The sequence below is a fragment of the Ambystoma mexicanum genome, chromosome 13 (assembly GCF_040938575.1).
Source record: "Ambystoma mexicanum isolate Mex_15411 chromosome 13, UKY_AmexF1_1, whole genome shotgun sequence".
NCBI classification, from domain to species: Eukaryota; Metazoa; Chordata; class Amphibia; order Caudata; family Ambystomatidae; genus Ambystoma; species Ambystoma mexicanum.
Window position 1 is genome coordinate 848,005,160 of NC_090938.1, and position 144,179 is coordinate 848,149,338.

The following is a 144,179-nucleotide window of genomic DNA, read 5'->3' on the forward strand; positions in this document are numbered from 1 at the left end:
TATGTCCCCATTCCCTCTCTCATGTGTTCCAAGAGAACCCTCAATTGTGCAGCCCGGAAGTACTGGCGGAAATCAGGGAGCCCAAATCCCCCCTCCTCCCTCGGCAGTGTCAGGGTCGCTCTCCCGGTCCTTGGGGTTTTCCCCTGCCATATAAATTCTTGGACTGCGTTTTGTAGGACCCTGAAGGTCTGCTCTGGGATGGTGGTGGGGAGCGCTGTGAACAGGTACAAAAGCCTGGGTAAGATATTCATCTTGACCGCTGTCATCCGGCCGTACCAGGACAGGATCATCTTGTCCCATCTCCTCAAGTCTGACCTGATCCCTGCAATTATAGGGTCATAGTTAGTGGAGGCTAGTTTGGATAGGTCCCTAGTTAGCAGGACTCCCAGGTATCGGATGGATGTCTTTCCCACCGTGATTCCCTCGAACCTGTCCAGGGGGTCCAGCTCGGGGTCTCGCACTTTCATTGGGAGCAGGACCGATTTGGTTGTGTTGATTCTCAGTCCGGAGAAGCGACCAAATGTGGACACCAGGGACAGAAAGGGGGGGAGCGAGGCGGCCGGTTCCACCACATAAGCAAGGATGTCGTCTGCAAAGAGGGAGAGTTTGAACTCTACGTCGCCTCTGCTAAACCCCCTGATGCCCGCATGCGCTCTGATCGCTATAGCTAATGGTTCTATCGTTAGGACATATATCAAGGGGGAGAGGGGACAACCCTGCCTGGTCCCTCGCGAAAGTGCGAAGGACTCGGTCAACCTCCCATTCACCTGGACCCTCGCTGTGGGGGCTCTATAGAGTGCCGATACCCAGCTCCTTATATGGGACCCGAAGCCCATTTTCTGGAGAAGAAGTTCCATGTACCTCCACTCCACCCTGTCAAAAGCTTTTTCGGAGTCTAGAGAGAGGACACATGCGTCCAGGTCAGATTCTTGTACGAAGTGGAGCAGATCTATCGTTTTTCGGATATTGTCCGACCCCTGTCTCCCTCTTATGAAGCCCACCTGGTCCCCATGAACCAACCTCGGCATTATCCCCTCCATCCGCCTCCCCACCACCTTGGCCAGGATCTTGACATCCGTGTTCAGTAACGATATCGGGCGGTATGAGGAGCATTCTGCCGGGTCTTTCCCCTCCTTGGGCAGTACTGCTATAATGGCGCCCATCATGGAGTCAGGGAGAGTGCCTCCCTCGAGGACAGAATTGAAGACCCTCGCCAGGTGTGGGGCCAAGCTGGAGCGGAACCTCTTGTAGAAGTACACTGTATAACCATCCTCCCCCGGGGAGGTTCCCACCTTCATCCCACTTATCACTTTGTCTATCTCCTCCTCGGTTACCGGACCCTCTAACCCCTCCGACATCTCTTGTGTTAGGGCCGGGACTTGTATGGACTCCAGGAAGCCTTCTATCTGGGCATCGCCCTCGCCATATTCTGAGGTATATAGTTCCTCATAGTAGTGGCGAAAGGCCTCTCCTATGTGAGGAGCATCGTAGCCTATCGTCCCCTGGGCGTCCTTCACTGCCTTGACCATTCTGCTTCTTTGGACTTCCCTTAGTTTCCAGGCTAGGATACTATCTGCCTTATCCCCTTTGTCATAATATTTCTGCTTCACCATCTGGAGGCTCCTCTCCGTTTTGTGCAGGAGGAGGTTTTTGAGTTGGAGTCTGTAATCCTCCAGGGCCGTGACCTGGTCACGCTCGAGTGGCCGCTCCGGAAGCCCGCCAGGCCGGAGCTGGGCTATTTTATCCCTTAGGGTCTTTTCCATGGTCTCCCTTTCTCTTTTCTTCTGGGCTCCTATTTTGATGAGCACACCTCGTAGGGTTGCCTTGAATGCATCCCACAGTGTGTGTGTGCCGACTTCCCCATTGTCGTTCAAGTCAAAGAACTCCGTGATGGCATCTAGCACTTCCTGCGCAATGGCCTCGTCTTTGAGAAGGGAATCATTGCATTTCCAGCGGCCTCTGCGATCCGCGTGCCAACCCTCAGCTATAGTGACGCGGACCATGTCATGATCCGTCCAGGGGACGGGGTCTACACTGTAGCCCGAGACGTGTGGGCGAAGCGTCTCGTCCACCAGGATATAATCGATTCTGGAAAATGAGGTATGAATGGCCGAGTAGTATGTGAACGAGGGGACGTCGGACCTGGGGAGTGGAATCGTGTCGACCAGGCCCAGCTCAGTGTTGACCCTCCGGAAGCATCGTGCCATGCCCTCGTCCGCCGGTCTGACGTTCGGAGGGCCAAGTCGCTTCCTATCTAAGGCCGGGTCTAGGACCATGTTGAAATCTCCCCCTACCACTATTTTTCCTTGGACAAAGAGTTTGAGCCTGTCCCTCACCTCCTCCCAGAACTGGGCTTGGCCTTCATTAGGGCCGTATATAGCTACGAAGGTTAAGGGGGCCCCCTGTAATGTGCCCCTCACCATTAGGTAACGACCCTCAGGGTCCTTCAGGGTCGCCTCCTGCTCAAAGCCTATGCTCCTTGCTAGCAGAATTGCCATTCCCCTCCTCCTTGACCCATGTGATGCACAAAAAACCTCGCCGATTCCTCCTCCCCTCATCTTGGGTTCCTTCCCCCGGGCCCAATGTGTCTCCTGCAGGAAAAGCAGGTCTAGCTTGGCTCTTCTGAACTCCCTGCAAACCAGGGACCTCTTTGTGGGGGTATTCAGACCTCGCACATTCAAGGTGCCCACCCCCAGGGCCGGCAAACCATTAGCCATTCTCTATGTATCTCTCTCGGTTGGCCACCCGCGTCGTGTCTAAAACCCTGTGTCGCTTCATTTGTCTCGCTACTGGATTGCTTGGATTTTCCCTTCCCCCTTCCCCCAGGGCCCTAAAACTGACCCCAAACATCCCCTCCTCCCCCCTCCCTGAGAAAACATCCCCCGCCAACTTGAAAGAACCCCCCACCCCCCTACCCGACGTCCAGCCAATGAGTTCCGCCATCACTGGCTTGTGGCCGGACCACCAGCCTGGCCTCCCCAGGCTGGGCCCGCTGAACAATGCTCATCTCCTTGAGCCCCCTTTTCCCCCCCCCCCAGCCTCTTCCCCCTCGGTTGCCCACTGTGTACTTGCTGTTCCAGGGGACAGAGTCGTCACTGGGACCTCACGTGCCTCCACGCCTGTCCCGCAGATTGTCGGGGTTCCCCCGCCGTCAGCCTTCCGAGTCCATTTGTTCTCCTTCCCGGGCGTGAGGTGGAGTATTCAATTTTTTGTATTTTCTTGAGGCTGTTTTCCTTCTCCTGGGTCCCGACTGCCCCGGCCCACCCCCGGCCAGAGCCTCCGGGCCGATTGGACTTCTCCGGGGGGCTGGGTCCACCACGTAATCGTGTATGGCTCCTCTAATATCCTCTTCTGTGACCAGCGTGGTGCGTTGGCCCATGTATTCGAAGGATAAGGAGAAAGGATAGCCCCACCTGTAGCGCACCCCCTTCTCCTTAAGTAGCTGCGTCAGGGGACGGCACATTCTGCGCTTCGCCAAGGTGTAGGCAGAGAGATCCTGAAAAATAGTAATCTGGGCATTGTTGTAGGTGATCACCCCTGCCTTCCTCGCTTCTTCCAGAACCTTGGTTTTTTCCGTGTAGTAGTGGAATCGGGCTAGGACAGACCGGGGGTTCCCGGCCCTGCCCCCTGCTCTATGCACCCTGTCGAACGTGGGTTCCGTGGTCATCTCCTCCGCGAACAGGAGGGTGATAATGTCTTTCACGACTCGGGTTAGATCTCTCTCTGTCTCCCCCTCCGTTTCCGGGATCCCGAAAAATCTTAAGTTATTCCTCCTTTCCCTGTTTTCAAAGTCGTCAAACTGTCTGGCCTTTTCCTCGTCCCTTTTCTCCAAGGCCGAGAGCCTCATGTCAAATTGGACCTCCTGTGCCGCTGACGAGGACTGATTGGTTTCTACCCGTTGCAGCCTCTCCTCCACTTTGTCCACCCTTTGTTCCATTTTTTCAAATTTCTGGGCGATATCTGATCGCATTTCCCTAATTTCCTGAAGGATGGAGGCAAAGCCCCTCTCCATCGCCGTTGCGGGTTCCGCCATGTTTCCCGGGTGGGTCGGGTCCCCGGAGCCCGTGTGGCTGCTGTTGCGGTCCTTATACCTGAACGCTTGCAGCGACTCTAGCCCGTTCATGCGATCCCCCTCTGTGCCCCCCTCGGGGTCTGCCGCTGACCCAGATCCCGCACGTCTTGGAGTGGTCCCGTGGGGAGGGGGAGGCTGCCAACGTCGTGTCCCAGCCTCTGATTGCCGTCCAAGTTCTGCACCCAGGGGGGGAGTCAGGCGGGCACACGCCCCGGGGTCGTCACCGGGGGCCACCACCCGATTAGGACTGGTCTCAGTACCTCCGGGCTCTCTGGGTTCCTTTATTGGGTTGGTGGGTGGTATCCCCACCCCCCAGCGTGTCTTGCGCTGTGCTGCCCGGCCCGGGCCCCAACAGGACTACGATAGCGGGGGGGGGGCGTGCTGCGGGGGTCGCCTTGGCCACCCCTGATCCCGGGTGGGCTCTCCTTTTCCTGCGTTTGTCTCCTGAGGGCTCGGGGGGCAACGCTTCCAGGCCCCGGATGCTGGGCCCGGGGCCGCCGACTGGGTTGTCCCGGTCTGGTGCCAAGGCTGGGAGTCCGGTTCCCCTCCCGGGGGGGTATTGACAGTGGCGGGCCGGCGGGAGGGGCCCGTCCGGCTCTTCGGTTTTTTTTTTTTTTTTTTGTTTTTTTTTTTTTCTTCCCGGGCCGCTTCCCACCGCCGGGGTTCGGCAGGGGCGGGCCCGTGCCGATCCTCTGAGGTGATCCTTCGGCCGGGGGTGGTCTTTGCTACCGTGGCCCCCCTACCTTCTCCGCCCGATGTTGGTGCCGCTTCCGTTCGGCTGCTCCTTCTGGGTCGGCAAGACACTGCGCTCCGGCTGGCGATCGGGCTGCACTGCTGGGCTCCGTACGTCCGCAGGCCTCTCCCCGTTCCCTCGGCCGCGACTCCAACGCGGCTCGAACTCTGGTTCTCGGGGGGCGGCGAGATCCGCTCCTTCGTGCCGGCGTCTCACGGGGGGGCCACCAGTCGATGGCCAGATAGCTGATCCGCTGGGGGGGTCCGGGGGGGGCTCAATCCCTCTGTAAGGCCCTGTCCTGGCGGGAGCTCGGCACTAGGCTACCATTGCCTCTGCGCCCCCTGGTGGTCTCTCCAATATCACTACTTTTAACAGAGAAAGAGCTTTAATTACACAGTAAAGTATTCCCGGTCGAGCATATTAAAAGCCGACGTTCTGCAGAAATATAAAAACCCAGAAGGTCCTATCCAGCAGACAACTAAAAAATAGTAAATAGCGAATCTTAAGAAATACGTTTTATGTAACCACCCAGATTTCCCCCGCCCCCACGCACCACGCACGCCACAGGCATACAGCATACACTCCCTCAATCACATGCATACCATAATTCACCCTTACATGCACACATGCATACATGCACGCATACATCATACACTTGAAAACACCCTCGCTTGCACGCACGCACGCAAAGAAACTTTTTTTTAAAAAGTGTTTTGTTATCTGCTGCCAACGTGAGGTACTCCTCTGCCAGGTAGGCCTCCGGCTCGGAGCCAAGCTGTCAGGAACAAGAAAGTAGGGGGCGCGGGGTCTCAGCTTGCTTGTTCCCGACATGCTCAAATGACCCAGGGCGCCTGACCTCCATAGCAAGGAAACGTTCCATAGCAAGGAACCGTTCCCGGTGCACAGCGGGAATGGATGTTTCATCCCGTGGTGCAACAGGAACATTTCTTTCTAGCTGGTCTCTCCCCAGGACATGGTAATGACTCATGTCTCCTTTCCCTCAGTCCTACTTCGGCTACTTGCTCTTGGGAAGACCCCAGTGTCCTGGTTCTCACTTCTCAGTGTTCTGACTTGATGGTCGTGTAGATAAATAATACCTCCGTCCCCAAGTACCGCACGAGTAAGAGCAAAAACACTACTCGAGCAATCTTTGAGGCCACAGGTGTAGAGTGTCGTCAGCCTGGAACCGGGAACGCCGGACGAACCCCCTGACCACTGTAAGGCAATGAAGGGTTATGTTTAAGCAGTGATAATTGACAACAATGGTAAGGACAGTAGTGACAATGTAACAGCGGCTTACCTATAGTGGGCAGGTGGGAAGTTGTAGGCGTAGGCAGGTAGTATGAGCGATTGGACATGACAGAGGACATGACACTCAGCCATCCTGGTAGTGGTGCTGTTCACTAGACTACTCCACTTGGTAGGTTCTGTAACTGAAAGGCCCATCTAAGGGACCTTCCTGATGGTCTCTTCCATGTGGCTATGGCACCACTAACGTTTTTGTTCTTGAACAGTTGGCGATGAAGTCGGCTACATACCTGGCAGACACCACAGACGTAATAAACCAAGTGGAAGGAGTACCATTTGAGCCTATGATTGACGTCAATATTACTTTAGATGTAGACTCTCTATATTCTAAAATTCCTCAAAGAGCATCATTGTCCATCATGAAAATTATTTTTAGAGAGCGAAAGACCTATCCAGGTGCCGAGCGATCTATTGATTGAGTTGCTGGAGATTGCGCTAACCAAAATATTTTTCTGGTTTAAAAAATCATATTCTATGCAGTGTGTGGGGTCAGAAATGTGAGCTGGACAATTTGGTAAAGGTTTTTCACAAGAAGCCCTAACTCATACAGGTCTGATAAATGCCTCATTATCCCTACCCTGAAGAGGATTTCCCTGCCTATCAAAATAAACTAAAGGAACACCCTGTAACAAAAGGAATATGTCCCTCGCACTTATGCATAGATCAAACTCATAAAGGGAATATATGACAATTCAAATCTAACAGAAATAAATGTTCAACATAAAACTAATAAGTGTGTATCCTTGTAACGTGGGTTGGATCTCCTTCCCCAGATTCAAAGCAGCAGATTCAAAGGTTCAGATAAACAAGTTCTGCTTTGTAGCCACGTTCTGATCATAAAGTTCTTATTCCAAAAGTCTTTCACTTGGACTTTAACCAACAGTTCAAACAGACAAGTCTTTGTCTCCACTTATAGAATAGAGTCCAACTTCTTCTTAAACACACACTTTCACAATTCTTCTGTATCAACAATGTTTTGGCAGGATGATTCCACCTCAATGCATGAAATACTTTAGTGGTCTTGCCACTTCTTCACAACCTTTAACCACAATGCAGTACTTCAATAATGTCTTGTTGTCCACTAACCTGTCAGGACTACCACTAAAAGGTCCCCATCCTGGTATACTTGCCTGCCAGGGTAAACGCTCCCAACACTACTACAAGTACTCTGTGGTGAGGTTTGCTTCAAACCTTTTAGAAAAGTCTTTTGACTTTCAGCAGCTTCAAAATTCACAACTTCTAGGAAAACATTACACAACAGTGGAACAAACAGCACCAATGTGTATTTGCCCCTCGCAATGCAGGTTATGCCCCTCGCCTCCTTAATTCTCCTCTACGAGGAGGGCTTCTCTCTTGCCACTTTTGTTTTTCCACCTTCACATCGAATAACTGCTGACAATCTCTTTATTACACTTGCCCCTTTTTGACCTGGGCAATGCTTGTTGATGTCTTGCTTAAATATTGCCTCTTCCTCTCTCTGGCAATAATGGTTACAATCGTTCTGCAATAATGTTCTCTTGTTATTTTGCCACTGGGACTTCAATGCTTTGTGATGTATTGCCCCAACTTTACTTTGGCAATGGTGGTTATAGTTGGCTTGCTTCAGCACTGCCCCATCTTTACATTTACAGTTCTTATTACGCTCATATAACTTCCTTATTTCAGTTCGGTACTCCAAATTATCAGTAGCCAGCAGTCGATTACAGAGCGTACCAGGATTACCTGAGAATGGTAAACTCATCAGTTTTTGCACATGCGTCCATTCGATCTGCTGCCACTGCTCGTTCTGTCTCCTCTGCCGCCTCCTGCACGGCAGACTGCTTCTATTTGCCTGCGTCACTCGGGAAAGGATCTTTTCTCGCTCCTAGTATACACTAGTGCTCGCCAGCCACTAGGGTACAGTTTATAATCAGGAGACAGTCTCTCTCCAGCGGGAAAGCTTGTTACAACACTGCTTCCCGCTGTGCATTTAAGGTCATCAACCTTGGAGACCCTCTCAGGACCAACCTCCACTCTTTTCTGTTCTACTGCAACTGCGACAGGTGGTCTCTGCAACTCCACCTTCTGTTTCTTCATGGCCTGCACCTGAGGGGGCCTTATATATTCAAAAGGCCCACTCACGTGTGGGTATTAGAACAACTAGACTGCACCTTGCAGTTTCATGCCTCTGGCTCACTCTTGTTTGTCCCAGTACTCTGGGGTGCAATGTGGGGCTTGACGTCCCCAATGTTCTTGTTACCTCTTTCTTCACGAATGTGAACTTCCACTTTATTGGATTTACATTGTTTATTGAATAGATTCCTAGGGAAGGGTTTTAGAGGAGTTCATGGTTGGTTATGTTATGTTATTTGAATTTGTAAGGCGCCAAAGCCCGTAGGCATCCAGGCGCCGAAAGACAGAGGAAGGTGCAGATGCTAAAGCAGTCTTAGCTAAACAGGATGGTTTTTAGCTGTTTGCGAAAAAGATGATGATCCTCGGTTTTACGTAACCTGATTGGCAGGATATTCCAGGCTTTGGCGCCCTGCACATGAAACGCCCGCCCTAGCCCACGGGCCCTGTGAATACGCGGTATTACCAACTGGAAGCCCTCCTTAGATCTTAAGCATCTATTTGGTTGGTGGGTTTTAATCCTCCCCTTCAAGTATGCAGGGGCATTGCCAAAGATACATTTGTGACACGTGGTGAGCAGTTTAAATTGAATATGGGCAGCCACCGGGAGCCAATGGAGTCTCCTTCTGGCAGTGCTGGTAGGTTCGGAGTTTTTCATCTGAAAGATGATTCGTACCGCTGCATTTTGTATTTTCTGCAACTGCTGAATGTTTGCCTTACTGGCTCCTCCTAGTAGGGCGTTACAGTAGTCAACACGTGGCAGAATCACTGCTCTTACTAGTTTTATACGATTTTCCACCGATATAAGCGGGGCTACTTGTCTCAATACCTTAAGATGGTAGTTAGTATTGGTGGAGACAGCGGTGACATGTGCCTCACTATCAAGACTTTCCTCCATATAGGTGCCCAAGGTCTTGACTTTCTGTACAATCTTAATTTGATTGCCTTCGATGGAAAAGCTGTTATATTTTTGGTTCAGTTTTGATTGTGCATATTTAGAACCAAAGAGCATCAACTCAGTTTTAGCGGCATTTAAACAAAGCCAATGTGTTGACATCCATTGTTTAATAACAAGGTATGCTGCAGTCAATGTTTCTTGATCTACTTCATAGTCCCCTGTTATATCTAGTACCAACTGGAAGTCGTCTGCATATTTGCAGAAGAAGATCCCCATGGCTTCCAGCTCAACACATAGTGGTAGAATATAAATGTTGAACAATAAAGGTGAAAGGCCAGCTCCTTGAGGAACAATACAGGTTATAGTCTGTGGCTCAGAAACCTGATCACCCCAGTAAGCACACGACTGGCGGCCCTCCAGAAAGGAATTAAGCCAAAAGATGGCGTTGCTGGATAGACCACTGACAGTCGCCATCCTTTCGAGCAAGATTTTATGATCCAGCAGATCGAAGGCTGCTGAGAGGTCTAATAACATCAGCAACCCCGACTCGCTGTGCTCTAATTTAACAAGCATGTGTGTGGAAGGAATTATGTTCAAATGGGATTGTTAAGGTTCTGATTCACACATTTTCTGTTTTCCTGTGGATCACAAGAGTTTTCACTACCCTCAATGGGGCTAACTTTGTGAAGGGAAATCTTACTCTGACAACAAGTCATTAAATATTCTGGCACATAGAATCTGCCTCTCTCAACAGAATCCTCCTGTTCCCTTGGGGCCTCCCCCCCCCCAAGTGATCCACCCAGCTAATGCCCTCCCCCCGCCCCCAGGGTCAGGATCAGGTAGCGTCTTCCTTCCCTTCCCTTCCCCACCTGGAAGGAGACTTTAGGGATTCTGTGAGGGTTCTGCAGGATTCATCACTGTTAATAAAGGGTGCGGCAATGGGGGCGATTTGCCCCTAATTTTGACAGCCTCTACATGTGGTAGTTCGAACAGCTAACTGGCTCTGGAATTTGACAACAGCTATATCGATGATGTTTTGATCATCTGGGACACCAACAAAGGGAGATATTGGTCTTTCTTTATGACTGGATTAATTGAATTCTAGCTTGAGATTCACAATGCATTCTGATACGACTCGTCACATTTCTGGATCTCTTAATAAAGAAGTAGGCCATTTAGTGGTAGTTCTATTCCGTAAGAAAACTGAGAGAAATGCTATTTTATGCTACGATTGTTTCCATCCACAAGCATTACAGAATAATATTCCGTATGGTCCATTTCTAAGGGCCAGACGGAATTGCAGTAGCGGGAATGATTTCCCTTTACAATCTAATCTCATTCGAGCCCGTCTATCCAAGAGGGGCTACCCTATGAGACTATTAAGACAGTCTAAAAAAAGAGCTAAAAATCAATTTAGAGACATTGGCCCTCATTACGACCCTGGCGGAATTCGCGGTGCTAAATGCACCGCGGAGCACGGCGGAAAGCCGCCGATAGCGCCATGGGGGTTGGCGGATTTACCACCCCATGCCGACCTTGGCGGAGCGGTAAATCCCCAATCCCCATTTTGCCCTTCCCCATTCCCATTCTTGCCCCATAGGGTATAATGGGAGTGGGGAAGGCGTTAATTACGCCACCGTAAAGTACGGTGGCGTAATTAACAACGAGGTCCCTTAGCGCCATGGATTTCTCCGCCCGGTAAAACCAGGCGGAGAAAGGCTCCACGGCGCTACGGGAACTCGTAGTAGGGCGGACGGGTCCGCCGCGAATAACGCTGGCGGAAACCCACTCCGCCAGGGTCGTAATGAGGGCCATTGTGTGCAAAAATACTGTGAAAGGTGAATGATCGTCTGGTATGTGCCATGACCTACAATACTCACCATAGTGAGATCAGGAAAGCAATTTCCAGACACTGCCACCTATTGCAGTTGGAAAACTCTACCTAGTCCTTTTTTTGCATACAAGAAAGGAAGGAATTTGAAGAAATTGCTGTCCTGTTCAGCAAGTCTGTAAATCTAGACCGTTGACCACCTCCATCTCGGGGATGGAACCAGTGACGGGCATTTTTCCATGTGGTAGTTACAGTAGATCAACATCTCTGTGCACTTCCATCATCATTAATAACACGACATGGACTTCGAGGCCATTCTGCATGTAATAGTAGCAACGTTCTTTATGCGTTGACATGTCCCTGTGCGAAGACTTTTATTGGAAAAATGTCCAGGCCTGTGCAAATTAGAAATACTGAACACAGGTCTAGGATTAGAAAGCAGAATTTAACGTCACCATTGGTTACCCACTTTTTGGCTGAGAGACATGGCCCTGGCGATTTCAAATGGGGGGCAATTGAAACATTTTATGGTACTAATGAATGAACACATCTGCCAACGTGAACAATGGTGGCTGTACCATACTCTGTCATGTTAGTGGCTTAAACAATCGGAAATAATGGAGTAACAGTCTACCAGGTTGGTTTTCCCACTTGCTCTTTGGATTGATGTTCTCTGTAACTTTATCATGCCTTGAATTGGACACACTGGGCAAGCAAGGCATACAATAAGCAGTGTCGCAGAGCAATTTGCTATGCAATTCTGCAGGTTTGCTAATTAAATTGGCACTTATGTAGCAAAGCTAGCTATTAAGTTGCCCTGTTCAATGAAAGCAGAGCTCGGCCTGCATTCTGCTCTTGCCTTCAGGGCTCTCTGCTCTTTTCTCTGCTGCAAGTTTAAAGGGGCTAATGGAGATGGAGCGCAGCAGTTATCCTCTCCTCCACTCTTAAGTGCCAAAGGCCTGTGTGGGAGTGCTAAGCAACGTTTAAAAAAATTGCAAACCAGAAGTAATCGGCGGGGGTGGGGGGAGGGAGAGGAGAGGGGATACTTGTATTAACTAAATCCTGTCTGACAAAGGCAGGTCTGTGTTAACTTTATTAAAGACTGTCATGCAATTCCATGCCAAAAAAATGAATTGTTACATAATGCATATTTACAGAATTGCTACTGTAAAAAAACTGCATTGTCTCCATGCTTTCCAGTAAAGTTTATCTTTGTGTATCTAAATCTGTCGCCTACAATTTTGTTGGGGAAGATGACGAGTGACTTCTCTGAATGTACATGGCCACATTCTTTCAATAAGCCTAGTTCTGTAACCTGCTGGTTGCATACATCTGTGGAATTGGTGTTCAACCCATGAGCTGATCCCATACTCCCTTGACATTCTATTTTATCAACTGTCTATGCGAGCGAGCAAGGACATTTTGCGAACCCTGGGTGTATACACAGAAAGAGGGGCTTTCAGGCTCCGACTGGCCTAAAGGACAATGCGCGAACCACAAAAAGCTAGGCCACCTTTTTGGCCCATGCAGGCCAGTTTGATAAATTACATCACCATGCAGCTAGTAGTTTTGACCAGTGTTACTGAAATAATTTTCTTCTAAATGTACAATTTGCATCACATTTTATCAAGAGCTCCCCCTTGGCTACTAAACAGTCACAAAAGGAATTAATTGCCATTTGCAACTGGGGGACACTTTCATTGGTTCCCCAGACCATTCTATGCCCCAGTTCGACACTGGGGGCTCTGGAATGCTGATGACCCCTTCCCAGTGAGCTGTGACTTGATATGATATGATATGATAATTTATTTATATCGCGCTCGTACACAGTGTTTCAGAGCGCGACAAGGCAAGGGAGGGAAACAGGAGAACAAAATGATCTGACTAGGTCCAGTGACATTGAGAACGCACAAGTGCATGGGAAAGGGAAAGGGGAAAAGTGCATGGAAGGGGGGAGAAGTGGAAAGTGCAGAGCAGAGAAGAAACATATAAATAGATAGTAGAAGCAATAAACAGTGGTAGTGCAGTCAGAAAGTGCTGAGTTTAAGGCAGCAGACAGGGTAAGTCTGATGAGTGCAGAAAGAAAATGGGGGTGTGGGGAACTGTATGGGTACAGATACAGTCCACCAGTGCAAGGGGTGGCCAGGAGGGCTGTGCAGGAGGGTGGCAGGGTGAACAGGTACCTGGGCCCATCAGATAGAGGGTGGCCAGGTGCACGCTGCCAAACAAAGCAGTTCATCAGGGGAGAGGGAGAGCGAAAGAGGAAGGTCTTGAGGAGCTTCCGGAACCGGAGATGGTTCTCCTCAAGTTTTAGAGTGGGCGGGAGGCTGTTCCAGAGGGAGGTCCCAGCCGAAGACAGAGATCTAACCCCAACTCGTTTCTTTGAAAAACGACTGACCCTGAGGGAGTTAGAAGTAGATGAGCGAAGAGCTCGAGAGGGGAGGTATTTGCGCAGGGATAGCTGAAGGTATTTTGGACCCAGGCCCCAGAAAGCCTTCTGGACAATGCAGAGGGTTTTGAATTTAATCCTAGCGTCCACTGGTAGCCAGTGGAGAGATTTCAGAGCTGGAGAGATACGATCCCAGGGCTTGAGGCTAAGGACAGGACTCGCAGTCCTGTTCTGGATTAGTTGCAGAGGGCGGAGAGTAGAGGCAGGTAGATTTTGAAAGAGGCTGTTACAATAGTCCAACCTAGAGAACACCAGAGCTTGGGAGACAGTGAGCTTCTGAGGGAAGGAGAGGAAAGGCAGAGTACCTCTGAGGAGGTGCAGTAGGAAGTTTGACTTTTTAGAGACCTCAGAGATGCGGGCAGAGAAGGAAGAGTCAAAAATGACCCAGAGGTTCTTAGCCCCGCAGTTGGGGGTAGGAGGCGGGCCAAGGGAGGCCGGCCAGAGAGTGAGGGGAAAGGATGGTGAAGGTGTGCCGATAAGGAGGATCTCCGTCTTGCTGGCATTCAGACAGAGATCATTGGCGGCACACCAATCTTGAATGGCAGTTAGGCAATCAGATGAGAGAGGGAGAGGAGGTGGCCGAGGGAAGCCTGAAAATGAGTTGAGTATCGTCAGCATACCACTGGAAGTTTGAGCAGAAAATGGCAATGCAGTGGGCGAGAGTTGCCAGGGAAATGGGCCATTGGCGTTCTCCATTTCACACGTGTCTGCCCCAACCCAGTAATAAAAGATAAGACTTCAAAGAAATATGCAAAAACAACCCTTTTATCAGGATTTCATGGAGGCAACCCTCTGTTTAACACTTCAGAAAGTACCCTTTTCTTTGTTTTCAGGAACGAGGATGCAATACCACACAAAACAAGTGGCACCACCGGGTCGCACTCCAGCTGCCAAACCGCATAAAACACTGGTCCATTGGGTGCCCTTGTTCAACTCCTCACCCAACACACAGCAAATGTCCAGCGTCGCCTTGCTCTTCAACTCGCTTTGCCCTTGCCTGCAGTGCATGGAGAAAGAGGTTGAATGCCTGTGGGTGCTGGGTTTTAAACCCCTTTTGTGGGTTGGGCCACCCTCCCCATGTTTCCCCTTCTTTGCCCCTTTCCCACCTTGGACCCCTCATCCCTGCCCACTTCATCATTACCTGGTGCCCCCCCTGTCTGCGTCTGGTGCCACCACATGCATGGGGGGCAGGGTTCTCCCGAGACCTGTTGTGCGCTGTGGCTAATGCAGCCACCACCAAGTCTCCCGCTGATCAGTGCGTCCGCTGGCAGTATGGCGACTTAAGCCCTATCCATACAGATTCAGCCATTTTAATTGGCCGCACATTTCTGAAATCCGATCCAACACTGCACTCGCCACTTGTGATGTCATCTTTGATGTCTGGGTGTCAGTCTTAGAAGTGGATGGTGGTGTCGCGAGTTATGCTTCCAAAGCTTAACAAAACTAGTGAATTTCTTTTTATTTTTTTTATTTGACTTGTAACCATAAGGTCCATTTTATGTATTTTTTTTTTTTTCCTGAATTTCATAGGTTTTTATTAGTGAACATGTTACATCACTGTATATGAGTTAATTCCTCAACATATATGAAAGAACTGTAAACCTCCTTTAACAAACATATGGTTTGCAGTGCATACTGATGTGTCGTTAACAGCAGCGCATGCTGAAGATGCAAGTCATGGGGAATTGCCTAGGGCACCAGCCCCACCAAACCACCCATTATCCACTGCACCTACTCTGCATCCTAGTTCAGGGTCCACTATACACTCATATAATATGACCAATGGCCAGTGTTCGTGGCTTGCAGCCAGTCTCTACAATCCATGGGGCATGGGCTTTGGCCATGCCGCATACCCCAATAAGCAAATCGGAGTAGACATTTGTCCTGGGCGAGGGCCAGGCACCAAATAGGAGTATTATTTTAGTACTTACATTTTGACACTTTGGAAAAAATAAAAGACGGGACAGATTTGCAAAACCATGCTTTCATGACCTTGCCAATGTTCCCCGCACATCCGTCCATGTTTTGAAGTGTCAACATTTGGGTACAAAGAATAGTGATATAACTTAGCCCCCACTTGACTAAATCCATTCAAACTTTAATGTTAGGTCTATAATCGATTTGCAAACTCTTGTGAAGATTTGTCAAACAGCACCAAATTAATAAGCTGTTCAATAATTGTGAGGCCCCCTGCCCCTTCTAATTTTGCCTCCTCTCGGCGAATCTGCACCGAACTTTGCAAACGCATTCGATGTTGCATCTAAAATTATATTGCACAATTTCATTTTCATTGAATGGCACCAAAGTAATAAGCAAAAACCGCCTTTCACCAACCCTATAATGCAGAAATATGCATGGATGTCCTCGAACGTTTATCAAGTTCACGAACATCCCACCAATGACCCGAACATCTGAGATGCTCACAAACGAAAAAAAACATTATTTTTTTGTTTTTGAGGATAGGGGGCTTTTTCTGGATATATGCACCCTCATCACCCCAGAGATTTTCATTAGTTTGACAAGTGTAATGTGTTTTTTTTAATATGTTTTTACTGCAACGTCTGTGGTCTACGGGTGCAGTTTGCGAATCTAACATGGCGTCGGTTTCAAATGTTTTGACGCACTTCACGTTTTTGACCAATCAGCTGGCGTGATTTCTCAGATTGGTCCTGCAGACACTGAAGCAGGAAGCCGATACCAAATTTTTGTGACGTTTTTTTCCCATTTAAAAAAATAATGGCTGGATGAATTTACACCAAATTTGCAAAAGCATGCTTTCGGAACCAAGCCGCAGCTCCTTGCGCAAGTTTAGTGCAAATCCGTCCAGCGGATTGGCCTGTAAGCATGAGCAATTTATTTTTCACGGCTATGAGGATTACGTGTTTTTGACCCCATATTATTATTTTGTGCCACCCTCTCCCTCCCGCTTGATGAAACCTCACCAAACTTTGCAGAATCACTCGTATGTAGCCATATACTTTTTTTGCAAAGTTTGATGAGGATTGGTCAAACTGCACCAGTTATACGCTGGCCAAAAACTGCTCTTCACATGGGTTGAGCAACTTAACCATGTAATGAAAGGGTATGCAGTGCTTGCGTCAACCACAGTTTATTAATTTGTGTTCTTCGACTCTTCTGTCGCATCTCTTTCTCAGACTAGATCTTCCAGTGAGTCGGGGAGACACTGATAATCGGAACCTAGGAGCCTTTATGTTAAAGCCGCAGTAACTCCCTCCGGTATCTTCCTGCTGCAGCCTTTACTTGCTACTCTAGTTTTTGCCCCAGTTCCCTCTCCGCCTCCTGATAATGGCAGTCAGTTGCTGACATACGCTGTGCAGCTTTCTGAAATATTCCATATCCTACCAGCCTCCTGCCTTACTGTTCTGTGGAGAAAGTACACCCTGCACACTCTTTCAAGTCAGGTTCACATGGGGGTGTTATGTGGGGGGAGGCATGTGGGTGACTGCTTCAGGCACCTGGGTGCATCCCTCTACCTTACCCCGCCGCCCCCTCTGCTAGCTTCCGTTGGCCACCACTCATCCATCAGCCCCACTGAGAGGGCTCCAAGGGCCCCATCTTGCCTTTGTTCCTGGTAATGACTCATGTCTCATTTCCCTCAGTCCTACATGGGCTACTTGCTCTTGGGAAGACCCCAGTGGCCTGAGTTCTGACTTCTCAGCCATCCTGGTAGTGGTGCTATCCACTGGTCTACTCCACTTGGTAGGTTCTGTAACTGACAGGCCCATCTAAGGGACCTTCCTGATGGTCTCTTCCGTATGGCTATGGCACCACTAACGTTTTTGTTCTTGAACAGTTGGCGATGAAGTCGGTTACATACCTGGCAGACACCACAGACGTAATAAACCAAGTGGAAGGAGTACCATTTGAGCCTATGATTGACGTCAATATTACTTTAGATGTAGAATCTCTATATTCAAACATTCCTCAAAGAGAATCATTGTCCATCATGAAAGATTTTTTTTTTTTAGAAAGAGAAAGACCTATCCAGGTGCCGAGCGATCTCTTGATTGAGTTTTTGGAGATTGCGCCTTCCAAAATATTTTTCTGGTTTAAAAATTTATATTCTTTGCAGTATGTGGGGTCAGAAATGTGAGCCGGACAATTTGGTAAAGGTTTTTCACATGAAGCCATTTTATTAACTCATACGGGTTTGATAAACACATCACTTTCCCTACCCTGAAGGGGATTTCACTGCCTATCAAAATAAACTAAAGGAAAACCCTCTAACAAAAGGAATCTGTCCCTCGCACTTATGCATACATCAAACTCATAAAGGGAATATATGGCAATTCAAATGTAACAGAAATAACAGTTATGTTTAACATAAAACTACTAACTGTGTCCTTGTAACCTGGGTTGGATCTCCTTCCCCAGATTCAAAGCAGGATTTTCAAAGGTTCAAATCAGCAAGTTCTGCTTTGCAGCCAAGTTCTGATCCTAAAGTTCTTATTACAAAACTCTTTCACTTGGACTTTAACCAACAGTTCAAACAGACAATTCTTTGTCTCCCCCTATAGAATTGAGTCCAACTTCGTCTTCTTAAACACTTTCACAATTCTTCTGTATCAACAATGTTTCGGCAGGATGATTTCACCTCAATTCATTAACACTTTAGTGGTCTTGCCACTTCTTCACAACCTTTAACCACAATGCAGTACTTCAATAATGTCTTACTGTCCACCAGGGCTATCACTAAAAGGTCTCTAGCCTGGTATACTCGCCTGCCAGGATAAACGCTCCCAACACTACTAGAAGTACTCTGTGGCGAGGTTTGCTTCAAACCTTTTAGAAAAGTCTTTGACTTTCAACAGCTTCAAAATTCACAACTTCTGGAAAAACATTATACAACAGTGGAACAAACACAGCACCAACGTGTATTTGACACTCGCAGTGCAGGTTATGCCCCTCTCCTCCTTGGTTCTCCTCTACCAGGAGGGCTTCTCTTCTGCCACTTTTGTTTTTCCACCTTCACATCGAATAACTGCTGACAATCTCTTTATTACACTTGCCCCTCTTTGACTTGGGCAATGCTTGTTAATGTCTTGCTTACATTTTGCCTCTTCCGCTCTCTGGCAATAATGGTTACAATCTTTCTGCAATAATGTTCTCTTAAATGCTTTGTGAGGTATTGCCCCAACTTTACTAATGGTGGTTATATTTGGCTTGCTTCAGTATTGCCCCATCTTTACTTTGGCAATTGTTTGTGACCTTTCTCTTCTTGCTTCCTTATTTCAGTTCGGTATTCAAAATTATCAGTGGACAGCAGTCAATTACGGAGCGAGCGTACCAGGATTACCCGACAATGGTATACTCATCAGTTTTTGCACATGCGTCCATTCGATCTGCTGCCACTGCTCGTTCTGTCGCCTCCTGCACATCAGACTGCTTCTGTTTTCCTGCGGCCTGTGCCATCAGGGAAAGGATCTTTTCTCGCTCCTAGTGTACACTGGTGCTCGCTAGCCACCAGGGCACAGGTCACAATCAGACCGTCTCTCTCTCCAGTGGGAAAACTTGTTGCAACACTGCTTCCCGCTGTGCAACCTCTCAAATTAAGGTGATCAACCTTGGCGACCCTCTCAGGACCGACATCCGCTTCAAAGATAGCGGTGGCTCAGGTTAATTTCTCTTCTGCTGCAACTGCGACAGGTGGTCTCTGCAACTCCACCTTCTGTTCCTTCATGGCCTGCACCTGAGGGGGCCTTTCTATATTCAAAAGGCCCACTCATGGGTGGATCATTAGAACAACTAGACTGCACCTTGCAGTTTAATACCTCTGACTCACTCTTGTTAGTCCCAGTACCCAGGGGCATTGTGGGGCTTGACGTCCCCAATGTTATCTTTCTTCACGAATGTAAACCTCCACTTGTATGATTTACATTGCTTATTGAATAGATTCCTAGGGAAGGGTTTTAGAGGGGTTAATGGTTGATTAAGATTTAAGAAGAAATTATGTTCATCAGGGAGTGTTAAGGTTCCGATTCCTACGTTTTTTGTTTTCCTGTTGATCACTAGAGTTTTCACTACCCTCAATGGGGCTAACTTTGTGAACGGAAGTCTTACTCTGACAACAAGCCATTAAATATTCTGGCACCATAGAAATCTCCCTCAATGAAGAAGACAAATACATCTCTCAACAGAATCCTGCTGTTCCCTTGGGGCTTCCTCCTACTCCCAAGTGATCCACCCAGCTAACACCACCCCCAGGATCAGGTAGCTTCTTCCTTTCCTTGGCCACCTGGAAGGAGACTTTAGGCAGGGATTCTGTAGGAGTCATCACTCCTAATAAAGGGTACGGCAAAGGGGGCGATTTGCCCCTAATTTTGAACAACAATTTATTCTGGTTGACAACATCCCATTCAAACTGGCTCTTGAATTTGACAACCACTTGATAAATGATGTTTTCGTCATCTGGGACACCAACAAAGGGAGATATTGGTCTTTTTCATGACTGGATTAATTAATTAATTGAGTTCTAACTTGAGATTCACAATGCGTTCTGATACAACGCATCACATGCACCTTGTGACTCCTGCACTCATATTTGCCTAACGTGTATAGGTTCGCCACCCTGGTGATTCTGTTGTAACGTAAACTGATTTGTTATAAATATATCCTGTAACTTGTAACTGCATACAGCTTGTACCTTCTCCTGTAACCAGGTACCTCTACATTGTTACTATCACTGCTACTATCGCCTGTAATTGTATACTGTATCACCCCCTCTGTAACCCGTAACTTCCCTTCTAGAACCTGTAACTTCCCCTAAACATGCGCCCGCAAGCCTCTGGGCAAGGCGCGCAATACAAATAAATAAAATACAAATACATTTCTGGATCTCTTAATAAAGAAGTATGCCATTTAGTGGTAGTTCTATTCCGTAAGGAAACTGATAGAAATGCTATTTTATGCTACAATAGTTCCCATCCACAAGCATTACAGAATAATATTCTGTATGGTCCATTTCTAAGGGCCACACGGAATTGCAGTAGCGGGAATGATTTCCCTTTACAATCTAATCTCATTCGAGCCAGTCTATCCAAGAGGGGCTACCCTATGAGACTATTAAGACAGTCTAAAAAAGAGCTAAAATTAAACCTAGAGACATTTTGCGCAAAAGTACTGTGAAAGACCAGGTCAATGATCATCTAGTATGTGCCATGACCTACAATACTCACCATAATGAGATCAGGAAGCAATTTCCAAACACTGCCACCTATTCCAGTTGGAAAACTCTACCTAATCCTTTGTTTGCATACAAAAAAGGAAGAAATTTGATGGAATGGCTGTCCTGTTCAGCTAGTGTTAGGAAAGATTTCATAATTGCATGTAATTTTCCCTCCATGTGTCAACCCCCAAACTTATTTTTTTATTTGATATGGATAATACAATCATCCTTTCAAATATATAAAAAACGAATACATTTTACAACATATGACAACTTTACAATTTAAAATCAAAGAAAAAGAAACAAAGAGAAAATTGTGAACACGAACACAAAGATCAATGCATGAGGGAAATACAGGCTTTGAACATTGATAATAATACCTTATCACTAAAAGGTTGAAATTTGACTTCACATTTTTCCTTATTGTGATGAAGTGATATGTGCTACATTTATAGCAGAACATTTGCAATGTTCACTAAAGATCAAAGGCAGTAAAAAAGAAAAATACTAAATACAATGCAGATTTTTACAATTGCAAATAAGGTTACATAGGCTCCTCACCAGAAGAACATTTGGGAAAGATAGCATCTAAGTAGTGGATTATGGCCACCCGCATTCCCAAATTAGGATTATTGGTGTTATTGGACCAAATGTCATCCATTGACATGAAATTATATCTGTTCAAATGGCATTTTTTAAAGTAAATCATCCTTTGATTAACTAACATTGGACAGTATAAAATGCAGTGTTCCAAGGTTTCTCTTTGTGTTTTGTTTGAGCAAAAGCGGCAATGGTTCAGATCTTTCCGAATCAGGTTTCGTCTGGCCAAAACCTCCGTTGTTGGCCAGAGATTTAGACGAAACCTAAGAAATTGTTTCCTGATGTAAGGACTCGGGCATCTTAATAAATAAGACACTGTTGAATGCAGGGCTTTGATGCCAAAAATACAAGTGTCAAAGTCCTTACATTTTAGGCATAGGCTTAGATTTTCTATCCAGTCGTGAAGAAAAAGTTTTTGCTGCGCACGAACCGGATTTGATAGAATCAAGTCTAGCGTAATAGAAGTATCAGAAAGTGTCCAAAACTGTATTGCACCAAGTTTTAGCAAAAGCGTGATCCTGTGTTAGGAGGTGGTGTGCCAAGATACCCAGCAATCCTCCGGAAGTCAGACCCAGAATAGATTTTCTAAATAAAGCGCACATCCTCCATTTAATTTGGGATTCTAAGGATGCGATTCCCAGTTCATGTCGTATTAACGGTAGGGGCGTGCTCTTGGGCAGTTATAGTAATTGTTTCCAAAATCTAGCTTCCACAATTTGCCACCAATTAGATTTTTTTGGTAGCATAGTTTCAAGACCATAACTTATAGTGGGGATCACTTTCTGTTGATAAAATAATAAATGTTTCAAGGTGAATTTCCCATATTTCTTTTTAAGGACTTTGGCTTGTGTGATTAGCATACAGAGTTTGGACTGGATGTCATCTTGCAGCTCCTGGGTTGAGGTGGAGGCCTGGATGATGATGCCGAAATATTTGTAATGATAAACTTGCGCTAAAGGGTCATTTTGTAGGTGCCAACAATGAGACTTTACTCTTGATTTCCCATGAGGTTTGCATATCATAGTTTGTGTTTTTTGAGTATTAATTATGAGATTGTTGACCGATACATATGACGCCAAGCTATCCAGTAGATTTTGTAAACCAGAAGGGGTCTGGGAGATGAGAATTAAATCATCCGCATAGACGAGATGACTTATAATATGGGTTCCAAGTTTGGGGGAGTCACTCTTGGTGGCTCGTAAGGTGATTCCCAAATCAAACAAAACATTTTTTTAAGTGGAGGATGCCAAAATCCAGCCTTGTTTAAGGCCTCGAGCAGTTTTGATAATAGATGATAGTTTACCTGCCGTAGAAAGTCTAATTTGAATGGTTGTATGGGTAATAAGTAACATAACTAAGGTCAAAAGAGAAATGGGACACTTGTGTTGAATTTGTTTTTGGTGTAGAATGGACCGGTCAATGGAATCAAATGTGGCTTTAGGTACAAGTCCCAAGGCCTGCAACAAATCCCGTCTGGAAAAGGTCCCTCAAATTGTTATGAAGCGTCCATTGATTAAAGTCCCTTAGGATGCTCCTCGCGAGTATTTTTCCCGGTGTGTCAAATAACGCTATGGGCCTGTAGCTGGCCGGCGAGGAACGATCATCCTTTTTGTAGATCGGGACTATTATCGAATGGGTCCAGGTTGGGGGCAAACACTGTGTAATATTGATGGTGGTAAAGATCTTGTATAATATAGCAGCCCAAAGGTCAGGATGTTTTTTTGAACATTCGATTTGAGACCATCTGGACCACAAGCACCAGAGTTGCTGATTTTGTTGATATAGAATTTGATATCATCCATATCAAAAGAAAGAAGAAAGGAGTTATCATGCGATGGGAATATTTCGGGCAGTTAGAGATGCAAAAAGTGATTAATTCACTTTAACTCTGTTACACAATTAGCTTGCGAAACGAGTTCAGAGTGGCGAGTGGTCTTGTTCATTAATGACCACAAACGTGCGGCGTTTTAGTTCGAAAGGACCACAACATGGCTTCTCCATCGTGCTGATACATTTGAACTTGAAAGGCTTTGAGGGCATTTTAATGTCTGGTTTTAATGGTCTTCAAGCTCTAAGTGCTGCCGGTGCATTCAAAGCCTGTCGTTTTAGGGCCCGAGATTGAACTTTCAGTTGTTGGACCTGCGAGTTAAAGACATGGAGTTTTGGACCAGTCTCCATATGGCCAGCACGAGCATTTAATACTTTAGAAGACTGGAAAGGCTGCATCAAATCAGGATAGTGAATAATTTGATTCCCATGGTGATTTTCCAAAGCTCCATTCAGCTCAGACAAGGTTTGAGGGGACCATCAGAGACGATTGCCTCCATTATTCAATATTAGATTTTCATGGTAATGTTTTTCGACAGACGTGAGACCCGGACTGCGGATCGTCCACACGGCAACTAATTGATTATGATCACTGTTGTGATTTGTGATTATATGAAAGTCATCCACGCTTGAAAACAATGACGGATTTACAAAGATATAATCAATTATGGACGAGCTGAACCCTCTCTTCCAAGTAGGCTTGGGTGGCGTATCTGATGGAAATGCTCCATTGAGCATAACTTGTTCATAATTGGAGACCAAAGCTAGCCATTTGGTTAATTTGAGTTTATTAGTAGTTTGCGGAGTGAAGCAATTTAAATTTAAATCCCCTGGAATGATGACATTAGAGACTGAAGTGTCAAGAGCGACCAAATTGAGTAGGTCTGTTAAGGCCTTAAAAAAGCATCCATCAGATATACCGACCGCATTCCAATATACGTTGATTAAGGCACAATCAATTTTATGGATGGATAATTTGACCATTTGCAAATACTGGTTTGGGCAACCATTCATGAGCCCATCTTGATAGCTATAAATAGGCCAGAGGTGGGTCTGCCAGAAGTGCCACGCTGTGCCGGATTGAGAAAGACCTCATAATTGTCCCACAGCAGAGCCGAAATCATCCAAGTTTCCTGGAACAAAAGTATGTTGTAACATACAAGAAGATTGTTGTTATTGATCAAGTGGGAAAATCCTCTGGTGTTCCAACTGATGAAGGAAATGGACTGTACATTTGTTTCACAAACTAGCTAATTTGCTGCGAGATTGTGTGGCAGTGGCAACCAGTAGGGATAGAGACCTGGTGAGGTTGATGACTTTTTTTGGGCATCCCCACTATTAGCTGGTAGAAAGTCATCTTGATCGAAAGCAAGAGTATTTAAGGTGTCAATTGAAAGAACAAAGCCTAAAGAAGAGAGTTCCATTTTGGCCATCCATATAAGGCTTTGAATGATTCTAGAATGAATCCAAATTCTGATGGAATTGGCATTCTGCTGAAAAGGGAATTCTATGAGTGCAATATCAGCTGTACCAATATCTTCAAGTGAACGGATATCAGAAAATATGGCCAGGAGGGAACTTTTATTCAAATTATATTGAGTGGAGGGACTAGGTTTACATGATAACAGCGAATAATTGGCTGCGGGTTTGCCAGTGGGCTTGCGAGACAAGGAATTGGATTGAGCAAGAGGAACATTGGACGAGTTCAAGGGCGGCATGATTGATAATGTTCTGGAATTAGTGACTGACTGTAGCCTTTCCACCATTTCCGGGGTAATTTGTGCAAGTAATGCATAAGGGTCATTTATGGGCGCCGATGGAGTGTTAGCAAGGGGAATGCGAGATGGAACATTTGTGGGTCTTATAGATGGCATATCAGAAAGCCTTGTATGCGGCACATCAATGGGCCTTATGTAAGGCACATCAAGAGATGGAACACAGTTCAGTTCATTAGTAGTAGATGTTTTTTGTGATAAACTACTCATGTAAGCCATCCACCGCCTTCCTGATCTCTTGCCGATGCAAGTCATCAGATCTAATTACAGGAGTAGTTTTTGAGCTGGGGACCTCAACAGAAACAACCTTAGGACCAGATGCTTTATCAGTTTCAAGTTGGGATTGTTGAGTAACTACCTCCACCAATTGATCCAAAGGTGCATAGGTAGCAGGAGGATGAGTCATGACAGACAGATTATTTGGCACTTTAGACTGTTTTAGTAAGAGGTATTTCTGAGCGTGCGGCATCACTCGTAATTTCTTTAGCCACATTCAGATTCTTGATAAACAGTTTCGATTTTGCAGTATTGGTTTAGTTATTTCCAGGAATATTTTTAGTTAGTTTAGGTAGGGAAAAGGTACCAGTATTCTTTTTACTTTTGGAGAAAATAGTCTAGGTCTCTTTGTTGGTTGAACTCATTTGTTTGGAGGGAGGTCAAGCTTATGCCATTCTGGGGCACATTCGCCACAGGATCAACTGTGGGTCACCTGAAGGAGCCGTCGGATTTTATTGATGTTTGACAGGTCGCACGTCAGGGGCCTGATCTGGTAACAAGCCCCTAGGTCCATTAGGGGCCTAACTAGAATCCGTATTCAGGCCCGTGGCAGGACACACAAGTTCTACGTTGGTCAAAAAGAGGCAAACATTGGGTCATAGTGCCCCAGGTCGAGGTATGAGTAGCTGCAGCAGAGAGGGCTGGCACACTGGCCTCTATCGATGGTTTCGGGCCAGAAGGAACGAGGATGGGTGAAATAGTGGGACCAAGTTTTAAAGACTTGTTTGTGCAATCTGTTTGCCATGTTGATATTTTCTTCAATAATGCCGTTTGAGATTGCAACTTTGCATCTAAGGTGTCATACAGTTTTGTTAGAGCTGTTAAAGACACGTGAAGAGCATTGAAGGCAAATTGAGTTAATGCCGGATTATTTTCGGTTAGCCACGCCTGGTTAGCAGCAGAGTTATGTTTTTGTTTTTTACATGAACAGGCAGGGAGTGGAGCTTGATCATGGCTAATAACCGTAGAAGTGATTGAAATGGCATTGACGTTATCATGGGGCACTACTGGTCTACGTGGAGTGGGAGCACAAAAGGAAATGTTAGAGATAGAAGAACAGCAGCTCGAAAACATAATATGGGATTTAGATAGATTATCCGACATTAGCTGTGGAGAAAAAGGAGTTAGATAAATTGAGGTCAATGACAGCAATGTCTGAAACATGTGCCACTGAGGGCTGGGGGTGGGGGTGATTGAGTACAAGCTCTGCAGTGGGAGGCACATTTTCCAAGATGCACATTCAACTCACCAGGACATCTAGCGAGAGAAGCACAAGACAGGATGGGCGCATCATTGCATATAGATACAAATTGTTGGCCATGTGGTGTAAATGGGGAGCTCATAGGGTGAATGAGGGCCTGGCGTGGCTGAATGCTCATTTATTTGGAGTAACGCTTCACGAGGGATAGCGCAATGAGCTGAAGTATGACATCCAGCTTCAGAAACTTCAGAAGGCCGGGTTATGGCTTCTTTGTAAAACTTGCGGATGTCCGGTGAGCTCGGTTTTTTGAAGGTAAGATTTACGCCTCTTTTGAAGCGCAGGGCTTTTGGTGTGGAAGTAGAACTCAAAACGTTTCATTTTGTGTTTTTCCAGGCCACAGCCCCAGCACCGGTTTGCAAGCCCTTGGGCATTCCGGTTTTCAACGTCGGAAACATTCAACAATAGAACTGGAGGCAAAAGAAAAGCAAACCCCACAGACCCTCTTGCCACGCGCCACGACACCGTGGTGAAGTGGCAAAGCGGGACTTGTGGGGACTTCCTTGGGTGCGCGCGCGAAGCTGATTTTATAGCTCAGCCTCTGCTAACGTTACAGGAGCCTAAACCATAAGGGAAAACAAGACGTTTAGAGAGTCCTTTTAGCACTAAAAGTGCTAATATTAAAGTCAATTCAGGTATTAGAAGGTTCACCTTCTGGTAAGTGAAGTTTCTTCACAGAAAACGTCCAGTGGTCCAAGAAAAGCACGTCCAAGCACAGGAGCAGCAACAGCAACAGTGTCTCGCGGCAAAGCAGGATTTGTGGGGACTTGCTTTATGCGCACGCACAGTGCGCGCACAAAGCTGATTTTATAGCTCCGCCTCTGCTAACGTTACAGGAGCCTTCTGGTTAGTGAAGTTTCTTCTCAGGAAACGTCCAGTGGTCCAGGAAAAGCATGTCCAAGCACAGGAGCGGCAACAGTGCCTCGCGGCAAAACGGGACCTGTGGGGCCTTCAGCTGCACTCCTCTGGGCATTTGCTCACTTTTTATGGGGAAACTGACATGCCCTTAAGACAGTCAGTACTGGGAGACTTGGTTTCCCTTAGTCCTTTCCTCATTTTGCAGCTTTTGTGCAACATGTAACAAGTGTGCAATGCATCTTGCCATATAGCACACTTGGGTATCTAGTAATTTCCAAAGGCCCTAGATACTCTCGCTGGACTTTTTATGAACTGTGCAGATGTGTCATGTACAGGACTGGTGGCAGCTATCTTTTCACATTATGTTTAACCCTTTCCTGCCATGTTAACCGCATTTGGCACAAATAGGTGGCCTGGCTCCAAAATGGCCATGCCACAAGGTTCTTTGTCCTGTCCTTTGGCCATCTTGCCCCTTCACCTTCCCCAGGTCGAGTCAACCTGGGTCAGTCCTTATTTGGTCATGCACTTTCCCGCGAATCCCAATGCTTTCGCGGGCTTCTGCATGCCTTGTGTGTGTGCCTCCAGGATGTGGGCTGGGGTCTGATCCCAATACACATCCTGGATGCCAGAGTATGGAGTGCCCGGAATGCCTGGGACCACTCTGGTCCGTGATTGGTCCACATATGGAGTGTGTGTTTGTGAGCAGATCTCCCATTGGGTCCTCTCCGTTTTGGCACGAAGGGAACTTTGGATAAGAGGAGGCTGAAAACACCACTACCATGTCGATCTCGTGAGTTCACACCGAGCAAAGGATACAAGCCAAGTAACCTGCAACACGAAGCAGAGTTGAGGAAACTCTGGTGACCCGCTGGAAGGTTTGGCACACTGAGCCCGCTGTCGTCCCGTGGGACCCCGCTGCACCGGATCGTCCTAGAACGTCTGCAAAGACGCTTCGACCCCTTGGAATAGTGGGACCAACTATTCTCGGCACCTTCATCAAACCCTGCAAGTAAGCCTTCTCGGAAGTGTCCCTGGGCCAACCATTGGGCTGACCAGCTTACGCAGGACCTTTGCTCTGTCGCCACCATTTCGAGGAGGCCCTCGAAACCTGGTATACTGCTAGCTCTGTTTCCCTGGCACCCTCACTCCAAATTCCGTACACTTGGCATTCGCAGGTCTGAAGTGAGACGAGTGCACCAGGACTGGAGTAAACGCGGTTACCATGTTGCCCTGCCGCGCCAACTACCTGTGCAAGTTTGCTGCATTTGTGACCCTCTTGCCTCTGAAGCCTGCTGCAGTGAAACTGCACCGATTCCTCCTCCCAGAGCGGAGAAATCACCACTGTCCCGTTTGGGAATCATCGCTCTATCTTGGGAACTGCAAGGTGCCAAGACATCCTTTTTGCCGCATTCGAACCTGCCTGCGAAGTGGACGGTACTGGCGAAGTTTGGGTCTGCCTGCGTCGGGGACCGGCGAGTAGTCCTTACCCCAACCGGTGGCCCCTAGCGCAGGAGCCCATTTATACACACAAGTAGCCCCTGAGGGCCCCTTTCCTTTCCACAGCTATTGCGAAATAGCGACTCCATCCCGCACTCTCAAACTGCCTCTGCCCTCAAGTGGAGGTCCTTCTTGAATAGTGGGAACTTGTTCTGCATTGCCTCTTCCAGCTTCCCGAGCTGCTAGAGACCCTTGAAGAGACCCTATCCTGCCCCTTGGTACAAGCGCGTGCATGTACTATTGAGCACAAGGCTCCTCTTCGTAGGGCTTGGACTGCCTCTCAGTTAGGTGTATTATTGATGTGGAACTTGGTCTAAAGATTACCTGCACTGCCTGTTTTCTTCCCCTGTAGGTGGTCAACATATTTCGTGCATTTAACCCTTTAAACCCCATTGGTCTTTTGTATATATATTTTTTTTTTTTTTTTTTTTTTTTTAAATTTATTAAGTTGTTTTAATCAAGAAACTTGATTTTTCAACAAATATCATAAATAATACTTTCAAAACAGTTAACAAAATATAAAATATTTAAACGAATAAATAATCAAGAAATTGTAACAATAATTTACAAAACTTACGAAATTTCCAGAATGTTCACAAGACATTAATAGCAATAGGATGCGCAATGGTTGATGACATTTTTGAGAAGAAGTCGTATCATTCGATAAGAACCTCATTAATAATTTGATATGTATGCTCACAATTTGCTATGATTTAATCTTTTGTCTTGGAGTTTTAAACTGTAGAGATAATTCAAAATAGCGTACTTAATTAACTGGGTATTGGAGTGAAACAATAGCTCCCACAATTTTTCAGTTGTTGTTATGATATAATCTTGTAATAGAGGTTTAAAATATAAAAGTCTCTGCTTAAGGAGTGATGGGCATTCTGCACATAGATGTTTCATGGATTCAATGGCTCCTCTGCAGAACCTACATGGTAGCTCATCATCAGTTATTAGTTTACGATTATGTAATATTTCGTAAGTCGGCCATAAATTTAAACAAAAGCGCAGAAAATCATTTCGCAGTCGAGAGTCAGGAAAAATCATTAAATACTTTTCAGTAGATCCATAACATTTAACATTAAATGGGTTGTTTGCAAAAGAGCAGTATTGATTACATGCTCTTCTAGTTTGTATCCAATCAAACTCCCATAGGCGTATCTTAGCTTTGTTTGGATTAGCTATCAACAGAGATGTGGAAATGCCTGTCTTAGTAATGATTTCCTGCGCCTGCGTTCGCCAAGTAAGAGGAAATATATCTTTTGAGGTTAAAAGATACCTTGCGATGATGTTAATGAGGCCATTTTTGTTTTCGGCCATCAAGCATTTTCTGTAGAAAGTACACATTTTCCACTTGTGCATGGCATATAAGGACAACAAACCCAACTCATGCCTTACGATACATATTGGCTGACACAACGGAAGACCAAGCACTCGTTTCCAATAGCAACCCTCGAGTAGGGACCAGTGATGGTATGATTTTTTTAGGGCAGCTTCTGTACCATAAATTATAACAGGAACAAATTTTTGCTTATAATAAGTTATAATAGGACTTATTGAAAATTTGCAATATTTAATTTTAATCAAACGTGCTTGGGACACCGCCGTCAATACTTTTTGCTTAATTCTCAATTCATCAGGATTTGAGCTGCAATTGTGCGTGACAAGGGTGCCTAGATAGATGTAAGATTGCACTGTGCTTACAGTGGTTAATTGAAGGGGCCATTGTTGTTTGGTCCAACGTTGTCTAGATGTTCCAAATTGTATGACTTTAGTTTTAGATATATTGACTGTAAGACAATTTGCTGCTGTGTATTTGTCTAAGATTTGCAATAAGATGCGAAGACCATTCGCAGTCTTTGAAAGAAGCACCATGTCATCTGCATATAGCAGATGTTTAACGTGAGTGTTCTTGATTTTTGGCGAATCTGTAATAGCAGTTTCAAAGACCTCTCTAATGTCCGAAATGTAGAAGTTAAATATTGCTGATGCCAGTAGACAACCTTGTTTTAGACCACGTGCAGTAGCTATTGGCTCAGATAGGAGGCCTTTGTGGTTCAACCTAATTTGTATGGATGTACCACTATGAAGTTGAATGATCCACTTTAATACATGCCAGGGGCATCCCCTGTCCATGAGTTTTTTGAATAGTATTTCACGAGGTATGGCATCAAAGGCCATACGAAAGTCTATAAATGCCATATATAATGCCTGCTTTCGCTGGCGAGCTTGGTGAATAATTGAGTTCAAAGTGATTACATTGACAGATGTCCCCAAACCTGCCAACGATCCAGTCTGAAATGGATCACGCAACTTGTACACATCCAACCATATATTCAATTGTTTCAATACCAAGCGGGCAAAAATTTTCCCCGGACAATCAAGGAGGGCAATGGGGCGATATGCTGTAGGGTCTGCTCTGTTGCCCTTTTTGAATATGGGGACTATATATATTGTATTGTGTGATGTGTTGGTTTACTTAGTGTTCCTGTGATTCTTTGCTGTTGTGTATGTTACAAAGGCCTTGTAATAAATGTGTCTATTTTTAATATAACACCTGTCTGGAGTAATTTTAAGTGTCCTTGCTTTGTGTGCTCATAAAGGTCTTTCAGTCACCCTCACACCTCCTGAGACTTAGTCTTGACCGCCTGCCATAGCTACCCTGATTGGTCTGGCTTGTCCAGAGGTTACCCTGTTCCAAGAAACTAGGCTGGCCTTCTGAACCTCTGCTCCTCCAGAACAGAGTCCAGAAATCCGTCTTAACAAATTGGTGTACAGCGGTGGGATAGGACTGAAGGTATCCAGTGTTGCACACTAGTGAAGGCATTTCAAGTTATTTCTACCAGGACACATAGTGAATTGTTGTAGTATAACCGGAAAAGGCCATAGTCCTATCTAACAGTATGCAAACAAGTACCTTGTTAACTTTAAATGCTTCTAAATCTGAAACATTGAGAAAGATGTGTGCAGTGGGAGGTGTCTCTGCTCAAGGCACAAAAATGGAAATGATCCAAAGAATCATGGACTGGCAAGAAGCTCAGCCTAGCGCTATAGCTTCTGATGACAGTGCAGAAGGAGGTGGGGCTGCGCCCACTGGAAGAACTAGTATTTCTGCCGCTGCACTGGTCTCCAGGGACCATGACGATTTGAAAGATGTAATGTCTAATGTTTTGTCTGCCAGTGCTGAAGGTGAGGCCATGCTTGAATTCAAGAAGTAAGAGCTGCTGTTAAGGCAGAAGGAGCTTGAGTTCAATATGGCCAAACTAAAGATAGAGCAGGAAGAAAAACAAAGACAGGGATCACCAGTTGGAACTGCCCAAGCTTCAAGTTGCCAATGGATCCAAGGGTCCTGGACATGAGTCTGGGGCCTCCTCTCATCCAAGGTTTCCTAAAGATCTGCTTAGTGTGTATGAGGAAAAGAATGACATTATGAACTGGCTGAATGCGTTTGAGTATGCATTTGAAGTTCAACAAGTTGACAATGCTGATAAAATTGCCTGGTTACTTAGCAGAATGCCCCATTCTGGCTGCAGTGCCATTATGAAAATGGCAAAAGCTGAGCGAGCAGATTTTGCAATGTTGAAGCAGACTCTCATCTTAAAGTTTGGAAAGACTCCTGCCCAATACTTAAAAAGATTCAGAGAGTATAAGAAGAAAGAAGGTGGTACTTGGGTATTTTATGTAACTGAATCCTTAAAAACTTGACTGGCTGGGTTGAAGGTTATAAGGTCTCTACCTTTTTGAAGGTAAGTGTCAAGACTTGATGGTCGTGTAGCCGATGGAACCTCTGTCCCCAAGTACCACTCGGGCAAACAGAAAAATAACTGCTCCGAGCGGTCTTTGAGGCCACAGGTGGTGATCTTCGTCAGCCGCAACAAGGAATGCCTGTAGATGCCGGAAGGTGCCCCCGATGACCGCTGTAAGGAAAACACGTGATTAGGTCAAAACACGGAACCCCAGATTTGCATGTGACTGTATAATAAGTCTGGAATAGGGCTCACCCTTAAGAGTTGGTCAGGACTTAATAAAGATGTAACAAAATGTGTCAGAAGAAGCCAGCAAGGATGACGAGATTGATGAAATCACCACCTGACATAGAAGCCAGAAAACGTAGATCAATCAGAGTAGTCCAAGAACATAGTTCATGACAAAGGATAATCCGATAGCAATCCAGGGACAGAAATATGGCGAATCCAGTAGAGGCAAAGTTCCAAACCACGGTACCGAGAGGGAAAAAGCCAAATCAGAGTCCAAAGTTCAATCCGAGGTCAATAGTAGCACACTTAGTCCGTAATCCGTAACACGCCCGACAGGATCAGCTGTGAAGCGTTGAAGGCAGTCAGCGCGTCCCTTTTGAACGCTGACTGGTGATCACATGACTCCGTCAACCGTCACGTGATCGAGCGTGTTGAGGAGGAGCTCTCAGTTGTCGGCAACGGAGACGTTGTAGAATGCCCGTGGCGCGTCTCCATGGCAACTGCCACCGATTGAATGGAAACCAGTGTTGAGATGGCAAAACTCTGCGTCGTTGACCTTGTCCCATTCCTTGCTGGCAAGTCTTCAGGGGAGAGTGTGTTTTGTGAGGTGTGTTCAAAATACGTCGGGGCGTGACATAGCCCCCCCTCAAAGGCCCACGACCCCGTGGGCTGGAAGGGTTTTCCCGATGGAACCTAGACACCAATAACGGGGCATGGACATCAGAGGACGGGACCCAGGACCTCTCCTCAGGACCATAACCCAACCAGTCCACCAAGTACTGTAACTTTCCCCTAACCATCCGGGATCCCAGAATAGAGCTCACTTCATAATCCTCCTGGGAAACCACAGGGACAGGGCCAGGGGCAGAAGAAATGCGTGTATCATCAGTACAAGGTTTAAGGAGAGATGTGTGAAAAACAGGGTGTAGCTTCCAAGAAGTGGGGACGGCTAGTCTATAGACCACCGGGTTCAGAACTTTAGAAACTTTATACGGGCCGACAAAACGGGGCAGCAGTTTACGACAACCCGGTATGTGGAGATGCCGTGTAGACAACCAAACCCGGTCGCCTGGTTTATATGACGGGGCCTCTTTTCTTTTTTTGTTAGCGGCAGAACTCATAGATGCCTGAGCCTCCTGGAGATGGACAAGGGTTTGTGCATGAACGGATGCGAGATCTCTGACACAACCATTTGCCGCAGGGGTACTGATACTCGATACAGGGACATTGACAGGTTTCAAGTCAGGAAAGGGCAAAGTACGAGGATGTTGGCCATAGAGCGAAAAAAATGGAGAAAACCCAGTGGCCGAATGCAGGGCGTTGTTATAAGCAAATTCCGCAAAATGAAGAGAATCTAACCAGGTGTTCTGGAATTGCAAAGTTAAGCACCTCAAATACTGCTCCAGGACCTGGTTAACTCTCTCAGTTTGCCCGTCGCTTTCTGGATGATAAGCCGATGAAAAACGAGCATCTATACCTAGCAGTTTGGTAAGGGCCAACCAGAAACGTGAGGTGAATTGGGATCCCCTGTCTGATACAATGACATTCGGTAACCCGAACAGACAGAAAACTGATTCAAAAAACATACGAGCTAATGAGGGAGCAGTAGGAATGCCTTTACATGGTAGAAAACGGGCCATTTTTGTATATGAGTCTACAACCACCCAAATCGTGTCATAGCCTTGTATTCGTGGTAAATCAGTTATCAGGTCCATGGATACTGTATGCCATGGTTTCGGGGGTATGGGCAATGGATGTAGCAACCCTAGTGGACGACCCTTCCGGGTCTTGCATTGTGCACATATAGAACAGGTGTTAACGTACGTCTCCACATCTCGTCGCATCGATGGCCACCAACACCAGCGTTTCAACAAGTCTACAGTACGTCGCTGACCTGGATGACCATTGATTGGAGCATTGTGTGACCATTCTAAGGCTTGGTTACGAGAGTCACTGGTAGGGAGGAACAATTTTCCTTGAACGAAAGGCAACCCATCCTGCATAACGGTATCCCAATCATCCAATACTTGAGGATGTTGTATAACCCATTGGCGTATGGCCTTTAACATAGGAGGAGATGGAGTACAGGTACAAACAACATGGCCTTTACCTAACAGAGTTTCAGGATATGAAGGGAGAGGTATTCCCCCAGGTGAACGGGACAAAGCATCAGCTTTACCATGAGACAAACCCGGTCTGTGTTTGACGATGAAATCGTATGCAGCAAAAAAGGGGTGCCAACGAACTTGCCTACTATTGGCACATTTCAAAGACGCTAAATCCTGTAAATTTTTATGGTCTGTGTAGACGATAGTCTGATGTCTTGCTCCCAAAAGATGGTGTCTCCATACCAACAATGCGTCTCTAATGGCCAATAGTTCCTTTTCAGTGACCGTATAATGAATTTCAGTCGGTGTGAACTTCCTGGAATGATAGGCCACCGGGTGTAATGCTCCGGTAGTAGGACACGGCTGGGATAGGACGGCCCCTAAAGCAAAAGAAGAAGCATCTGCTTCTACTATATACGGAAGCTCTGGGTCTGGATGCTGCAGAACTGGGGCCGTGGTGAACGAGGTTTTAAGGGAGTCAAAAGCTGTTTGATGTGCATCAGTCCAGAGAAATGGTACTGAAGGACTGATCAGTGCAGTTAATGGTGCGACCATGGAGGAAAAATTTGCAATGAATCTTCGATAAAAATTTGCAAACCCTAGGAAGGATTGCAGTTGTTTCAAATTAACAGGTACTGGCCAATTTGTGATAGCCTGAACTTTGGATTGATTCATTGTTAGTCCCCCCGGTGAAATATGGAAACCCAGAAATTCAACTTCAGCTGTATGAAACAGACATTTCTCAGGTTTAGCGTAAAGTGAATTCCTCTTAAGTCTAGTGAGTACTTCTCTAACATGAATGACATGTTCAGCTAATGTTTGAGAAAATATCAATATGTCGTCCAAATACGCTACGACATAAACATCCAGAATATCACTAAATATGTCATTTACCAGTCGTTGGAAAATGGCAGGGGCATTACAAAGGCCAAAAGGCATCACCAGGTATTCATATAATCCTTGGCGAGAACAAAAGGCAGTCTTCCACTCATCCCCTGGTCGCATACAAACCAAATTATATGCTCCCCGGAGGTCCAGCTTAGTATAGATGGAGGCATTGGTTAACTTGTCTAACAGGGTAGAGATGAGCGGAATAGGATAACGGTTCTTAAAGGTAATTGCATTCAGGCGTCTATAATCTACACAGGGACGGAGATCGCCTTCTTTTTTAGGAACAAAGAAAATGGGACTGGCAACGGGTGATGAGGAAGGCCTGATATGTCCTAACTGTAGTGCATGGTGTATATATTCTTTAAGGGACGTTTCTTCAGATGGTGATAATGAATATATGCGTCCCTTTGGAAACGATGCCCCATCGATTAGTTCAATAGAACAATCATACGGTCTGTGAGGAGGCAGTATCTCAGCTGATGTTTTATCAAATACCGAATGAAAATCATGGTATTCTGAGGGTACTCCTGACAATGTGGCACCCACTGTATGAGCTGTTTCAGATGTACCGTTCTCCCCATCAGGGGCTAAATGTAGGGCCCCAAGTGCTCTCGCAGGATTGTTTGCTTCACCTTCCGATAGACAAAAATGTTGGCAAATGTCCGATTCAAAAGAAACCTGTCCCGTACCCCAGTCTATGAGGGGATTATGTTTTTTCAACCAGGGGAGGCCTAGGATTATTCCAAACTGTGGTGTGGATATCAAATCAAAAGACAATTGTTCTTTATGGTTTCCCTGAATAATCACGTCCATCTGGGCAGTCTGTTGTTTAATTGGACCAGAAGTGAGAGGGGAACCGTCCACTGTTTGGACTGGCTCGGGATGTGCATTGGTCACTAATGGAAGGTTCAATGTTTTGGCCAAAGGTATATCAATAAAACAACCAGTGGCCCCTGAATCAATAACTATATGTACTGTGTGTGAACACTCCCTTTCAGGATGAAGAACTGCTTGAACGACCACTGGTCTTATTGGGCCGAAAGTAGGAACTCTGGGGTTGTGAATCAAGCTCGTCTTGTCCCCCATATTCAAGGACGAGCTTTCTGAAAACCCGAGGACTTGTTTTTTTGGCGTCTTGGGCATTCTTTGACGAAATGACCACTGAGTCCACAGTAGAAACATACATTGTTGGTTCTCCGACGCTCCCTTTCGGTCTGAGTGATGGGACTTCGTAGACCACCTATTTGCATGGGTTCACTTGTACCATCCGGTGGAGAGGGCAAGGATTTACCTGAGAAGCCAGATTCCGCCCGACGTTCAGTCTTTCGAGCGTCTACCTGAAGAACTAAGTCTACTAGTTCAGGATATGCATCGGGAAGGGAAGGTATTACAGAAAGGGCGTCCTTCATAGTGTTACACAGGCCTTTGTAAAATACCACAGCTTTCTTATTTTCGGGCCATGAAGTCTCAGCTGATAATTGGTTAAAGCGTGTGATGTATTCTATTAAGGTTTGTCTGCCCTGGGATAATTCTAAGAGCTCCAGATCCCGAGGCTGGGCTTTGTACCTGGTGTCAAAAACTTTGGCCAATTCACTCACCAAAAGATCAAAATCATAAAGGGCTGGATGGTTGTTCTCAAGAAAAGGATTACCCCAGGTAGCTGCAACCCCGGTCAAATGGGATAACAAAAAAGCTGCTTTTGTGGTGGAATCATGGAACACCAGTGGTCGGCAAAGAAAATGAAGTTTACACTGATTAATGAAAGTGCGATATTTTCTAGGATCACCCTGAAATTTCTCAGGAGGTGCCAATGGAAACTGTGTAGGTAACACCACAGGAGTAGGTGGGGTATGAGGTATAGAGGGAACTGGTGGTGGTGTTACCTGATCCCCAAATTCAGCATCTGCCGGTAGAGGGTTGCGGGTACTTTGGATATTATCTAGACGATGATGTATCGCGGTAGTAGCAGCCGCTACTTCGGTTCTAAGGGATGCAACAGCTTGCATTAGAGCAGCCACAGGGTCCCCGGCAGTAGGTTCCATCGTCTGAACGACCAGAAAAATGGCTTCACAGTCTGTCAAGACTTGATGGTCGTGTAGCCGATGGAACCTCTGTCCCCAAGTACCACTCGGGCAAACAGAAAAATAACTGCTCCGAGCGGTCTTTGAGGCTACAGGTGGTGATCTTCGTCAGCCGCAACAAGGAATGCCTGTAGATGCCGGAAGGTGCCCCCGATGACCGCTGTAAGGAAAACACGTGATTAGGTCAAAACACGGAACCCCAGATTTGCATGTGACTGTATAATAAGTCTGGAATAGGGCTTACCCTTAAGAGTTGGTCAGGACTTAATAAAGATGTAACGAAATGCGTCAGAAGCAGCCAGCAAGGATGACAAGATTGATGAAATCACCACCTGACGTAGAAGCCAGAAAACGTAGATCAATCAGAGTAGTCCAAGAACATAGTTCATGACAAAGGATAATCCGATAGCAATCCAGGGACAGAAATATGGTCGAATCCAGTAGAGGCAAAGTTCCAAACCACGGTACCGAGAGGGAAAAAGCCAAATCAGAGTCCAAAGTTCAATCCGAGGTCAATAGTAGCACACTTAGTCCGTAATCCGTAACACGCTCAACAGGATCAGCTGTGAAGCGTTGAAGGCAGTCAGTGCGTCCCTTTTGAACGCTGACTGGTGATCACATGACTCCGTCAACCGTCACGTGATCGAGCGTGTTGAGGAGGAGCTCTCAGTTGCCGGCAACGGAGACGTTGTAGAATGCCCGTGGCGCGTCTCCATGGCAACTGCCACCGATTGAATGGAAACCAGTGTTGAGATGGCAAAACTCTGCGTCGTTGACCTTGTCCCATTCCTTGCTGGCAAGTCTTCAGGGGAGAGTGTTTTGTGAGGTGTGTTCAAAATACGTCGGGGCGTGACAGTAAGTCTTGTCATGCTGGAACATATTTTTGCATCTTCTTCCCCTGAGCTTAAGCAGTACAGGAGGGTGGAGCGACTTCTGACGGGCCCACAGGTCAGAGCTCACCCTCTAGTACCAGTAAGACAAGATAACTGCACCTTGAGGAGGTTAGGGTGCAGGATTCACTTACTCCGACACACTTCAATAAGGACAACTCAATAGTTTGGCAAAGGGAAGTCTGTTTAATGACAAGTACAAAAAACGGGGAAACAAATGGAAATCAACAGTGATGTGATCGCCTGTCTCGCTTCAACTCCCAAATTCTTCATGCAAACAGTAACTTTTATAGCAAATTCTCGTCACCATTGACGTGTAAAACTCATAAGTTTAACATGCATTCTTATTGGTCCGGAAAGGTAACTTAAGTATAGGTATTATATCAGAGTGTGGGGATTGGATAACTCTTATTGGGTGGACATCTATGCCCATCCCTCTACATCACTCGTGATAGACTTCACTAAAATACGACTTCTTATTGGTTCTACTTGCTATAGGACCCTAGATTATTTGGTCCTTTGTGATTGGGTCGGTTACACCCCTAGACCTAAATCTCCACTTTAATTGGCAGCATGCAGGATGGATACCCAGGTGCGGGATGGCCCAAGATTCACCCTGCCTCCTTTCCATCAATCACTACCTTCAGGCCTATGTGTCAATTAGTTGGTTGAGAGTGGCCTCGGACTGTAACTTCTTATCCGGAAAGGTTATGGCATCCTCTGGGTTTGGATGACATCAGATGTGGGCACCACTCCATGCCTGGCTGGTCACGTGTCAGTTCACCGTGGATCGACTTCAGTTTCCCTCTATTTGTGTGTTAGATCCTTTGTTCAGCCTCGCCTCCTTATCTCGACCTTCACGGGGCAGGCTTCTATGCTTTTAAGTTTCATTTCTTCGGAGTTGCTGCTCTCCTCCCTTCCTTGGGTTGACCTCGAATTCCTAGCCATGAGCTGTTTCTTGCTGAGTTTCTATTCCGCTCTTCTTTCTGACCTTGAGCTAGTATCTGAATCTTGGCCTGTTTGTCCTTCACCGTCCAGGGCTTACTTCTGCTTGTGTAAAATGGATTCACACTTGTATAGTGTGCTGCTTGAGGTAGATATATAGTTGGCGCTTGCCGCTCTGTCTTTCTACTAAGCATTGCAAGCAGTATCATTTCTTTAGCTTCTTGTGTTTCAAGCCTATTTACAGGTCTTTAGCCCGTTGCATACTTCAGTCCTGGTTACGTCTCCTTCTGATTTCAACGTTGTCGCTTCTTCCATGTTCATTACGTCATTATTCGTAACCTGACATCTTTGTGTGACTTCTTTTTGATCTGTGTTTGTTCGTTTGTACTTCTGTCCGGGGCCTTTGTGTTATTCACCATTCGCCTTCGATTAAGGCCCTTTGGGTCTCTTCAGGGAGAGTTTGTACATAGTCTTCATTTCGTGTCAACTGCTGGTACGGTTGTCTCAATGGGTACCGTGCAGCCCATGGTTGTCTGGTTATTGGCACTTCAATAGGTATTGCTCTTCTGATGGGCACTGGGCAGAGCCCTAGTGTGGCTCTCTGTTGGTTTATTTGCTCCTCGTACGTCACATATTTTGGCGTGTACGTTCCTGGTACTTCAAAGTGGGTGGCTGGAGTGCAGGCCCTATCTGGGACCTCCTCTAGAGCAGAATTTGGCAGATTCAAATGAGATGGATCCTAAGAAGCTTGCCATAGCAGCAGATTTGTGGGTGTCACATAGTGTCCCATAAGGACAAGACTCATCCTGGTAAGCAGGAGGAAGGGGAAAAAGTCCAAAGATAAGGAGGGTGGGGACTCTGATAAATCTTCCTTCCATAAGGGCCACAAAAAGAAAAATAAGGGTAAGACACAAGAGAACTCACAGGGTAGTGGAGGTCCGCCTCCAAAACAGAACTCTGGTTATAGTAAGCCTCCCTATGTAATCGGATCCAGTGGATCTTGTTTTGCTTGTGGAGCAACTGACCATGTGAAGGGGGATCCCAGATGCAAGGTCAAAACCTTGGGGGTCCACTCCGCTAATCTGGCCTTCTCCTATGAGGAAGAAGAGATTACAGGAGCATCCTTCTCCTCAGACTCCTTCCCCCAGTGGTATAGAAGCTGAGGTAGTTTTAGTTTCCCTGGGTTCCTGGGAGCCTAAAGTCTCAGAGGCTTATGCTAGGAATCCAGATAATACCAAGCAGTACTTTTAAGACCGTGTGCTGATCAATGGAGTAGATACTCCAGCTCTCAGGGATAGTGGGTGTAGTCGAACTGGTGCCCACTAAGTTGGCTGATGGCCCACCTCCAATGTTCCCAGTAATACCTGTAAATCTTACTGTAAATGGTACAGCAGTCAGGATTCCAGTGAGCATACAGAGGAGTGTCCCAGGAAAGGTCTTGTTGGGAAATTATCTCAGAGCTCTAGGGCTTGTGGGAGATGCAGCTGACGGACCCTGCACAAGGTCTCAAACAAGGGCAGCACTGTCCAAGACCAATGCTATGCCCCAGCCAAAGGGGAAACCCAAGGCTAAAGGAGTAAGGAAATCAAAAAGAGGGAAAGAGAATATTCCCCCTAACTCACCTACCACTGAAGTGGAGGTAGTTGGTCAATCACCAGGACCTGACAAGGAGGTGGTGATACCTAAAATATTTGACCCCAATGACCATCCTGAACTAAAGGATATGTTAGTAGAAGGTGGTCCTGACAGGGAAGAATTTAGTAAGGGCCAACGTGATAAGGAGACAGGCCTGCTCCCAGCTTGAGGGTGAACCTCCTGGGAAGCACAGGATTTATTGGGAAGGTGGGCTCCTGTATGGTGAGCCTACAGAGTCTACAGAAGCAGACCATAGGAGGTTGGTGGTTCCCCTTGCTGTAAGACCCTTCCTCCTGCAGCTGGCGCATGAAGTGCCCCTTGCTGGTCACCTTGGAATCAAGAGAACTAAGCAAAGGTTATCCATGCACTTCTACTGGTCCAAGATGGAGTTGTGCCTCATGCCAGTTATCTGGGATGAGTGGCACAACAATCCAAGCTCCATTGGTACCACTCACAGTTGTGGGGGTACCATTTGAGAGGGTAGGGATCGACATTGTTGGTACCCTTGACCCCCAAACATCCTCAGGCAATAGGTTTATCCTGGTGCTGGTCGACCATGCCACCAGATATCCTGAGGCCATCCCATTGAAGACTGTGACTGCCAAGTCAGTTGCAAAAGCTTTGCTTGGCATATTTACTAGGGTTGGCTCCCCTAAAGAAGTTGTCTGACAGAGGCAGCAACTTTGTCGAAGTATATGCAGGCCATGTGGAAGGAATGTGGTGTCACCTATAAGTTTTCATCCGCATACCACCCACAGACCAATGGTCTGCTTTAAAGGTTTAACAGGACCTCAAATCATGATTGGGGCTCTGGAAGAACCTCAAAGAAGAAAATGGGATCTTCTGTTACCATGCTTACTGTTTGCCTACAGAGAAGTACCAGAAGAGGGTGTTTGTTTCAGCCCCTTTGAACTTCTGTTTGGTCATCCTGTAAGGGGACCCTTAGCCATAGTCAAGGAGGGATGGGAGATGCCCACTCCCCCCATTACTACCAATGTAGTGGACTATGTGCTGGGGCTCAGAAAAATGATGATACTCCTGATGGGTCTGGCTAGTGACAAGTTGAAGGCAGGACAAGCTCTGGCGAAACATTGGTATGACCAGAAAGCTTCCCTCATCAATTTCCCACCTGATCATGAATCCTATAAGGCCTAGGGCTTTACAGGACAAATGGTCAGGCCCTTACACAGTGGTGGAGTCACTGGGTGAGGTCAACTATTTGGTGGACCTTGGAAGGCCTGGACAAGCTCCAAAAGTGTTCCATGTAAATAGGCTGAAGGCTTTCATCCCAAGAGTTGAAATCGCTGCTGCTGGCTTCAGATGTCGAGGAGGAAGAGTCGGAACCTCTCCCTGACCTGTTCCAAAGCAGTCCTTCAGACAGCTCCATTGAGGGTGTCCGAGTGTCCCCTCACCTGACTTCTGATCAATAGGCTGAGGTGAAAAGTTTGCTTAGGCAATTTTCCCCCCTGTTTTCACAGTCCCCTGGTTTGACACCTTGGTGCAAACATAATATAGATACAGGAGACAGTGTACCTACCAAAAGTAGGGGATACAGAATGTCAGACAAAGTAAGGTCTTACATTAAGACAGAGGACAACAAAATGTTGGATCGTTGGGTGATTGAACCCTCCAGTCCTTGGTCCAGCCCAGTGGCTTTGGTTCCGAAAGCAGGTACTTCTGAATTGAGGTTCTGTGTGGATTACCGGGCTCTGAATGCTGTCACCAAGACCAATGCACACCCCTTGCCTAGAACAGATGAGCTGGTGGATACTTTGGGTGCCTCCAAGTACCTCAGCACGTTTCACCTCACTGCGGGCTATTGGCGGCAAATAGCCCTTGAAGAACATGCCAAGGAGAAGACGGCTTTCTCGATGCCACAGGGTCTTTACCAGTTCAGGGTAATGCCTTTTGGGTTGAAGAATGTCCCTGCAACTTTCCAGAGGCTTGTGAATCATGTGTTGAATGGGTTGGATGAATTCTGTCTTGCATATCTGGATGATATAGCAGTTTTCAGTGCCACCTGGGAAGACCATGTGAAACACCTTGGGATTGTGTTGCAGGCTCTTCAGAAGGCCCACTTGACCATAAAGGCCAATAAGTGCCAGATTGGACAAGGATCAGTGGTCTACCTTGGACATGAAGTAGGTGGAGGGAGGATACAATCTCTACCCAGTAAAATACAAGACTGGCCTACCCCCACTACACAGACCCAAGTGAGATCCTTTTTGGGACTCACTGGGTACTACAGAAATCTCATAACAGACTATGGTACCATAGCTGCTCCTCTGACTGCTCTCCCTACTCCAAGGAAACCCAAGAATGAAACGTTGACTGGAGAAGCTCTTCAATGGCTTAAAAGACTCCTTGTGCCAGGCCCCTGTTCTCGGGGCCTCTGACTAACAAATACCTTTTATTGTGCAGACAGATGCCTCTGACACTGGGATAGGAGCTGTACTATCGCAAGTAGATGAGAAGGGTAAGGAACACCCTATTGGCATCATTAGTCGCCAGTTTATGGACAGAGAGCTCAGATGGTCCACAGTAGAGAAAGAATGTTTCTCTGTTGCGTGGGCCCTAAGGAAGCTGAGACCCTACCTCTATGGGACCCACTTCACTGTGTAAACTGACCATACGCCCTTAAAGTGGCTAATGAACATGAAGGGAGAGAATCCAAAGTTGCTTAGGTGGTCCATAAGTCTGCAAGGCTTTGACTTCACTATTGAGCATAGGCCAGGTGTCCAACATAGCAATGCTGATGGGTTGTCCAGAATGTTTAACCAACCTGAACAAGAAACTCATCCAGGGGTGGATTAGTTCCCCCTGTCCTTAGTCTGGGAGGGGCGAGTGTTAGGAAAGATTTCATAATTGTATGTAATTTTCCCTCCATGTGTCAACCCCCAAACCTTTTGCTGCTGTTTAAACACTGACTTTGCCAAAGAAGCCCAGCCTTCAGCTGCACTGCTCTGGGCTTTCGCTTACTTTCTATGGGGAAACTGACATGCCCTTGAGACAGTCAGTACTGGGAGACTTGGTTTCCCTTAGTCCTTTCCTCATGTTGCAGCTTTTGTCCAACATGTAACAAGTGTGCCATGTATTTTACCATATAGCACACTTGGGTCTCTAGTCATTTCCAAAGGGCCTAAATAATCTCGCTGGACTTTCTATGAACTATGCAGATGTGTCATGGACAGGGCTGGTGGCAGCTATCTTTTCGCATTATTTATAACCCTTTCCTGCCATGTTAACCGGGTTAACCACATTTGGCACAAATAGGTGGCCTGGCTCCAAAATGGCCATGCCACGAGGTTCTTTATCCTGTCCTTTGGCCATCTTGCCCCTTCACCTTCCCCAGGTCGAGTCGACCCGGGTCAGTCCTTATTTGGTCATGCACTTTCCCACTAATCCCAATGCTTTTGTGGGCTTCTGCATGCCTTGTGTGTGTGCACCTCTAGGATGTGAGCTGGTATGTCTGGTCCCAATACACATCCTGGGTGCCAGAGTCTGGAGTGCCCTGAATGCCTGGGACCACCGTGGTCCGTGATTGGTCCACGTATGGAGTGTGTGTTTGTGAGCAGATCTCCCATTGGCTCCTCTCTGTTTTGGCGTGAAGGTAACTTTGGATAAGAGGAAGCTGAAAACACCACTACCATGTCGATCTCATGATAGGATAGGAGCCAAGTGTCCTGCAACACGAAGCCGAGTCGAGGAACCGCTGATGACCCGCTGGAAGGTTTGGCACCCTGAGCCCGCTGTCGTCCCGTGGGACCCCTCTGCATCTGATCGTCCTAGAAGGTCGTTGAAGACGGTTCGACCCCTTGGAATAGTGGGACCAACTATTCCCGGCACCTTCATCAAACCCTGCAAGTAAGCCTTCTCGGAAGTGTCCCTGGGCCAACCAGTGGGCTGACCAGCTTACGCAGGACCTTTGCTCTGTCACCGCCGCAGTTTCGAGGAGGCCCTCGAAACTTGGTATACTGCTAGCTCTGTGTCCCCGGGACACCCTCACACCAAATTCCGTACACTTGGCATTCGCAGGTCTGAAGTGAGACGAGTGCGCCAGGACTGGAGTAAACGCGGTTACCATGTTGCCCTGCCGCACCAACTACCTGTGCAAGTTTGCTGCATTTGTGACCCTCTTGCCTCTGAAGCCTGCTGCAGTGAAACTGCACCGATTCCTCCTCCCAGAGCGGAGAAAATACCACTGTCCCGTTTGGGAATCATCGCTGTATCTTGGGAACTGCAAGGTGCCGAAACGTCCTTTTTGCCACATCGAACCTGCCTGCGAAGTGGACGGTACTGGCGAAGTTTGGGTCTGCCTGCGTCGGGGACCGGTGAGTAGTCCTTACCCCAACCGGTGGCCCCTAGCGGAGGAGCCCATTTTACGCACAAGTAGCCCCTGAGGGCCCCTTTCCTTTCCGCAGCTATTGCGAAATAGCGACTCCATCCCGCACTCTCAAACTGCCTCTGCCCTCAAGTGGAGGTCCTTCTTGAATAGTGGGAACTTGTTCTGCATCGCCTCTTCCAGCTTCCCGAGCTGCTAGAGACCCTTGAAGAGACCCTATCCTGCCCCTTGGCACAAGTGCGTGCATGTACTATTTCGTAGGGCTTGGACTGCCTCTCAGTTAGGTGTATTATTGCTGTGGAACTGGGCCTAAAGATTACCTGCACTGCCTGTTTTCTTCCCCTCTAGGTGGTCAACATATTTAGTGCGTTTAACCCTTTAGACCCCATTGGTCTTGTTTATATATTGTATTGAGTGAGATGTGTGATTCTTTGCTATGGTCAATGTTACAAAGGCCTTGTAATAAATGTGTCTATTTTTGAGATAACAACTGCATGGAGTAATTTGTAAGTGTCCTTGCTTTATATGCTCATTGAGGTCTTTCTGTCTCCCTCACCCCTCCTCAGGCTTGGTCTTGACCGCCTGCCATAGCTGCCCTGATTTGTCTGGCTTGTCCATAGGTTACCCTGTTCCAAGAAACTAGGCTGGCCTTCTAAATCTCTGCTCCTCCAGAACAGAGTCCAGAAATCGGTCTTAACAACAAGTCTCTAAATCTAGACGGTTGACCACCTCCAGGTTGGTGATGGAACCAGTGACAGGCATTTTTACATGTGGTAGTTGTAGTAGATCAACATCTCTGTGCACTTCCATCATCATTAATAACAAGACTAAGGCCATATTACATGTAATAGTAGCAATGTTATTTATGCGTTGACATGTCCCTGTGCAAAGACTTTTATGGGAAAAACACCCAGGCCTGTGAAAATTAGGATTACTGAACACAGGTATAGGATTAGGACGCAGAATTTAACGTCACCATTGGTTACCCACTTTTTTGCTGAGAGACCTCGCTCTGACGATTTCAAATGGTGGGCAATTGACACATTTTATGGTACTAATGTCTGAACACATCTGCCAACGTGAACAATGGTGGCTGTACCATAATCTGTCATATTAGCGGCTTAAACAATCAGGAATAATGGATTAAGTCTATCAGGTTGGTTATACCACTTGCCTTTTGGATTGCCATTCTTGGTAACTTTACCATGCCTTGAATTGGGGACACTGGGCAAGCAAGGCATGTAATATGTCGCAGAGCAATTTGCTATGCAATTCTGTAGGTTTGCTAATTAAATTGGCTCTTATGTAGCAAAGCTAGCTATTCAGTTGCCCTGTTCAATGAAAGCACAGCCCACCCTGCATTCTGCTCTTGCCTTCAGGGCTCTGCACTCTTTTCTCTGTTTGCTGCAAGTTCAAAGGGGCTAATGGAGAAGGAGCACAGCAGTTATCCTCTCCTCCACTCTGCCCAAGACTTGTGTAGTAGTACTAAGCAAAATGTTGTTTTCTTTTTCAAATAATTGCAAACCAGAAGTAATGGGGGGTATTAAGCGAACTAAATCCTGCCTGGCAAAGGCAGATATGCGCTAACTTTTAAAAAAATATATATTTTTGTCTTTGTTTTATTGGTTTTTCATATATACACAAAGGAAAACAGAGAAAACATTGGCAAACAGTTCTGCGGCAACACCTCATACAGTATCGTCAATATTCCATTCACATTGCTATATACCTCTGCCCCCCATCACCCTACTCCCTCCCCACACACGTCCAAAACACCCTATTTACTGTTAACATCATTGTTACTAATAATGCTGCATTCCCCCAAGCACTCCTGAGGCTCTGCACCCTTCTCTCTCCCTCCCTCCAAACTCTGCTTCAAACTGGCCATGTAACAACACTTCCCAGGCCAGGACCCCTTCTGCGTGATTCCCTTTGATTAGTCTGTACTACCCCTTTCCACACCACTGCCTCAGCCATAACCCATCTCTTAGGCTCACGCCACCTTCCATGCCATAGCAATCCTACGTTTAGCCAATATGTACACCAGATCTTTCAGTTTGGTGATGTTTCGCCCCTTTGGTATGTGCGAACCGGCCCAGCATAGTCCGACATCCAGTGGTCACTGCAGAGTATTGCATTTTGTTTTTCGTAGTCGAAAAGGGGACGTCGACAAGGCGTGTCTGTAACACTATCCCTATAGTGACGTGCAGTGTACCCACAACCCCTCACGCGTCGAGGTCCCTATGTTTGTATTTTTTCTGCCCTGAGGGAGCCTTCTATACGTGAGTGAGTACAGAAAAGAGAGGGAGATGTAGAAAGATGTCTATGTTCCTTCCATCCGAGCGGGGAGGAAGGGTGGGCGCATGTGAATCTAGGCAGATACAACCATCAGAAATGCTTTTACTGTAAGTAATGTATTGTCTTCTGATGTTTGTTAATCTTCTTAGAATCACATGCTGTGCATAGACTAACGAGCAGTACCCCGAGTTGGAGGTGGGTTGTGAGAAGGAACAGAGAAAAGATGTCTTAATACTGCTTGTCCCACCTGGGAATCAGATCTAGAGTGAGCATCTAGACAGTAGTGTTTTGTAAAGGTGTACAGAACTCCAGGTTGCCACTTTGCAAATGGACTCAAGGGGAACGTTTGCAATGAATCCTATGGATGCCCCAGTGCCTCGAGTAGAGTGTGCTCTTGGCTTGAAGGGTAGTTTTCTCTAGCAAGAGTGTAACAGAGGGTGATGCATTGGACAATCCATCTAGATATAGTAGATTTTGAAACTGCATCCCCTTCTCTTCCTGCTGCCCCCGAGACAAAGAACTGATTAGTCTTTCTCAGTGGCCTAGTTCTTTCCATATAAAACATTTTTGCGCACATCGAGTGTATGCAGGCTCTTTTCTCCCGAATTGGAAGGGTTTTGAAAGAACGTTGGTAGTTCTATTGACTGGTTGACATGGAATTTCGATATGAATTTTGGTGCAAACCTTGGGTGTGTGCGTAGAACCACCTTATCTTTGTGAACTGTTACGAAGGGGTCTAGAATAGAAAGAGCCTGTAGTTCACTTACTCTCCTAATGGAGGTGATAGCTATTAGGAAAGCAGTCTTAAGGGTGAGGTCCTTAAGAGTTGCCTTGTGCATGAGTTCAAAGGGTGAGACCATGAGCCTGGTAAGTACCACATAGCCGGGAGCTGGGTTTGCTATCGGAGGTGTTTACCCCCTCCATGAAGGCTTTGATAACTGGGACTTTCCACCATGACACCTTAAGTTGAGAGGTGGTGTATGCAGAAAGTGCCGCTAGATGGACTTTAATAGAATTTAACACTAGACCTGAGTCCAGTAAATGGGTCGGGTAAAGGACAATTTGTGTCGGAGAGCAGTGGACTGGGTTGATGTTACCTCTACACCAGATGACAAATCTCTTCCACTTGCTAGAATAGCAGTGGCGAGTGTTGAGTTTTCTAGCTTCTTTGAGAATGTCCATGCATCTCTGAGGGGGTTGTAAATGGCCAAATTCTATGACCTCAGGAGCCAGGCTACTAAGTTCATGTTCTGTGGGCATGAGTGTAGTGTCTTGCCCTTGTCCTGTGACAGCAAGTTGTACGGACAGGGCAGTTTCACTGGTGGGGACAGGGACATCTCCATCAGGTGCGCAAACCATGGTTGGCGGGCCCACATCTGGGCTATCAGTATCATGGTGACTGGTTCCTGGTGCATCTTGTGCACTATCTTGTTCACAGCAGAGGAGTCGGGGGGGGGGGGCGGGGGCAGGGGGGAGCGTAAACAAATTTCCCTGACCACAGTATCCAGAGACCGTTCCCCTTGGAGCGGGTTCTGTGGGTATCTGGAGGCGTAATCTAGGCATTGTGAGTTCTCCAGAGTTGCGAACAGGTCTATTTCTGGGAAGCCCCATTGTGTGAAGACGTCGAAGACGATGTCTTCGTGTAACCGCCATTCGTACTCTGAGGGCAGAGGGAAGTCTATGCTGAGTTCATCTGCTAGCAGATTGAGTTCCCCTGGTATATGTTGTGACAGTAGGAACATGTGTTTGAGAGCCCACTTCCAGATGTTCTGGGACAGCTTGGACAGTCCTGGAGAGTGAGTGCCCCCTTGCTTGTTGAGGTAGTACATGGCTGTGGTGCTGTCCGTGAGGACCATCGCTGTCTTCCCTTGTGGGTGTGCCTGGAAGGCTTTTAGTGCCTTGAACACCGCAAGTAGCTCTAATAAGTTTGTGCTTGGAAGCTACGCTCGGAGTCCATTTCAGTGCCTTATTTGCTTGCACTGACTATGTCTGTTCTCATTGCCGCCCAGCCCATACCTTCCCATTGCAGGACTACGGCACCGCTTTCATTTGCGGCTTTGTTCGCCTGTGCTTGCCTTGAAATTACTATGCTGCCAACCCCATGCTCGCTTTTGAAATGATTGAGCTCTTGCTCCGAACAGTAACGTGGACCCACTTGTTAGCTCCATGATATATGCTACTCTGCCTGCCTGTTACGCTCATTTTGTATTTCCCTAATTTGCTGCGCCACACCTTGATCTATGCCTGCATATGTTGCACCGCTCCGCATAAGACATGTCCACATGATCTAAGCTAACTCCAGGGCACCTGCCTTACCCTGCCGTGCCTTTCAACTTGACATTTACCTGATCTGCCAACACTAGAATGTCTTCTCTGCCTGAATTGTTGCACCGTTACAATTAGATCATGCGTCTTGCATTCTGCATTGTTCCCTGCCTAACATACTAATGTATATGCAAGCTTTGGTATTTGCTTTGCCTGTGTACCCTGATCTGATGCACCCCCATTGCTTGACTCTGAATAAGTAGACTTAACCTGTCTTAAACTCATTAGCCTGCATTGCTCGTACAGAGCACACACTGCCTAGCCAAATAGTGCCTGTAACGCTTACCTATAACTGCCTCACAGACCCGGCGGCCCTTCCTCTCTAATCTCGGTAACATGCTACCACGCTAGTCCTCCCTAAGGTCACTGCTCTCCTCATTACATCTAGTACAGAGTAAGTACTACTCTGTGTTGTCAATTACCAGGTCGTCACACCTACCACCTCCCAATTTAGCTGCACCTAGCTCCTTGCACACCTCATCCATGGCCACCTCTCACAGATCTCCTGATACCTACCAAAGTACTGCACCTCAATACCACAACATCTACCTCAACGATCCGGCCCTATGGCTCGACCATTTCGCCAAAAAACCCTCACCCAACCAACCATGTCCTATCACTCTTAGAAACCTAAGATTAGGATCTAGACTTATGGGTAAGAAGGGACACCCCATGTACCTGAGCCCATACCTCAAAACTCATACGCACAGCCCGCCTCCACAAACGGCTACCTCACCCATGCCCCATCACCCTCAAACCATCACAGCTTCATCAAGCAACATTGGTTTAATTAAAGCTGCCCTGATTAACACAAGATCCCTAGCTGCGCACGCTCTGGACATTGCTGATCTTATCAAAACTCAGGAACTCGACTTCATCGCCATCTCCGAGACCTGGCTGCACGCGGCTTCTGGCCCGGCACTCTCATTGGCCATCCCCACTGATTACTCCATCATCAGATGTGATCACACCTCGAGAGGTGGAGGAATTGCTTTCATCGCAAGAAACTCATTAGGACTTAGAACCATCCCAAGCACTAAGGTGGAAACTGCAGAGTTACTCTCGGTCAAGCTCGGACTCTCAGCTAACCAAACGGCTACCATCCACCTAATATACAGACCCCCTGGTTCACCCAAAGGATATCTCTACGTTGGTACTCAACAATGCTAAATCCATCTCCCAAACCATCATTCTTGGTGACCTCAATCTAGGACACCAAGACCCTAATGATCCTGCGGCCCTCGACCTAGCTAATACCTTAACAGATTTAGGTTTCACTCGCCACATACAGGAACCCACCCACATTGAAGGGCGGTCCCTTGACTGCCTTAGTGACACCAATTGCAATATTAGCGTAATCTCCAACGCCCCTTGCTTGTGGTCTGACCACCATGTCATCACTTTCAGCATCGAAGCAGCCCCACCACCCAGGCCTTTGGTCGCCCCAGCCACCCTCACTAGAAATAAAAAGAACATTACGACAGAAAAACAACTCCCCCCCCCCCCTTATCCTTCCCACACTAAATAACGCTCCTGACACTTGCTCAGACCCCACCAACCTAGCCGACATGTATAACCAGTCACTGCTTGCAGCCATCAACTCTATCGCCCCGCTCAAACTGAGGAAACCCAAACAACAAGCACACCTTAACTCGTGGTTTACTCCCCAGCTTAGAGTGTTACGCAAAGAGAAACGCACAGCAGAGTCACGCTGGAGAAGTCACCACTCCGACACCCACAAGGAGTGTCTTCTGATAGCCACCCTTAACTATAAAGAAGCTGTACTCCAGGCACAAAAAGATTCTTATAATAACCGCATTATGTCAGCCCAGTCCAATACTAAGGAACTCTTTTTAATATCCTTAAGGAACTCGAGACACCTGCAGCCCCCCCTGACTCTTCTCCAAACACAACACTTGGTGCACCAATATTCAGTCAGCACTGCTGGGTAAAATTGCTACCCTCCAATCTAAAATCGGGGACAAACAGAAATCCCTACAGTTTGACCAACCACCGACCACACCTACACTTAATACACATTTAACCTATCCGCATAAACCTTTCTCCTTCTCTCCACTCACTACTCTCGAAGTAGAAAACATCATAAACAATTTAAAACCTTCCAATTGCCAAGGCGACCCCTCCCTAGCACCTATTATCAAGGAAGCATCTCATGAGCTAGCCCCGTTCATTACAGCATTCATAAATGCTTCTTTCAAGACGGGTATTGTTCCCGACAACCTAAAGGATGCATGGGTTATCCCACTCCTCAAAAAACCCTCCCTTGACCCTAATATCCCAACTAACTTCAGACCTATCACTACAGTCGCATTCCTGCTCAAGATCCTCGACCGCGCAGCCTACCTGCAGATTCAGGATTACCTCGAACTAAACAATCTCCTGGGCTTAAGACAATCAAGGTTCCGCCCTAAACATGGCAGGGAATCGGCTCTGATCGACTTGAAAACTCCGATGGAGTCACTGAAGGACAATGGGAAGCTAGCTCTTCTCCGATCTCTCTGCGGCTTTTGATCTGGTCAACCACCAAATACTCTGCCAGCATCTCAAATCCGCAGCCCACTTCTCTGACTCTGCCAATGCCTGGATCCACTCATTCCTGAGCAATAGATCCATGAGGGTCTTCTCACCGCTGGCATCAGCGGATCCCTCCCCTATTCACTGGCGTCCTCAAGGCTCGTGTGTATCCCCTACGTTGTATAACGTATTCACCAAGCCCCTCTTCGATGTGCTTGACTATCTGGGTGTCTCCTACACTAACTACGCAGACGACACCAAGATACTCATCCCTATCAGAGAAGACTACACAGCTGACACCAAAGCCCTTAACGATGTTTACATGGTCATCCAGGCCTGGATGGCACAGCACGAACTTTGCCTTAACGATGATAAGACTGAGCTCTTACTTTTAGGATCAAATCATCGTCTCAACAAACTAGACCAAACCTACAAGTCCTTCATTATTGACGGCAATGACATTAAAGTCTCCAAAGATACGAAGACGCTGGGGGTCTATCTTGACTCCTCGCTTTCTCTGAACAGACAAATAAATGCAGTTGGGTCAGCTTCGGCCTATACCTGCAAACTTATCACTGCCTGTAGACCCTTCCTAAATTCCACCAACTGTATCACACTCGCCAGAACTCTTGTTATGGTCAAAATCGACTACTGTAGTGCTCTCTACCTAGGGACCCGTCAGTCTAACCTTAATGAATTGCAAACTGTACAAAATAATGCCTTAAGGGCAGCCTTAAACATCCCGAGACGCTCTCATATCTCCTCTGTCAGATCGGACTTACGCTGGCTCCCGGTAAAACAGAGAATTGCCCTGAAAACCCTAGCTTTGACTCACAAATGTCTGAGCAACAACGCCCCACCTTACCTGTCCGCTCGATTCTCACGCCACACCTCCACTCGACCTACCAGAGCAGCCCAAACTCACAGCCCCATCATGCCTAGATGCAAACTCCAAAATGCTGGTGGGGTGAGCTTCCCCGTCCTGGCCTCCAAACTCTGGAACACCTTGCCCACACCTATCAGAATTGAACCATCATTCCACTCCTTCAAGAACAATGCTAAAACATGGCTGCTCTCCCAAGACTCATGAGACCTTGACACAGTCCAGACTCCATGTGGGCTACAGGACTGAATATATATACATTTTCTCTCTGCTCTGTCCCTGTATTATACGCTGTTAATGGTACCCTTCGGTACATGTATATATGCTGTATATTTTTGTAACTTCTGTAACTACTGCTTTTTGTAACATGTTTAAGAGTATGCGCCCGGTTGCCCGTGGGCCTGGTTTTTTGCACTTTATAAAAAAAAAATCAAAAAAAAAAATCAACAGTCCTGCTGCTGGGGACTACGCGTCAGGCCCCCACTTACACATTCTGCTCGCTACCTCTCCCCAGTATTGTTCCACTGTCGGGCACGTCCAGAACATATGGAGCATGTCCGCCTCTTCTCCCTTACACCTGCCCTGTAGCGCCTAGGAATCATGAAATTCGCTGAGGTGTTGTATATGCTCTGTGTAATCTGCAGCTGTATCCATTGCAATCTCGCATTCCGTGACACTTTATTGTGGTATACCAACAACCCTGCACGTTGCGCATCTGTGAAAGGGAATCCCAGGTCCTCCTCTCATTTACTCCGTATTGCTAGGGGAGTAGTGGTCCTATGTAACAAAATAAATCCTATATCCTAGATATGGGGTGCCCCCCCTTCTGATATATCATACAAAATATCTACCATGTTGCTCTTTCAATTCACTATATGCTGGCCATCTGTGTGTTCTATTTGTTTTGTTTTAACAGTATTGTGCATCAAGTATTGGCCTGTGTGGTCAGCCAATTCTTCAAAGGGAATGAATGAGGCATCCCGTAACAGATCCCCTATCGTGGCCACCCCATAAGGTTCCCAGTCCATTCGTACCTTCTGTCTCACCTGCAACGAGGCAGCAACTACTGTAACCAGGGGTATCTGGACCGAGAATGGGTCTGTGAGCCCGATCGCTGCTATCCCACATCCTTACTCCCAGCGACACTAGGTGTGATCCATGCGCACCCCGGGGCTTCCTGTTCCACACCAGCTGCTTGAGGTAATACCTTGACCCTGTGGGTTGCAGCATCTCTTTGTCTGAGTCGGATCGTCTACCAGCCAATCCACTGCAAATTGTAACTGTCCCGCTATACAGTATAAATCAAAGCACAGGACCCTAATCCCACCCTCTTCGTATGGCCTGTGTAACGTGCCAAGTGCTATTCTGTTCCTCCCACCGTTCCACAGAATGCTTCCACAGACGCTATCTAGTGTTTTAAAGGACTGTGGTATGTAATATGGTACACTCACAAAGAAATGCAGCAATCTGGACAGCACTACCATTTTCAGCAATGCTGCCCTCTCCATCAAGGAGAGGTAGCTTGGTCCAAAACTTCATAGAGCCTTGGATGCCCTAAAGGGCCTTTCACATGTTGTGTATGTGCTCTATTTTTTTGTAAATTTGGTTTTATTAAGTTTTGCAAGTGTAAGTCATGGTACAACATTCTGAACACCAGTACAAATCTTATAACAGTATAATTAAGCAGAAATAATAGAAGACTCCATGTATTCCGTGTCTGTCCGGCAGACACGATCTCCATACATACTGTTCGGGTGTAAAACATGACTCCCCCTCCCACCCCTGTTGCCCACCCCCCTCCCTCCCCAAGGTGAGACAGCGTTTCGTACAGCTCTTGCAGCGTTCATCACGTGAGAACCATGTGTTGTCGGGACCTTCCTCAATCATGAGAGAATGTAATAGTGGCAGCGGGCTCTGTTTTATTCAAGTCTCGTTTCGGTCTCTCGTTCGCAGGGTGGTCAGCTTGTGGTTGAGAAATCCATTGGGTAAGTGTATGCTCTTGTACTCCATCCAGAGAGATTCGATCTGCGACGATCTTCCGTGTAGCGACGCTGTGATATGTTCCATTATGCATATATTGGTGGCAACGTTGATCCATTCGTTTTTCATAGGAGTTGTGGGGGCTTTCCATTTCATCACAAGCGTTGCTCTTGCTGCTAGAAGCAGATGCGGTGCTATGTCCTTTATCTTGATCCAGTCCTCTTCATCCTTCTCAAGGCCGAAAAGTATGAGGTAGGGATTAGCTGTTCTGACAATGCCGTCGACCTCTTTGATCCAGCCCAACACTTCAGACCAGAAGAATTTTATTTGGGGGCACCCACACCACATGTGCCAGTAGTCTGCTTTTTCTCTGCATCCCCGCCAACACTCTGGTTTGACTGTTTGGAACATTTTGGATAACCTGACTGGATCGTATTGCCATCTGTGGAGCAGTTTGATTGCATGGAGCTTGTATTGATTTGCGATGGATATTTGTGTGGCCGCTTGGCATATGGTGTCCCATAGATCCGATGTAATCTGTTCGCCAAAGTCCTTTTCCCATCTGCTTTTCAGTGCCTCCGTGTTTACTCCTTCCCCTCCAGTCAGTGCCTTATACATGTCCGAAATCAGGCCTTTCGTTTCAGTTCTTGAGTCGAGTATTTTCTCAAAGGGAGTGAGATCTCTCATTAATTTGGGCTTCCACAGAGGTTTCGTCAGAACACCTTTAATTTGTATATATTGAAAGGTGGATAGTGGGCCTATTCCGAGGGCTTCCGTTAGTTCTGGGAGAGGGATAAAGGAGTCCTTTCTTTGTAGTTGCCCAACTCTCTCCAGTCCTGCCTCATACCAAGCTTGGAATCGTCCTACATTCGGAATGTGGTCGTTGATTCCAGGAGACCATAAATGGCTTAAGGGGGCTGGCCAGGTGGTAATGTTTTGCATGTTCTTCCCATGTGTCCAAATGTCCCAGATGGTGTTCAGTATAGGGTGATCTTTGAGTTTTCTCTGAATCCTCTCCTTTGGGGCCCAGAGCCATTCCGATACAGTGGCTGGTGAGAAATAGTGGTTATCCATATTAACCCAAAGGATGTCTGTCCAATTGCGTAGGTGTGGAATTAGTACTCTAAGTTGGGATGCTTCGTAGTATTTGTGAAGGTTAGGGAGTCTGACCCCTCCTATGTCTTTGGGGAGTGTTAAGATCTTATACGAGATCCTTGCTCTCTTCCCTTGCCATAAGAATCGGAGTATAGTCCTTTTGGTTTCAGTAAAGAAACTGATCGGGATCCTGATGGGTAACATTTGGAAGGGGTATAGGAATCGGGGGAGGGACACCATCTTTATCGCATTAAGTCGACCAAGCCAGGATATTGTGAGTTTGTCCCATCTCGCCAGATCCAACTTGAACTGGTTCAGCAGGGTGGTGAAGTTAGCTTCGTATAGGTCACTCAGCTTTTTTGTAACTTGTATCCCCAGATATTGTAGTTTTGTGTGTTCAATTTTAAGGCCCAGGGGAGAGAATTTGGTGGTATTCTCATCTTCTGTGCCTTGGAGGGGAAAGAGTGTTGACTTGGTTTTGTTTACTTTGAACCCTGATAATCTACCATATTCCTCCATCAGACAGAGGACCCGAGGGACGTAAGAAAGGGGGTCAGTAATATGGAGGAGGATGTCATCCGCATAGAGACCAATTTTGTATTCCATAGATCCCAATCGGATACCCCGTAGGATGGGATCGGCCCTCATCGTTATCGCCAGGGGCTCTAGTGAGAGTGCAAAGAGGATCGCAGATAGAGGACATCCCTGTCTCGTCCCGCGATGCAAGGGGAACCATCTGGAATATTCGCCATTCACGGTTATTGAGGCTTTCGGGTCCGAGTATACTGCCTGTATTGCTGTCCTAAACCTCGTACCCATCCCTACTTTACCTAATACTGATTTTAGGAAACCCCATTCCACCCTGTCAAAGGCCTTTTCCGTGTCGATAGAGAGTAGGACCGGGTCGTTGTCCAGAGTCTGGGATGTGTGGATGAGGTGGAGGGTTTTGCGCAACGTGTCTGCTCCCTGTCTCCCTAGTATAAACCCAACCTGGTCAGGGTGTATGAGTTGCGGGATCAGTGTTTCCAACCTCGCGGCCAGGATCCTAGTATAGATTTTGGCGTCCAGGTTAAGGAGGGAGATGGGGCGGTACGAGGCACATTTCGTGGGGTCCCTCCCCGCCTTGGGGATCACTGTGATCAATGCTCTAGTAAAGGAGTCTGGGGGTTTCCCGGTGTCCATTATCTCATTGAAAAGGGTTGTTAGAAAGGGAGACAGCGTTGCCATGAAGGTTTTATAAAATCCGGCCGTATAGCCATCTTCTCCCGGGGATTTCCCTAGGGTTAGCCTCTTTATAGCGGCTTGGACTTCGGATTCCGTAATAGGGGATTCCAACAGTTCAGCATCCTGTTGGGGTATGCGGGGGACATTTATTGAGGACAGGTACATTTCAGTATCTGTTTGTTCAGGGTTCACTTCAGAAGAGTAGAGTGCCTCATAAAAATCGGCGAACGATTCCGGGATAGTAGTGTGGGCGTGTGGTGTTCGGAAGTCATCCTCAGTGATTTCGACTACTCTTCGTTCAGCTCTCTGCTCACGGAGCCTAGCTGCGAGAAGCGCATCGGCCTTGTCCCCTTTCTCGTAGAATTTTTGCTTCAAAAACCTTAACTTGCGCACCACTTGTTCGTGTTCCAATAGTTTCAGTTCGTTTCGTTTCTCTCTAGCTCTGACCATTTTCATGGGATCTAGTTCTGCGTTTGGTCCGGTTCTGCTCTCCAATTGGTGGATTTCTGTTTGTAGTCTCTGTTCGATAAGGTTGCGCTCCCTCTTCTTGGATGAGCCCTCCCTTATCAGGATCCCTCTCCAGGTGGCCTTCCCTGCCTCCCAGACGATCTGTTTAGACGTTTCACCATTGTCGTTTGTTTCGAAGAATTTGGAGATCTCCGTCTCCATTTCGGTTCTGAAGACAGCGTCTTTCCAGAGGCTTTCATTACAGCGCCATTTGCCACACTTGGTCGGGAGATCTGCCCAATGGATGTCCTTGAGGACCATGTCGTGGTCCGACCATGCGATCGGGGATATGTCCGATTTAGTTGTAACCTCAGCGAGCTCTCTGGATAGGTATATGTAGTCAATTCGGGTGTACGTATTGTGCGGGGCAGAGTAGAGGTTGTATCCTTGTCGTTCGGGATGATGCGCTCTCCATACGTCTATCATATTATACATTTCCATCATTTGTGCCAGCTCAGTTGGCTCTAGTCTGTTTTGGTGGCTCGCGTTGGGGTTCCCAGGTTTCCGATCTTTGACTGGGTCTGCCCATTGGTTAAAGTCTCCACCCAGGATGATGTGCCCAGTGGCTTCTAGTAATATCTTGGGGATCGTTCTGGAGAGGAATCTCGACTGACCCGTATTTGGGGAGTACAGGGTCACAATCGTTACGTTTACCTTCCCTATTTGTCCATTCACGAGCAGGGCTCGTCCTTCTACATCAGACCATGTCCTGTTGGGAGTGAATGCTATACCTTTCCTGACAAGGATTCCCACCCCTCCTTTCCTGAGCGGGCCGGAGCCCCAGTATTCGTTCCCAACTCGTTTCCCAAGGATCAGTCTTTCTTCTCCTTTTATGTATTTCGTTTCCTGCAGGAAGAGGATATCTATTTCAGCCCTACGGAATTCTCTGGCGACAAGGGACCGTTTCGTCGGTGAATTGAGTCCTTTTACATTGAGTGTCCCGACCCTCAAGGAGACATTCTTCCTTGTATTAGTGTCTGTCATCATTGTTCTTTCTCATAGGAAACAGTCTCATCGTGCGTATCTGGTAATAAATCGTTCTCGTGGGCTGCTTGCTGCCGTGCTTGTTTTGATGTACTGTTTGATGTACTATTCTCGCTGCCTTGACCTTCTTCGGCCCGCTGGCCTTTCCCCCACCCTCCTTCCCTCCCATTCCCATTCCTAATTGAAGGCGTCCGATCTAACCCGGCGTGTTGCTCCAGGTCGGCATCGGACCACCTCGGGGGGCCGTTACTTCACGCCCCCTAACCAAAGAAGTCATTATTGTCCGGAGTGAGCCCCTCCATGGTTCCCCCCTAATTTTTAGTCATTAGAGTCAGGGAAAATATGCGTGTTCGTATCGCCTCAGTGGATCGTTCGAATATGTAATTGGAACTGTCTTACCAGTATCGTCCAGATTCAGTTATCTGCCTCTGGGGAGATGTTGCCTCTCCGGAACTTCCGCGATCCCTTTACTTTTTTTCTCCTGGGGCCCTGGATCCGCCACTCTCGTCCTTCTCCGTGTGATTCTCCTCGGCCAGCCTCCTCTCCCCGAGTGTCAAGGAGGTTAGATATGCATGCTTGTATTTCTTTCTCGGATCTCAGCCTGAATCTGGTTCCGTCGTATTCGAATGAAAGTGAGAAGGGGTAGCCCCACCTGTTTCGAATGTTCTTTTCCTTGAGCATCTTCGTGAGTGGGCCACACGTTCTCCTGAGAGCGAGAGTCATGGAGGAAAGATCCTGGTAAATTGAGATCCGTACTCCGCCTAAGGTGATCTCGTCGCTCCTTCTAGCCTTCTCGAGAATCCTGGCTTTATCTCTGAAGCGATGGAATCGGGCAAGGACCGAACGTGGGCCACCTGTAGGGCCTCCTGCCCTGTGTATTCGTTCTGTTACGGGTTCATCCACTTCGTCATCCGCTGTGAGGAGTTTAATAATGTTGTGGAGTGTTTCCTTGAGATCCGCCTCCGTTTCCCCTTCCTTTTCAGGAATGCCAAAGATGCGTATGTTGTTCCTTCTTTCTCTATTTTCCAAATCGTCGAGTTTGAGTCTAAACTCGTCTTCCTTCCGTTCCAGGTCCGCCATTCTCTGTCCAAGTTGTATCTCCAGTGTGTCGATTGAGGTCTGGTTATTTTCGACCCCTTCCAGCCTATCTTCCATGCTGTCGAGTCTCTGGGTGATCCTGTCTATTTTGCCTCCTATGTTGTGGCCCAGGTTCTTTATTTCGCCCAAGAGGGCAGCAATGTCTCCTTTCGTTGCTGCTGCGAGTTCATTTCCCGTAGTGATGTTGTCCGCCATTGCTGGTTCAGTTAGGGCGGGGAGGGTGGGAGCGTAGACGAAGTGCTGGAGCTTATGTTTAAAGTCCATGCGGGTCTTGATGGCGATGTTGGGATTCCTGCAAGGCGACAGGCAGAGGAGGCACACGCCCCGGTTTTGGGGGCCTTACCCTCTGTAGTGGGCCGTTGCAGGGTGCGTGGGGTAGTACCCTCCGGTGGCGTGACGGTTGCCACGACGGGCTTCGGGTTCTCGAGGTGAACTGCAAGGATGGTGGCGAGAAGAGCGAGCTCGTGGCTGGAGGAGGCACACGCCCTGGATCCAGGGGCCTTGCCCTCCGTTTGATGTGGTTTCTGTTTCACCAGGGTGGCGTGCTCCGTAGTAGTCTCAGGGTCGGGGACACCACGCGTGTGTTATAGTATAGTTGGGTCGCATGCAAGGGTTGGGGGCGTCTCTGATGGGGGCCTCCCCGTTTCGGTTCCTGGGTGGATCGTTGGGTGGTCTGTTGATCGACGCGAGGTGTCTCAGCGTCGTTGTGTCGCCCTTTTCCGGAGGCTCAGGTTTTCTCGACCATCGGTATCCGGGGTAGCGGGGGGGCCCTTGGGGGGCGAAGAGTGGGTCTGAGATCGGTATCCGATGCTGTATGTCCGATATCTGCTCAGGGTCGTGGTCCTCCGTGGCCGCGTAGGTTCCGTTGCGAATTCGTGGCCCAGGAAGGCCCTGCTACGCACGTGTTTTAGTTTTGATTTCTCGCCGGTCGGACGATCGCGGCTTAGAACACGGATTTCGTCGGGATCCCAGATCCGTTTTCTCTCGGAATTTTTCCCAGCGTTGGGCGAGGTATTCCCACTGCTGCCTCACGCTTTTTCTCCGGTGGGGGGGTCCAAAAAGTGGGGGCTCAGTCCATCTTTCGGGGCGGTTGCGGCGGAGCTCACGCAGAGTACATGGCTGTCTCTGCGCCCCCTGGTGGCCAACCCGTGTATGTGCTCTATAACTGGTTTGTGATATATATTGACCCCTAGGTATTGGAACGTGGACATTATCCTCTTTAGTGCCAGAACTGGAAGTGCCCCCTGCTTCGCCTTACGCAGACATGCTAACGGAAACAGCGCAGACTTGTGCTGATCGTAATCGCTAATAAACCTGCAAAGAGCTCTAGTGCCTCCAGCAGCAACTCCAGGTTATCTTCGGGGTTCTGTATATACAGCAACATGTCATCCGCGTACAACGATATCGGATGTGTAGCCCCTTCTATTATTATACCTGCTCCCACATATTCCTTCCTAAGGTATTGTGCAATGGGCTCCATAGCCAGAATATAAAGAAGTGGGGGCAATGGGAAACCCTGTCTTGTACCTTTACCTAATTCCCATGCCTCCGAGATACATCACCCAGTTTTCACTCTCGCCATCGGTCTGGTATATGCCAACCGAGCCCACTGAATGTATGCCTGCCCAAATCCAAATCTACGCAGTGTTGCATACAGCCAGTCCCAACGCCTTCACTGCGTCTGGCGTGGCTATGGTGCATGGGATCTCCCAGTCCGCCGTACTGTCTATCACATGGTGCAGCCGCCTCCGATTCCAGGTCATGCTAGTCCTGGCACGTACCCTGTCTGGTCCGGCTGCACCAGTGTGTTTACTACCACCTTCATTCTGTCCGCCAGTATAGCACTCAGACATTTGTTATCCTGATTCAGCATTGAGGGGCCTGTAAGAACCACATTCTGTTGTTGGGTTTTAGGAGGGGTATAATAACAGATTCCCTTAAAACGGGGGGGGGGGGACGCCAGCCTCATAAGAGTCCGTAACTGTAAAGGTGTTAAGTAGATGCAGGGCCAGCTTCTGGACGTATTCCTTATAGAATTCTCCAGGAAATCCATCTGTACCCGGTATCTTCCCTGTCAGCAGGGACCTGATAGTCCCTAGTATTTTCTCTAACGTGATAGGACCCTCCAATTCACCCCTGGTCTCGTGTCCTAATGTAGGGAGATCCATCTCCCCCAGCACCACCTCTAAGTACTCCTGCTGCATCGGTGGTCCCTCTCTGTACAGGCCTTGATAGAATTCCTGAAAGGCCTCATTAACACCCTTTTGGGTATTGCAGAGGTCTTCTTACCTCGTATGTATTGAATGTATCGGACTCCTCTTTTCTTCTCTTTTATATAGCCACGCCAATAGTCTGCCTGTTTCATCTCCTTCTCTGTGCTGCCTCTAGATATATTTAGAGTAATTATGCTTCCCTAACCTTTCCCAGCATTCAGTGCATTTCTGTTTCAATGCCGCAGCCTCCACCCCCCGCCCCCTCTCCCTATTATCCCTGCAGGGGACTGTTCCAATTTCCTTAATTCCTCTTCAGCCAAAGACAACTCTCTGTTAATGGTAGTCTGGGCGTTCCCAGAACCTGCAATGGCAGCTCCCCTGACCACCACCTTCAATGCCTCCTAGAATATTCACTCACTGGCAACACTTCCCTCATTATGCATTACATAGTCCACAATGCTTCCCCTGACATAATCCCAAAATGGAGGGTCTTGTGAAGATTCCCTAGGGGGCTTAATCCGCCATTGTAGACTTAGCAGGGCGTGATACGATAGTACCCTACCTTCGTACTGTGCCCTAGTAATTAAATGGGCGATTTCCTGGCCCACAAAGAGATGATCTATTTGAGTATACACCGCGTGCGGTGCTGAGTAATAGTGTCTAGTATCTCCATGGAGTACCCGCCAGATGTCTAGTAGGTCAGATGCCCTTAACACATTCAGTGCCTTAGCAGGTGGGGTTGGCTTACTGTACTTGGCGTCTGACCTGTCTAGGGTAGGGTTAAGTGTACAGTTGAGATTTCTCCCCATATGACATTATTGTTCCTATACGGGCCTAGCCTCGGGTACAGTGATTGGATGAATGCTGCCGCATAGTGGTTGGGAGCATAAATGTTAATAATACAAGTGTCAACGTGTTCCAGCAGTCCCTGTGCTAGAACCATCCTGCCCTCATTGTCTGTTTTAATTTGGGTAATCTTAAATGGTACCGTGGGCGCTATCCATATCGGAACCCCCCTGGGCATAGGCGGAATACGGCGAGGCAAACACCTGCCCATTCCATTTATTTGCCAGTAGTCTCCGCTTTTCGGTAGTCGGGTGTCTCTCAGGTACGCATAGACCCTGTTCCGCTTGACATAGACATTCAGCCCCCTCACATTCCAAGTGAGTATTTTTTTTAAAATGTATTTTAATGTTCCATCCATAAGCATCTCAACTGTTGAGGAGGCTGAAGATCCCTGCTTCTATAAACCTTTTTGTTCTGCTGCTATTTGGGAATCTGTTAAGGTATCCTATTCCAACATTCTTCTTTGACACTCGGTGAACAAACCCCTTTAACTCCCCAAACCAATAACTGCCCAATGCCCACTTCCTCGTTCGGGCATATCTGCTTCCCACATCGACCTTTGGTACACATACCCCAGAAAGTTGCACAGTGGGTGGGCACATAAAACAAGTGCCCTCTAAAATAGAACTTGGGAGTGGCTCAGCACAATCTAAGTCTGGTCTCTCTTCGTGTAATTTGTATCGCCAGTCAACGGTTCCTCCCGCCATCTAATTCGAATCCAAAAGCCCAAACTCACTTAAAAAATCAAGCAATAAAGTAGTAAAACAATACTCTCCACAGCCAGACAGCGTACATTCCTTAAGAGCCCGCTTGTCCTGGGGCTCCCATGATAGCTCTGACTCTCTGGGTATGCTGGCAGCCCGTCACCCCCACGGCGCGATCCTTCTTGCGTCCCTCAACACCATGTACCACCAGAAGGCTTGCCCCGATCTCCTGGCCCAGTTGATTCAGGATGTCTGTATGACTAGAGAACTTTCAAGCACCCCAGGATCCTTGCTTTCAGTTAGTGTCATTAATCCTTCCTGGCTTCGGGTCGGGTTGGAGCCTCCTGATGTCTCCCCAGGTCATCCTTTCCGCCTCGTCCATGTCTGCTCCTGCTCCATCCACGCTTGCGCCTCTTCTGGATGCTCGAAAAACAGTCTTCTTCTTGTGTATGATCTTGAGCCACGCTGGGTAGATCAGCATATATTCAGTCTGGCTGAACGGGGCCTGCTCTTTGCCGCTGTAAACTGTGCACTGTTCTTCTGTATAACGTATAGTCTGGGTAGACTGCCAGATCTGCTGAGGCTCTCTTCAGCTCTCCCCCTTCCCTGGAAATAGGCTAGTATTTTCTCTCTGTCCTTGTTATTCAGGACTTTAGCGATGATCGGTCTCGGAGGCGCTCCCGGAGGTGGGCACTTAGCTATCGCCCTATGCGCTCTCTATTGTATAGCCCTGTGTGAGATTGCCGGGTTCAATTTCCTGGATTAGCAGCTATGTGTTACCTTTTATATTTTATTTTAAGACCGTCATGCAATTCCATTCCTAAAAAAATGTGTAGTTACATAATGCATATTTACAGAATTGCTACTGTAAAAAAATTGCATTGTCTCCATGCTTTCCAGTCCAGTTTAGGTTTGTGTATCTAAATCTGTGTCACTTTTATTTAATTTTTTTCGGGAAGATGACGAGTGACTTTTCTGAATGTACATGGCCACATTCTTTCAATAAGCCTAGTTCTGTAACCTGCTGGTTGCATACATCTGTGGAACTGGTGTTTAACTCATGAGCTGATCCCATACTCCTTGGCATTCTATCTCATCAACCTGTTGCTTCAGATCAGCTATCCTGAACGTGAGATGGCTGCAATCTCTACATTATTCCACCTGGTTTGCCCTGTTATTTGCCTGCTACGCCATTCACTCTGCTTAGTCTCTTACTGTCTCTTCTCTTACATCCAAGTTTCGAAAAGACACCAAAACTTTAGGCGTCTACCTTGACGCCACCCTATCCCCATCCCGACATACAAATGCAGTCGGGCCTGCCTCAGCATACACCTGCAAAATCATTGCAGCCTGCAGGCCATTCCTGACCACCCCCAACACAGTCACACTGGCCAGAACCCTCGTGTCCAAAATCGACTATGGTGGTGCCCTCTACCTAGGAACCAGCCAAGAGAATCTGAACAAATTGCAAATCTCCCAGAACAACGCCATTAGAGCGGCCCTAAACATCCCGCGTAACCATCACATCTCGGAATCTAGATCCAACCTACACTGGCTACCGGTCAAACGGAGAATTGCACTGAAAGCCTTAGGCCTTACCCACAAATGCCTAGCCAACCAAGCCCCCCCCGTATCTCTGCAGCCGGCTTTCCCACGACGAGCCTACCCGCCCTCAAAGAACCGCCCAGAACCACTGTATAACTATCCCTAGGTTCAAACTACAAAAAGCGGGTGGATCAAGCTTCTCCGTCCTAGCTTCCAAGCTTTGGAATGCCCTCCCCATCACCATCAGATCAGAAGAATGCTTTAGTGCCTTCAAGTCCAAAACGAAATCCTGGCTCTTCAATCAGCCTTGAAACTCGGATTTCCTATGTATCTGGGAGCCCTGCCCCAGTAAAACGCCTGTTCTAATCTCTACTTTGTAAATGATGTATATTGCTGTATGTTCTGAATTACTTTGCACGGTATCTATGCTCGTTATGTAACCATGTCCAAAGTTGCCTGATGGTGTGTGTTACAAATAAAACGAATACAAATACAAAATACAAATAATGAATACACCAAGCTAATAAGATGTTTAGTAGCGATTAACAGTTCTATCCCAGTCTGTACATCTACAGATCTACTGCACTACCATACATTGTAGTTAGCCTCCAGAGCTTGCTTTGCTCCATGATAAATGATTGCATTATATATTAGCACCTGTGGGAGAGAACTGGCCAAACTGTTTTCAGAGGCTTTCTATCAAATCTATTTATCCTTTTTTCGATTCGTGCACCTAATCTTTTACATTTTACAGAAACTCTAATGCTCTATCCCACATCCTTACTCACAGCGACACTAGGTTTGATCGATGTGCTCCCCGGGGCTTCCGGTTCCACACCAGCTCCTTGAGGTAATAACTTGACCCCACGGGTTGCAGCATCTGTGTCTGTAGTCGGGTCGTCTGCTAGCCAATCCACTACAAATTGTAGCTGTCCCGCTATATAGTATAAATCAAAGCACGGGACCCTAATGCTGCCCTCTTGGTATGGCCTGTGTAAGAAAGTGCTATTCTGTCCAACGAACCCAGCCCGACACCCCACCCCCTCTGTTCCGCAGAAAGTGGCTAAAGACGCTATTTTAAGTTTTGAAGGACTGTGGTATGTAATATGGTACGTTCACAAAGAAAAGCAGCAATCTGGGCAGCTCTAACATTTTCAGCAATGCTGCCCTCCCCATCAAGGCTAGAGAGGCGGCTTGGTCCAAAACTTCATAGAGCCTTGGATGCCCTCTAGGGCCTTTCGCGTGTTATGTAGATGCTCTGTAACCGGTTTGTGATGTATATTGACCCCTAGGTATTTGAACATGGACATTGTCTACTTTAGTGCCAGAACTGGAAGTGCCCCCTGCTTCGCCTTGTGCAGACCGGCTACCGAAAACGTTGCAGCCTTGTCAATGCTGATCGTAATCCCTGATAATCCTGCAAAGAGCTCTAGTGCCTCCAGCAGCAACTCCAGGTTGTCTTCGGGGTTCTGTATATACCGCAACATGTCGTGCGCGTACAACAATATCAGATGTGTAGCCCCATCTATCACTATACCCGCTCCCACATATTTCTTCCTAAGGTATTGTGCAGTGGGCTCCATAGCCAGAATATAAAGTGGGAACAATGGGCAACCCTGTCTAGTACCTTTACCTAATTCCCATGCCTCTGAGATACATCCCCCTCCACCCCCAGTTTTGACTCTCGCCATCGGTCTGGTATACACCAACCGCACCCACTGAATGTATGCCTGCCCAAATCCAAATATATGCAGTGTTGCATACAGCCAGTCCCATCTCACCGAATCAAACGCCTTCACCGCATCTAGCGTGGCTATGGCGTACAGGATCTCCCACTCTGCCGTAGTATCTTTTACACGTCCTGGCACGTACCTTGTCTGGTTTGGCTGCACCAGTGTGTGTACTACCTTCTTCATTCTGTCCGCCAGTATAGCAGTCAGAATTGTGTTATCCTGATTCAGCATGGAGAGGGGCCTGTAAGAACCACATTCTGTTGCTGGCTTGTGGGGTTTGAGGAGGGGTATAATAACAGATTCCCATAAACTGGGGGGGGGAGAACGCCTGCCTCATAAGAGTCCATAAAGGTGTTGAGTTGATGCAGGGCCAGCTCCTGGGCGTATTCCGTATAGAATTCTCCAGGCAATCCATCTGTGCCCGGTGTCTTCACTGTCGGCAGGGACCTGATCGTCCCTAGTGTTTCCTCTAACGTGATAGGACCCTCCAATCCACCCCGGCCTCTTGACCTAATGTAGGGATATCGATCTCCCCCAGCACCTCCTCCAAGTACTCCTGCTCTATCAGTGGTCCCTCTCTGTACAGAAACAAGGTGGGTTCTGGGAGTTTCTCTACTAACGGCCTATATCCTGGGTTTGTCTCAACCGGAGTCTTTAGCGCACCATCCTTTCACAGAAGAGACATTTCCACTACATTTAAGTCTTTGTCCTGCCCAAGGACAGTCCAGCAGCGGAAGGCCTGGCAATTCTCTTATGAACAAGAGTACCAACAGCGACCCCAGACACGTGTTTCGGTCTGGTTGGGCCTCGTCAGTGAGGTGAACAGTGAGCAAGGGTTCCACGTCTGGATTTCCCTAGTAACTTAGGGTGAAAACCCAAAGCTACTTAATATCTCCGTACAGGCCTTGATAGAATTCCTGAAAGGCCCCATTAATGCCCTTTTGTTATTGCTATCAGGTGTATCAGACTGAGTGGGTAAGTTTTCCAATACCTTGGTTATGTCTTCCTCTTCACTCAGAGTGTCTCCGAATTCCCCCTCCTCCTCACCTGATGTAGAGGAGTAGTCCAGCCTCTTCCGACGAGTGCGATGCCCGTGAGTCTTGCTCTTCTTAAGTAGGTAAGGCCGGCCTCGGAAGGAAGCCACTGTGACCTCGGAAACGGGTCAACAGACTCCCCTCCGCGACAGACAAGACGGAGTAGGGGAAAAGCCTTGCGGCACAAAAACCCCTCTGGATGGCGATCCCAGCGATCCGGAAGCAGAGAAGGGAAGCAAGCGTCCAAAGGTAGCAGCCCGATGACCAGACACAGACCGAGCCGGGAGATGCAGGTAGAGAGCGGAGGGAACCGGGAGGAACAGAATGCTATGCTGGAACAGGAAAAAATGGCAAAGGGGCCAAGGAGAGTCCGGAGGGAGGCAGAGAGAGAGTAAAAGGAGGAAGCCAAGAAACAAGGCGAGGAATGGGCAGAACACCGCCAAAGGAAATAACAAGGAGCGTGACAACGAAGGGTAGCAAGAAAGTTGCAACGCGCCGAGCTGCCGAAAGTGGAAAGGATAAATACACTAGGCGGCGGCCATCTTGGAAAGAACTAGACCGTCAATAGGTGACTAAGGAGGAGACGTGACGGCACAACACGTTGGCGCCCATGTTTCCACCTGTTCCACAACCGCCAGGAACCCGCGGTTGTGACAATTGCAGAGGTCTCCTTCCCTCATACGTAGTGAATGGATCAGTATCCTCTTTTATATAGCCACGCCAATGGTCTGCCTGTTTTATCTCCTTCTCTGTGCTGTCTCTCGATATATTTAGAGTAATTCTGCCTGTCCCCCCCCTCCCCCCCACCCTGATTTTTCCCTGCAGGGGACTGTTCCAATTTCCTTCATTCCTCTTCAGCCGAGGACAACTCTCTGTTAATGGTAGTCTGGGCGTTTTCAGAACCTGCATGGCTGCTCCCCTGACCACCACCTTCAATGCCTCCCAGAATATTCCCGCACTGGCAGCACTTCCCTCATTATGCGCGACATAGTCCACAATGCTTCCCCTGACATAATCCCGAAAAGGAGGGTCTCGCAAAGATTCTCCTCCAAGTCTCCATTGGGTATTGGGCATATGGGGCTTCAGCCGCCATTGTAGACTTGGCGGGCATGATCGGATAGTACCCTACCGCCATACTGTGCCCTAGTAATTAAATGGGTGATTTCCTGGCCCACAAAGATCTATTTTGAGTATGCACCACGTGCAGTGCTGAGTAGTAAGAGTAGTGCTTAGTATCTCCATGGAGTACCCGCCAGATGTCTAGTAGGTCTAATGCCCTTAATGCACTCAGTGCCTTAGCAGGTGGGGCTGGCCTACTGTACTTGGTGTCTGACTTGTCTAGGGCGCCAGAGCTAGCTATGGCCAATCAGGTGATTTGCCATAATGTGTTTGTGACGGCCATTATTCAGCACTTGGTCTGTCCTAACACTACAGTTCTGTGCGGAGTCTCGCCGCCCATAATTCCTGTCTCTAAAGAGTCTGTAATAAATTCAGTGCCCTTAAGTACTAACTTAGAGATGGATGTGATTGCCTCAAAAACATGTATTACTAGTGTTCAACTTCAACAAGCAAGAACAGAAGCAGCGGATGCCTCAATTGCATTGGCCTATACATCAGGCGAAACATGCACATCACAAGCAGTTACTACTGTAGCGGCTAAACCGAATGCACCCCCAGCCCCCCTGTACCTTTATGCTCTGTTGAAGCTCAGCAGTTACTACGAACTGAATATGCTAAATTGACAGCGGTTGGTGAATTTGGAGATAATACATTAGCATCTATTTTAGCATCCAGTCCTCATGAATCCGCAACACCTGACATAATGTATATTTGCTCAAACACGGGTGATCTGATCCAATTGGCTGATCACTCACACATCCATACAAGTGAGTGTATAGACCATGCTCAAAAGCTAAATACCACCCCACCAGTTGAGACTGAGAATCCTGATTTATACAAATCTCCATCATCAATCTCAAATACATCTTTTGTGGCCCCAACACCTCGACGTACCAGGTTCATAGAACCTGATACTAGTCATCCTTATTTTATTCGTGATAGTCAGATGCCGTTTAAAGAAAATAGGTTCTCTTTTCCTGAAGCACCAGCTTTAAACAACACGTTGAGTGCCATGAATACCGCCCTATTGTCTTTGGCTAAGCTTTACGAATCATTAGATGAAAAGATGCGTTGCCAGAATAGCGAACTACATGTGTTACACATGCTTCTTAAAAAAGAACAGAAGGCACGCATTCTGACATCTCGCTCTACTATACTCAAGATGACAAATCAATCTATGCAAACAAATACAAGTGATGCACCAGATGTGATGGTAGGCTTGCCGTCAAATTCAATACCAAATATAAAGTCAGTCTCAAGTATCACCCTTGATGCTGGAGCTCATTTAGTGCCTATCATTCCTTCTGAGGTAATGACAAAAGAACAGAGTATTTTTCCTCCAATTCAAGAAGTTTCTATCCAGTCAGCACCTCTTATGCTGATCGGGATAATCCCGAAGTACAAGGTGTATCATTTGCTCCAATATTCAGTACCTTGAAAGCTCTTCCTGTGTCCATCTTAGGTCAAACTCTACTTGAACCGGAACCAAAAAAGCGTCTACCATTTGTCAATACAAGTTCTAAGTTAAAAGTAAAGAAAGCTGTTAGACTTGTGACATCAGCCAGGAAAAAACGAAAATTGAGCATAGACATTGAAAAACAGACTACACAAGATGCTTTAGAATATCAACCACTTGATGATTTGCTTGATAGTGTAACAACATTATCTCTAAATCCATTAGATCAGAGCATTCAGACTCAAAATGGGGCAGCTATATCCCAGTCTGCAATTGTAGGGGGTCCTCAACCACCATCCGTTGAAGAAAGGACATTGGCTAAGAGCTTATGTGCTGATCAAGTTCAATCCTCTGCTGTTTTTGAAAATGCTTCAAGTACTACTGATGACATCTTACACGATTTACGAGCTGAACTACAAGCCTCTTTTGACAAACAGATTAAAGTCAATGAAGCTCTTGTACAGCGTTACATTGCGCCAACTAATGAGAATAAGATTAAACAAACGAATATTACCCGCCTGCAAGATGATAAAATGCAAGCGCTTCGTGCTGATGGGATACTACAAGATTTGCGTGAGGAGATACGAGCTTCTTTCGCAAGATATACTAGAGAAAATGAAGCATTTACACAAACTGTTAGGTCAGTTAACCAGGGCTCACTGGGTAAAATTGATCTAACTGCCCAGGATTTTCAAAGGGCTATACCCAGTACTGAACCCTTGTTACTTGGACCTCAAAAACTTCAAAAAATAACAGCACAGGACACTGTGGATGTGGGAATCAGGGGTTCATCATCTTCTATCATGCTACCTATGAGCAAACCGAGTGAGCATATCCCAGGGTCATCTAGACTTGTCGGTAAAGCGCAATTTAAAAATCACCATCGCCTTCTTATAAAATGTCGTGGTCACCCATTCCCCACTTATGACCTTAATCGAGCCAGCTTTTTGAATATCTGTGCTGATATCGCTGCTCTCGTAGATTTAACATCAGCTGATATTAGCTTGGTTGAATTTACTAGTGACCAAGATCTAACAGAAGCACGTTTATATGTACAATCAAGAGTGGTTTTAAACACGCTCTGGCTGGCTCGGACTGCCTTTTATAATTTGGGCTTTCTACTATCACAAGATGTGCTCCATGATGATCTGAAACAATCCAATAATCAACATCCTAAAAGTCGAATGTATGGTGACAACATAGCCTCCACGAGATCGGGGGCAGGAGCTGCACTTAATGTATGGACCCGTGACCGTGACAATTTGAGAGCGTAACCATCCCAGAAGATGGAATCTGTTAGTCTACTCTCTTGGAACACTAGAGGTCATAGACACTTTATTAATAATGGAAACAACAGCCTCTTCCAGTTTGATATACTAGTGTTTCAGGAGACATGGCTTCGCGATACACCAACATGGGATCAATATAGCCGGTGAAGGGACGACCTATGGCCGGGCTCCTCATGGCCTTCCGAAAGAATAAGGTAATTGAAATGATTTGGCACAGATCACCGTCACCCTGCTTTCAGTATGTAAAGCTTCATGTTGGAGAAAGCTTTTATGCCATGATAAACATCTATTGGGGGAAAAAACATATATCCTCGAAGGTTTTCTTTGAAACTTTGACCATGATCCTTGATCAATTATTATTAGATGTTACCATTACCAATACGTTTATAATGAGGGATATGAATCTTCACCTCTTAGCTCCTAATCTCTCGAGTCCCATGTCTGATGAACGTCGCTGGTTAACTCTAATGGCTGATCGCAATTTTGTAATGGTTAATGGATCTATACCTGGGGATGTACCTCCTAAACCTACATGGCACAATGTTAATAACCATGTAACGTTGGATTACATCTTTGTTAATACTCTTTTTTTTAATAATATAACTATGTTCTCCATTAAACCAACTATTCTGAGTGATCATAGTTTACTACATCTAAAATATGATTGGGCTGAAACGAAGAAACTCCCTGAGAATATGAATGTGACTAATCTATACATTAATAATGCTGGTAATCGATTAAAATGGACTCACAGAAAATTATGTCAGCTCAGAGATACCTTGTGGGAACAGTATACTGGTAATAATGAATGTCTTAGTGGTTGTAATGTACATGCCATACAGCGCTTTTCAATACAGAGGGCGTGTCCTAAAGGCTCCACCCAGGTTCATCGTCATGCCTTTGATTTAGAAGTAAAATATAGGAAGAGTGAATTGAGAAGGCTTGTTAGGAGGCTATCAAATGGGTACACTCTTGTCCCGGGGTCTAATCAAGAACAGACCAAACGAATAAAAAAGGAGTATAAAAATTGGCTTAGACTTCGCTGTGCCTCCCAATACCAACTTGATGGGGAGGCGATGTTGAAACAAATCATCCTCAAATCATAGGCAGGAATATGGGCTCTGTTAAATAACACCGCGGTTAAAAACCAACATTCATTACAGGTGAATTCCATCCCCCAAGAATCTTGGAATGATTTTTATGGCAATATATACACCTCGCCTTTCCTAGATCTTGACATAACCTGGGATAACATTACAGCTAATCATACTGTTAATTTTGGCCGCGAGGATATACTGTTTTTTATATCTAAATTGAGTGTTTCCAGAGCTGCCGGACCAGATGGGCTACATAATGCAATGATAAAGCAAAATAAACATTTGTGGTCAGACATTTTATTTCATATGTTTCAACACATTATGTTAACCGGTTTAGTGCCCGCGAATTGGAAAACATCAATTATTCTCCCCATATTCAAGAAAGGAGACAGGACAAATCCAGCATCATATAGACCCATTGCTTTGCTTGACTGTCCGGGAAAAATCTTTGCCCGCTTGATCCTAGGTGAGTTTAACCGTTGGTTAAATCAACTCAATTACAGAGATCCTTTTCAAACTGGGTTTGTTCCAGGGTTAGGCACTGCCATCAATTTGATCGCCTTAAAGGCTATTATTCACCTGAACAACCAACGCAACCAGCCAATTTATATGGCTTTTGTTGATTTCAGGGCAGCTTTTGATTTGGTCCCAAGGGAATTGTTATTTAAAAAATTGATGGATTTAAAGTGCCCCTGACATATCCTAAAATGGATAATTCAATTACATTCAAACACCTCAATCTCTATTCACCTGAACAACGAGGGCCTCTTGTCCGAACCCATACAGACCACTCGGGGTCTGAAACAAGGATGCCTGTTAGCGTCCGCCTTGTTTAATTACTTTCTTTTGGATTTTGGCACTAGTATTGGGGGGCTGATTGTTGATCCTCCGAAATTACAAGATGTAGCAATTAAGTGGCTCTTGTACGCCGATGACATGGTGTTACTGTCCAAAACGCCCATTGGCTATGTAATCTGCTAAATGCATTAGATATATATGCTAAACGTAATTGTATTAGCATTAATACTAAAAAAACTCAAGTAATGCAATTTGGAGTTAATAGAGGTCAGAAAACATGTTGTTGGCAACTTCAAGGCACTGATTTGCTGCTTGTAAGATCATACATCTATTTGGGGGTCTGTGTGGCTAGCAAATTGTCCGATAAAATGCAGGAACATCGTCTGCAACTAAAACATTCGAGTGCACTATCTCAACTACGAATAATCCGGGCAAAATATTGCAAATTTTCTATTGACCCTATGGTTATATTTTACAAGCACAAATATGTGCCTACCATTTTGTATGGTTCTGAAGCCGAGATATGCGAAACATACACATATTGGGTTAAATATGAAAGCAAGTTTTGGAAAAGATCGCTCAACACGCTTACTCTCTCCTTACATCACCACTCAAATAGAACACAGAGATACTATGACACCATTCGGTATAACTGTTCTCATATCAACATTTGCCGCTCACCCCACATCACTCTAAGTAATCACTGCTGGTTACGCTCCCCCCAGCGAGGCGTTCTCCTCAGGCCTAACGCAGCCACATCCGATCTGGATAAATCCTGCCAGAACGAACACATACCCCTGACCTCTCAACCACCACACCTACCGCTAGAAAACAGCTATTACACCGATACTGCACGAGCTGTACACATACCCGGTGCTCACACGCACCTTTTTAACTCTCTCGACTCTCTCTACTGATATGAACTTCGGTTCCCAAGGGCGTTCAACCTACCAGCGCCTTCAGACCATACCAATGGTATATAAGGCGCTATATAAGTGCAAAATAACAATAACAATAACAATGCTTCCAAATTCTGAATCTATTTCTATCATTAGATACGAACTGGGGCTTATATCCCTTTACGCTGTGTATAAATGGAAGGTTTGTTTATCATATCGAAAATGTATCATGAAAGATAGCACTAATGGGCTACTTGACATCACATCTAGCTACTTATTGTTATCAGATGAAATCTTTCCAATGAAATGGCGTACTTCTGCTAGAAAATTCTTGAAAGGAGCTGATGTCTCTGAAATCTTGCTTATCGAAAATCCCAATAAAGCCAAAACTAAGTTGTGGGAATCCGATTGGATCAAAACCTGTGATACATGTATGAAAATAATTAAATTCGGGTCGAATCCTTTTGCCTTAAAAGCACAAGGCCATATAGAAACTTATTTAAGACAATCTCCAAATCCGAGACATCGTGCAGATTTCATGCGCTTTAGATTGAACATTTGGCCTACAAGAGAGATTCTGTTTAGATGGAAGAAGACATCTGCTCAAACTTGTCGATTCTGTGACAAACAGATAGAAACGATGAAACACTTGGTGGTAGAATGTGTTAGTCTTTTATCATCAAGAATACATTATTTTAAGCACTTGATCAACAAGACGGTGGTTATGCCTGATGAATTATGGTTAATATTATTTAGAGGACATTCAAAACAATTCAGGTATGCGCTTGTGAATTATCTAAATTCATTGAAAATGAGGTTACCAGAGATTAATGCTGTTCAAGAAGAAGAGATGTAAAAACTATATGTATCTCATGTTATTTAACTCTGAGAGTGAATCAGGTCCAAATCATGTGCAAAATCTGAAGGTGAATTATTTAAAAATTTGTGAAATTTAAGTTATCAGAGATTAACGATGTTAAAGAAAGAGCTATGTGATAAATCTTTTAATTTTATGTTGAATAATTTCGAAAAGTGATGTATGTAATAACTGTATAAAGATTTGACGGTTGTTTATTATGAAATATTGTAAAATTGAATGTCATATTTTTCTTTTTTCCTTTTTAAAATTTGTAATATGTTGAAAGGTCAGGTTTTACTGATCAAAACAACAATAAAAAAAAAAAAATACTACCCTCAAAGGGGTCAGCGATGCGGCAAAGCCAGAGTTAGAGGCCCCAATTCCTGAGGAGCCACAGACATAACCATCAGATCCAGGTCCTCTCCCATGTCACCCCAGTCGGGGGGGACGCTCAACATCTTTCCTCACGGCATGGGAGGGGATTACTTCAGAACAGTGGGTCATAAAGACAGTCGCCCAGGGGTACTGCGTGGAATTTGCCTGACCTCCACAATTCAGACCACCGCGCTCGTGGCGCCTTTCACCGGACCATCTGGAGATCCTGAATCAAGAGGTGAAAGCGCTGCTGGGAAAAGGACGCCATGGAAGCCGTCCCTATTCTTTAGGTAAACAAGGGTATTTATTCAGTATACTTCCTGTACCCAAAAAGGAGCTCGCCATGCGCCCTGTTCTAGACCTGCACCCAGCGAACAAGTTCTGCATGGTAACGCTACAGGAGGTGATCCCGCTGTTGAAACAGGGGGACTACATGGCAACATTGGACATGAAAGATGCATACTTTCATATTTCAATGTTGCCAGCGCACAGAAAATATCTAAGGTTCATGATAGAGGACAGGCATTACCAATTCAAGGTACTCCCCTTCGGCATTGCCTCGGCGCTAATGGTATTTATGAAGGTCCTGGCAGTATCTGCAGCACACCTGCACAGGTTATCCGTCCCGGTTTATCCTTACCTCGACGACTGGCTCATCACAGGGGTCTCGTACGAAAAATGTTTTCTGAATACCAAAAAACAGTGGACCTTCTCTTCAGTCTGGGGTTCTCTATCAACGAGAAGAAATCCAGTCTAGTCCCCAGTCAAATAAAACAATTTCTGGGAGCTCTAAATTGGACGAAAGACTCCCTCGTTTTCCCTTCCAACGAGAGGGTTCAGAACATGCTTTTCCAGATCTCAATATGTAAACAGTCGGGAGGTGACGGTGTGCAAAGCCATGCGCTTGCTAGGAATTATGGCTTCGAGCATATACTTGGTTCCCCACGCGCGGCTGTGCATGCCTCCCATGCAAGAGTGGCTCAACAGCCATTGGACAATGGGAAGATTTTCTCTGCAGTGGTGGTCAAGAGAAAACCTCTTGAAGGGGAAGACCTTTACCACCCCATGCAGTGGGAGCCACTCTCACGACAGACACATCGCTCATGGGGTGGGGGGGGGGACCCTCACCTGCTTCAGCAGACAGCACATGGAGTGTGGTCCCCTCAAGTAGCGTCCAACCATATAAATTTACTGGAGCTATTAGTGATCAAGGCATTAAAGGCCTTTCAGATGCAACTACAAGGTAAGACAGTGCTGATCCTAACGGACAGCACTACAGACATGTATTACCTGAACAAACGGAGGCACACCCACTCAAGGGCTATCCAAGCTGTCTCAAAACATTTGGATATGTACTCTCAAACACGAAATGTTTGTTGTCCCAACATGTTCCAGGGGAACTCGATCTTCTGGCAGACATGCTCAGCAGAGATTTTCCTCTGCCCGAAGAATATGAATGGCGTCTGCACGAAGACATCGTGTCCAACGTCTTTGCAGAATGGGGCTTCCCAGAGATTGAGCTGTTCGCAACTCAGAATGCCCAATGCCAAGACTACGCCTCCAGGTACCCCCAGAACCGCTCCAAGGGCAACGTCTCTGGATAACATGGTCTGGGAAATTTGTCTATGCTCCCCCCCCCCCTTACTCCTTGTAAGGATTGGAGGGGGGTGTCTTACTCGTGATCTCTATATGGCAGAGGAGAGGTACAGAGGACCCCAGCCAAGATTCTCTATAGGGTAGCGCTGGTCGAGCAATCAAGGCCTAGCTTCCAGGAGGTGATGCAGGCTGGTTCATTAAGTACAGTGTAGTCCCCAAGCTCCCAGGAATGTCCACACACTGTATTAGTTAAAGCACAGTCTTTATATCATTTAATATTCAAGGTTATGTACACTATCACAATAACTCACTTTGTGCTCAGTGAATCTATAATGGCAAATATATACAGTTCTAAAGTGGTACCACAATTATTATCAGATCTCATTAAAGTGCATCAACTATACTCTGGTTAAATGTCACACAGAGCACTTAATAAAGGCAACCAACAATAGACATAGGAGGAAAGCAGTTGGTTAGAACAATTGGCAGAATACTGGCCCCTGATCACTAGACCCCATTCTGTGTGGAGATACCCCCCCCCCCCAATCTGGACAACCTGTAAAGTAAAGATATATCACAAGCCCAGTCCATACATTGTTCTATAAGTCTTATCTCCTTCTATAATGTTTCTACTATCCCAATGTACCTGGAATAGCAGAGTTCGACGTCGGGTCGTCGACGGATCCTGCTTGGGCGGCTCCCTTTAAAGCAGGAGCCACAGATCGTCGAGATCCCTCGCAGAAAGTGAACTCCGGCATTGAGGCGGCAGCTTCGGTCCCAGCGGTGCTCGTTGACAGCTGAGCGAAGACGTCCTGCAAGGAAGAGGCGTGCGGGGCACCTCGATGACGATAGATCAGGACGGCAAAGTTTGTGAAGAACTGTGGCCCAGCAAGGGCGTCGAGTCGTCCGGCGTCTCTATGGTCGTTGGGTGGCGGGAAACCCACCGGCAGATGCTCCTCGGCGTGTTGACGGCCTGGCCGTCTCCAGCGGGATAAGGCGGGCTGCGGTGCGGACAAGCGTGTCCATGAATCGAAAGTCTTAGGCAAAGGAGCGTGTGGCTCCGGTCGTCGGCAGCTCGGCGTCAAGCGGTCCCCTCTTCTGGGCAACACGGCTTCGACGGGCCTCCAGCAGTTACAGCAAACTTGCGAACCCTGGTCGACGGCGGTGGACGGAATGTCTGGTGCTGATCTTCGTTCTCCTCAGCGGTCCCAGTCTCCGGTCGGCAGCCTTTCGAGGGTCTGACTTCCAGGGCGCTTCGGCGAAGGTTAGCGGTGCACGATGGTCCCTCGGAGCAGGGGAAGAGGGCACCTAACCAGGTCCTCTCTTGGATCCGTCTCAACGGCTTTCGGCAAAGGGAGACAGCAGTCAACCTTCTTCAGGCTCGGCTTTGAGATTAAGCCTCAGTTTCAGCTTCTGAACAATTTCCAGTGGTGAGAGGTCCCCAGATATACTATTCTGTCTCTCATCCACACTGCTGGGTCACACTCAGCAGCCAGTCATACAGAAGAGCATTCATGCAGTCAGTCAGCCAATCGGGCATACAGTGCATTCTGGTCATACTCCTCCCTCTCAGACACTCACAACAAGGAATGTGTATTGGGACAAGAACCCAGCCATTCAACACTACACACTGCATTCATACCAGTTTTGGGCAGGGCTGTCTCTGGTCATTGTGTCAAACACCAGAAACCAGACATCCCCAACAAGATGTGCATATTGCTCACACACTCCCTTCACCCAGGTCCCACCCATAGGGTGTACCCACAACATACCGTCACTGGGAAGGCTCCAGCCAGTCTGGCCTGGACTTCACAACAACACCATATATGGAACTTCCTACCAACAGCCAGTCAGGGGGCTGGGGGTAAGGGACAGAGTCAGGGCTTCCCAGGACTTTGGGTAACAAGGTAACAGGCAATAGAAAGCAAGAGGCCAGAGGGGCCATCTTGTTTCCTATCAGAAATCAACTGATTCCAATGGCGGGGCCTGGGCATCCCAAAATGGAAGATACTCAGAGCACCTGTCAAATTCAGCATGGAGCTGCCACCAGCCCATACGCTGTTCTGTGGGCCACACATAGGTGCCAAAAAACATACACTAGGGGCACAGGGTTGTACCCACGCCCATGGGTGCCATAAGGGTATCCCATGGGTCTGTACATCAAACAAAAAACAGGAAGAGCTGCACTTCCAGGAGTCCCACATGGACTCCTGGGCAGAAAACAATACAGAACACAAATGAAAAAGGACTACAGGACAAGGACAGGGAGGCCCTGTCCCTCCAATGCATTTCCAGCATCACAGTTGCCCCCCCAGACTGAGGTTAGGGTGCCTATTCTCCCACGAGATGGACACCCTCATCCAGATGGTCAACATACCTTCTAGAAAGGCCATTTGCATTATCGTGACTCTTCCCTGGTCTATGCTCTATGGTGAAGTCTAGCCCTTGCAGGCTAATGGATCACCTGAGCAGTTTCGGGTTCTCACCCTTCATCTGCATAAGCCACTTTAGGGGCTTATGATCTGTTTGGACCTTGAAGGTAGACCCTATAAGGTAGGGCCTAAAACACCTAAGGCTCCAAACTATGCTAAAACACTCCTTTTCAACAGTAGCCCACCTAAGTTCTCTACCCTTGAGTTGTCTACTGATGAATATGATAGGATGTTCTCTTCCTTTGTCATCTAACTGGGACAAAACGGCTCCAATTCCGGTGTCGCAGGCATCAGTCTGGATGATAAAGGGTTTGCTGTAGTCAGGCGCACACCACACAGGTGCCCTACACAGACTTTCTTTCAAGCCATCAAAGGCCCTCTGACAGTCTTCAGTCCAATTAACCTTCTTAGGCTGTTTGGGTGAAGTCAGAGCTGTCAGTGGTGCAGCTATGGTTCCATAGTCCGCCATGAAATTGAGGCCCAAAAAGGCTCTCACTTGGGTTTGAGTAGTGGGAGACTCTCAGTCATGTACATCCTGTACTTTACTGGGGAGAGGTTGGATTTGACCCCCCTCCTACCTCATGATGAAGATATGCGACTTTCCCCTGAGCTATCTGGCACTTGGTGGCCTTGATAGTGAGGTTAGCCCTTTTCAAGGCCTGCAACACCTTATCCAGATGTGTCAAGTGCTCTTCCCAGGTGGAACTGTAGACGGCAATATCGTCTAAGTAGTCCACATAGAAGGCCTCCAGCCCACTGAGCGATGATTGACCAATCTCTGGAAGGTGGCAGGGGCATTCTTCAACCCAAAAGGCATGACCCTAAACTGGTAGAGTCCCTCAGGTGTTGAACGCCGTCTTTTCCTTGGCATGGTCCGTCAGAGCTATTTGCCAATAGCCTGAGGTAAGGTCAAAGGTGCTCACAAATTTGGCAGAACTTATGGTGTCCACGAGCTCATCACCCCTGGGCAATGGGTACGCGTCCGTTTTGGTGACGGCATTGACTCCTCGGTAGTCCACACAGAACCTCCAATCCTTGGTACCTGCCTGGGTACTTGCCTTGGGGACAAGGACCACTGGACTGGACCAGGGACTGGTTGAGGGTTCCATAACACCCAGATCCAACATCTTGGCGACCTCAGCCTAGATGTGGTTCTTAACTGTGTCTGACATATGGTAGCAACTGCTTTTGACAGGCACACAGTCATCCATGTCAATTTTGTGCCTACACCAAGGTGTAAGGCCTGGTGTCAGGGAAAACGGAGGCATACTGCCGGAGCAAAGCCCTGCAGGCCCTCTGCTGCTCTGTCGTCCGATCGGGAGAGAGATGTACTCCCTCCACTGAGCCATCCTGAGGGTTGCTATGCAGCAAATCAGGAAGGGGCTCACTCTAATCCTCTTCTTGCTCTGAAGCTAGCAAGAGACATGAAACTTCTGCTCGCCTGTGGAAAGGCTTGAGCCTGTTAACATGGAATACCTAAGGGGCTACCCCAGGGACTCCCATGTCAACCAGATAATTGACTTCGCCCATCTTGGAGATGATCTGAAGGGTCCAGTCCACTTGTCTGCCAAAGCTCTAGGCTTGGTAGGCTCCGTCACAAGGATTTCCTGTCCCGGAGTCCAATCCACTTGCAAGGCTTTAAGGTCATGCCTGTTACTCACCGGTGCGATGAGTGCGAAGAACCAGGAAGTATCCAAACCCAGAAAGTTGCTTGAAGGAGCTTAAGTAGGGCCTCTACCTAAGCCTCCTCTCTGTGAGGGAATAGAACCTTCAAAATGATACGACCACTTGCTGTATGAAACCAGACAAGGGGACTGATCACCCAGAAGGGCGGGGAGAAAGCGCACCGCCACGAACCAGGCTGTAAAGGAAAGAACAACACGTAAGTAATAGAAAGGTAACAGTTATCCCCTGTAAATCGTACTAACTGATGTATACCTGGGTTCTTTTTCCCCCCCGTAGGATAGAAGTATGGATCAACCCGGGAATCACCTAGGAGTAGGACAAGATTTAGTATCTAACTGGTTTAAATAATGACACAATAGAAAAGGTGGCCAGGATCTTACCAGTGGGAAATGACTGAAGACTTCGAATAGTTTAGGACTCAACGACAGGGAAAAAATAAGAAAAAAGGAAATGTTAGTAGGGTTCTAATACCCGGGCGGCACGAGAGTCGCACTAGATTCGGGATGGTGCACAGCTGCAGAGCGTCCTTGAATGCACAAAAAGAGTTCAATCCAAATGTTCCGTTTGATGCAACAGGTCTTTCCACTGATGAATGAAGAATGATGATGATTCCAGGTGAGCGGGTTACAGGCAGATAAGGGTTGGCAAGATACAGAGCAGCCAGTCGGAATGGTTACTCCTGAGATAGGAAAGTCAAAAACTGGCAGGGTCTGGTACACTGACGGACAGGGATTATGACAAAACGTGCAGAAGAGAAGTCCAGGAGGAAACAGGTTTTCGGTACACGGGAAGGCAATTCAAAGTAAGGGTAATCCAAATAGCGAGTCCAGTAAACAGTCCGAGTCGAACCGTAAGAACACAAGAGGAATTAGCAATTGAAGTAGGAACTTCTAATTACCGGGAGTAGCTGTAAACAGAAGCGGCGCCCTGGCCGTCTCCATGGACTAAATCAGGGAGATAGGCGGGGCAAACCAATGCGAGGCTCTACCGGCAAACTACCGTACGGAACCAGGTTTTCTGGGGAGTGTAGTCTCCGAGCCGCTAACTTCCACGGCAACTGCCATCGTGCATAGAATGGGGCAGCATGATGCCGAATCCTTTTGGGGAGCGCTACAAATCTCTTACTGCTTCTGGTAATTGACCTGGGAACCCGAAGTACTAGAGGCGTAAGTGGCCGGGTTTTGCTGACAGACGGAGGTGAACGCCGACTCATAACAATGCCAGTACCTGTTCAATTCCTGGCTGGCCTTGAGATTTGCTGTTGCCTGACCCATCATCTGTCTCATCCTCCCTCTGAGGCCTAACACATAGTCCCCCCACTTGCTTGGCGCGACCTGGAGGGGTGGCCTCCCAACCTTCTCAGATCGAGGCAAGGGGCCCCCTCACAGGATGTCCAAAGAGTAACTCAAAGGGGCTGAAACCAACACCCTCTTGAGGTACCTCTCTGTAAGCAAACAGCAGGCATGGCAGGAGGAGGTTCCATTTCCTCCTTAGGGGCTATTCCAAAGCGCCTAGCATACGCTTGAGAGTTTTATTAAACCTCTCAACCAGACCATTGGTCTGGGGATGGTAAGAGGTGGAGAACTTGTAGGTCACCCCACACTCTTATCGCATGGTTTTCATGTAACTAGACATGAAATTGGATCCTCTGTCAGAGACAACCTCCTTAGGGAATCCAACACGGGTAAAAATGCCCAGGAGAGCCCTGGCAACCACTGTGGCAGTAACAGTCTGAAGGGGTATAGCCTCAGGGTACCTGGTGGCATGATCAACCAAGACCAGGATGAACCGATGTCCACCTGAAGTGGGAGGGTCAAGGGGACTGACAATGTTGATACCCACCCTCTCAAACGGTGTGCCAACCACTGGCAATGGTTGCAGTGGGGCAATGACACTGCCTCCAGTCTTGCCAGACAACTGACAAGTTGGGCAGGTCCTCAAGTGGGACTCCACTTCTACTCCAATCCATGGCCAGTAGAAATGGGCAGAGAGCCTCTGCTTAGTCTTCTTGGTCCCAAGATGACCAGCTAAGGGCACCTCATGCGCCAACTGCAGCAGGAAGGGCCTGTAAACCTGGGGTACCACCAACCTCCTGAGGGCACCAGGTTCAGGCTTAGTGGACTCACTAACAAGGAGCTCACCCTCCCAATAGATCCAGAATGTCCTAGGCACTTCTCCTTGTGCCTGGCACAGGGCCTGTTTCCTCAGACCCTCGAGAGAGTGGCACTCTCTCTGTCCCTTACAGAAGTCCACCCGGGAGGGTCCCTCTTTCAGCCAGCAGGCATTGAAGGTTGGGTGGTCCTCTGGGTTGAGAACCTCTCCGCAGGAGGTTCTTCTGCCTCTTCTCCCTCAGGAGTTGAGTTTGGGTTTTCCACTGGACCCAGCCCGTCCGGAGCATGGATCCCAATGGGTGCTGTAGGAACAGCAGGAAGAGAAGGAGCCCCCTTCACAGAGGAGCCCTTCTTGTTCTTCCATCTTCTTGCCTTAGGCTCGCGTACCTGACTCACAGCCAGACCCTTTGTCACCTGTGACCTAGTGACTGCAGCAGCAGTCATCGGAAGACCATCCGAGATCAACCCCAACTCTACTAGATTGTTACCTAACAGAATGTTAGCAGGGACATTGTCCTGAACAGGACAGGAAGCTTTGCTGTCTTGTCTTCAATCATGAGTGTGACTAAGACTACAGGCGATAATTTGGGAGGCCCACCAGCTAACATGGTGGTTCTTAGAGGAGCACCTACATAGTCCTCTGGCTTGAGCAGGGTCCTGTCCACCACTGTCATGCTTGCCCCAGTGTCTCTCAAACCAGCAGAAGGCTGGCCATTCAAGAGGACACTTCTCAAAAACCTACGGGTGTTCTGTGGGATAGTCGCCAGTACTTCTGCATACTGGTCCCAGGCCCCAAGGTACACTAAGGAAATCTCTACAGGAGCACCAAATTTGAGCCCTGTAGAGGAGGGGAGGGCAGTGGCCTCCACCTCAGACATGGGGTAAGGGTAGCTCAGGCTGACAGCCTGTACTCGGAGTGCCTTACCTTTACACTTGGAGTCTCCCTTCTTTTGATCCAGAGCCCCACATTCCCAACAAGTGCCAGAAATGCGGGGTACGGTACTGGAACCTCTGGGAGCCTGCTTTGCAGCAGGTGGACCACTACTTATTCCCACCCCCAGATGACTTATCCCCCACTAGATTTTTGGGTTTTAGGAGAGGAAGGTTTTGGTTTACCCGACTGTGACTGCTTTTGGGACTCCTCAGCTTTTGGACAGGTCCCCTTTTTTTTGTCCCTGTCCTTCCCACTGGAGTCCAGCTAGCTCAAAGGGATCCAAAATGTTTTGGGCAGCAACATACTGACGCAGCTCTGGTGAACAGGCTTGAGAAAAATGCTCAAACAGGTGGGACAATTCAACAAAATGTTCACCTTGTAACCATCAATCCATCCCATCATGTTCATATGCGCAGCACTCGCCCAGTCAACCCAAGACACATTCTCTTTTCTTAAAATCCCTGAACCTTTTAAGGTATTGGGTAGGTGTCTTGCCAAACTTGGCAATCAAAGCAGACTTCATGCACTCATACTGACCCCTTTCTTCCACACTCAGTTTCAGAATACAGTCATATCCAGTTTGAGGCACTCTGCTTAACAAACACTTAGCCCAATCTCTCTTATCAACATCATGAATTGCACAAGCCATCTCAAACGCTTCAATCCATTGGAGGATATCCGAACCCTCCACAAACACACCAACCAAATCTTTCATAAACCTGGTGGCTGGGGACCTGCCACTCTCAACTGGTTTAGCTGAAGTCTCCACTCTAGCTTTCTCTAGCTGGATTCTCTGGCGCTCAGTGTCCATATCTTTGAGTATCACTTGCTGTGCCAACTCCGCTTTCTTCAACTCAGCTTCTGTTGCCAACTTTTTGTATTGAAAGGCTAACTGTTCCCGTTGTAGCTCCAATTTTAAAAGTTCATTCTTCAGGGCTTCCCACTGAAGAGCAGTGCTGGGGTTTGGAACAGAGTCAGCAGGAATGGTGGCATTCCCAGAATCAGATTCACCAACAACCCCAGGGGCAGAGTCCTCATTGGTTGCACCCCCCCCTTCAAGAGTTTCACCATCAGTCTGGTAGTCCACCAGGGCAGCTATCAGCTCAGCCCTAGACTTATCCACAAAGTCTAACTCCCTGGCTTCACAAGCACTCTGGAGAGCCTCTAAGCTCATCCTAGTCAATTTACCATTTGCAATAGATTCCATTGCTTGTAATGCAGTTATCTTGTACACAACTAAACCTCAATTTAACAAAGTGCAGATATTTTGTAAGTGGCACGGTTATACACTGATTCTTAAAACCATAAGCATCCCACTGCTGCCACCAGTGTAAAGACTGGAGGGGGGTGTCTGTACTTCTGCTCTCTATATGGCAGAGGAGAGGCACAGAGATCCCCAGCCAAGATTCTCTAGGGTAGCGCTGGTCGAGCAATCAAGGCCTAGCTTCTCAGGAGGTGATGCAGGCTGGTTCTTAAGTACAGTGTAGTCCCCAAGCCCCCACAAAGGAATGTCCACACACTGTATTAGTTAAAGCACAGTCTTTATATAATTAATATTCAAGGTCATGTACACTATCATAACTCACTTTGTGCTCAGTGAAACTATAATCGCAAATATATACAGTTCTAAAGTGGTACCACAATTATTATCAGATCTCATTAAAGTGCATCAACTATACTCTGGTTAAATGTCACACAGAGCACTTAATAAAGTAAACCAACAATAGACATAGGAGGAAAGCAGTTGGTTAGAACAATTGGCAGAATACTGGCCCCTACCACTAAACACCGTTCTGTGTGGAGACCCCTCCCTCACCCCCCCCCACACCCGGGCGACCTGTAAAGTAAAGATATATCACAAGCCCAGTCCATATATTGTTCTACAAGTATTATCTCCTTCTATGTTTCTACCACCTCAATGTACCTGGAGTAGCAGAGTTCGACGTCGGGTCGTCGACGGATCCTTCTTGAGCGGCTCCCTTTAAAGCAGGAGCCACGGATCCTCGAGATCCCTCGAAGAAAGTGAACTCCGGTGTCGAGGCAGCAGCTACGGTCCCAGCGGTGCTCATTGACGACGGAGCGAAGACGTCCTGCAAGGAAGAGGCGTGCGGGGCACCTCTGATGATACTTCAGGACCGCAAAGAGTTTGTGAAGAACTGTGGCCCAGCAAGGGCGTCGAGTCGTCCAGCGTCTCTATGGTCGTTGGGTGGCGGGAAACCCACCGACGGATGCTCCTCTGTGCGTCGACGGCCTGGCCTTCTCCAGCGGGATAAGGCGGGCTGCGGTGCAGACAAGCACGTCCGTGAATTGAAAGTTTTAGGCAAAGGAGCGTGCGACTCAGTCATCGGCGTCAAGCGGTCCCCTCTTCTGGGCAACACGGCTTCGACGGGCCTCCAGCGGTTACAGCAAACTTGCGAACCCTGGTTGGCGGTGGATGGAATGTCCGGTGCTTATCTTCGTCCTCGGTGGTCCCAGTTTCCGGTCGGCAGCCTTTCGAGGGTCTGCCTTCCAGGGCGCTTCGGCGAAGGTTAGTGGTGCTCGATGGTCCCTCGGAGCAGGGGAAGAGGGCACCTAACCAGGTCCTCTCTTGGATCAGTCTCAACGGCTTTCGGCAAAGGGAGACAGCAGTCAACCTTCTTCAGGCTCGGCTTTGAGATTAAGCATCAGTTTCAACTTCAGCTTCTGAATAATTTCCAGTGGTGAGATGTCCCCAGATATACTATTCTGTCTCTCATCCACACTGCTGGGTCACACTCCGGAGCCAATCGTACAGAAGGGCATTCATGCAGTCAGTTAGCCAATCAGGCATAAAGTGCATTCAGGCCATACTCCTCCCTCTCAGACACTCAAAACAAGGTGTTGGGACAAGAACCCAGCCATTAAACACTACACACTGCATTCAGACCAGCTTCAGGCAGGGCTGTCTCAGTCATTGTGTCAAACACCAGAAACCAGACATCCCCAACAAGAAATGCATGTTGGTCACACACTCCATTCATCCAGGTCCCACCCATAGGGTGTACCCACAACATACCGTCACTGGGAAGGCTCCAGCCAGTCTGGCCTGGACTTCACAACAACACCACGTATGGAACTTCCACCCAACAGCCAGTCAGGGGGAAGGGACAGTCAGGGCTTCCAAACAAGGTAACGGGCAATAGAAAGCAAGAGGCCACAGGGGCCATCTTGTTTCCTATCTGGAATCAAATGATTCCAATGGCAGGGCCTGGGCATCCCAAAATGGAGGATACTCGGAGCACCTGTCAAATTCAGCATGGAGCTGCTACCAGCCCATACCCTGCTCTGTGGGCCACACACAGGTGCCAAAAAACATACACTAGGGGCACAGGGTTGTACCCGCACCCATGGGTGCCATAAGGGTATCCCATGGGTCTGTACACCAAACCAAAAACAGGAAGAGCTGCACTGCCAGGAGTCTCACATGGACTCCTGGGCAGAATAATACAGAACACAATTGAAAAAGGACTACAGGACAAGGACAGGGAGGCCCTGTCCCTCCAATGCATTTCCAGCATCACACTCCCCTACTCAACAAGATCGTGCACAAGATGCACCAGGAACCAGTTACCATGATACTGGTGGCCCCCATGTGGTCCCGCCAACCCTGGTTCGTTCATCTGATGGAAATGTCCCTCTCCCCACCAGTAAAACTACCCTTCCCGTACAACATGTTGTCTCAGGACGGGGGGAGACCCTTCACCCATGCCCCCAAACTCTGAACTTGGCAGCCTGGCTCCTGAGGTCATAGTTTCGACACCTACAGCTCCCTCAGAGGTGCATGGACATACTCGGGGAAGCTAGAAAACCTAACACACTTTATTGCTATGCCAGCAAATGGAAACATTTTGGCATCTGGTGTAATTCCAAGGGCATCGATTTCTCACCCGCGCATATTGTGCTGTACCTTACCCATCTGTTAGACACTGGGTTGGTCTTCAGTTCCCTAAAGGTTCATCTGGCTGCGCTCTCAGCCTACACCACATCACAACAAAAGGTGTTGTGATGGAAGATACCGGTGATCAAGGCCTTTATGGAAGGGGTTAAGAGGATTTATCCTCCCATTTCTCACCCAGCTACTGGGTGGGACCTAAATGTGGTTTTAACCAGACTCGTGGGACCTCCCTTTGAGCCAATGCATAAAGCAAGTCTAAAAGACCTGATTTATAAAACGGCCTTCCTAGTGCTATCACTTCTATTAGAAGGGTTAGCGAACTACAGGCTCTTTCCGTCGTTTTAGACCTTTGTTACAGTCCACAGGGATAAGGTAGTTCTGCACACTCACCCCAGATTTGTGCCTAAATTCATCTCGAAGTTCCATGTGAACCAATCGATTGAACTACCTACCTTCTTCCAGAATCCCACTAGCATGGCCGAAAGAAGCCTACACACACTAGATGTGCGCAGGGCAGTCATGTTCTATATGGAAAGAACTAAACCACTGTGGAAAACGAACCAATTTTCCGTTTCAGTGGCAGCTGGTAGAGAAGGGCATCCTGTCTCTAAATCAGCAATCTCAAGGTGGATAGTCCAATGCATCACACTTTGTTTCTCTCTTAGCAAAAGAAACAGCTGCCCTTCAAGCCTAGAGCACTCTACTCGAGGCACTGGGGCGTCCATAGCATTCATTGCAAATGTTCCCCTTGAGTCCATCTGCAAAGTGGCAACCTGGAGTTCTGTACACACTTTACAAAACACTATTGCCTAGACACTCATTCTAGGTCTGATTCTCAGGTGGGACAGGCAATACTAAGACATCTTTTTACTACTGTTCCTTCTCACAACCCACCTCCAACTCCGGGTACTGCTCACTAGTCTATGCACAGCATGTGATTCTAAGCAGATTAACAAGCATCATAAGACATGCATTACTTACCGTAATAGCATTTCTGATGATTGTATCTGCTTAGATTCACATGCGTCCTCCCTACCTCCCTGCTCAGGGTGGAACGAACATAGACCTCTTACTACTTCTCTCTTCTTCATGTACTCACTCACAATAGCCTTGGACTCCCTCATGGCAGAATAAATGCAATCGGAGGGACCTCGGCGCGTGAGGGATTTTGGGTACACTACACGTCACGATAGGGATAGTGTGACAGACACGCCTATGCCGACGTTGCCTTTCAGTCCCCGAAAGACAAGATGCAATACTCTGCGGTTACCACTGGATGTCGGACCATATGCACAGCATGTGAATCTAAGCAGATACAATCATCAGAAATGCTATTACGGTAAGTAATGCATGTCATTCTGCACACCTGGTAACCAGCCAATAAAAATGGTCACTGTATATGTAAAAACTCTCATGTAATGGTAGGGCTTGGATTGTGTTGGTGCTATAGAGCGCCTGTATTACTGCGGCTACTCAGTTGTAATGCATGCCTGGTGTAGAATACAGGATTCCTTTGTCAGTGAACGAAATGGTCCTATTTTGCTTCTGAAGGCCGTCCCTACCTAACAAGTTCACTGGCGTCTCTGTGCTGTAGAGTAATGGCGCTACTAGCTCTTGAGTCCCTATAGTAAGGAGTCATTCTTCTGTAAAAGGAACCTTTACAATAACCCCAGAGACTCCCAGCATGTCCGTACTTCGATTGGTCAATGGAAACCATCCTTCCCTTATACAGCATCTGGTAGGTCCTGTATCCACCATGAATGTATACATTCTATTCCCCTATCTTCACTCCCACTTTAGGTTCCTTGTCTGGGGTGATTGAGAGGACTGGGCATGTCGTGGCTCTCTGTGGGTTTTGTGTATGCATGGTTGACCCTGGAAAAGCATTGCTTCCTCGGGCACTGGCTCCAGTGTAATGGGTCTGTTCCTCGTGGAAAGGCGTTTCGGTCCCATGGTACTGCAAGTGCTTGGGGTGGAGTCTGCTGTGCAACATTCTACATAATGTTTGGAGTTGGGCTATTGTATGGGTTGCCACTGTGTGGGTGCGGTTACTTGCACTGGGCCTACGTTCTGGGGTTGTACAGGTCCTCAGGCATACATGGGTCCTGGTGCTATCGCTTGGTTTGGGATATAAACTCGGTGTACTGGTTCACATAGGAGGGGTCTGGTGCATAATACTGAGTTGGGGGGGGGCTCCTGGGTGGTATTGCATGGGAGGTCTGCTTCGATACTCCTTGGCTATGTGCCCCCATCTTTCCACATGACCAACATGCTCCTCCAAATCGTGGTTGTAATCCTCCCCCCTCTCACTTTTTGCGAATTGCCCCTTGGACCCCACCCCTGTCTCTTCCATTATCTGGGTTATTTGCCCACTCTTGTGCTGGCCCTGACTGCTGTTGGGTATCTGTGGGATTGGTTACTACAAGGGCTGTGCTGAATAGCATATTTAGTATTCGGCCGAATACCGAAGCCGAATATGAAGCCGAATGGTTGCTTTAATTAATAAATCATGTTCCAAACTTGAGAAAACACACTTATAAAAAAAAGAAAATCAAGCACCATTTTAAATGCATTCTGTACTTGTATGTGTCTTCGTTGTAATCAATGCAGCATCTTTATTTAAAGTATAAAAGCCAGAAAAAAAGCAGATTTAACCGTCATTGTCTGATTGGTCCGAGTTGATATATGGTGTTATCTCTTTGCGTGATCTGGGGAGGTGGGAGACCATGCAGGCATTTGTTTAGTAGGGATGGGCAAGCAGAATTCCAGGTAGGGGATTTGTGGTGTTAGGGTGGGAGGTTTAATGCCATGTATGGTATTTGTGTAAGGGGTTCTCGGGCCTCAAGTAGGAAGTTTGTGAAGGTGTTGGGGAGGCAAGATGCCAGTAATGGGGGCTTACACTGTATGCCGGCAGAGTGTCGGCAATGGTGTCTTTGGTTCCAAGACTTACTTGCTAATTTTGCCGGTTCAGCCCACGTTTGCCACTTAGAGCCAAGCCGGGCACCAACGCTCGGTCCTGACTTGGCCCATCCCAGAAATTCTCTGGCTCTCCCAACTCTACATCCTACAAATTCCACCAACGGAGCATAGCTCTCTGATTGTCTCATACAGAGTTCACCTATCTTCACCCGCTGTCACACACTGGCCCACTTTGGAACTGGAGAGATTACCCAAAACAAATTCCTCAGAGAGACCTTTTAGGTGTGGGCATATTACTCTGCCTGACGTAACCGAGTCCTGCTAGTCTCCAATACTTATTGCAAATTCTTAATGTTTCTCTATGGGCATGGCCCATAGGAACAAATGCTGCTAACCTTTCACTTACCCTCACCACTCCTTCTTGCCAATACACAAACATATGCAACTTATCATTCCTGATAAAATATCAGATGATGTTAAACTCAGGACTCAAGTCCTTAAAAAAACAAAAGGGGGGGACTATGACGCACGCAATGGGAAGTGACATGACAGGAACTGAATGTATCCTAAAGTGAAATATGCACATTTCTTTCAGTTTGTCTTTTCCAACTGAAGAAAGTGCACATTACCTATAAACAGTCGCCAAAAGAAAAGATGTTCCTGTATTGTTGCTGGCTAAGTATAAAAGGTGAGTACCTTTCATGTCTAAGAATATGTAACAAAACATGCCCTAAAGAGCAAATTACAATATTAGATATTTTACAGCGGTGTTATTGCAATTTGTCTGGTCTTGTGGTTCGGTTTCTGGTCTAATTCTATTCAGTTTTGCAAACTGAAGTCTATATTTGCCTTTCTGCTTTCTTGTTGCATTGTATTCAAATGAGAATGACAAAGTATTCGGCAAGAGCCGAATAGCAAGAAACTATTCGGCAAGTGCTGAATAGCTTTTTTTTTTCTGCTGGAACTCGGCTGAATACTTACTTGAAGCCAAAGGTCGGTACACCCCTAGTTAATTTCTTCTGTACTAATTTCACTGTGCCTTTTCCTCCGCTGCTCTTGTGTTTACAGAAATGTGCTACGTGCGCCTGTATGTCACCTCACCAGTTCGCTTCCATGCCTACTATTCCGTCTAATACTGCTTGTACCTCTGTGGGAAGCCCCTTTCGCATTATGTGGTAGAAGAACGGTATATTCTTTTCCCATGTCTCCCCTGTCTCCTCTCGCCACATCTCTTGGGAGAGACTGAATATAAAAAGCTGGGTCCTCCTCGTGTTTCATTGTATGGGCCATGATGGAGCCTACATTGGGTTTATCTGGGTATCCTGCTCTTTCCAAATGGTGTACATCTGGTCCACTATTGTATTTGCTAAAAAACATTTCATATCTCCTACAGCTAAAGTGGCTCCTGCTGTGTGTTTCTCTAATACCTCGATCCATTTGTTCCCCCCTCTTGCAAGAGGTGGCAGGGCCTTTAATACATTATTTTGTCCATATGGGGCCATGGTATGTGTCCTAACCTTTTTCTTCCCTCTGACTACTGCCATTGCTCTGGGGCGAGGTCTCTATCTTCTCTCCCATGGAGTCCCCTCCTCCTGATCTCTTTGGTTTTTCCCAATTCTCACTCCCTTTCTGCTCGTCTTCACTTTCAATCACCCCTGATTCATACTCTACATCCTGTTGCTCTGGCTCGTCTGTTTCTACCTTCACATCTTTTATTACTGCTTTGTTTAATCTTAGTAATATCTCTCCAGCTGCCAAAATGTCATTGTCTACCATAGGGCAAGACCCCTCCCTCTTCCTCGCTGCTCTTCACAATTCCTCTTCTGTTTTGAGTATCGCTACCTCTAAATCCTTACGTGTTTTTATTTTCTATCAATGCATTTGTTTCTGTATCGGGGGGGGGGGGGGATTTGAACCTAGGGTTGGTATACCCCGTTACATTCCGGTTGTGGGCAGGGCCATCTGCTGCACTAGCGCTAGAGCCTGTGGCAACTGGGTACTTTCCTCGAAGGTTGTCTAGGGTGACGCTTGCACAGGCGTCGGCGCCTGTGTCGTGCTGTGCTACCTGGATGGGGCCGGGTTGCTGTACTTTTTATATCTTCCTTTCTTTTATTCCCACCCTCACCCTCTCTAACAGTTTCCATAATCCTAATTTCTGAAGGCTTGTGGAATCTGCTTAGATCACATGCTGTGCATAGGCCGACATCTAGTGGAAGCTGCGAGTATTGGAGTTTGTTTTTTGAAACTCGAAAAGGGGCGTCGAACCAGGGCGTGCCAGTAATACTAAACCTAGTGTAACGTCCCCTGTACCCATGATCCCTCATGCGTGTAGGACCCTCAGATTGTTTTTTTCCGCCATACTAGTCGGACACATGTTGCGGAGTTCCCTTGGCATTAGCCAATTATACTAAAATTATTGTTAAACTTCCCCGTTCTCTTCCACCCTACGCCGAAGATGAACGTTGGTGAAGATAGACGTCGGTGAAGATCGAGGAAACTAGCCGTCGAGAACTCCACGACGGACTTTGGGCCTCGGAAGGCCTCTGGCCTCGGCCCTATACAAGTAGGGAGAGTGGGGGGGTGGTCATACAAGCTTTCCCACATTTATTTTCTACATATACCCGCTCGCTGCCAATTTGAGACATATGGAGAGTACTCCTTTCAAATTCTGCCCTAAGTGTTTCCCTGGGTAGACAAGCACAATACGTGCAATCTGTGTCTCCCACAAGACCATCCCGAGGTTACCTGTCGAGCTTGCAAGCTCTTCAAGCCGAAAACACTTACCGACTGCTCCACTAAACGCTGGGCCCACTATGCTAGGCAACTAGAGGCCATGGGCGCCGAAGGCTCTTTTAGCGATGGCAGCAATGCCACCGTATCGGACGGCAAGGGCAGAGTGGTAACTTCAGACACCCACGCGTCAGCCCCTGACCCCGGAGGACTGGCCGGTGGCCCAGTTATGGGGACAACACCCGGCAGCATAAGCGCGACACACACCACTTCCACTAAACACATCAGCCCTGGCCGTGACTCGACTGGCGTGTCGAGCGATTGGCAATGGAAGACACAGAGAGAGGTCCAATGATTCTGTGTCCTCTGGGCGTTCCTGTTCGCGATTGCTTCATGACAAAGACCAACCGTCCGCGGTTGAAAAAGGTGTCGCACTCCCAATAGTCCCAGAGGCCCGATCGTCAGAAGATGATTCTGACCTCTATCCTCAGACAAGGCACGTAGCGTCTATTCCTGAGATTCGACACCCTTCCTCCAAAACCACCTCCGAATCTCCTACCACCTCCGAATCTCGACGCAAGACGTCAAATGCCTCGGAGGCCCCTAAAAGCACTGGAAACATTCCTCTAGTCATGGGAAGGGGGATAAACAACACAAAACGTATTCAGAACACCATGTTCATAAGGAGAAGCAAAAGGCCCCTAAATCAGTAGGAAAGTCCAACGTCCCTGACCCTGCCACTAAAACTAAAGTCATCCCTCCCACTGCTCAAGATATGGGCATGGAGGAAGAGACAGAAGATGTTGTGTTTTTATTCCTAGCTCCAGAGAATGGAATGCTGCTGACATTGATAGTTATGAGAAGAATGTCATTTATGGCAGACTTCTATGAGAAAGACCCTCATTAAAAATTAAGCCTGGTGCCAAGCACCTCAAAACAGTTCCTAGGAGCGGTCCTAAACACCCAAGAGGGGTTGGCCTTTCCATCAGAGGAAAGAATTTGTAATCTGTTGCTGCAAATTCCTCAATATCAGGCCGGTCGCCAGATAGGGGTGTGCAAAGCGATGCGTTTGCTAGGCATGACGGCATCTTGCATTTACCTGGTTCCCCATGCGCGCCGGCACATGCGACCCATGCAGGAATGGTTGGCGAAACAGTGGCCTCAAGCAAGTGGTCGGTGGGACGATCTAGTGGTCGTTTCGCCAACAATAGTACAGAGTCTTCGCTGGTGGACAAGAGAGAATCTTACGAAGGGGAAACCCTTCTACGATCCAGAGATACAGGCCGTTGTCACAACAGACGCCTCCCTAGCAGGGCGGGGAGCTCACTACCTTCACCACACAGCTCAGGGTCTCTGGTCTCACACAGTGGCTCAGAATCACATCAATCTGCTAGAACTTCTGGCAGTCTTCAGAGCGTTTCAGGCATTCGAACCCCTCCTATCCATCCAGTCAGTGCAGATCCTAACAGACAGCACGACTGCAATGTTTTACCTAAACAAACAAGGGCACTCGTTCGCCAAATCTGTCCAAGCTTTCCCAGAAAATTTGGAAATGGGCACTGAAACAGAAGATTTACCTGTCATCCCAACATGTTCCGGGGGATCTCAACTCGCTAGCAGATGCTCTGATTAGGGATCCCCTCCCAGAAGAACACGAGTGGAGACTACACGAAGAAGTCGAGACCTCTTCTCTCAGTGGGGTTTCCCCACTATAGACTTATTCGCCACAAGTGAAAACAGGCAGTGCCCAGACTTTGCATCCAGGTTCCCCCAGCCAGGCTCCCAGGGGGAATGCCCTATGGATGAATTGGTCAGGGATGTTTGCCTATGCTTTTCCACCAACCCCTCTAATTGTAAAGGTGGTGAACAAGATCCACAGGGAACCGATGACGCTCATCCTGGTTGTTTCTATGTGGGCAAGACAACCATGGTATCCACACCTACGCAAACGGGCGGTGTGCGACCCCATGAAACTCCTGTGCCGGTACAACCTACTCTCCCAGCACGAGGGGCTAACCGTGCATCCTCAGCCCAACTCGATGAACTTGGCAGCATGGCTCCTGAAGTCATAGAGTTCGGACATCTCAATTTACCCCAGAGATGTATGGATATCTTGAAAGAGTCTAGAAAACCTAACACAAGGCACTGTTACTATGACAAATGAAAATGATTTGTTGTTTGGTGCCTGAATAAGCAAATCAACCCAGTTGATTGCACTCCTTCTATCACCTATATGCTCCACCTATTGGATGCAGGGTTAGTGTTCAACTCACTTAAAGTGCATCTGTCAACTTTATCAGCCTACACCACTTCCCATAACAAGGTGTCATGGTGGAAAGTGCCAGTTGTCAAATCATTTATGGAAGGGGTACTGGAGCCACTCTGGCTTTTATTGCACATGTACCCCTTGACAGGATTTGCAAAGCAGCTACATGGAGCTCTATTCACACTTTACTCAGCACTACTGCATTGACTCTCACTCCAAGACAGATACTCAAGTGGGACAAGCGGTTCTAAAACACGTGTTCGCTCATGCATCTTCTCACGTCCCACCTCCTTCTTCCACTGCTTGCTAATCTATGGACAGCATGTGATCTAAGCAGATTCCACAAGCCTCGGAAGGGATACATTACTCACCGTAATCGTATTTTTGATGCTTGATTATTTTCTCCCCGTAACTTGGGATCTCCCTGCACATGTGCTCTAATGGAGTAGTCATTTTTGTCTAGACAGTAAAATCACAGAGTTGGCTAATACCTAGTATTCACAATAAACCAAAACAATGCCTTTACACCACTGCCAAGGGCCGCTCTCTATGGCGCACCCTCGAGTTACCTTCAAACTCAAAACACAGGAGTGGCAGAGAGAAAACAGTATTGAATACAAGACCACAGTGCACCGCTGCGCACAAAACAATATCCCCAAAGCCACACCCGCTCCCAAATATGATCTCCACCCCAATCTCTTCCCCACACTTACAACTTCACATCAAACACTTGCCTCTGATCACCCGATACTGCTTTTCTATACATTTTATGCAATGCAGTTGGAATTCACACTAATTTACACCATTTCTTTGTTCTCCGTATCTCGTCCCTCACTGTGCCAACACAAAGGTCAGGCAGAGTCAGGCAATTGACAACCACCCACATCTGATGGCCCTTTACCTTCCCCACAGGGATAAAAGACCGAGCACGAGAGCACACTACGAGCAAGGCCAAACGCACAAGGAAACAGCTACACTGAACTAGCAGTTCAAACGGAGTAGAAAGGCGGCGAGACCTGGAGGGACAACAAAGGGGGAACTGCCCTTGCCCTTTTCAACTCAGACCCACAAAGCCTCTGAAAGGGAAATCATAAGACCATGAGTCACAGCTGGCGTGCAGAGGAACAGATGTCAATGTTACAAAGGGACCTCCCGCTGGCTACTGTGGTACCGTCCTTAACTCCAGAAGCAAGACAAGCCAGCGGGTTCAACACAGCCGGTGAGTCGGAGGAAGCTGATGGCAAACCAAACTGTGTTGAGCCCAAGCTTGCAAATAGCAACATTATATGAACACAAGGAACTTGAGAAGAGAGAACTTGGGTGTGTGTGTGTGTGTGTGTTTTGAACTTTTGGGAAAAGCCCAGACGAGGGCCAGCTGCAGAGTGGTCAGGTGCCGCAGGAGTGTTCATTTGAAGGAGTCTCGCTGGTCCCTTCTACAATCGAAAGTCTCTGACCCATTGCAGAGAGAAAGCTAGGGGAAGGGAACCCTGCTTTCTGATAAGATTGTGAACTGTGGAATAAGGGAAGTGTGAACCCGACAGAGGGATGCCGAACGAAAGCTAGCAAAGGGAACCCACACTTTCTGATGACCATGAACAAATCATGAACTGTGATGGCCATCTTTGACAAAGTTCATGAATTTCTATGTGAACCCGACAGAAGGATGCCAAGGGTAAAATTATTGAGAGTGAATCCTGCATGGAGATAAAAGTAGAGTGAATTATGTATGTGGCAAATGGGAATCCGGCTGAGGGATGCCTACGAGTTGGGGGGGGTGAGGGGGGGAGAGTAATACACCCGGGAACAGTGTGTCAACGAGAGTGAACCCGGTTGAGGGTTGTCCCCAGTGTTTGTTTTTTAGACATTGAAGCTCCTGAATGTTAACAAGCGATATTTGAAAGGACGTAGTGAACCCGATGGAGGGAGGCCCATTTTGCAAAGAGGATCCAAGCCCAGTGGAGGGAGGTCCGAGGGGCGAAGAGCAATCGCCCAAAGGTGCAAGTCCACCGAAAGGAACTTTTGCTTGTTGTTTTGATCCAGCAGGCCTTCTAAGGCAATATACTTTGAGGAAAGAGACTTGACCATTGAAGGTTCCGATATTGTGATATCTTGTGAACCTCGTGCTGGAGAGGCCCAGGAGTGTGCTGTGCTCAGGAGTCCCGCCTTGTCCCCTGCTAAAAATGTGGGGGAGACCCCGCCATACCATCCTGTCTTTTTTTGTGAAAACTTTTTTTTTTCTTGTGAACATTATCAGACACTTTTTGCAACTTAGTTATAAGGATTGGAAATACATATGTATATTTTAATATAGGCCCTTTTTATTTGATGCTACTAGGACTGCCTTATTATTTTTGGTCATAGCTTTAGGTTTAGTTTAGGCATTTTTCTCACCATGCATACAGTTTAATAAACGCCCTGCTGCCACCATGAGTTCCTTACAGAACCCCGAGGTCTTTTGGAACTGTTCTAAACTTGGAGAAGGGGAACCTGAGTTTAAGCCCAGAGCTGGAAGAAGCTCAGGACTTTATTTTATTAACACTATTCCTTTTGCTGCTAACATCCCTACACATTGTATACAGTTAGTTGTGAGGGCAAGTATAGGTTTTGGGCACAGACAGACTTTTTAATTTGAACTTACTGATGCAGACTAGCCTTAGCTTTCTTTAGGTAATGACATCCCACGTTAGTATAGGGCAAGTTAGGCCTTACTCCATCCTGACCTATAAGAAAATAAAGCTTTTGATTAGAAATGTGTGCAGTGTCTGTTTCTTAGCTCGAGGGTCTGCTACTTCTTTTGTTGCCTTTGCATGATTTCACTGCCGAACTTCAAGGCTTGAGAATGCGTTTGCTTACCTGCCTTGACCAATCGCTGCACAGCATTCATCCTTGCTGTTGAAAGCTATGTCTTCGTGTATGTGTGCTTTTTTGTAAAGGCCTGGCTGATATTTTCTGCTAATTCATGTCGCTTCTCAGGCTTCATGGATGGTTAAGTTTCATCTTAAGGCCTAGTTATGGGTTTAGTTAATTGGTGTAAAAGCCTACTTTAATTTACTCTCAATATTAGTACCCCTGATTGTTTCCTAATTAATGTTACATGTCGCTATACTTGTTAGTAGTAGGTGTTTCTGATGCTTGTGAATCTGCTTAGAATCACATGCTGTGCATATAGTCCGACATCCAGTGGTAACCGCAGAGTATTGCATTTTGTCTTTCGAGGATCGAAAGCGGATGCCAACATGGGCGTGCCTGTAGCACTATCCGTGACGTGTAGTCCCAAAATCCCTTGCCATTCTGAAGTGCGGCTGAACATTTCCAAATAGCCACAGAGGAGGCAGTGATGGATTCAGATTTTGTGGAGGACATTTTGAAGGAGAAGCCTCCTGCTAGCCAAGCTATCCCTCTACTAATTTCCTTTAAATAATGCACATTGCCCCTTCCTTGTACCCTTCTGAAAAGTCACGCCTGGCTAAAGAACTCAGGGTTCAAGCCAGAGACACAAGCGTCGCTAATTAACAAACCGGTGGAGGACTCCAACCTGTTTTGGCAAGGCTGTTGATGAAGATCAGGGAACAGCCAAGAAAGAACACGAGACTTTAAAGACTTTGAATCAAATCACTCAAAGACCCTTTCAACAGAGAGGGGGAAGTTCTCGCTGATCCTTTCGTGGCCAGTCCTGTTCCCGTTCCCCTCATAACCAATATGGCTTGGGTAACAATTGGTCCTCAGGACTGGGTGGTTCCTCCTCTAATTCATATCCACCCAGAGGACAACGCTGTGGGAAAGGAAGAGGTTGCAATGCCACCCGTAGGGGTTCCCCGGGCCTCCAGTTAGAAATAACTCTCAGATCTGGATCCCCTCCCATGCCTCCCCGGTCGGGGGACTTATAACATCATTCCTGCACGCATGCGAGGGGATTACCAAAGACCAATGGGTGCTCAAGACCGTCACCCATGGTTATTGCATTGTGTTCAGCCAGCCACCTCGATTCAGACCTCCATAGTCCAGGCGTCTATCACCAGAACACCAGAGAATCCTGCTGCAAGAGGTCGAGATCTTGCAGGAAAAGGGTGCTATGGGAGTAGTCCCAGATCTACAGGTAAACAAGGGTATTTATTCAGTGTGCGTACTTGTACCCAAAAAGGATCTCACAATGCACCCTGTTTAGACTTGCGCCCAGCGAACAAATTTGTCAAACCCCAAAAGTTTTGTATGTTAACGCTGCAAGAGGAAATTCCCCTACTGACACAGGGGGGTTACATGGCAACATTGGATATGAAAGATGCATACTTTTATATTTTAATGCTGCCAGTGCACAGAAAGTACCTAAGGTTCATGATAGAGGACAAGCGCCATCAGTTCAAGGTCCTTCCTTTCAGCATTGCCTCAGCCCCAAGGGTATTTACAAAGGTGCTGGCAGTGGCAGCAGCACATCTGCACAGGCAATCCATCCCAGTTTATCCTTACCTCGACCACTGGCTAATAACAGGAGATTTGTACGGAACATGCCTATCAAACACTCAAAAGAGAGTAGATCGATTGTTGTCCAGCCTAGACCCCAGCCAAGTCAAACAATTTCTTGTGGCTCTAATTCGGACAGAAGACGGCCTTGTCTTTCCCTCCAACGAGAGGGTTCAAAACATGCTGTTCCAGATCCCTCACTATGTAGCCAGTTGCGAGGTGACTGTACGCAAAGCCATGCGACTGTTAGGGATGATGGCCCCCTTCATTTACTTAGTCCTATATGCACGTTTGTGCATGCGCCTCATGCAAGAGTGGCTCAACAGCCAGTGGTGTCAGGCCAGCGGACAATGGGATGATCTAGTGGTCGTCTCGGCAGCCCTCGTTCCCTATCTGAAGTGGTGGTTGAGGGAAAAACCTCTTACAGGGGAAAACCTTCACCACCCCTGCAGTAGAAGCCACTCTCATGACGGACGCATCTCTCACAGGGTAGGGGGGGGCTCACCTCCTTCAACAGATGGCACACAGTGTTTGGTCCACAGCAGTAGTATCCAACCACATAAACCTGTTGGAGCTGTTAGCAGTGTTCAAAGCACTGGAGGCCTTTCAGAGACTGTTGCAGGGAAAGACTGTGCTGATCCTCACAGACAGCACCACAGCCATGTACTACCTAAACAAACAAGGGGGTACTTGCTCTCCAGGGCTATCCAAACTGTCAAAGAACATTTGGAAGTGTGCTCTCAAACACGGGATGTTCCTACTGTCTCAACATGTTCCAGGGGAACTCAATCCTCTGGCAGACGTGCTCAGCAGAGATTTCCCGCTACCCATAGAGTACGAATGGCGACTACACGAAGACAATGTCTCCAACGTTTTTGCAGAATGGGGCTTCCCAGAGATCAACCTATTTGCAACTCTGGAGAACTCACAATGCCCAGACTATGCCTCCAGGTACCCTCAGAACCGATCCAAGGGGAACGGTCTCTGGATAACATGGTCGGGGAAATGTGTTTATGCTCCCCCCCCCTTCCTCCCTGACTCCCCGACTCAACATGATAGTGCACAAGATGCACCAGGAACCAGTCACTATAATATTGGTGGCCCCGATATGGGCCCGCCAACCCTGGTTCTCACATCTGATGGCGATGTCAATCTCTCCTCCGATGAAGCTACCTTGCCCATACAACATGCTATCTCAGGATAAGGGGGGGGGGGAACACTGCACCCATGCCCACAGACTCAACTTGGCAGCCTGGCTCCTGATGTCATGATCCATCGATCACGCCCCTTTTGGTCCTCCTGGTCCCTGGCACGTCGGGGGTTACTCGCTGTAGTACACCCAACATGTCCGAATTCACAGAACGCGGTCTATCGACCTTGCGTCCATGCAGCACGTTCCATAAAGGAACCACTCCCCCGCGCGTCTCAACGCTATCGTTAGCTGAGGCTAGACTTGTGTTGCAATTCGTGCTCCTGGAACTGAGTTGCTACTCAAATTCGCGGACCCTTTCCTTCTCCTTCCTCCCCCTTGTACCTGTATTCCATCCGCGATCCGCGCAGACCGCTCTCCCGTGCGGCCTTCCTTCCTGGAGTTACGTGGTCCCGGACGAAGAAGCTGAACGAATCCTGGAATCCGACGACGGCCGAGCGGGCTTGTACAAGACCCGAACAGCACGGAAGAAAACCCCGGCGAAGGATCCCGCAAGGCAGCAAAAACAGGTGAGGAAAAAAGGAAACCTGTGACACCTGAGGTCATAGAGTTTGGCCATCTCCAGCTTCCTCAGAGATGCATGGATATAATTGGAGAAGCAAGAAAGCCTAAGGCCAGACGTTGCTACTCCAATAAATGGAAACACATTGTCATCTGGTGTAATTCGAACAGCATTAATCCCATAGGACTGCTCTCCTACTAACATTGTGCTATACCTGACTCACCTACTAGACTCAGGCCTGGTTTTTAATTCCCTGAAGGGGCGCTCAGCTGCACTTTCAGCCTATATTACGTCACAGCATAAGGTGTTGTGGTGAAAGATCCCAGTGATTAAAGCTTTCATGGAAGGGGTTAAAAGAATTCATCCCCCTATTTCTCACCCAGCTCCCGGATGGGACCTGAATGTGGTACTAACCAGACTTATGGGATCTCCCTGCGTACCTATACACAAGGCAAGCCTCCAAGCACTCACTCACAAGACCGCCTTTCTGGTGGCAGTCACTTCTATAAGGAGAGTCAGTAAACTTCAAGCCCTTTCAAATCTAGACCCTTTTGTAACAATTCAGAGATCGGGTGGTTCTGCGCACTCATCCAACATTTGCGCCCAAATTCTTTTCTAAGGTCCATGTGAACTAGTCTATTGAACTACCCACTTTTTTCCAGAATCCCATTAACGTGGCAGAAAGAAGCCTACACACACTTGATGTGCGCACGGCAGTCATGTACTATCTGGAAAATATTAAACCACTAAGGAAAACAAACCAGTTTTTCATTTCAGTGGCAGCAGGTAAAGAAGGGGACCCTATCTCTAAATCAGCCATCTCAAGGTGGATCGTAAACTGTATCACACTCTGCTACTCTTGCCAAGAGAGAACTGCCCTTCAAGCCTAGAGCACACTCTACTCTGGGCACTGGGGCTTCCATAAAATGTATTGCAAATGTTCCCCTAGAGTCCATTTACAAGGCGGCAACCTGGAGTTCTGTACACCCCTTAACAAAACACTATTGCCTAGACACTCACTCTAGGTCTGATTCTCATGTGGGACAAGCGTTACTAAGACACCTTTTCTCTACTGTTCCTTCTCACAACCCACCTCCAACTCCGGGTACTGCTCGCTAGTCTATGCACAGCATGTGATTCTAAGCAGATTAACAAGCATCAGAAGACATGCATTACTTACCGTAAAAGCATTTCTGATGGTTGTATCTGCTTAGATTCACATGCGCCCAACCTTCCTCCCCGCTCGGATGGAAGGAACATGGACCTCTTACTACGTCTTCTCTCTTCTGTACTCACCCACCAAAGTCATAAGGCTCCCTCCCGGCAGAAAAATACAATGTGAGGGACCTCGCTGCGTGAGGAATTTGGGGTACACTACACATCACGAATAGTGTTACAGGCATGCCCATGTCGACGTCCCCTTTTGATCCTCGAAAGACAAGATGCAATACTCCGCTGTTACCACTAGATGTTGGACTATAAGCACAGCATGTGAATCTAAGCAGATACAATCAGAATGCTATTACGGTAAGTATTGCATGTCATATACATATGTATACCATTTGCAATTTATAAGTTTACTACTTGTCTAGGGTTTTGCTTACTACTGCACTGGGGCTATCAGGTGAAATCTACATGAATGGTGTTGGTTTCTGTATGTCTCTGCCTTGCTTCAAATGGACTTTCAGAGCTTGTACTTTCGTGCACGCTGGGAGCGTGAGCCTTAGATGTACTTAACAGTGACCTCCTGCGGTTTTGCTACAGGCAATGTTGAATCAAATATTTGAGAAGAAAAGGAGAATACCTTGTTAAGAAGTTCCTATGAAAATTGGATGCGGAAGCCAGAAGAGAGGAGCAGGAACGATACGAGGGGAAGCCCCCTGACATCAGAACGCCATGGCGAATCGGAGCAAAGTGTGCCTGTGGAACCCACAATCCTCCGAGAGGCAGAGGACTCACGCCAGAGCGGACAACGGTAAAGCTGTTGTCTGGATGAGGAACAGTCCGACGTGGTGGCGTGACCACTTATGTGCCGTGGTGGACCTGGTGCCCAAGGAACAATGCTGAAAACCTGGGAGAGTGGGAAGCTCCCATCAGCCGCTGTTCCCAGAATGGGGAAAATTGCAGAGACGTTGAGATCGGAACTCAGAAGGAAGAAGCAAGATACCAGAGCAGATTACCCAAGCGAGTGCCGAGACCTGCAAGGTCCCCCACGACAAGTAGATGTACCGGGTTGACTGAAGTAGTGGGAGGCCGCCGGGCGAACATGTGATAAAGTATAGAATATGCACGCTACAAGGGCGATGACGAGAGAGGGAGAACATGTGTAAGGAAGCATCTAATGAACTATTGAAGAACCTTAAGGATAAGGATAATTGTGAATAATTATGGAAGTGGAGACAAAGGGAAGCAAAGGAATCCCAGGAGATAATTGGAAGCAAGAGATTTGCTGAATAGTGGGGAAACCACTTAATGGGAAGTGTTGGGAGTATTGAGTGGAATATACACAGAGAAAGGTATATCAAGGAGCTCCCAGGGTTTGGGACGTCTCAAAGCTGATAAACCCAGCGGATATCTTGCAGTGAAAGAAAAATGTTTGAAAGATAATTTCAGCGAGTAATGATACGGCTCATGTATAGTTGGGAAGAGTTACAAGAACTTTTAAATGAAACCCTAAAATCTTATCTGAAGCGACCACCATAAGAAACTCTTTTGCTAAACCGAGACATTTGCACATTGAAGAGCTGTATTGAATTGGAGATCACTGAAAGAACGCCTCATGAGAAAAGGCAAAGGAGTGGCCACGAGCAGAGATGTTCCTTTGCTCGAAGTTTTGTTGTTTAGTGGTAGGGTCAGGTAGAGTTGGGTTTGGACTAGACTTTGGTTTTGACTATAGATGAGCACCTTTTTAGTTTAATTTTAGTTAGGTTTGGGATTTTCTCTATAGCAATAGGGCGAAGGAGGCCTTTACTTATTTTATTAAAAGTAACATAAAATGTCCACGCTGTGTCTGACTCATTCTTTTGACCCACCACAGTACATAAACAAATTCCTATGGTTATCAAAAATCCATGAATCTCTTCTCTAAACGAGAAAAAATTGAAAGAGGATGTCTTCCCTGATCACAAAGCCTGCAATTCTGCTTTCAGATCAGAAAAGGTTTCCTCATGGCTATCGCATCACTTGGCCATCAGCACACCCCACCTGGATCTTGTTGGAAGAACAGATATACAAGTTATTACCTCCCTTCTTTAAAATCACAATCGGCCCTCCCACACAATAACCAAATTATAATCTAATCCATCAATCTGTTTCGATCTGTAAACGAGATGTAACTACATTAGAAAACTGTGAAGATACATAATTATGAGTAAATCCAAAGTCTAAATTACAGCGAACACCTAAACAGGGATTCCAGAATTGTCTGAGTTCTGCCCCAATACATATTCAATAAGAAGGGTATTGGGACATTTTCAGACCTGCATGAAACCTTTATCCTTCCGTATGAAGAATTTTACAATTACCTGAAAACTGGAAACATAATAGAAAAAAGACCATCAGAGATGACCCCAGAGCCCAGCTCCTACTTAACTTTGCACAAAAAGAACGAGATCCAAGGAAGTGATTTTTACATATTGAAATGCCCCCAAACCTCAGTGCAGACAAAGCCCACCATGAAGGTCAATGGGGAAAGATCCTAAATATTGAACTGGATGCAAACGACTGGAAAACAATTTACAAAAGATGCTACAAAGATGCCAAAGCTTCTAATAATATCCATAGATGTCATTCAGCGTATCCTGTTGAGCCGTGAATAATTATTCAGAGCTGCAGTCAGAAATGCACAAATCTGGAGTAGGTGTGAAAGGGATAAACATGTTACATAGATGTTAGTACTGATTTTCTATACTCTGGCCTGGTGGACAGATGTATTGAAGGCCAACGTAGTATTGTGACCAGGACAACTCTGGAAGAATGTAAGCAAACCAGTTCAAAGTAGCAAGGGGAGTGGTCTAGGTTAAGTCTCAAGAGGTGGTGAGCTTGAAAGGGGTCCACAATGAGCACACAGAGTGAAGTAGTCAAGGAACACAGTTGGACAAACCAATATGAACATTCTTCTTTACTTATAGCCAAAAAAACGGAAAAATGACTACTAACGGGTAATAATATCACACAACACTAAATATTATACAGATACACAATCATTAGAGTAGGGCAAAATACATATCAAACCCATGAAAAGGAAGATACAGATTAGTATACGCACTGCAGGTCCACAGGGATTCAATCCTTACTTCAGAAGTCCATCCCTAAAATGCATGGGGCATTGTGCCTAGAAGTTGATCAAAGTTCTTAGCAGTTTTCTGAAGTTGTAAAAAATGAAGGTCGGAGTTGTGGGGTCCTGCGAACAGTGTTGGGGGACAAGTTAATCTGACTAACACATGTTCCCAACTTTCAGAGTGCTTGTGTGAACAAGCAATGGCAAAGACAAAGTAATACAAACGTTTCTAAAAGTTACCAAAACTTTTAAAAGGGAGTTTAGGGAGCTAAAATTCAGCCCCATACTCTGTTTCTTCATAGGACTTGGCAGGTCAGTTTAAGATGTTGCAAGGTCTCTTTTTCCACTGTCAACCTCGGCCCTTGATCCTCGGGGGTTGCAGGTTCGAGCACTTCTCCGGTCTTCGACTAATGCTGGTGTAAGGTCTTCAGTGAAGAAATGCAAAAAAACTTGATGCAGGGCCCGACAGGACTAGATGCAGGTAAGCTGTTTCGGACGACGCCCACCGATGCACAGTGACGCAAAGGTATTCACTTGCCATGGTCAGACTTTCCTATCTCTGGTCTCCTTAATGCTAGGACCATGACATTTCGCAGAGGTAAGTCTTGTTGCACACGCTGAAGATCCCCCAAGTTCTAGGGCTCAACTTGGAACAGCAACATCTGCAGCGTAGTAGCCCAAGCTCACAGCTAGGTGGTCAGAGGGGACTTCTGAGGGTTCTTCTTTGTAGGACTCTGGGCTGACATCGAGATTGATGTTCTCTCCACTCCAAGGGTCGCAGCTACGGCTTGAAATGTCCTCTCACACATGGTTGGTAATAGAAAAGGTTTATTCAAGTATAAGGACATAAACCCATCGGTCATAACAGACTACAGAACACAACTGAATCTCTACAGTGCATCATTCTTACCTCCTTTACATTCTAAGATCCATTCTTCCTACACCGTTCCATATCAATGCTTATCTAAACATATGCATAAATAAAAGTACTGACCTATAACAATGATATACTAGATAACACACACCTCCCTTCTTTACAGTGACACAAAAATGTGATAACCATTTACAAAATAAATACAAAGAAGTGCTAACAATTTTTCTAACACCTCCCTACTTTTACATTGAGAAAAAAACATGCTTGAACATATTCTTAATTCTTAAGATTATAACAATTGAACAATGGAAAAAATATGCAATACCCATTGCTATATCAGAAGTGAAATACCACCAAAATTGCAGTACACAGAAAAGACAATTTCAATTTACATATTTGAGATACAATGGTCTTTTACATACTTGTTTATTGCTAACATCCTTAACAGCTTGTCTTTCACTGCCTTGTTCTACCTCCTTCCTGTTACTAACAATGTTTTTCCCATCACATTCTTGATTTGAACATTTACATACTCTGTTAAGGTTCCAAACTCTCCTATCCGAAACTTTGATGGCCCCATGAAATCTTTTAATCGTTTGAATAGGATTTGACCATCTAATCAAACCACTGGCATTGCCCCTTGGGGGTTTTATTCTCACCCAATCACCAACTTTAATTTGCGTCTCTTTAACCGCATTCCTCACATCAAACCACTCTTTATTATATTCGTGCCTTTGTAACACCTTTTTGCTCACTTCATCACAATCAACATTCTTGACACACGCTCTGCCCAACCATGCAGGACACAGTCTTGTATTGGGTTTCTTACCCCTTAATATCTCAAATGGAGAAATTCCAGTAGTTGAATGTGATGTAAATATATGAGATACAATGGTATCTTCAACCGTTTCCTTCCAATCAGTGTTGTTCGCCAATGCACATCTAATACTGTTTTTAATAACATTGTTGAATCTTTCTACAATACCATTAGTTTGAGGATGGTAAATCGAGCTTGTCCTATGCTCAACTCAGTTTTCTTTCAGAAACAAACTCCTCCTCTTGCGAAACCAACTGTGTCCCCTTGTCGGTGATAATAGTAGTTGGATATCCATCACGCTTGAAAATTCTGTCCAAAAAAATAATCACATCTTTCGAACAAATGTTTTGCACCACTCAACTTCTACCCACCGGGACAACATGTCAATGAGTACCATACAATAGTTCAAATTACCTTGACCTCTTACAGGCCCTACAATATCTAAACCAACTCTATCCCAAGGTATAGTGGGAATAGAAGTTATAGTCATTGGCATCTGCCTAGCCACATTCTTTAGCTGAATCTTCACAATTGCAACAATTACGTATTAGTCTTTCTACTTCCAAATCAACAGCAGGCCAACAAAAATCCTGTCTGACCCTCTGCTTAGTTTTTACCATTCCTTGATGTCTCTCATGAGCTATCTGTAAAATCATTCCCCTCACAGCTACAGCCGGAAACAGTTTTCCATTTCTCAAGATCAATTTGTTATGTACATGCAATTCATGGAACCCGTGTCTCACTGCATCCGGCAGAACACCTTTCCTGATCTTATTATCTTTTACTCCATTATGAAGTAGCTCTCTCACCTTTGTGAGAATGTCATCCAATTAAATGGCTTTCAACCATTCATCCTCTGACACCACATCCTGACAAATACTCAAAATGTACTCCTCTTCCTCACCATCATCCACACTCTGAACCACATTGGTTAATCTTGAAACCCCTTGTATAAATTCTACTTCAAAATTTTATTCTTGTAGACTTGCTACCCAATTCCTAATTCTGGATGACGTTTTATCAAGTCCTTTGGTGGTGAGAATCTCCTTAAGAGGTTTGTGATCAGATCTCACAACAAACTTTGAACCCCAAATAAATGAGCTAAATTTTTCAACTTCCCATTTCACAGCTAGTAGCTCTTTCTCTATAGTAGAATAATTTGCCTCGGCTTGCCTTAAAACTCTTGAAGCAAACGCAACTGGATATTCACTTCCACCTTCCACTTGCGATAAAACGGCCCCCAAAGCATGGTTGCTGGCATCCATTGTAATGGTACTGGTAATGTTTGGATTAAAGGATCTAAGTGTAGGTGCAGCATTTAAAGGCATGGTGTAGTAAAAAATGTTATTTAAAAAATAGATAGGCAACATAAAAAAAAAATACTAGCATTCTCTTTTTTTAAACTTCCTATGTAAAATTTGGAGCTATTCAAGCTCAAAATTCGTAAAAGCAAGCACATGGGCGCATCCATTTTGTGAAATGGATGCCCTCCTGTGCTGGCTTTTGCGGCACTAATGAAGGAAAAGCCAGCCAGCTGTAGTAAACAAAAGCTACCGCTGGGTGGCTTTCCCTTCATTAGTGCTGTACGCGGAGGACGGGGACCGGAGACCAGAGCAGGAAAGCTGCAGCTGAATCTCGGTAAGTGCTATTTATTTTTTTTATAAAAATAAGCACTAGCTGTGGTTTTATTTCTAAGTTTTCCCGGTTGAAGGAGCCCGGAAAACTTAGAAATAAAACCGCAGCTTTAAAAACGTTGTATTTATGTTTGCGGTTGCTTTTGAAGCGACCGCAAACATAAATACAACGTTATTGTGTTGAAAAACCGCAGCGTTTTCCAACACAACTGCGTTGTGTTTCTGCCTGAATCTGCTTTCCCATTTGGGGCTCTCGGGCTCCCCACGGGAAGCCTGAGAGCCCCAAATGGGAAAGCAGATTCAGGCAGAAACAACGCGGCATTGCGGAAAACAACCACGTTGTTTCTGCCTGAATCTGATTTCCCATTTGGGGCTCTCGGGCTCCCGGAGCCCCAAATGGGAAAGCAGATTCAGGCAGAAACAACGCAGCATTGCGGAAAACAACCGCATTGTTTCTGCCTGAATCTGCTTTCCCATTTGCCCCAAATGGGAAAGCAGATTTAGGCAGAAATAACGCAGCATTTAGCATTTCCCATTTGGGTCTCTCGGGCTCCCCACGGGGAGCCCGAGAGCCCCAAATGGGAAATCAGCTGTAGGTAGAAACACTACGCGGCATGTAAACATAACCGCGTTGTGTTTCTGCCTGCTGTGGCTTTCACTTTGGGTCTCCGGTGCTCCCTGGAGCACCGGAGACCCAAAGTGATAGCCACAGCAGGCAGAAACACAACGCGGTTGTGTTGGAAAACGCTGTGGTTTTTCTTTCCAAGTTTCTCAGGCTCCTCCGAGCCGGAGGAGCCTGTGAAACCTGGAAAGAAAAACCGCAGCTTTTTCCAACACAATAACGTTGTATTCATGTTTGCGGTCGCTTCAAAAGCGACCTCAAACATAAATACAACGTTTTTAAAGCTGCGGTTTTATTTCTAAGTTTTCTGGGCTCCTCCAGCCCGGAAAACTTAGAAAAAAAAAACGCAGCTAGTGCTTATTTAAAAAAAAAAAAAAAATAGCACTTACCGAGATTCAGCTGCAGCTTTCCTGCTCTGGTCTCCGGTCCCCGTCCTCCGCGTACAGCACTAATGAAGGGAAAGCCACCCAGCGGTAGCTTTTGTTTACTACAGCTGGCTGGCTTTTCCTTCATTAGTGCCGCAAAAGTCAGCACAGGAGGGCATCCATTTCACAAAATGGATCCGCCCATGTGCTTGCTTTTGCGAATTTTGAGCTTGAATAGCTCAAAATTTTACATAGGAAGTTTTAAAAAAGAGAATGCTAGTTTTTTTTTTGTTGCCTATCTATTTTTTAAATAACATTTGTTACTAGACCATGCCTTTAAATCAAGTTTTATTTTGTTAAATTCATGTTCACACACACTATTCCAAACAAATCTCACATTCTTTTTCACTAACTTTCTCATGTGAAATATCTTGCTCACTAAATCAGGAATACACTTTGCATAAAACTCAGCCATCCCTAAAAATTAATTTAACTTCTTTGTTATCTAGGCTAGCAAAATTCAAAATGTTATTGACTAGCTCTTCTTTGGGTCTGATACCTTTCTCTGATATTTCGTGCCCTAAATACGATAGGGTAGACCTGTTGAACTTACATTTATCTTTGCTCAAGGTAAGTCCAGCATTCTTAAATATATTTAGTACCTTGTACAACCTGTCATTGTGTTCCTTTTGATCCTTACCATATATGAACACATCCTGAAAGCATAAAATGCCCTGCATATGATGAAAAAGTTGGTACATTAATCTTTGGAACACTGACGCAGCAGAAAAAAGACCAAAAGGCATTCTTGTGCAACAAAATAATCCCTCATTGGTAATGAATGCAGTAATGTCTCTTGACGTGGGATGTAACATTACTTGATGGTAAGCCGACCTCAAATGCAAAGTACTCAACATTTTTGCACCTCTAATAGTACCCAACATCTCAGCTATATTCGGTAAAGGGTGCCTATCGGGAATGACACATTTATTAACACACCTAAGGTCTATGCACAACCTTAATTTTCCATTTGGTTTGTATACTATTACCAAAGGTGATACCCATTCTGATGACTCAATTCTTTCAATCACTCCTTCAACCACTAATATTTCCAGTTCCTCTTTTACAGCTGACTTAATGTTCAACGGTACTGGGCTCAATTATTGTACCGCCGGAACAGCATCATGTTTTAGCTTGATTTGTGTGGTTGAAATCCTTAAAAACACCCAATTCTTCTCTGAAGACTATGTTTTTTGTGATTCCTGATCTACCGCATAGACTGACTCCTCAGCACTGGGGTCCAGTTGTATCTTCAATCTAGCTTGATGAGACCAACTCAAAAGAGGTTGCATTCCTTTCACTGTGACATACCTTTCTTTTAGCTGATTTGTCTTTAAACTTCATCACTGCCCAAAACCAACCAATAAGATCAATTTGTTTACCTCCATATGCTACTGGTTTAATATCAATCACATTTAGCTTTATGCCATCTTCAAAATATTTATCAAAGAGAAACTTGGGCAGTAGAGCATATTTTGCCCCAGAATCAATCACCATGTCGATTTTGTTTTTTACTTAAATCTATCACAGCCATTGGCTTTTCTATGCCAGCATCATCATCAGTGTTGTTTCCAGGAGCCACAAATTCTTCAACTGCAAATGTACATTCCTCAGAACTATTGCATAGTTCTTCAAAAAACATTATTTTCCTTTTTTGTCCTGCAACAGCTCGTGAAGTGACCCCTTCTATTGCATCTTTTGCATAACTCTTATAGCTGGACATTTGTCACTCGTGGCTATGTGAGATGAGCTATTACATCTGAAATGATGACGTTTGTCACTTGCTTCTCCTTTCTCCTTTCCCTTTGGCTATTTCTTCTTCACTTGTGATCTATCTTTCCTGGACACAGCTTTCTCCTTTGTGTAGTCAAATCCTCGCACAGCCATAATTTATGGGTTTTGTGCCATTAGCTCCTTCTTATTCTCATTATCCATTCTTCTTTCTAGTTCCCTTACACACTTATTAGTGTGTTCCACCTCCTTCGCAAACCTGATTACTTCTTCCAAAGCAAAATTTCCATTTGGACCAAAGAGCTTCTCTTATTTTGCTGTCTCTACATTCCAACATGAACTGGTCACGAAGTCTCATCTCACACATGGTTGGTAATAGAAAATGTTTATTCAAGTATAAGGACATAAACCCACCGGTCATCACAGACTACAGAACACAACTGAATCTCTACAGTGCATCATTCTTACCTCCTTTATGTTCTAAGATCTATTCTTCCTACAACGTTCCATGTTCCATAGCAATGCTTATCTAAACATATGCATAAATAAAAGTACTGACCTATAACAATGATATACTAGATACTACAGGGCTCTCCCAGGACAGCAGCAGAAGTTGGCTTCCAGTCCTCATGGGCCTCTGGTCTCCTCACGGGTCTTGCAGCTGGACAGGAGTCTTCAGTTTCTTCCAGGATCTCTCCAGAGTGGGTCCAGGGGGTCCTCTTCTTATCCTAAAAGCCAAGTAAGAGCTGAACCTCCCACTAGCCAATGACAGATCTGGCCCACACACACACCAGCAGTGGTCCAATCAGGACAACTGGCGGCAGAATTCATGCATACCACTCAGACACACTGGTACCAGTTTGTGGATTGGGACCAGACAGTCCCAGCCCACATCCTGCCAGCAAACACACATAGCCCTCCAGTAGCCTGCCAAAAGTCCTGCTTTACCAGGCACTGGAAGTGCATATACAGATTTTCTTGACCTTACAGGCCAGGAAGAAGTCTAAAAGACCAGCTGGCCAAAGGACAAGTGATAAACCGTGTGGCCATGTTTTACCACTAGCCACAGTTAGTAGCCAAACGCGGTAAGGCTAAAATGAAATGCACAAAAACATGGTAAAAATTCACTGCTGCCACCAGCTTGTCCATTTAGCACACCTAGAGTAACCAAAAATCCTGAGTGTTAGTCTAGGGTAAAACCAAAAGTGTACCCCATTGTACTGCATTGTACAATGATAAGTTACCACAAGTGATAACAAGTTACTAAAAGTAGTAACAAAGTAGCTAGACTAAGGGAGACCAGGTTTCCAAGTACTGACATTCTGAAGGACATGTCAGTTTCCCCATGACAGATGAGCAAAAAGTTAGTGTAGTGAAGCTTACGGCTTCACTGCATTGCAAAAAAGAGCAGGTCAGATACAAAAATATAAGCAGAACGTTTGGGGGCCATAGAAATGGAAGGAAAGGTGCAGTAAAGACTTGGGATAGGGGGAACTAATCCACTCCCATATGGGTACTCTGTTCCAGTCGGTTATGCCAGTTGGATAGCCCATCAGCAGTGCTAGATTTTGGATCTGGCCCAAGCCCAATAGTGAAGTGCAAGGCCTGTAGACACATGAACCACCTGTACCACTTTGGATTCTCTCCCTTTACATCTATCAACCACTTGAAAGGCTTAGGGTGAGCATACCCAGTGAGGCGAGTCCCATAGAGGTAGGACTTCCACTTCCTAAGGCACCATACAATGGAAAAGCATCTCTTCTACACCTGGGGCCACCTGAGTACTCCACTGCTAAACTTGTAGCTGATTAGACATATAGGGTGTTCCTCACCTTTCTCATCAAGCAGTGAATGTTTTCCAACTATCCCTGTGTCGTAGGCATCTGCCTGCACTATGAAAGATCTCTTCCAATCAGGTGCCCTTAAACCAGGGGCCTGGCCTAAGGATTCTTTCAAGCCAGTGAAGGCCTTCTCACACTCCAGGGTCCATAAGAACTCCTTAGGTCCCCTTAAAGTAGTGGGACAGTTGGAGAGACAGCTATATTGCTATAGGCTGCCACTTAGCTCCTGCGTTTCCCAGTGAGGCCCAGGAAAGTCCTCACTTGGGTTTGGCTAGTGGGGTTGCCCAGTTCTGTATATCCTGTACTTCACTGACAAGAGGTTGCATCTTGCCTCCACTTACACCAAAGTTATGCTGAATGAAGGCCAATGGCTCTTGTTCAGTTTGACACTTGGCTGTCTCCCAGAACAAGTTGGCCTGATGAAGGTCCTGCATCCAGTCTCTTGAGTTATTCCCAGTTCCTTTCAAGCGGGTTTGAATCTGCCATATAATCCAGATATGTATTGCTGAGATCCTTTTTCTCATTCAGAACAGGGTCTAATCTCATTTGACAGGTGTCCCCACTAATTTAGAAGTCATTACACTGAAGTAAGGCTTTGAAAAGGCCGAAACTGCTGTCTCCTCCTTTGCATAAAGTACCCGGGATATGTTTCCATACCCTGCAGAGAGATCAAGAAAGCAACTTTACTTTTCAATGAGCAGGTAGGAATTCTGCAAAGACGGCACCCGCAACGGCCACTCGGCGTACGTGTTTTGGGACTGGTCACCGTAGATGGACACGGCCCTTCCGGAGAGGCTGCCTGGATACCTCCGTAAGTACGGGAGCGATGGAATCATGTCGTGGGTCACCAAATGAAGGCAAGTCCTTTATTATGCACACCCCAGAATAAAGACGACGCACTAGGGAAATAGGCTAGGAGATAGCGTTGCGAGGATAACCAGGTTTAATTGTACAGAATACAAATGTCAGCAAAGGACTCTGCTGCTTGAGAGTGCATTGACTCTTACAGTTACAAACGGGGGCTTAAAAACCCCACACGCATCATGACCTACAGTACAATTGGGTGCCACTGATTGGAGGTACCCTACTCATGGGCCTGCTCCATATGGGATATCAGGCAGTCATTGGTTAGCTCTTTCCCGTCTTCCCGTCGGTCTGGATCCACGTGGGTCAGCTGGGCTCATCCTCGCGGTGAAGGTCAGGGCACACATTAATACATTGTTTCTGTCTAAACTAAACATGCTAAGTCTGGTTATTAAGTCATTGTGGCAGGCACCTGGACGGCACGGAAATGGTGCCAGGGGGAATGGAGGATAAATTACAGTGACGCTGATCCACACATTCAGGGCTTCATTGATACTGCAGTTCCTGCACTCAAGGTATCTCCCCTCCGCCCCACCCCCTGTGGGTTTTGATCTTTAATTTCATCCTCTCTGTACCTCGTGTTACAAAGGATATGTTTTCATGCTTGAAAGAAATAGTTGTGCATGCTTAGATCCTTGGACACTTGATTTGTGTTGGGACGGGGGGGGGGTCGCTTGCTTATCAGGGAATGCAAAGGTGTGGGGGTTGGGTCAGTGGTTTGGGGCTGGCTCCGGCCTGGCTTGGTGGGGGTTAGGGGCCAAATGGCAGTTTAGTGGACATGAATGGACGCAGCGCTAGGCCTGGTGTTGTCTCGCGCTCTTGCAGGGTGCATTCCTTTGGAAGATACTAAATATTCTCAACACTGGAGGAACGAGGGGGGAAGTGGACTTCCGTGGCAACGGTGCTTTGTGAAGTCAGTATGTTTTACAGAAATTAGGTGTTGTGAGCCAGGAATTTGAACAGCGCGAGCCTGCAGCTTATCCCTTCTGGGTCTAATACAAAATGGAGTCATGGGATATGGGTTTTCTAGTGCTGTATCTACCTCGAAGCGCTACAGTTCTTCTACATGTTGCCTGATGATGCAGATTACTCCCCCCCCCGACCTCCCTTTACATTATATCACCTCATATGGTGTTTGCCTTACCTGGAAGCGCCTATGGGGGTGGGATAGGCTCGCTTCCATCCCAACACACTTCACAAAACAAGGTGTCCTGGTGGAAAGTCCCTGTCATTAAGGCATTCATGGAAGGGGTAAAGAGGCTATACCCCCCAATTTCCATAGCCCCCCCCCCCCTGGTTGGGATCTCAATGTTATGCTTTCCAGGCTCATGGGCCTCCCTTTGAGCCTATGGATAAGGCCAGCCTAAAGCATCTTACCTATAAAACGGCATTCCTGGTAGCTATCGCCTCCATAACACGAGTCGGTGAGCCACAGGCTTTATCTGTACAAGACCCCTTTTTCATCATACACAAGGACAAGGTTGTCCTTCGAACACCTCCTAGGTTCTCACCAGAGTTCATTTCAAAGTTCCATGTAAACCAATCCATAGAACTCCCTCCTTCTTTCAGAATCCATCAAACTCTGCAGAAAGAAGCCTCCATACTCGATGTATGGAGGGCTGTCTTCTACTATGTGAACAGAATAAAACCCCTAAGGAAAACGGACCAACTCGTTGTTTCCATGGCGCCTGGTAGAGAAGGCGATCAGATATCAAAAGGCGACATCTCCAGATGGATAGTCAAGTGCATACAACTCTGCTATTCACTAACCAAAAAGGTTCTACAGTTTACCCCAAGGGCACACTCTACCAGAGGAACAGGGGCTACCTTACCTTTCATTGCAAACGTCCCTCTAGATGCCATCTGCAAAGCTGCTACATGGAGTTCCGTCCATACATTCACACAGCATTACTGCATTGACACACATTCTAAAGCAGATTGACAGTTGGGACAATTGGTACTAAAACATTCTCTTTGCTGCTGTACCTTCTGAATTCCCACCTCCTTCTCCAGATACTGCTCGCTAATCTATGCCGAGCATGTGATCTAAGCAGATTCACAAGCTCCAGAAGGGATACATTACTCACTTTAATCTTATTTCTGGTGCTTGTATCTGCTTAGATTCACATGCGCCCACCCTTCCTCCCCTTCTGGAGTAGAAGGCGCATAGATGTTTTCTGGGTTATCACAGTTTCTGCTTCATCGCATCTGTACTCGCGCTATGCGTCATGCAATCTCATGTCAGAAACAAACACTCTGAGGGACCTCGACGCGTGAATGACCATGGGTACAGTACACATCACAATGGGATGGTTTTAATAAACTAGCCCTGTCAACGTCCATTTTTGAGTTTCGAAAACAAATCTTGTAATACACAGTGACTTCCACTAGATGTCGGACTATGCAGAGCATGTGAATCTAAGCAGATACAAGCACCAGAAATAAAATTATGGTGAGTAATTTATTTATATATATACACGGCCCGTGGTAGCGGGCGTGTAGTTATGGTTACGTTGCTAAACTCCTAGGAAGAGCACTTTTTCGGCTGCTTATAACTTCGCTCCCCCTACATGAATCCTCACCAAAAACAGTATGTTCGGCTCAGAATCTTTTTGCCAAGTTGGTTGAGTTTTCTTGCAGGGGGGGGGCGAATTTATAGGGGGGGTCACACTTTTTTTTGTTTTCCATAGACTGAATGGGCAAAAACTTTGCGCACGGCTACAGGCCGAATGGCTGGACAGAGTTTCACCAAATTTGTGGCAGATCAAGCAGGGGCTTGGGTCAGAAAGCGTGCTTTTGTGTGTTTGGTGGAAATCCGACCAGTACTTTCGTTGCAAAGAACTGAAATGTACGTCCCACAAAATTAGTGATATCTTGGTCTGCTCCGTGGACCCATTTCCCTGTTCGCTCCATGGACAGAAGTGTCATTGGCTGGCGGTACGGCGTGCTGTCGGAGAAGTTTGGATGCAGCCGGTTGTTGGCTGGAGGAAAGCGTGGTGTGCGTCTTGGGAAAGCCGACATGGTGTATCGGAGGACAGTGCGGCGACGGAAGCGTCTGGAAAATGTACCGTACAGAATGCGTTGGCGGTAATAAGGGAGGTAACGGGTGGGGGAGTAAGTAGTGGTTCATGTGACATAGGTAGGTAGAAGAAGACGGAGGAGTGCCTGCAGTTTTTGCGCGTACTGCGTCAAGTTGCGGGTAGCTAGATAGGCGAGTACTTTGTGTGATGATTGGAGGCAGGTGTCGTAACGGCCCGATAGCTTGTTCCGTGACCTGTTTGCGCCAACCTCTCTACTGTGGTGAGTGCTGGTATAGCAATTTTAGAAGGGGAATGAAGTGCACATGACATAGGTTGGATGGGCACGTGGGTGGCTGTGGTATGTAGATGGAATGCAGTAGTTGGGCACATGGTGGTATGCATACGTGCAGGAAGTTGCTTTGAGTCTGTTGAAGGATTAGACTATTGGGTGCATGGGCGAAGGCCGTAGAGAGTAGGGCAAGAGCGTACGGCTTTAGCATACCCACCACAGTAACGTAAGTGTGGGTGTGCATCCGGTACAGGGTGGTGCCTGCATAGTACGGTGTGTGTCCATTGGTTGCAGTAGGGCAGTGTTGCGAACCGATTGTGGGTACTTTGGCAGTGACACAATAGTTTGGGAATGGACGTGGGGATGGCCATGGTATGTGAATGAATGTGCAGAGAGGGGCAGGAGATGGTGTTTTCTTTCTACATTATGGTAACTGGTGCAATTTGTTGCTACATAGTTACATGGCGCTGCACAGGTTGGGTAGGAGTGCTGGTGGTAGTGCTGTGTATGTGGTTAGTCGAAGTTGGTGACATGGTGCAATGGATGGTGCCATTATGTAGCAGTGAGTGTTGAAGGCCTAGACTGTTGGGTGCATGGCCAAAGGCCGTAGGTCGAAGGCCATGCACTCAAGAGGCTAGGAGTTTCTGACACACCCGGCAGTAATGCATTTTGGATTGTGCAGCAGGTGGTGACCTGTAAATAGTGGGTGTAGAGAATATTTCAGACGCAATACAGCGGGAGAATGAGCGGCAATGCGTGCATGTTTGATTTTGCAGGTGAGCACACAGTTACAACATGGTAAAGTTTTTGATGTGTACTTGGCGATTGTGCTGTGAAAAGTAATGCTGTGTGGGAACTGGGTGCTGGGTTTGCATACTGTTAGTATGGAAGAGGATATCGTACAAGTGCACCTTGATTGTCCTTGGTTACTATGGTGTGTGCTGAATTGTTGAAGTAGGGCCAATGTGGTGAAAAAAATGTGGTTAGGTTGGTAGTGGCACAATACTTAGTGAATGGGTGTCGGTAGGAGTGGTGGAGGCTGTGATATGTTTGTGCATTCTGTTGATGGGGACCTGCTTTCGTGAATGGGTGCAATGCAGACGTTCAGTATGTGATTGGTGGATGCGTGTGTACGTTGGGTAGGAGTGCTGGTGGCAGTGGAGTGTATGTGGATTGGCGTAGTTGGTGAAATGCATGGTGCCATTATGTTGCAATGCGTCTGTAGAAGGCCTATATTTGATGCAAAAGAGCAGCAGAAATGAGCTGCCATGCGTGCATGTTTTGTTTTTCAGGTGAGGACACTGTTACAAGATGGTAAACCTTCTGATGTGCACTTGGCGATGGTTAATTGAAAAATCATGCAGTGTGGGCACTGGGTGCTGGGTTTACATACTGTCAGTATGGAAGAGGATATGGTATAAGTGCACCTTAAATGTGCTTTGTTACTATGCTGTGTGCTGATTTGTTGAAGTAGGGCCAATGTTGTGCAAAACATTGTGAGTAGTTTGGTAGTGGCACAATACTTAGTGAATGGGTGTCGGTAGGAGTGGTGGAGGCTGTGATATGTTTGTGCATTCTGTTGATGGGGACCTGCTTTCGTGAATGGGTGCAATGCAGACGTTCAGTATGTGATTGGTGGATGCGTGTGTACGTTGGGTAGGAGTGCTGGTGGCAGTGGAGTGTATGTGGATTGGCGTAGTTGGTGAAATGCATGGTGCCATTATGTTGCAATGCGTCTGTAGAAGGCCTATATTTGATGCAAAAGAGCAGCAGAAATGAGCTGCCATGCGTGCATGTTTTGTTTTTCAGGTGAGGACACTGTTACAAGATGGGTGTGGGTAGCGGTGGTGGAGGCCGTGATATGTTTTTGGATGCTGCTAATTGCAACCTGTTTTCATGAATGGATGTTTTATGGTGTGAGGGAGTTGGGTTGAAGTGCCGCTACGTATGTTACATTTGTGCACAATGTTAGCTGCCCACATGGTCGCATGCATGTGCTGGGTGTGGGCAAGGGTGGACTGTTGTGTACATGGTGAAAAGGTGTGCTGAGTGCGCCGCAGGGTCATTGTGGATGCTGAAATGGGGCATCCTGTAGGACATGTTTCTGGTAGGTGGGCTTTGGAAGGAAAGGGAACATGCTCTAAGTGTTTAACAGGAAATATGGAGTTGTGTACAGAAATGATATTGTGCAATGCTGAGGTTCAGTATGTCATTGGTGCAAGCGTTTTTGAAATTTTATATACGCCAATAGGCGGCACTAAGTTAGTCTTGGTAACATTCGAGTGCAAAGGGGAGAAGTATTGTCTGCTTTATTGGGGCGTGGCCCAGCTGTGGCTGGAGCAGCGCACGTGCCACATCATGGCCTTCTGAGCATCGAGACTTCGTTAATGGAACTGTGGGGATTCTCCAGTGAGGATTCGAGGGTGTTGTTCGTCGGAACGGGCGGTGACCTATTCATTCAAAGTTCGATGCAGTGAGGTTGGCAGAGATGGACAGACGGCGAGTGTTTATAGCCGGTGATACTTTTGTAAACAATCTGCACAGGTATGCCGTGGAAAGAGGCTTCGCTACAGACTTTCAGTTGGAATGAGTTCAGGCATTTTGGGGCACAGTTTGAGTGGGGTTTCGGGTGCATGGATCTCCTTTGCAAATGTGTGGCCTCTGTTGGTACTGTAGATGTGGTGGTCATGCATTTTGGAGGACTACATTTGGCGCAGATGTCGTGCTCTTGTTTGCTTGCTTACTTAAAGAAGTTGGTGACAGCTGTGATGCAGATGTTTCCTACTGCAAAGGTGATTTTCTTATCGATGACACCAAGAGGACAATGGGAGAATGTCGGTGTACATTGTCCACAGCCAGAGGTCGGGAGATGTTGGATAAACCGAAGCATGGTGACTTTATGTGCAGTGGTGGGACGTTCTGCACCAACTATGAAAGCGTTAGTAACCAGCCAGATTTCCAGTGGTTTCAAGGAAATGGCATTTTTTTTTACCTCCATTGGCAATGGTGGTGTTTGCCACTCTGCACGAAGCATTGCAGAGAATTCTGTAGAAATGCAAGATAAGCGTTAATCTTCAGTCGAGAAAAATGTGAGGAGCAGAAGCAAACAGTCATCAAAAGAGAAAAAAACGGTATGAATGCACGTACATAACACAAAGTCGACAACATGAAAACAAAAATGTGTTTTTAGAGACAATCCTTAAGACACAATCCCCACCCCTGTTTCACATTCCTTCCCGTTACCCCACCCACACCAAACCACCGCAAACACCCCTTGAACCCCATTCCCCTCCAGTTTCTAGCACGGTAATGCAGCGGATTCCGCTGCACTTGGAAGATTAGATGTGGCACATCCGGTTCTTTTTAGGATGGCACCTATGGCATTGGCTATGTGGAGGCTAAGCCATTGGGCAATGTAGTGGCTGGTTGTGGTGTGTACATAAACACTGTGAAAGAAGGTTTGTTTGTACCAATAAATGTAGGAGGCTATGGTGAAAGTGTGCAAGTTAAGGGGCATGTATTCTGTTTGCTTAACGTTGCTAATATACATTCTCTACTGGTTTTGTGATATGACTTTTCTGACATTTGTAGTACATGCATTATAGTGGGAAGACCATATTCTGAAGTTTACAAGGTATGTGGTAGGCATCATGTTATGAATGCAGTGTGTGCAATATATGATATGATGTGCTATGGTATTTTGTGCTATTTCTATCGCCCCTACATACAAGTGTGTGAAGGCGAGCCGAGGAAAGGGAGGCGGAACAGAGGCCACACAGAGACGTGGATTCCTCTAGGCCAGCTGACATTGAGAGTGCGCAAGTGAATGGGAAGAGGGAGGGCATAGTGCAGTAGATGGGAACAACACAAAATATAAATACATGCAACTACGGCAGGTGCTGGCAAGTGCAAGGATGATTGTAGACATGAAGTGGTGGCTGGACTGTTACTGTTACAGAAAACAGTCCCCAAGTGTGGGGGTTGGTAGAAAGCAAGTGCAAGGGTGGAACTGTAGGGAGGGAGGTGGCCTGGGGCACTGATTATAGGGTGGGTTGCAAAGCATTGCACAATACTTTTTAGCCAGGAAGTGAGTAGGGGAGAGGAGGGGAAGAAGAAGCAGCACATGGAAAGGTTTTTAGGTGCTTTCAGGCCATACAATGCTTCTCCTCAAGGTCCAGGGAGACAGATCGTGTTCCACAGGGAGGCCACAGCAGAAGAAACACATCTACCACCATGTGGTTGCATGTAGAAGCAACTGACCCTGAGAGAGGACGAGGCGGATGAGGGAAGAGCTGAAGCAAGCAGATATTTAGGAAGTGACAGTGCAAGGTATTGCGGTCCCAGGGACCAGAAGGTGTTCTGCATAATGTACAGGGTTTTCAGTTTATTGTTCGTAGCCACTGTGAGATATTGCAGACATTTTAGTCCAGCAGAGATACGATCCTTGCCGTTTAGGCCAAGGACAAGTTGCACACTCCTCTGACGAATGAGTTGCTGAAGGCGCAGAGTGGAAGCTGGCAGGTTTAAAAAGAGCCTGTGGCAACAGTGCAGTGTACAAAGCACCACGCCGTGCACACACTGACCTTTTGGCAAGTGACTGTAGGTTGCTAAGATACATTTAGTGGTGGCTTTAGTGCCTTCTTTTTAGGAGTTAGGTAGTAGGTGGGTTAGTGGGGAACAATTTTCATAGCATTGTCGGAAGGAAAGAACAGATTTCCGGTTTCGCTAATATAGTGTATAATAGTAGTAAATGAAAACGACGTTGCAAGCACATGCGAACAAATTGCCACTTTATGGAAGGAGATGGGAGGAACATTAGTATGCTTTTTAAATGCGTAGTAGACGCTTGGAGGCAGTTATCGTGCGCAGAGGCACTAGTTGTGAACATATTGCAAATAAACTGTTCATGCCTTTCTTTTGTGAGGCTGGGTACTTATGTATAACTCATGCAGTGTTTCACTGAACGTTCCACTGGAAGTGCTTTCCAATAACAGCACACGTGCAGGCTGATTTTGTAATGATACATATGAAGTCTTGTGGAGATCTGACATTGTAAGATGCTGAAGTCTTGGAGGGCATTGCTGGATGCGTGTGTGAATACTTAGCAATACCTAATAAGGGCGTGGTGGGAAGAGGATAGTGGAAAGGGAAGAAGGACTGGTCATGATTTACTGGGGCGCGGCCCTTACGATACTTTACGTGACGCACATGCTACATTCTTGGCTTTTAAACATGCTGGCCAATGGATATGCGATTGTTGCAATTGTCCAATCAGGTGGTTAGAATGTGCATCACAGGAAAGGGCAGACATATTTTGTTTCATTACTGTGTGTACTGCGCTGGCAGGGATGGTCAGATGTACAGTTTTCATAGTGGGTGATCTCTTTGTGCTAGATCTGCTGCACTATGCTGTGGAAAGAGGCCTTAATGGCAATTTGAATTTGGACGAAGTGGAGACTTTGTGGTGTGGTGTTGCTATCCGTACTTTCGACAATTTGCTTGCAGAAAGTCGACGAGTGGCCCGTTTAGGTACTGTACACGTTGTGGTAGTGCACTATGGAGCATTGCTTTTGGGTTACATAGCTTGTGCAAGTGTGTGCTGTCAATCAAAAAGATGAGGAAAGAAGTGCAGCACATTTTTGCCACTGCAAAGGTGCCTTTCTCATATATACCACCAAGTCCAGTATATAACTATCCCAATGACTGTTGTCGGCAGCCAGAGGTGGGAAGGCGTCTTATCAGCAGAAGCATGTGTAACTTCTTGCGTGCTGCTGGGATGTACTCCTGTGACCGTGACAACATTGACTATCGATATCTGCACCTTCTCCATGGAAATGGCATTTCATTGTCGCCCAGTGGCAATGACATTTGGTTTTCCAATCTACAGGCTGCACTGAAGACAGTATTGTAAGAATGTGAGGCGCAGTGCAACAAATAAAAATAATTATAAAAGCCCCAAAAAAGAGTTCAGTGTGGAAGTTGTTTTAAAAAAGAAAAGTGCTTTTAGAGCAACCACTACAAAGGACATCCCCTACCCTGGTTGAAATGTATTCCTCTCCTCCACATCTGTAAAAGTCAGCGGAAATCGTAACAGTTGCAGGGTTGTACGTGTAACTTACGGCCCTTTCGCACATGGCCACCTTATATTTGGAATGTGGAGGACATGAGATTGTGCAATAAGCTTTCTGGGTGTGGAGTGAACGCACATACTAGTATACGGTATATTTGTTGACCTAAATGCAGAGGTTGAGCTTATGGCTGTGTGTTGTACGAGCCACAACGTATGCTTTCTGGGTGAATTGCACATATATTACTTGACGGTGAATGGAAAACAGAGTCTGGTGGGAGTTAGGTGTGGAGTTTATCATGTGGGTTTGTATGCGTATGGAGCAGCTACACTGAAGTTATTGCTTTTGGTTTGTCTGTGTGAGACTTTGATGACGTTAAATCACAATGATAATATTGTTGACTGTGGAGGGAGAAATGAATACCATGTAACACGATTTTCAGTGCCTTTTGTGCTGAGGGAGGCAGTAGGCCAGGGTAATGGTCCTGTTTCCGATCTCCTGCATAATTGTGTATCCCATTATGCAGACACCCATGTAGGCGCGTTATTTTTTTATTTGGTCCGGAAATGGAGAAAGTGCGGTACATTGTGAAGAAGCGTATTTGTGTCTTTTTACAACTTGTGCCATTGTCGTACTGTACAAATGGGAATCTATCGTTTTACAGCACGAAGAGTTTTCCCTACAAATAGAGTTCCCTGCATTTCCTTTTTCTGCACGCTGTACACACATTGCCTTGCTGCCCTTTTTGGAAGTATAGGTATAATGTTTGTGCCTGCTGTTGCGCACTTGCGCTCTTCAAAACGCACTGCAACACGCACAACCATCTGTTTCAAAAGCCACCCATTTATACCTGTTTCCACTGCAGTGTTTTCCACAGTACCACAGTTCCTTCCATTTAGCACACAATTGTGTGTAGGGTATACGATGCGCGTCGCACTGCCTCCCTTCATTGGCACTTACATTGTGACACTCTACAAGGAGCTTTATATCATAATCGGCCACAGTAAATATTGCAAAAGGGACGTAATGGTGCATCTGCGGTACTACAAACATTGCATCATTTCTAAATACACTATGCTAAAGCAACGTTCTCTTTACACTGCCCTACTAAAAACTTATGAAATTCACTAACAAAAACCTTGTTAAAGGGACTTTATGGTTAAGTTGCACTAGCAAAAACCTATGAAATTCAATTGAAAAATGTTGTTACAGGGAGGTTATGGTTACAGGTAAAACCGAAACCCCCCGAAATTTGCCAGTTATGGTAAGCTAAGCAACCATAACTCGTGCCACCAGTGTGCACTGCTAGGACTAACACCCATGGCATCAAAGATGCCATCACAAATCTCATTCATGACATCACTGATGACATCACATGTGTGGCTCCCTCTGTTTTGTTCACTACCATAAGTAGGGCAGGTACTTTTCTTCACTCACAGTCGGGAACAAACCATTGAAAAGGTTCCATATTTGTGTACGGCACCCTGCTCATATGTTCTTACACTACTTTCCTTACAGTTCCCGCACATCATATGATACATATACATATAGGGGAAGAGGAAAGCGTAAAACGCAGCACTGGTTTCTGTGCATGAAGATAATTAGTTATGTTATGAACAGTTTCTGGTAATACTGCTCCTTTTTAGTTTACTTTAATTCCCCTGTGTATATATAGTCATGTGTGTATGCATTACTGTGTCTTTATGGTTTCTGTGCAGTAGTCCAATTATGTAGTTATAAAGGCAATGGTAGCTACTACATGTTTCACAGTACCCGACACTCTAAAGTGAATGCATGCATGATTTCACTATGTAACATGGAAATATTTAGAAGGTTACACTTCCATGAGGCATGGTGCAGACAATGGCTACGTTTGAACATGAGTTCCTTCATGTACAATGAAGAATTGTGTAATACAATGGTGTGTATAGCGATGCATTCCTCCATGAACTACTTCTCTCATGATAGTTCCTCCAATAATATTTCATAGTTTTCTGACGCCATTACAATAACAATCCCTTGTAGAGGCTTCCTATTAAAACTAAATGCACATGTGATGTCATCAGTGAGATTTCTGATGGCATCTTTGATGTCATGGATGTTAGTCCTTGCAGTGCACAGTGGTGGCACGAGTTATGGTTGCTTAGTTTACCATAACTGGTGAATTTCTTTTTTTTTTTCGGTTTTACCTGCAACCATAACCTCCCTGTAACGTTTTTCCATTGAATTTCCTAGGTTTTTGCTAGTGCAACTTAACCATAATGTCCCTTTTAACAACGTTGTTAGTGAATATATATATATATATATATATATTTCTGAGGCTTGTGCAAATATATATATATTTCTGAGGCTTGTGCAATCTGCTTAGATCACATGCTATGTATAGGCCGACATCTAGTGGAAGCTGCAGAGTATTAGTTTTTATTTTCGAAACTCGAAGAGGGATGTCGACAGGGCGTGCCAGTAATACCATCCCTAGAGTGACGTCCACTGTACCAATGGCCATTCACGCGTCGAGGTCCCTCAGATTGTTTTTTTCCACCATCATCATCGGACGCTATAACCTGGAGTTCTGTTTCGGCTAATGCCATTGATTATTAACGTTATTAGAGCTAGTACTCTTTCTATCCTTTATATTACCGACCTTCGACGAACATCTTATACGGCAGTGATAAGGAAGAACGTCATTGTACAAAGAGCTTGATTTGACGACACCCCTTCGGTATTGGAAGGCTGCACCGGGCCTTGGCCCAGACAGTAGGGAGAGTGGGGGGTGGACATTTCTTAGGCCACTAAAAGAATGCATTTTCCCCTTTTTCCTCTCTATTTTCACCTAGCTGCCCTTCCATCCAAATATGGAAAACACACCATTTAAATTCTGGCCCAGTGGCAACAAGAAGTTCCCCTGGAAAGACGAACACCAGGTGTGCAACCTCTGTCTTGCACGGGACTGCGACGAGGGCCACTGTCGAGCTTGTCAGCTCTTCAAACCAAAAACCCTAAAGCACCGAAAGCCCAAACGTTGGGCCCACCACGCCATGCAGGCTGAAGCCGCCATGGACGTGGAGGGTGTATCCAGCGACGGCAGCATCAGCGTCTTTTCAGACGAGAAAGGCGATAGGGAACTGACCGAATCCCACGTGCTAGCCCCATCAGACAGTCTGGTGGTGCTGTTACGGGGACGACACCTGGTGGCAGCAGCACGCATAAATCGGCGCGCACTAAGCACATATCCAAGGCCCGAGAGTCGATGACATCATCATCTACATGCCCGCACACGCCATTGAGGGGTAGGTCCACTAGGTCCCTGTCCTCTGGGCACTCGAGATCCTGATCGCCACACGACAGGCCCTCAAAGTTGCGAGATGACTCAGACGCTGTGTCCAAATCATCAGCCAAGCGTCGGAAGATGTGGCTTCGGACCTTCCGTCTGCTGAAATTCGAAACTCCTCACAAACGTCGAAATCAGCAAAAAGCACCAAGACTTCGAAAATAGCCCATCTGGTGCAAAAGCATGTCCCAGAGACTCCTCTTAAGGGGAAAACTTCCCAAAAACACTCTTCAAAGAGTCAACATTCTCATAGATAGAAAACAAGTACACCACACAAGGAGAAAGACATTGTTTCCCAAGGGGAGGATACCATAGCAGCAGCCTTGAAAAACAAGGGCCAGCCTACTCCTACAGCGCCAAAACCTCCTGTGACTATACCAAGTTCCTCTCAGTGGACCTCAGGATGTTGATAGGGTGATGAGACGCATTACATTCATGGCAAAGTTTTTAGAGCAAAATCCCCAGGCTATGCAAAGCTTACAAAACACGCCACCAACTAGTGATGCCACGTCTTTGTAACCCCCAGCAAAGAGGCCACGTCCAGACACCCTTCTGGTTACCCCTCAGCAAGACCCAGTCCAAACTGATCTCTATGATCCAAATACAGACTCTGAGGAGATTGAAACCCTAGAGGAGGTGGACCAATACTACGATGAAGAGGATGTGTATAACTTACCCTCTCCAGTTAACCTCCCACCAGTGGCAGATTCACCGGTGGACAACCAACTTCATTATAATGATATGCTGATAAAAGCAACCGAGCATTTACAGATACAGACCCCAGGAGTCGCAATTAGACGAGGATTTTGTAGAGGATGTTTTAGGGGACAGGAAGGCTGTTACCCAATTTACACCTATTCTTCGGTATCTTCAAAGAAGAATCTAACCCTCTCTAGAGACTCATAGCCAAACATGGGCGGTGAAACCGCATATTGAAAAGATGTTCCGGCCTGCGCCCACAGGCCCCCACTGTACATCAGGGGCCAATTAAAACCAGATTCACTAGTAGTGACCACAACACAAAAAGGGGCAGGAACACCTCTAGCTTCATCGCAAGCACCCCCTAATAAGGAGAGCAAGAAGCTTTACACTCTCGGAAGAAAAGTGGCCCCCTCAGCGGCTTTTCAAATAAGGATTGCCAACAACACCACTTTATTGGCAAGTTACAACTGCCACAAGTGGGAGGAGATTGCAACCCTAATGGACTCTGCTCCAGAACCTTTAAAGTCGCAACTGCCCCCCGCAGTAGCGGAAGGAAAGGGGGTGTCAAACTGCATCCTAAAAAATTACTTGGATGCCGCAGACAATGCGGGCAGAATAATCGCTGAGGGGACATGGGTACAGTGGACGTCGTACGAGGGATAGTATTAGTGGCACGCCCTGTCGATGTCCCTTTTCGAGTTTCAAAAACAACAGGAATACTCTGCAGCTTCCACTAGATGTCGGCTTATGCATAGCATGTGAGTCTAAGCAGATACAAGCATCAGAAATAAGATTACGGTGAGTAATGTATCCCATATTTCTGATGCTTGTGAATCTGCTTCGAATCACATGCTGTGCATATAGTCTGACATCTAGTGGTAATCGCAGAGTATTGCATCTTGTCTTTCGAGGATTGAAAGGGGACATCGACATGGGCGTGCTTGTAACACTATTCCTAATGTGATGTGTAGTGTACCCAGAATCCCTCACGCGTTGAGGTCCCTCAGATTGGTTTTTTCCACCCCCCTAGCTGGTCGCCTTATGCAGAGCTCAAAGATTGCTAACTTTCTATTTCATTGTCCACGACTGTTGGTCATTCATATTCGTCATTCCTTCATCGATGACTACCCCTGAACCAATGCCAAAGACGACTGCAGGTTTTGGCGGCTGCTGCTTCGATCGATGCAGTCGACCGCGTGGCCTCGGCCCTCCGGCCAGGCCTATTCAGTAGGGAGAGTGGGGCCTGTGGGTTTTGATTCCTTTGTAGAATGCATTACCTTCTCCCTTCCTTTTACCCTTCTGGTTTTGCTGTCGCTTTTACCCTGAGCTATGGACAGGGCTCCTTTTTAAATTTTGCACTTCTTGCAACAGCAAATATCCATGGAAAGACGCACACCGTCGGTGTAACAAGTGTCTACCTCGAGATCAAGTGCAAGTCCTACCAACTTTTACATCCAAAGATGAAAAAAGAAGGGTGGACAAAGCGGTGGGCAGCCAACAACAAGCAGCAGGCCGAGAGTAGCTCCCCCGTCAGCGCAGGCGCCTCGAGTGATGAGGATGTAAGTGACCGCCATGGCTCCGATGCGGAGGCCATTGACCTCTCTGCGGAACAGGCAAGTTCTGAGATGTCCATCCACATCCCCGGCAGACACGCCATTGGTTCTGCTATGGGGAGACAACACCCCGGCGACAAGGACACATCCACACCACGTAAAGAAAAACACAAAAACCCCCTAGCTCCCTTGACGAAGTTGTCGGGAAGGCCACAGACGCCAACGGGAATGTCACAACTTTCGACGGAACCCACCGATCCCCATGGTCGACCACCCTCCCTGCAACCATCGAAACGGCATGCGTCCGGGCATTCAAGTCAAAAGGGCGTCCGCACCAAACGCCTCATAAGAGCGCGTCAGCGCCAAAGGTTTCGGCAGCGCCAAAAACCGCCACAAAGCCGTCAGGCTCGTCAAAATCCCTTTCCGATACGCCAGAGATACGCGAGAGTCTCGCGAACATCATCTCGCTGGCAAATAAGCCAAAGGACACATCCAGACGCAGAGAGGGCCAAGAAGAATATTCAGATGGGTCTCAGCCCCTTTAAGACACTGGCTGACAAATCTTGACCACATAGAGACCCAAGTCCTCAAGAAGATACCTTTCCACCTTCAGACCCCTCTGGTTCATCCCTATTGACCAGAGATCTGTTTGAGGGATACATGAACAAGCTTTCCAAGTTTGTAGATCTTTCGGAAAGGTTTATTACCCCAAAGAGACCAAGAGAGGAAGACTCTTACCCTACGTTGTCCAAAGTTCAAAAAACGTTGTCAGTTCCCTCATGAGGAGGTGTTTGACCTGTCAGACCCTGATGAAATCCATCAAGACCCCTATGATGAGGGAGAGAATCCCTTTGACGAGACGCCTGACCAGTGTCCAGACTGGGATGATGAACAACCGGTAGGCGAGGCACCATGGCTTTCACCTTCCACTACTCCAGATCCAGACACCCTGTGTATAGATCCTCCAGCCTTATCTCCTCAGAGACATGCCTCACCTATTGCCCAGATGGCCTTCAATGATATTCTGAAGAAGGCTGCCGAACACTTTGAAATTGCCACTCAAGAGGCGGTAAAGGACACCGACTTTGTGGAGGACATTTTAAAAGAAAAACCACCCACAAGCGTTACCACTATTGAATTCTATCAAGAGACACATCACTCCCTCTTTGTTAACTCCATCTCAGACAAGAGCTGTAAATCCTAGAGTTAAAAAGCTTTTTCGCCCCTCTCCAACAGACCCGCTATATATCCAGGGACATGCCACTACTGACTCCCTAGTAGTTACTACTAGAAGGAAGAGAGCCGGAGTACCCTTGTCTACGGCAGAGGCACCTCCAGACAAGGATTGCAAGAAGTTATATGCCCTTGGAAAGTGCATTACAACATCAACTGCTTACTCCACTAGGATTGCTAACACCACATTGCTGGCTAGTTATAGCGACATCCAGTGGCATTTGCTCCAGGAGGGCCTGCAAGAAGTCCCAGAGCCTGCACGATCACGCCTTCTGGCCATTGTTTCGGAAGGGAGGCAGGTCAATCAGAATATCCTCAAAAATACCCTGGATGCAGCAGAAACAGCAGGACGAACACTGGCCCAAGATACCCTGCTCAAAAGGCATGCATGGCTTAAGAATTCGGGATTTAAGCCTGCGGCCCAGGCATCCCTTATTAACAAGCTAGTTGAAGAGACTAACCTGTTTGGGAAGAAAGTGGACGATGCCCTTGAAACAGCTAAGAAAGAGCACATTACCTTAAAGTCCCTAAACCATATTACGGCAAGACACTACCAGCAACAAGGGGGTAGCTCTCGCCGGTCCTTTCGAGGACAATCCTCCCTGCATTCCCCCCACAATCAATACAGAACGGGGAATGCACCATGGTCCTTCGGACAAGATGCAACTTCCACGGCCCAATATCAACAAAAGGGTCAACGCTGAGGCAAACAAAGGGGTAGAAACTCAATATCAAGAGGCTCCCTGGTCTCTGCTCTAAAATGACGTGCCAATCCGGGTCCCCTCCCAGGCCTCCCCGCTGGGGGACGAATAACAACTTTGTTTCATGCATGGGAGGGGGATCACCACAGACCAGTGGGTTCTGAAGACCGTCGCCCACGGGTACTGTATCGAGTTCAGCTGACCACATCGATACCGACCACCTACTTCCAGACGCCTGTCACCAGAACACCTAAAGATCCTACTACAAGAGGTGCAGATCCTTCAAGAAAAGGGTGCAATAGAAGTCTTCCCCATTCTACTGGTAAACAAGGGTATTTATTCAGTGTACTTCCTTGTACCCAAAAAGGCTCTCACCTGTGTTAGACTTGCGCCCAGCGAACAAGTTTGTCAAGACGCAAAAGTTCAGAATGACAACATTGCAGGAAGTAATCCCTCTACTAACACAGAGGGATTACATGGCAACATTGGACATGAAAGATGCATACTTTCATATTTCAATGTTGCCAGCGCACAGAAAGTACCTAAGGTTCATGATAGAGGACAAGCACTATCAGTTCAAGCTTCTTCCCTTTGGCATTGCCTCAGCCCCAAGAGTATTTACAAAGGTGCTGGCGGTAGTAGCTGCTCACCTACGCAGGCAGTCCATTCCAGTCTATCCTTACCTCGACGACTGGCTAATAACAGGGGATTCATACGGAACATGCCTATCAAACACCCAAAAGACAGTAGATTCACTCTTCAGTCTGGGATTCTCAATCAACAAGAAAAAGTCCAGCCTAGACCCCAGCCAAGTCAAACTATTTCTGGGGGCTCTAATTCGGACAGAAGACAGCCTTGTCTTCCCCTCCAACGAGAGGGTTCAAAACATGCTGTTCCAGATCCCTCACTATGTAGCCAACCCAAGGTGACTGTACGCAAAGCCATGTGACTGTTGGGGATGATGGCCTCCTGCATTTACTTAGTCCCACACGCACATTTGCGCATGCGCCCCAAGCAGGAGTGACTCAACAGCCAATGGTTTCAGACCATCGGACTATGGGACGATCTAGTGGTTGTCTCAGCAGCCCTTGTTCCCTCTCTGCAGTGGTGGCTGAGGGAAAACCTCTTACAGGGGAAAACCTTCACCACCCCCGCAGTAGACGCCACTCTCACCACGGATGAATCTCTCACGGCGTGGGGGGCTCACCTCTTTCATCACACGGCGTACAGCGTATGGTCCCCAGCGGTAGTATCCAAATACATAAACCTGTTGGAGTTGTTAGCAGTGCACAAAGCCCTCAAGGTTTTTCAAACACAACTACAGGGGAAGGCCGTACTAGTCCTCGCGGGCAGACCACGGCCATGTATTACCTGAACAAACTGGGGGGCACGCACTCTCCAGGGCTATCCAAACTGTCCCAGAACATATGGAAGTGGGCTCTCAAACACAAGATGTTCCTCCTGTCTCAACACGTTCCAGGGGAACTTCTTCTGGCAGACATGCTCAGCAGAGACTTGCCTCTACCCACAGAGTACAAATGGCGATTACACGAAGACATTGTCTCCAATGTCTTCGCAGAATGGGGCTTCCCAGAGATCGATTTGTTCGCAACTCTGGAGAACGCACAATGCCAAGATTACGCCTCCAGGTACCCCCAGAACCGCTTCAAGGGGAATGGTCTCTAGATAACATGGTCAGGGAAATTTGTCTATGCTTTTCCCTCGACTCCCCTTCTCAACAAGATAATGCACAAAATGCACCAGGAACCAGTCGCAATGATTCTGCTGGCCCCAATGTGGGGCCACCAACCCTGGTTCTCCCATCTGATGGCGATGTCAATCTCTCCTCCGATGAAGCTACCTTGCCCATGCAACATGCTATCACAAGACAAAGGGGAAATGCTCCATCCTTGCTTGCAAACTCTCAATTTAGCGGCCTGGCTTCTGAAGTCCTAGAGTTTGGGCACCTCCAACTTCCTGGAGCGGCTGATAGAGAAGGGGCACTGGGGCTTCCATAGCATTCACTGCAAATGTTCCTCTCGAGTCCATTTGCAAAGCGGCAACCTGGAGTTCTGTACACACCTTTACAAAACACTACTGCCTAGATACTCACTCTACGTCTGATTCTCAGGTGGGACAAGCGGTACTAAGACCTATTTTTTACTACTGTTCTTTCTCACATCCCACCACCAACACTGGGTACTGCTCGCTAGTCTATGCACAGCATGTGATTCTAAGCAGATTCACAAGCATCAGAAGACATGCATTACTTACCGTAAAAGCATTTCTGATGATTGTTTCTGCTTGGATTCACATGCGCCCACCCTTTCTCCCCACTCGGAGAAGGAACATGGACATCTTACTACTTCTCTCTATCTGTACTCACTGACGATAGTCCTAAGGCTCCCTCACGGCAGAAAAGACGCAAGCAGAGGGACCTCGACGTGCAAGGGATTTTGGGTACACTACACGTCATGTTAGGGATAGTGTTAAAAGCACGCCCATGTCGACTTCCCCTTTCGATCCTCGAAAGACAAGATGCAATACTCTGTGATTACCACTAGATGTCGGACTATATGCACAGCATGTAAATCTAAGCAGATACAATCATCAGAAATGCTATTACTGTAAGTAATGCATATATAACACTGAGAAAATGTCCAATAGTAGAATCTAGCCGGTAACCATTACGCTACTTGAATTTCTAGCCATAGTTTACATGAACCGTAGGCGAGTGTGAAATATGTTCCACTTTGTTTCTTTGTTTATAATTGTACTTATTTATTAGTAATTGATAATGTAATAATGACTAGCATTGTTTGCTCACTTTATCAGTATTCTGGTGCACAAAGAGTGCAGTGTCTGCTTAAAATGTAGTACATTTATAAATTCCTAGTCGCACACTGCTTTTATATTGGCACATGCCTCAACACTCCTATCCATTGCCGGAAATAAATGATTTACAGCGACGAAGGGATGGGGAGGGGAGGTGGTTGTGGGGAATATTACTCCTGCCACCCCTACTCCCGAACGTTGCTGTCAGGACCCCCACATTAAATCATTTTCTTATGATGTTGCTACCAGTATAGGAGCCCACTGCCACTTTAAATCACTGGCCATTGCTTTGTCTTGGGACCCGACCCCCAACTCACCATGCCCCCCACCACATAAGCACAGGCATACATGCATGTACACACACATGTAGAGTCGCACACCCCTCGCTCTCAGGCTCACGCACCTCACACCCGCCAGCTCACAGACATGCCCCATCCGCACAGTGTGCATGTCGGGCACTGGACAAGGGATATTGGATTTTCCCAGATGCAACATTTCTGAATCTGAGAAAATGTAGCCCAGTAATGATGCTTCTGTAATCTTCACATCAGGCGATTTCCCTTCACCCTTGGATCCCCCTTAGCCGGGCTCCAATCCTTCTCTGTGTAACCTCCCTCAGTCGGGTTCAATACAGCCTTTCATTCAGAAGATCATCATCTTTTATCATTCAAGAGTCTCAATGTCGTTTTTAAACAATCATTCACTGTGGACATCCCTCAGCCCGATTCACACTTGTCATCACAAGGTTCATGGATGTGTTACTGTTCACCTAAATTCACAGGCATCCTCCAGTCCGGTTCACATTTGCCAGTATCACAGTTTACTTTGCTTCCTCAACGTGTCACTGACTTTCGACTGTACAAGGGTTTTTACTTGACCCTCGTATGACCACTTTGACACCTCACCAATGAGCGTTTACGTGGCGCCGGACCACTTTGTATCTGGACCTTTACTGGATTTTCTTTAAAGTTAATACACATGTTCTTTTTTTCATGCATTGGTGCCGCTTGTAACTGTGGGCCCAGCACAGTTCGGTCTACTATCCGTTCTCTCCGACTCACCGGCTGTGCTGAACTTGTTGGAGTTTCTTGCCTCAGGAGTCAAGGACAGCACCACAGCGGCAAATGCTTCTCCCCACCCTGGCTAACGGTGCGGGAGGGCCCTGTGTACCGTTGACATCTGTCACACCACACACCAGCTGTACTGTCCAGTCTTAGGACTCCCTTTTCGGAGGCTTTGTGGGTCTGGGTTTAAACGGGCAAGGGCAATTCCCTTCTTGTCACCCCTTCAGGTCTCCCCGCCTCTCTGCTCCATTTGAACGGCCATTCCGGAAATAGCTGATTCCTTGTGCGTTTGGCCTTACTCAGTGTGCTCTCGTGCTCAGCCTTTTATCCCTGTGGTGAAAGGAAAGGGCAGTCCGGTGTGTGTAATTATGGGCAAATGCCTGACTCTGCCTGACCCTTGTGTTGGGGACATGTCAGGTAAATGGTTCTGGTGTTAGTCTGTTGGTTCACACAGTGTAAGAAAGTGTTTGTGTTGGAAAAAGGGGTGGGGGTAGAGAGTTTACTCTGCACCCAAGCAATCAACAGACACCAAACAGCCCCTTCCTGGGTACTCTTACACCTCTCTTTATTGTGGGAATGCAATACATCATGGCTCGAAGACACCATCGTGATTTACACCCCTGGCCTGTCATGGATTAACCTGGAGAAAGAAACCCAATTCCTCCTATTTTGAATGTATGCTCGATTCAAGTGACACATTTGCACCATGTACACCGTCCTGGACACCGCACACCTTTTTACTCTGGGATGCAACCTTATTCCTGCTTGCCTTACCTGCTGCCCAGGATGCAAACGACTGCCCCTCTCACCACCACTTTACTTCCTCCTCTCTCCCAGGCTCGCACTCTCTGCGCTACTTCGCCTGCAGCCTCTCGGAGGAGGTCCCCGGGATCCCCCGCTTCTCCATAGTGGGGTACATTGATGATATCCCCATCGAGGGCTACAGCAGTGAGAACCGGAGGCTGGAGCCTCAGGCCCCCTGGGTGGAGAAAACCCTGGATTCGCAGGACTGGGAGAGGCACACAGACATAGCAGAAGAAGCAGATCGGGTGTTGAGAGCCGGACTCCTGACCATCGGAAACCAACTCAACCAAACCAGAGGTGAGTGATGATAAAACATGCACAGATCTAGAGGGGGTGTGTGGTAGAAGTACACGCACAGAACTATAACACACACAGACCTGAAGGGGGGTGTGTGGTAGAGGTACACGCACAGAACTAGAACATATACAGACCTGAAGGTGGTGTGTGGTAGAGGTACACGCGCATAACTAGAACACGCACAGACCTGGAGAGGGGGTGTGGTAGAGGTACACCCGCATAACTAGAACACGCGCAGACCTGGAGGGGCTGTGTGGTAGAGGTACACCCGCATAACTAGAACACGCACACGCACAGACCTGGAGGGGGTGTGTGGTAGAGGTACACCCGCATAACTAGAACACGTGCAGACCTGAGGGGGTGTGTGGTAGAGGTACACCCGCATAACTAGAACACGCGCAGACCTGGAGGGGGTGTGTGGTAGAGGTACACCTGCATAACTAGAACACGCGCAGACCTGTAGGGGGTGTGTGGTAGAGGTACACCCGCATAACTATAACACGCGCAGACCTGGAGGGGGTGTGTGGTAGAGGTACACCCGCATAACTAGAACACGCGCAGACCTGTAGGGGGTGTGTGGTAGAGGTACACCCGCATAACTAGGACACGTGCAGACCTGGAGGGGGTGTGTGGTAGAGGTACACCCGCATAACTAGAACACGCACACGCACAGACCTGGAGGGGGTGTGTGGTAGAGGTACACCCGCATAACTAGAACACGTGCAGACCTGAGGGGGTGTGTGGTAGAGGTACACCCGCATAACTAGAACACGCGCAGACCTGGAGGGGGTGTGTGGTAGAGGTACACCCGCATAACTAGAACACGCGCAGACCTGTAGGGGGTGTGTGGTAGAGGTACACCCGCATAACTAGAACACGCGCAGACCTGGAGGGGGTGTGTGGTAGAGGTACACCCGCATAACTAGAACACGCACACGCACAGACCTGTAGGGGGTGTGTGGTAGAGGTACACCTGCATAACTAGAACACGCGCAGACCTGGAGGGGGTGTGTGGTAGAGGTACACCCGCATAACTAGAACACGCACACGCACAGACCTGTAGGGGGTGTGTGGTAGAGGTTCACCCGCATAACTAGAACACGCGCAGACCTGCAGGGGGTGTGTGATAGAGGTACACCCGCATAACTAGAACACGCGCAGACCTGCAGGGGGTGTGTGATAGAGGTACACCCGCATAACTAGAACACGCGCAGACCTGGAGGGGGTGTGTGGTAGAGGTACACCCGCATAACTAGAACACGCACACGCACAGACCTGGAGGGGGTGTGTGGTAGAGGTACACCCGCATAACTAGAACACGTGCAGACCTGAGGGGGTGTGTGGTAGAGGTACACCCGCATAACTAGAACACGCGCAGACCTGGAGGGGGTGTGTGGTAGAGGTACACCTGCATAACTAGAACACGCGCAGACCTGTAGGGGGTGTGTGGTAGAGGTACACCCGCATAACTATAACACGCGCAGACCTGGAGGGGGTGTGTGGTAGAGGTACACCCGCATAACTAGAACACGCGCAGACCTGTAGGGGGTGTGTGGTAGAGGTACACCCGCATAACTAGGACACGCGCAGACCTGGAGGGGGTGTGTGGTAGAGGTACACCCGCATAACTAGAACACGCACACGCACAGACCTGGAGGGGGTGTGTGGTAGAGGTACACCCGCATAACTAGAACACGTGCAGACCTGAGGGGGTGTGTGGTAGAGGTACACCCGCATAACTAGAACACGCGCAGACCTGGAGGGGGTGTGTGGTAGAGGTACACCCGCATAACTAGAACACGCGCAGACCTGTAGGGGGTGTGTGGTAGAGGTACACCCGCATAACTAGAACACGCGCAGACCTGGAGGGGGTGTGTGGTAGAGGTACACCCGCATAACTAGAACACGCACACGCACAGACCTGTAGGGGGTGTGTGGTAGAGGTACACCTGCATAACTAGAACACGCGCAGACCTGGAGGGGGTGTGTGGTAGAGGTACACCCGCATAACTAGAACACGCACACGCACAGACCTGTAGGGGGTGTGTGGTAGAGGTACACCCGCATAACTAGAACACGCGCAGACCTGCAGGGGGTGTGTGATAGAGGTACACCCGCATAACTAGAACACGCGCAGACCTGGAGGGGGTGTGTGGTAGAGGTACACCCGCATAACTAGAACACGCACACGCACAGACCTGGAGGGGGTGTGTGGTAGAGGTACACCCGCATAACTAGAACACGTGCAGACCTGAGGGGGTGTGTGGTAGAGGTACACCCGCATAACTAGAACACGCGCAGACCTGGAGGGGGTGTGTGGTAGAGGTACACCTGCATAACTAGAACACGCGCAGACCTGTAGGGGGTGTGTGGTAGAGGTACACCCGCATAACTATAACACGCGCAGACCTGGAGGGGGTGTGTGGTAGAGGTACACCCGCATAACTAGAACACGCGCAGACCTGTAGGGGGTGTGTGGTAGAGGTACACCCGCATAACTAGGACACGCGCAGACCTGGAGGGGGTGTGTGGTAGAGGTACACCCGCATAACTAGAACACGCACACGCACAGACCTGGAGGGGGTGTGTGGTAGAGGTACACCCGCATAACTAGAACACGTGCAGACCTGCAGGGGGTGTGTGGTAGAGGTACACGCGCATAACTAGGACACGCGCAGACCTGGAGAGGGGTGTGTGGTAGAGGTACACACGCATAACTAGAACATGCGCAGACCTGGAGGGGGTGTGTGGTAGAGGTACACGCACAGAACTAGAACGCACAGGCCAGAGTGTGGGAAGGGTCATAGGTGCGACAGCCACAAGAACACACCAACTCTCCCAGACGGTTCAAGGGTTTTTATTAAAATGTAAAATAAGTGCCAAGGTTTCTCACTAAGGGCCGTCCTCTCGCGTCTCCTCTGGGTGGACCCTATCCAAGTACAGGCATCCCTAACCCCCAAAATGATCACCAGACCCCTATTGCCTAATAACTAACTGGCTGGCTGGTTGGGATGGCCTAAATGCAAACGCCTCATATCTCTGGAACTTTCCAAGTGGATCCTCATCTGGTCCCCCCTCAATCTGAATGTTATCAGGAGGTTGTGCCTTCCACTAACCCACGTCGCCCTGAGACGTCTCTTTACATGCTCTTATACTCCTCACCTGGATCTATCCTTTCTCTCCCTTTCTTCTGCTCTCTCTTCTTCCCTCTCGTCTGTCTCTCCCTCTTCTCTTCTCTGATGGTCCTTTGCTTGCTACTACTTTCTCTATCCTCCCTCGCTCTACTACTCTTCCCCCTCTCCACCCACACCTAAAACCTTGCACGCTCCTTTAGCAATCCTCCTCCAAACTCTTCTGCACGTCCTTCGTCCGCTTGGTCGGTTCTCCTCTCTTTACATCACCCAAACTACCCACACTGCCTTGATGTTTGAGACCCCCTCTCCTTGCATTGGTTCTCTCTCCCAGCCTGTTCCCCAGGCCAACCGCTGGCTTCGTTCTCCACAGGGACCTGGTTACAGGTATAGCAAAAAGTACATAACTGGCTTTAACCCTTTCCCTTTCTCTTACGCGGGTCTGCCAGCATGTGATAATGGCGGCCCACTAAAGGCATAGTCAGTTTCCCAGTTCTTGTCCATGATAATGGCGGCCCACTAAAGGCATAGTCAATTTCACAGTTCTTGTCCATGATAATGGCGGCCCACTAAAGGCATAGTCAGTTTCCCAGTTCTTGTCCATGATAATGGCGGCCCACTAAAGGCATAGTCAGTTTCCCAGTTCTTGACCATGATAATGGTGGCCCACTAAAGCCATAGTCAATTTCACAGTTCTTGTCCATGTCGCATGGAGCGTCTGAAATGCTGATTTGTTATGCAGATCGATCCATGGTCCTGAGATTCACTCTGGCTCTTTCCCAGTTGGGTTGCTCTCTTTAGCCTCTACCGCCAGGACTTCTGGATATTGTAGTTCAAAGGGAAAAAGAGAAAAATACTGGTGAGCATTGTGCACAACAGTAGGGGGCATGGAAAGTTGGTAGTTAGACAGGCACATGTAGAAAGTACAGAGACTGAGTCCTTCCCAACTCGCACACCCCGCCTCTGAGCCAGGACTCCTACTAGGGGGTGGGGAATCCCCAATCCCTGTTAACAGTCTTGGGTCCCTGACACTGCCACACAGGAGAACATGCATACACCGTGGGTTAGTAATGGCAGTCCTGGGTGGTTGTCAGAGGCTTAACCCCCACCCACACTTTATTTCCCCCCACCTTTACTCTGGGTCCTTGGGTTGATGGCCTTCTCTTCCCCAGGTCTGCACACCATCCAGACGATGACCGGGTGTACGCTCCAGAATAACATCACAGAGGGATTTCTGCAGGTCGCCTACGATGGGGAGGACCTCCTCGGGTTCAAGAAGGGCAAGGGAGGGGTGCAGCCGGATGAGAGCAGCCATTACCAGTGGCAGTACCAGCACAGTGCCTTTAGCCAAGATAAGGCTGAAGACTTGGAGAAGGAGTGTATCGCGAGACTGCAGAAACTCCTGAAGAATGGCAAGGAGGGACTGCTGAGGAGGGGTAAGGAGCTGTGCATGGACCACAGGAAGGTGGGGAGCTCTGCATGGATGGGCGGGGAGCTATGCATGGGCCGTACAGACAGGGCTGGGAGCTCTGCATGGGGCATGCAGGGGAGGTGGGACCTGTGCATGGAGTCTGGAGCGGTGAGGCGCTGTGCATGGAGCGGTGAGCAGCTGTGTATGGGACACAGGCTAGGTGAGGAGCTCTGCATGGAGGGTTGAGGAGCTGTGCATGGGCTGCACAGGGGAGGTGGGGAGGTGGGGAGCTGTGCATGTGGCAAACATCACTAAATTCAATATGTGTTTGGGCAGGCAAACAGACGAGTAAGCTAAACCAATCAGATACCACTCGGGACTACATAGCAGCAAGAACGTAGAAGCCTGTGTAATGGAAGGTGATAAACAGCACAGAGTCCTGCTGTCAGCTCTGCCGAGAAAAGTACTCTGGTCCTCTATTCTACCATACAGTCCGTCCTCTACACTCTGCTACACTGCGTTCCCTCTAGCCTGTGGTACTGCACTCTGCTACACCGCGTTCCCTCTAGTCTGTGGTACTGCACTCTGCTACACCGCGTTCCCTCTAGTCTGTGGTACTGCACTCTGCTACACCGCGTTCCCTCTAGTCTGTGGTACTGCACGCTGCTACACCGCGTTCCCTCTAGTCTGTGGTACTGCACGCTGCTACACCGCGTTCCCTCTAGTCTGTGGTACTGCACTCTGCTACACCGCGTTCCCTCTAGTCTGTGGTACTGCACGCTGCTACACCGCGTTCCCTCTAGTCTGTGGTACTGCACGCTGCTACACCGCGTTCCCTCTAGTCTGTGGTACTGCACTCTGCTACACCGCGTTCCCTCTAGTCTGTGGTACTGCACGCTGCTACACCGCGTTCCCTCTAGTCTGTGGTACTGCACGCTGCTACACCGCGTTCCCTCTAGTCTGTGGTACTGCACGCTGCTACACTGCACGTTCCCTCTAGCCTGTGGTACTGCACTCTGCTACACCGCGTTCCCTCTAGCCTGTGGTACTGCACGCTGCTACACCACGTTCTCTCTAGTCTGTGGTACTGCACGCTGCTACACCGCGTTCCCTCTAGTCTGTGGTACTGCACTCTGCTACACCGCTTTCCTTCTAGTCTGTGGTACTGCACTCTGCTACACCGCGTTCCCTCTAGTCTGTGGTACTGCACGCTGCTACACCGCGTTCCCTCTAGTCTGTGGTACTGCACTCTGCTACACCGCGTTCCCTCTAGTCTGTGGTACTGCACGCTGCTACACCGCGTTCCCTCTAGTCTGTGGTACTGCACGCTGCTACACCGCGTTCCCTCTAGTCTGTGGTACTGCACTCTGCTACACCGCGTTCCCTCTAGTCTGTGGTACTGCACGCTGCTACACCGCGTTCCCTCTAGTCTGTGGTACTGCACGCTGCTA